This window comes from Gymnoscopelus braueri (genome assembly GCF_963280865.1).
Source record: "Gymnoscopelus braueri genome assembly, chromosome: 22".
Lineage (NCBI taxonomy): Eukaryota > Metazoa > Chordata > Actinopteri > Myctophiformes > Myctophidae > Gymnoscopelus > Gymnoscopelus braueri.
In genome coordinates, this window is record NC_137624.1 from 29,467,108 (window position 1) to 29,593,771 (window position 126,664).

A 126,664-nucleotide genomic window follows, 5' to 3' on the forward strand; every position below is an offset into this window, starting at 1 on the left:
GGCCACTTTCGCCGGTTTTCGATCGCGATTTTCGATAGAAATTTTGGTCATTGTCGCCCGTTTTTCTTTAATAACACAGGCTAGGAAGGTCGTACGGCGACAAACTAGATACCTGAGGAAAGTTCACTTTGAGCTGCATCCAACACATCCACTGCTATTTCCGTCAGCTTTACCGATAGGCCGCAAGGGGCAGTTGAAATTAATTTTTGGGTTTAAAAAAAAAAAAAAAAGAAACAGTCTGGAGAGGGCACTTTTTTTACCGACGGGTAAAAGGGCAGGGGCTGAAGCCCCCTTTCATGTCTATGTGTGCACGTGCATGGACGTCACACTGATAAGAACCAGTATGCGCGCAATGAAACCCACCCATTCTGTCAGCTCTCACTCAGCGTCTCACTAGCCAACACACAAGAGGGGGTTGGGGTGTGCTGAAACCAACGCACCCCAAAACAACAGGTTGGGAATTGATTGCATGAAACAATCACCTCTGCGTCCAGTCTCAATGTTAGTAAACAAATAATACAATACAATACAATACAATACAATACAATACAACAATACAATACAACACAACAATACAATACAACAATACAATACAATACAATACAACAATACAATAATGATCAAATTAATTATTTATGAATACCAATTTGTTCTTATTATTACTAATATTATTATTGAAGCCAAACAGTACATTTTGCCAGTAAAGACAAAAGTCAGAGTCAACATTATCAACAATATACCGAGGTACATCCTTCCAAAACTTGTTAGTGTGGGTACAATTCCAAAATAAGTGCAGCATTGTCTCTGGGTACATTTCACACAATGAAAAGTTCATGTCTTTCTTGAACTTAACAAAGATACTGACTTGTAGGATATAATACCTATGCAGGATTTTAGCCCTGAAACATGATGTGAACCATGGCTAGCAGGATTTTAAACGAAAGATTAAGATATTTCTATGGAAGATTCCAAATAACTTTCCAGTTCAAGCAAATCTGGACCAATAGGATTACATAAGGTGTACTTGCTAATAATATTTTTCTGGAATAAAGCCCATATGTTACAGTTGGTATTTTTTTATCAGGTGACAGGCAAACACTACCCACTGGGTTTTCCACAGGGTCAAAGCATTGATTCACATGGACAATATTATTGTTAAACCAGTTATGATAAGATCTATTTTTAAACAAAATGCACCTATTATTCCAGATGTAGCTTTTATGGGGGGGAAATTGTGTTTATATATCAAAGACCACGACAACAACATTTGTCTATGCAATTTTGACAGATTTGAGGGAAGTTTCTCTATTTTATAGTCACACAAAAGTACACATTTTAGGCCTCCAATCTTAGAGAAGATATAGTTAGGTATAAAGTTTTTAAAAAATCAAGAAAATTAAGCCCACCAGTGTCATAAGTATTCATAATAACAGAGTTCTCCATATAATGAGTCTTATTCTTCCATATACAATTGAATAGTAATTTGTCAATTGTACTGCTTATATCTGCTTATTGACAAACAAGGAAATAGCTGCTTAAGTGAGGCGGGATATTCCTTCTGCCTTTGCATCTTTGCACTCGCCCTTTTCATGATAAATCTCTTTGTGGCCACTGATTAAGCTTTTTCCTTGTTTTCTTAACAGTCAAAGTTTTCAGCATAAACCAACCAGGCTTTCCACAGGTACTGCGGAAAGCCTGGTGACGCGAGGTTACCGAAAAGAAAATGTGTACCACGTGACTTGGCTGTCAAACAACATGGCCACCTCCTCCTGGGTGTGGGGATCGAACGACAGCTGACAGAGGAGAGAAGAATATTGTCTCAAGAACTAACGGAACGGGCATCTTTTCCCAAATTCCCACATCATCACAACACTACACGGATGTGGTACGTATATAACGGAATTGGTGCAGAATTCATTCATGAAATAAGGGGGCTTTTTTCAGCATGTGAGTTAGCTCTTCTGCAACGTTCTGCTACTCGGTAGAATCAGATGAATTATGATGCTGCTTATTAGCTCGATGCTTTCCTTTTATAGATCGCAGCATCCGTGGCTTCATTGCATCTCTATGAACTATGAGAGGGAACCAAATGAACCAGCAAAGGTCCATTTGGTCCCTTTATGTACCCTCTCATAGTTAAAGATGGATAAATGGACACTGAGGATTTCACTGTGCATGATGACAGTAATTCCAGCCTCTGCTCTCACCTTGAGTCAGAAGAACAAAAGGTTGAATGGATAAGGTTGAGGGGAAAACCAACTCCTTTCCCCTTCCGTCTCATCTGTTCACCATTGTTTTGTGGTTTTCGTTAAATAGGTGAATGGTCATCAGCGTCACTGCTGTGCTGACCAAAGTTCAGTTTGGCCATGATATGATGACTCATTGGACCTGGTTCAACAGTTTCAACAGTCTCTTAACTCCTAAACAGCCAGGAACACAGAATAACTGGTGCAATTATCTATCTATCTATCTATCTATCTATCTATCTATCTATCTATCTATCTATCTATCTATCTATCTAGTACCTACAGTATCTAGTATCTATCAATTCCAGGAATATTCTCTTGTCTGTACATCTGTGTGTATCTGACATTTGATATGCTCAAATTTGGAGATGACTGACATCATAATTACATCCTATAGATGATTGACTTCATATATAAACTAGTCCCCATGTTGTACTCTGACAACAGGAACTGCACTATCGCGCGTGTGTGTATATACAGCATATACTGTATATTATTATATAATACATTCCAGGAATCTCTGTCTGTATGTGTGTGTGTGAGTGAGTGGCTCTCAGTCGGCTTTGCTGATTGGTTGAAACACGTGTGACCGCTGTTGTAGATACCCGAACTCTCCCAGGTTGGTGCGTGCCTCCATCATAGAAGACTGGCCTCCAAGTACTCTGAAAACGGGTACTGCACAAGTATCTATCTATTTATTCACGAAACCTGTGTCTGTCTGTTTGTCTGCCTCTCTGTCTGTCTGTCTGTCTGTCTGTCCTGGGCATAACTTCGGCGCGCCACCCAACCGAACGTCTGTGCCGCTGCTTCAATATGTTAATGTTCACCGGCTTCTGCGATTGGCTAACCCAACCCATCGGCTTCACTGATTGGCTGAGCATTGTGTAATATTTGTACTGCTTCGCCAATATAAGTGGCGACGTGTGGGGAAAATGTGAGATAAGCCTGTGGCTCCAACATGTACAGTGACTACATCAGGTAAAGGCGTGGTGCCCGAGTAGGCCGGCGCCCAAAGGGCGGTGGTCTAGTTCTATTAAATTCCATACGTCTGTCTTTGTGTGTGTGTTTGTTTTTCTCTGTCTGTCTACAGTTTTTGCCCCAATAATCAAGATGACTGACATCATAGTGCTGACATCATAGATGACTGACATAGTCTGGCCTAGAAGTACTCTGATAACCGGTACTGCACTAGCCTATTCTGTTAAAAATGCATGCTGTTCATGTCACGTTTAATCCCCCTTGAATGAATACTAAACGTTTCTGATTTGTTTATTTTACAGATCTAAACATCTGCAGTGCCTATCAAATGATGACGTGTGCTACAGAGAGGAAGTGACAGAAGAGGGCATCAGTGGTTCAGAACATCTGCCCAGATCTCTCCTCCACCATCTCTACCCATCTCCACCCTGCAGCCATGCAGATCAACCCCGTATTGGTGGAGTCCACTGTGGTTCTGGCCGTGGTCCTGTGTGTCCACATGGCCGTCTGGAACCAGCTCTCCTGGTCTTGCATAGCCCTTTTCATCCAAGCTTTCTACGTACAGCATAAATGGGACCGCCTCCTTAGGTCAGGTGGTGCTGTATTTAAGTTCCGTCCGTCAGCAAACAGTGGCATTGTCCCAGCCTCCATGGTGATGCCCCTGCTGGGCCTGGCACTGAGAGAGAGGTGCGCTGCCTCAGGGAACGTCTACTTTGAGCGCTTCACCGTGGTGTTCACCGTCACAGGCATGATGCTGGCTCTGTTCCTGTCCCTGATTGCACTGGGCGTCACCAGGCCGGTGCCCACAAACACCTGTGTGGTAGCAGGCGTGGCAGGCAGTGCAATTTTTTATACAACCAAACAGACACTGACGGTATCTGAAGTCATTGAGGTGCTGGAGGTTCTGTTGATATTTGTCTACCTTAGCTTGATTGTGTTGTACCTGCTGCCGCGCAGCTTTACGCCTGGGGAGGCCCTCCTCATCGTCGGGGGAATCAGCTTCATCGTCAACCAGCTCATCAAGCGCTCCCTGAACCTAGCGGAGGTCAAAGGTGATCCAGTGAACTATTTCCTGCCAGTTGTTGTGGTTGGATCGCTGTTACTGGGGGTATTTTTTGCACTGCTTTTCTGCTTCATGGAGTCTGAGACTTGGGTGTCCTCATTGTTCTTCCACATGATGACTGCAGTGTTAGGACTGGGAATCCTCATGCCCTGGCTCTCCCTTTTCATCCGCCAGCACCCGCTCATGTGGCTGTTGGATTTTGTCATGTTAAATGACAGAAGACTCTGCTTGTTGGCCTACTGGGTGCTCCTGGCTACCGTGGCCACGTGTGTTGTGTTGCACCAAAACTACCAGCGCCAGTCTGGCTCTAAGAAGCACCAAGCCTCAACTGTCGTCAGGAAGTACTTCCATCTGATCGTGGTGGCCACGTATGTCCCAGGGCTTGTGTATGACAGACAAATGCTGCATGTGGCGTCCGTGGGCTGCCTGGCGGTCTTCTTGCTCTTGGAATACGTACGGTACTTTCGGATCCGGCCTCTAGGACAGCTCCTCAGGCAGCTGCTCACCTTGTTTCTGGATGAGCGGGACTCTGGGCCCCTCATCCTGACTCATATCTACTTGTTGCTTGGTATGTCGCTGCCCGTATGGCTGTTCCCTGGGCCGTGTGCTCCTAAGGGGATTCTACCTGGGGCAGGCGGCTTGGTGCCTTATGCAGGAATTCTGGCCGTGGGGATTGGAGACACTGTTGCGTCTGTGTGCGGCAGCACCATGGGTGAAATCCGCTGGCCGGGCACTAAGAAGACCATGGAGGGGACCGCTACATCTGTATTTGCCCAGATAATCGCTGTGGCTATATTCCTCATCTTTGATGGGAGCATTAATCTCAACTCCACCTACTCCTGGATTGTTGGCTCCATCTCGTTGGTGGCCATGCTAGAAGCCTACACCTCTCAGATAGACAACCTCCTCCTCCCACTGTACCTCTTTATTCTGCTGATGCTCTGAATGGACTAAACTAAACTAGACTGGACTGGACTTACTGCACAAACAACAACAGGGGCCGAAAGACCCCTTCCTCCTTCCCCTAGCTTGTGCGAGAGGAAGAGAGGTGAAAGTAAAAAAGAAAAGTGACAAAACACAATAGTCGAAATTGTAGAGCCCTGTAGGAAATCGTCGCTGTCAGGCAGAAACCCTGTCCATATTTATGTTTTTTTCATAAATTAATGCCCTATTTTATACTTCATTGTATGGCAGTGTCAAGCAAAAGTTGCAGAAGTAGTAGATCTACAAGCTCACAAGCTTGTGAGCTTGTATATCTTCTATTTTTGCTATTTCTTTTTAAACCTTTGACAAGTTTTGCCAATAATGATGTGCCAAAAATAGGGACACCAGGTTGAAAATGGTTGAGTCTGTCTGGGTTTGATCAATGTAACCAATAAAGTATTAAGAGCTTGTGACTACATAATAAACACATTGGATCCATGTAAACACGGGTTCTTTTCTTCCGGCATTTTCTGAAAAGTAACGTTTTTTGACATACAGGGTTTCCGCCCGACAGCGACGAAATGAGCATCCTTGTCATCAAGAGAATAAGCTGTGAAGTTGAGCCATTGTTAACAGTATTGGTGTAACACTGGGTTTCACATAAAGGAAGTCATTCTGACTACCACAAGAAAGGGATACGTAATTATTCCCTTGTTTTATTTAATAATATAAGAACAAATGAAAATGGCACTAACAATTCTGCTCTTTACCATGTGGGGTCGCTGATACGCATGACATGGGAATCTGTTCCGTTTCTTTCACAAATCATTTCAGTAATAGTTTCTTGTGGATTATTGTTTGAACCCAAGATAATTAGACATGAGAGGATGAGTTAGCTCTGTGGTTCCCAAAGTGGGGTCCAGGGACCCTCGGGGTTCCTTGAAGGGATTCCAAATGGACTTTTACAGGTCTGTAACTCTGCAAGTGTACAAATGGGACCCTGTACACTCTCAGAGTTATGGGGGTCCTTCAAATTAAAACGTTTGAGAACCACTGAGCTTGCAAAATACTTTTGTTTGAGTTGTGTCTGTATTGATAGCAGACGTTTGAGGTTTCTTTGTGGGTCACAGGTCTGTGCCACTGTCACCCCAAACTCCTGAATTATGCACCAGGAGATGGACTTTAGCAACATGCCAAAATGTCCTTTCCATTATAGTTGCTGTCGGGAAGAAATCTCCATATATTATTTTGTGTTTTTTCGTAAATTAACGCCCTTCTTGATCATACTACAGCGTCACACAAAAGCATCAAAAGTAGCAGATTCACAAGCTCGAAACGCGTTTTGATCTTGTAGATCTGCTACTTTTGCTGCTTTTGACATATGAGGTTTCCACCCGACAGACGATATACAATCACAGGATTATGGATGTTGGTACAGACTATGTTAGATGACAAATCTTTATGTTTTTGTTTGTTCTTTTCTATCTTGTCCTGTTTCTGCAAAAGGATGTATGCCTTTCTATAGCCTTTGAAGAACATTATTTAAAGTGAGCTTCTTGAAGTTGTTTTGTTATGAGCCATTTAATGTGATTATAATATATTGTTTTTGCCTATCATGGCAGTATTAAGGACTGACTAATGGACATATTTGCCTTAATATTTATATTTATCATTCTATCATCTATCATTTAGTACTGTAGGTAGTCAAAAGGCATGGTATCTGACAGAGTGGCCCTTTTCAGTTTGTTGCCAGGGCTGGATGATGCTTCTAAAGGGCGGCAAATGATTATCCTCTTGCATGACACTAATGTGAAATCTCATACTGTAACATGTATGTTTGTTTTCAGGTTAAAATATATTTTTTTCCTGTGGTTTAACGGGACCCTCTGTTTGTATATTGAGAGATTTCCTTATTGTGACAGTGAGCCCTTAAATCCCGCACTTTTCAAAACAAGTCAGTCAAAACAAATGTTTTGAGTTAAAATTAAATTTGTCCAACTTGTTCAGCAATAGTTTATTTAAAAATATATTGCTTGGTATTTATTTTTGTGGGTATGATTATGCTCAACTCTCCACAGGCTATTTACCTTCTCTTTTTTTCTTCTTCCTCCTTTAGCATGAAACCAACGTATTTGGTTTACCTTCATCTGTAGAAGTAGATATTTTCTAATGTGGTTATGACATTTATTAACAGTTCTTTATGCCTTTTCAGTATATGTTTTCACCTTGCCACTTAACATTTGTCTGAAACTGGTATTGCATGTAGACTGCATCATTAAAGATCTTTTGTGCTTAAATACTTCATTTAGTTTACAGAATTTAGGAATTGATTTCAATCACATTCAGGGCTGGTTTGAGATTAGGTTCATTTAACCACTTTGAACTTATCACTATAGGCAAAAGAAAAGGGCAGATTTACAAGCTCACTCACCAGACATGCGACATGTTGTGAGCGTTGTAGCTTGGCTATTTTCAAAACTTCCAAATTCTTTAACTTTTCTTGAAAGATTTTGAACATTTGTGCCTATATGAATGAATGAAATTCTAAAATAGCGTTTCAGCTGTAAGCTGAAACCCTATTTGTTGAATAGACTGATCATTGTAACTGTGTGAAAAGGCTTTTCAGTAACCATCTTAGAGTTTGACTAATGTTTGTCCATTTGTGCTTGCATTGTTCTTTCCTTCTTACAAACATAATTACTGTGTTTGTTTTCTCCTTACCCACACATTACAGTAGATACAGATGTAGATGTGTTCTGATCAATGTCTTGAAATAACATGCATGTAGATGGAAATAAACCCAGTGTCTGATGGGTCCATATACCTAAATAGATGTGGGTTCAATAATTAAACTGAACTTGAACATCTATTTAATCTATTAAACCATGTTCAACGTGGCATACCTATTTTGGGCATGTCATTAAAGGCAAAAGAAAGACGTTAAAATAGATTAATCACTTGACACCATCGTACAACAAAGTATAATATAGGGCTGGACACAAAATTGGAAAATATTTAGAATAGGAATATTGACCATATTTGCCTGGGAAATATAATGTTTGAAAATAGTATGCATTATCTTTGTAACAGGTTGAACTTATTCATTGAACTAGAAGAATATGTTTTTGACACCTTATATATATATATACAAAAAATCACTCAAATTGACCAGGAATGTAAATTAGCAACCATCAAACCACCATTTAAAATCACACAGTAGGTCTATTCCTAGTGTTGTTTTAGTGTTCTGTTAAAGGGTGTGTATGTGATTAGTTAAAATGCGAACGCTCTATATTCTGATAGTCATTGCTATAGGTTCAGTAACGGGGGTTTCCCCGTCTCTCCAGCTCTTTAGTAAACAGAAAATAACATTTACAGGTCAGGATACCAATTCAATCCACTTATTTTAACAAAGAAATATCACTTACACCCCCTTTAAAAACTGTCCAGGCTGAAAGTTTTGCGGGGGACAATACTGTTCCGTCTTCAGAAAAGAGAAGATCTCGATTATATCCCAGAACTAGCAGCGAATGCGAAACATCTTCATTTAGTGTAGAGCGCTGGAAAAGGAAGGTCCTCTGTGGGCTGCAACCTTTGAAGACCAAATAATGCAATTCATTATTAATTAGTTAAGAGAGGGATAACTACAAATGAAAATAAATCCCACAAAGTACCCATTGTGATTAATCTGTAAATATACAAATAAACAGTATCTAAATTTGCGTTCCTCACCAGTTGTCAGAGCTCCATCGGGTGTTCTGGGACTCCATGACGTGGAACGTGTAGACATGGCGAGAATCTTCAGAGGTGTTCTCAGCACTGCGATGCACCACCTGACCATGGATCAGCACCACCCCACCTGAACACATAAATCATTATGTATACCTCACTTTCAACCTGGCATCCATGTGTTGGGGATAAGGACCAAATAAATGAATAAGAGAAATGAATCCCACAAAATACCTATTGCGATTCAAACATAAAATAAATAAAAATTTGCAAAACAATTGAAAATAATTATAAAAAAAGATCTGCAATTTTTGCTTGCTTAAAAACACTTGTTTATTTATTGCAACAATGGGCTCCCGCACATTGTTGCAATAAATATATTTATTGGGAACGTTTTGTTCCTTCTCCTGTTGTTTTGACCTTCACGTGTGCAAACGTTCTGTTCTTTTAAGAAATAAGGTTAAAATGTTATGTAGCTTGTAATTGGAGACTTGGAAAACTATCACCTGATGGTTCAGATTGGCAGAATTTCAGGCATCAAGGAAATATAAATTCAAAATAATATTGAGGTGTCATTCAACAAAGTCTGTAATAAAACCACATTTGAGTTACAAATTCATGCACAGTAAGATGAGGAGTGTTCATTTAACTCTTTAAGAATTAAATGTATACTCCAGATTTGACTGTGTGCGGCTCTGGACCCATTTCATGATTGTGCCTTATTTCACATACTTCTCTATGCAGCATACTTTATGCACAATAACTAGAACATTCTGTCCTTAGCCAGCAGTTCAGTTACCCCTTAAGGTTAGGGAATGAATAACCTCACTTACCTTTTTTAACAGGGGCGGCAATAAACTTCTGTTCGTCATAGGTCTGTTCTTTACCGGCAAAGTCTGTCAGAGGATAGGTGCCTTTTGGAGTGCGTACCATTCGCCGAGAGACACTAACTGGGGAAAGGAGAGCAAGTTGTTATATAATAATGGTTATTTTCCCCCAAATATATATCAAAAGTAGCAAGAATAGCAGATCTACAAGCGCAACAAACATAAAAAGATGAAATATAGAAACAAGGTTTCTGCCTGACACTGACCATACCATACAGTCAATGGAGTGATTTACACTTTACTTAATTTTTCAGTTATCAAGCGACAAAAAGCAGTCCGTTTTATTCAGATTTTGAGCTTACTGTTTTGTGACCCTGGAATGAACCAGAGACAGCCGTTGTTAAGAGTGGCGTCCTCTAAGGCGATCCACATGCCCATCACTCTGCCCAGTGGCTCTGTATACAGGAAGGTGGCGTCTTGGTGCGGAGTCACTAAGAAACAGAGCAGAACCGGTTACCTATATAATTATATTCTGGCACACATTTATTTACTGCTAACCACTTTGAACCTGGTGTCCCTATTTTGTCATTATAGGCAAAAGTTTTAAATAATAATAAAATTCCTAAATAAATAAATAGCTGATCTAAAGTATAAGAACACAACACGTCACAATGAGACACGTTGCAAGCTTGAAGATCAGCTATTTTCATGCAATACTGTTCCTACGATGGTGTATAAAAGTAAGGTGACTGACATCATGGTTAGAATTGGGTCCATCAGTGTTCTTTTGTTTATCATGGCTGTTTGCTTACCCTCCCCACCGATCCCTGGTTGCTGAAAAGGAAGGAAGGAAAGAAAGTGAACATTTTCTTCTATGCTGTACCTTTGAAGCTGACACGGCATCATTTTAGACAGTGTTATGCTGCGTTCACATTATCAGCGACGGGCTACAAAACTGCCAGTCAGCTACATTTCTGCAGAGTCTCCGTTGAAGTGTTGCCCAAGCATAAATATAGGGTAGGGTTAAATAGTACAGGGAACTGGGTTAAAGGCAACAATGAGGTTTTCGCCCATTTACGGAACGGAGCAGGAATTGTGGGGAGAGAGAAAGGGAATGGAAATAGTGGGAAAAAACAACATGATTGTTTGATGCTTCGCTGTGAGTATTGGAGCACAGGAAAATAGCGTAGCCTGTTGCTTTGTCACTGCTAGTGTGAACGCAGCATTAACACCCTGAAACATTTCTCTGAGGTTAGAGAATGAATGAGGTTAGAAAATAGATGACATGTGCTTTACCTTAAAAATGTACATGCTTTGCAATATCACAGGGCTTTTAAGACTCAGCTTCTTAGCGATACCCTATAGGAGAGTGTTTACATTCCATATCAGTGTTGATTGCATGATACAGAATATTGATTGCTATTGTGATGAAGCTGACAGCTAACTCACCTGAATTTGAGGTGAATGCGTAACTTTTTGGAACACATGCTCATGGGCATGGAGAGCTACAGGTAACAAAAAAAGCATTATGCTTATTTTCTTTCTTATCGTCATTTCAGTTACGTAAAATGTCTTTATTCCACAAGATAGCAAACAGTCTGTGAGAAACTCACCATGTCCGACTTTATTCAGGGACTTTTGTTTTGGAACGATGAATTCTCCTATAAGTTAAGCAGAGGATTTATCCATTGAATTTCATATCTGGCCTTAATTCAAAGAAATGGTGAAAGAATCATAATAGGCTCGTGCTCACCTTTTTCACCAAAAACTCCTTTCTCAAAGAAAAAACGGATCTTATCTCCACTGGTAATGAAATAGTCAGCATTTCCCTGCAGGACAGAGGGTTTATTTATTATACCTGATACATCAACGCAACACAGAGATAAGACATAGGTGGACTGATAAGACTTGGCACAGGAATATAGTACTATAGGACAGTTAAGGACAGAGACTAATGCTATCTAGCAGTTGAAATGCCTTCAAGAATATCACATGAGAGGGAGTGCTATTATACTGTATATCAGCATGGCTGTGATTCTGTTGTAAAAGATAATCACAGCCAGGCCACCAGTGGTGGAAAAAGTACTCAATTATTTTACTTCAGTAAAAGTATCAACACCACAATGAAGAAATACTCTGTCGCAAAGCGACGCATTGTGAGCTTGTAGATCGGCTATTTATAGGGCTGAAGTGATTAATGTACGTTTTGTAATAATAATTAAAATCTAGAAAGCAACTAGTAACTAAAGTTGTCAAATAATTGTAGTGGAGTAAAAGTACAATATGTGTCTCTTAGATCATGTAGAGTAGAAGTATTGAAAATTGGAAATACTCAAGTAAAGTAAAAATTCCTCAAAATTGTACTTAAATACAGCACTTGAGTACATTCACTTCGGTACGTTGTTACTTTCCACCACTGCGTACAACCAGGGGGAAATACTAGCAGACCTATTAGTATAAAGCCCTGGGGACACTCTGGTCACCTAATTATATATATATAGTGTTTAAAGCTGCAATTTTATTTTAATGAATACAATTTCATTTTAATCAACCTGTATAGTAGAGTATGTTAATACTATATAAACAGTACATCTGCAGTGGTTAGAGGGTGGTCTCCCTACTCTTCCATTGAGACATTTTAGAGCAAAAATGTCTCAATGGAAGAGTAGGGAGACCCTGGTGTCATGTACTGTAGGACACCTGCTGGTTGACAAGTAGAACTACTTGTCAAGTGAGGATTGTCTCTTGGATGAGCAGTAGAAATGTGTCTCTCAGACCCAATTGTTCAAATCCCGGGTAGGACATTAATGTTACGGATTGCAGCTTTAAGAAATTAGGATTTTGCATTAGGCTACTGAGTACAACATGACACTCTTGAGTCTTACCTGCATCTTTTACAGAAATGAAAGAGTCAGTGCATGAACAAGAAAGAATGAAGAAAAACTGTTACAATCTGCTGTATATCAGCTATATGTATATCTGCTATTCACCTGGCAGGCTGGCACAAAGTATTTTTTGAGATGGGAGGGATCCGCAGCCGAATGCATATCATTTTGGGGGTCCTTGACATGAAAAAGTTTGAGAGCCACTGCTGTACAGCATGGTTTACCTGTGACTTGAGTTGCTCATCCTGGTCCGTGGAGAATGTGATCCGACAGTGCTCTGGTACATCCATCTGGTCCACGATGTCTGCCATCCTCTGCTTCAGCTCATCACACTCATCTGAGGTCAGGAGGCCCTCCAGAACCACGTAGCCTTCCTCCTCGAACTGTTGATGACGAGAGATAAAAGCCGTTCGCAACAGTGTGTGTGATGATGACGATGAGGAAGGTGAATGCAGTACCTAACCCGAAATTACAGTAGGCCTACCTCCCCGGGACAAACTGCACTACAAATTACTTTATATCACTTAAAGTTGTACAATGCAAATTCACAACTAACGATTTTTAGCAACCTCTGCTGGTCACTACCGTCACTGCATACAATTTCCCTAGTCCTCGATTACCCAGAATTCCATTCGTTTTCACCGGAAACCGGAAGCGTTTCAAAAAGCGATCTTTTAATTGTTTTATACTATCTACGGATCGTTTCTCTTAGCCAGTGGAGCATTAGTTACCATGAGCTGTGCTTTCTTTTTCTGTTCTTTTTCGATCTTCCAATCCTACATTATCTTAAAATCAGCGTGAGGTTCCTTTTTGTTAATAGCGCGGTAGTTCCTGGTCAAACAGGAAACCGTTGCGGTAGTTCCTGAGGACGTCGGCCACGACGTCATGACGTTGGCCAGGAACGTCATTTTCCCGGGAAAGTCCCCCCCGTACACGTTCAATAGAAAATATATAAATAAAAGGCTTCCGGGGGTGAAATTCACGGAGTGGGTGTTGTGAAACTTTTGCCACTCGCAAAAGATATACAATTTAACTTTAGTTTTGTTGAAAACGTTACCTAGTATTACTTTAAGTTACATATCAGTGTAATAACAAAGTTCACTATCAGTTTGAAAACAAATTACACTATATCGATGTAATAACAAATTATACTATGGTGTAATAACAAATTATACTATAACAGTGTAACAACACGATTGCCATTATAATCAACATTTAGCAGGTCCTATTTACATTAGTTGTTTTTTGCTATTGTAGTTGTCTAGTACTTAGCCTACATTAGAAATTGTATGTAGATATTGTCTCCACCAAGCCGAAGACTATGTTTTGCACCCTGTCCATGATCATCCGTGTGTCTGTCCATCTGTGAACAGCTAATCTACGGCACGTTGGCTTGATTGCAGCCAAACTGTGCACACACACTCCCTGGATGCCAGAGCAGAACCTCTGCCCCATTTTTTCCCACATAGGCCTGTATTATAGCGCCACCAAGAGGCAGATTTTTGCAAAACACATTTTGTTTACAGATTTTGTCCAAAAACATCACGCAAATTGGTACACAGTATCTCTATGGTCATAAAACGAAACGGGTCTTTCATATTTTTCATATTTCATCCTGATTGGCTAAGATTGGCTTCCAAAGTTTTCAGGAGTGCTCCGTTTTGAACAAATGCCTCAAATCATGAACACAGCGTGCAATTTCCGTGAAATCTTGCACGCACATTCCCTAGGCTGAGGAAGAAATGCCACTTAAAATGTTTCAAATCAGTCTCATGGTGGCGCTATAACAGGCCAATTCGGTGTTTTCACCAAACTGCACCAATCTGTGTAAAACTTTGCGCTCCCTAGGCCAAGGAAAATACTTTGCCCTGCATTTTTCACATCTGCCTTTAGCCACCGGTCGACTATTTCTTTTATATTACTCCTTCAGATTTTATCCAAATGTCACGCAAATCGGTACACATGATCTTGATCATGTGATCAAGACGGATCGGTTTGATTTTTCATATTCCATCCTGATTGGCTAAGATTGACATCTAATGTTTGTAGGAGTGGCCCGTTATGAACAAAATGCTGCAAATCATTAACACACAGCATATGATTTGAGGTGAAACTTTGCACGCATTCGCACTACATTGAGAAAGACACACACGCACGCAGCCACGCGCACGAGCACACGCACACACACACACACACACACACACACACACACGCCCCGTCAATTAAAGTAAATTGTTGCGCTTATAAACTCAGGCTCGTAGCCCCTGTGTCTGTGACCTCATGCACCCATCACTGTAGCTCGGGACTGACGTTTATTGACTGACTGATTTACGTTTTTATTGACACACAAATGCTGCATATAAATCATATGATGTCCATACGAATATACACACAAAAAGCTCAAGAGCTTACACTGTGGTCATGCGAGTTCACTACTTGGATTTAATGCAACAAACTGGCTCCATATTGTTATCAAATACTAACCTTTTGCACGTCCAGATCCGTCATGAAATCCATGCTGTTGCTGTGGCGGCCTACTGTACTGTAGGCTAAGTCTGTAGGAGAAAAGTGAGTGAGGGAGTTTCCATCCGGGAAACATCTATCCTATCATGTGATGATGAGCCTGTCCAACAACCATAGAGGACTAATAGGATTTTGTACTTTAACCCTTTCGTTGACTGTTGAGTAAATCCTGGTCACGTGTTTCCCAAACATATAGGGTCACAACCCATTCGTGTTTTTTTTTGTGGTCGCGAGTAATATCCATAGACTGTTGTCATGGAAATTTATAAAGTAGTAAACGTTCTAAGAACAAAACCAATGTATAATAATATTGCCGTTTAAGTTTCCCGCAGTCTGTGACTCCACCCTGCTTCTTAAGACTGGCTGGCACCTGAACTTAAAGGTATCATGACATTCATTTTCACTTTTTTTATTTTCAATGTTTTATTTGGGGTTTTATGACCTCAATTACACCCAAAAAACCTGAACTTAAAACATTCAGTGGATTTTCTGTGGTCTGGGGTTTTCTGAATAATTAGGCTGAAAAGTAATCTGAGCTTGGCCCTTCGACAGTGAGGTCACTGTCGAATAATCCCGCCCACTCTCCTCCTCGCCCCTCCCCTCCCCTATCCTTTCCTTTGGGGGGGGCGGAGCAGAGGCGATGATTGACAGGCAAAATCCCTCACCAGCGACACCCGCAGGCAAAGATTTCTTTTTTCATTGCAGTTGAAAAGGCTTTAGAAATGTGAGAGAAAAACACCTGCCATGGATCACTGGAATGGAATTTTCACTTAAAACTTTTTGTACACTTTTGAAGGACCAGGACAAAGACTTTGAATGTGGTGTAAAAGTGAATGTCATTAAACCTTTAAGTAATGCAAACAATGTGTATTGAGACTGTCTGTTCTCACCGTCTTCTCGTGTCATGTGTTAATGAAGAAGGCGTCAAATCTGACTATGAAAGTACCTTGAAGAATTTGTGTTGCACCCCACCCTGAAGGGGTGGAGACTGGGAGAAGCCTATTTAAGTATGTGCTGGCCATTGCTTTAATTGAGTCAGCTTGTATGTCCCATTGACGACGTGCACGTTGGCTCCACTGTATTAATACCTTTAAACTCTCTCATACTTTGGAAATTGAATTCTTGTCTGTCTCATCATTATTGTGTTATGAGTGCTCCATACAGATTCTGCTGTATAAATGGGTAATATCCCGCTTAATATGCGGTTCAACCCTTTTTAAAAAGATGTTCAGATATTAAAAACTAAAATAATAATGGTAATAATGATAATAACAACAATAATAGTTCTAGTTATTTCAGAAAATAGTCTTAAAGGGACCCAGGGGCAGGGGGTCCCCACATGATTTGAGGGTGGGGGGCGGGGTCCCTAGATGACAGTGACGTGCCAATTTAATTTAAAAAAAAAAAGAAAAAAAAGTAATCAACAAACTATACTATAAAAAGCTATACTATAAAAAGCTTTGCATTGCGAGGCGTTGTGAGCTTGTAGATCTACTATTTTCACAATATTTATCTGTGGAATCAAGTCCTCCTCAACTCCTACAATTCCAAGTGCTTTTCAGGGTGGGTCCCCGGTTCAAATATTATTATTTTGGGGGGGTCACAGGCTGAAAAAGTTGAGAACCACTGTACACCTGGCTACATCAGGACTCTGGGCCAGCCCGACTGGACTATACCTACCAAGTACCAACCCTAATACACTAATCAAGGCAATCCAGTTTGTTTGGTGTTGTCTAACTAAAGGCAGGACTACAAACTCAGAAACAGGCTTTTATGTTTTTGTGTGTTTGCTTTATTATCACTTGTCAGAATGGTAGAAAATTCAGGGCAGAACATTTGTTAGTCAAAGCACAATCATCCCATTTTTTATTTGACTCTGGGATATCACACTCATAACAATCTATGTATGAAGCCAATGTTCATTCCTTTTGGCAACAATAAAGGCTCTATCACACGTGATAGACAATCATTTCATTCACTCAGCTCCAGTTTTCTTTCTAGTCAGCCAAATTAAATCTATGTTCAGCCAGACAAATGTTTATTGATTATGGAGGTCTTGTATTACTGGATAGATGAATATCATTCATTGGGTATATATATATATATACTGTACAATGTGTATGTCACATCAATAAGCTATGCCTTAATAGCCCCCCGGCAAAGATGAAAAGGACACGTAGCCTATATCAAAGCAAAGTTGAATAAAATGGATTTGTTTCTTAATTTGTTTAATAATTATATCTACATTTATACAGTGAGTACAATCATGTCCTTGCAGAAGTATAATAATTATAATAAAACTAGATATCTGAAATTAAATCTTTTTGTAATTTTGGCTGTTTGAGAATAACACAATTTTGGGTTGTGACCCAAAATTCAAATATTTGATGACTGTCAAGAAATATGCTATTTTTCCCCTTAACCACATTAACCCTGGTGTCCCTATTTTGGGCATGTCTTTATTAGGCAAACATTTTCAAAGATTTTAGAATTCTTTTTTAAAATGGGGCTTGTGTGGTTAACCATTCATACATGATTATTTCTAGCATTACACAATACCCCAGACTGGGGGGGATGAGGAGGGTAAACTCCTCACAATAGAGATAGATTGTCAAGTGTGTTAGTTCAGTTGTGTAATCATGTGTACTTTGGATAGAAGCAGTGTCCACTCATCACCTAGGCAACAGCTCAACTTACAGCTGTGTGTTGTTGACCCAAAAGGGCTATGCAGTCTGCATGTGTTGGAACAAACTGTGAAATCCTGCTGCAGTAATATTAATCCAAAACATGCATTAAACTGCACACATCTGACTGTTTGTTGAGTTATGTGTTAACATAAAAAACAAACAGAACAAGATAAAACCTTTAACAAGCATTTTTTGGGGGTGGTGAATGACCAATGGCATTCAGGTGTAGGCTGCTGATAGAGGTTACATAAAGTGATAAAATGTGCATGAGCTGCATTTAATCTAACACTACTTAAAGTGCTGGCAAAGTGCTATACTGCAGTGTTTCCCAAACAATGTTTTTTTTTTTTACATTTCCTGCATTTTTCAAGAGAATGTCAGATATACAAAAATTCCATTATTTAAGACATGAATTTGTAAGAAATTGTGAAAATATCAGATCTACAAGCTCACAAGTCGTCGCAAAGCGATGCGTTGGGAGCTTGTAGATCGGCTATTTTCACAATTTCTTACAATTAAATTAAATAGGGCTTAAGTGATTAGTTCATAATGTATTCTGTAAGTTTGGGTCCCAGGGACACCAACGTTTGGGAAACACTGCTATACCGTGTGTATAGCATTACTTCAGGGTATTGTCTATGACAATGTAACGAAAAGGCATTTTCTTCCAAGTCACTACTTCCCAGTTTTGAATTAAAACAGCTGTCTCTAACCTAATCTTAGGCCCTCGCCCATTTCCTTCATGCCGACATGCGGGAATGAGGTGGGGATAGAGTAGGTAACATGAGGATCTCATTCAAAATGCCTTGTGTTTGCTGTCTAAATGGCTAATGGCTCTATTACCATGTTCTAAATATCAGCAAAAAAAAAGGAAACTAAATTCATGACCAAAGCATCCCCAAGATTCAAGACCCAGCTGGGAAACAAAACAAGTTGTAATTACACTTTTCTTTTCAGTGCTCACATCATGATAAAGGTTAGAATGACCAAATCTGAACAAAATGGTTTGAGATTCAGTGCTAAGGCTGCATGACACAATGTGCATAACAACATGGAACTTAAGACATTTCACAAATAATAATAATAATAATAATAGAAAATGAATCTCTGCATTGCAAACTCACTGCTGATTCTGCACATTTAAAGCTGTGTATAAGGTTTCCATGATGAACATGTAACTTAAGACATTTCACTAATAATAATAATAATAATAATAATAATAATAAAAATGTTGACTTTTTCCTTGAACCTCTGCATTGCAAACTCACTGCTGATTATGCACCATTTAAAGCTGTGTATAAGCTTTCCATGATGCCCTGAGATTAATTTCTATGGCACTAGCTAATTTAATATTGTATCTATATTGAGTAAGGTTTAGGACGGGGTCAGCAGCTGTTTGTAATGTTCCATAAAAAAAAAAAGGTGAGATACTTCACTATATCTTTCTGTCTGACTAACGAACCGCAAATGACTCGACCAGCGAGCTAAGGCTATTTTTTTTCTGGTCTATTCCTCCATTCTGGGAGCACAGCTCCCAATTACAGAGTTGGCAACATTCCCTTATTAAACATAAGACTAAGACTCTTTTCAGGACAGGAAGGACTGTATTGAAAGAGCAGGTGGGAGCACGTCACCGGTAACCCTTAGAAGGGCATTTGGATGTAGCCAAGGCCTCCGAGTAATAAAATTCATTTTGAACAAAGGTGCAATTGTCTCATGTTAGAGAAATGTCCCTTCACTCGCCTAGAAAATAAAATAAAAATCAAACCGCTGGTAAGAATAACAGCTTGTGCCGTACGTACCACTGGTATACATGAAACAAAGCTGCTGATGTGAGCTATACATTTTACAGAGCATAAAAAAACAAGTCATGAATGTGATGTTTGTGATCATTAACAGGATATACAGCTTGTAAAAGGTAAGGCCATATTAGTCATAAGAGTTGCCTGGCTGGAGTTCACATAGCAAGTTTACTCCAAACAATGCTATTAAATCCCAGGTATTAACAATAAAAACAGTTTCAAGCAAATAGAGCACATTGCACTATGTTGTATATCATCAAATTAAAACGCACTCTTTAGGTGAGTAAATGTTTTTTTTTTTTTTTTGCAATATGGCCAAAAGCTGAGGTTGTTCATTCATTCATTTTTGTATGTGTCCTGTCTCTTCTTGCTCTTCTTGAATGAATAAACAGTGCTGGTAAATATCCAGTTTACTTGGAGTTCAACTGAGGGTGATGAATAGGTAGATCTAGGAGCCACTAAAACCCGCATTCATCCACATTAGTGACCACTGGCGTTGCAGCCATGGACATCCTTGGCAGCTAGTGAAGAAACTTGTGTTGCATTTACAGAGTGGTTCATCCACTAGGAGGCGCCACACAGGGAAAAGTCCTACTGTATGTAGAGTGTCATGATTCAGTACCTAGTATCAGCACAACAAAAATACCTTGGTTCTTACCAGCTTGTTGTTCTCTTCTGATCGAAATTACAATCAGGCTTGTATACCTTTGCATATCTTTTAATTTAAGGAAAGGGGGGAAAAAAAGAAAAAAAGAGAGTGGCACAAACCTGTCCTGGTCGTCTGTTTAGGCTTCAACATGATCTGTGGTTTTAATGGGTCCAGACAAGAGACCTGAGACACCAAGCAATAACGCCTAATTTATCCTTCAGCAAACAAGTGTCATGTGTCACGTCGCTCAACAAAGATGATATATTGTGTTGACACGATACGACCAACATGGCTGCCGTAAAAACTACCTTTACCTCTTCTTATTTCATTTTATTCCAATCTCTCCGTGTCTCACAAATACCTCACGTTTTACAGCTCAGGCCTGCTCTTTGTCAGCTCTCCATAGCTGCTCTTTGACTTCAGATGGTAGCGTGTTGAAGAGGTCCTCTTCCACCACCAGACCGCTCCTCTTCAACAGTCGACACTCACCCAGCTCTACTGGGAGGCACTCCACACGATTACCCCTCAGCTCCAACTGGGTCAGACCAGTCAGTTCCCCAAATCGAGATGGCAAAGTCTGCAGACAGTTGTTTCCAAGATTCAGAGTACGCAGCTTCTTACACTGGAACAGCTCTGGAGGCAAGGACTCAATCTGATGAGGGATAGAAGAAATATGATTGACGACTGAATATGGAGAGTGAATTGTTTTGCATTTTATCGAGTAGCAAAACATGTAAATATACAAACCTGTCTGTCTGTCTGTCTGTCTGTCTGTCTGTCTACCCATCTATCTATCCTTCCATCCATAGACTGAGAGTTGAGTAAGATAGGCAGGCCTTTCCCTTCCAGACTGCCTTCCAGATCAAATCAAGGTATATTTTGAGCATGGACAAAGATCAGTACACCCTACGTCCATCCAATTTATTAGGTTTGACCAAATAAAAAAAGACACAACCTGATCGAAAGGAGTGTGAATATTTCAAAAATAATAACCAGTTTAAAAGACACTCCAAAGTCTTTCATATCACCCACACCCACAATTTATAAGAATAGTTCGGTGAAAACAATCATAAAGGTTGATAGGAAAATAAAAATAGACAACAAAGGTTTTACATCATGAGCCAGCAACAAGATATGTGCCTTCCAAACAAATGAATAGATGGTATAAAAGATTACAAGTCTATAAAGTTGCAGTTGGCATTGTTTTGTTTTGTTTGGAAGAACATTAAGTCCAGTTCATTGCGATCCAGAGGATAACATCAGGTCCTATTTAACCACTTAAGCCCTATATACTTTCTTGTACGACGAATAACAAAGAATAGCTGATCTACAAAGCTCACAAATGTTTTTGAAAAAAAGAAAAGAAAAATAAAGAAATTAAGAATGGCCTATAATGACATGCCCAAAATAGGTACGGCAACGCAGTAATATGGTTAATCAATAAAGTAAACCCTTTTTATACTTAGTTGACCAGAGTCCCCCAGGGTTCTATACTACAGGTCCGCTAGTATTTCCCTCTACATCAAATCTCTTCACCGAATATAGCCGATCTAGTCGTACATCGGCTATTTTTGCCAAATGTTTGCCCCCAGAATAGGGACGCAGGACGCTATGGTTAATGTGGTTAAGTTAATGCTCGCCTGGACACAACCTTCACAAATTACACAACTCGTTTGGGCCGATAATGTGCTAATGGGGTAGAGAGGACTCGAGTGAGAAAGACATTAAAACACAGACCTCACCAGAATGGTCCCTATAAATAGAGGTATTTTCAGCTGCATACTGACCTCATGGAGTGTATTCTCAGTGTGCAACCACACAAATAGCCACAGTAAAACAATAATAGCATCCTTTTACTCAAACCATATGATCCAATGAGCAGTTTTAAATTAAAAACAGAGTGCATTAAGTAGAACGTTGTGTAAGTGCTTTTAATTAATCTGAGGTGCACAAAGCATGCATCTTCCATCTTCATAGATAGAGAGATCAATATATCCTTCTTTCTTTTAAATAGAAGAAAAGTTAAGGATAATTCCGGACAGGAAGAGGAAGATTACATTTTAAAGAAAGCTTTAGTACGGTTAGTGGTGGTAGGAAGAAAACAACCAACCTAAGCTTGAAAATATGGAAAGTATACCAGTATTCAAGGCATAACAATATGTATCATAGATAGACAATTAATCACATTAAAGCCTCACTATGTAACTTTTTTGTAATTAAATTTGTCCAATCTGTATGGTAGAGTATGTTAATACAATAGAACTTATACAATTGAGGTGGTTGTATTTTGTCTCCCTGTTCTTCTGTTGAGACATTTCGAATCGATTGTGTCAAAGGTCATGTCTCGGCCTGGGCCGTAGCGTGACGGTCCAGGCACCCTAGGCTGAAATGCCAGCCTGACATATTTTGAGCAAATTGTACTTTCGTCAAAAAAAAGTAAAGAAAAAAACGTTTAAAAATAGCAGATCTACAAGCTCACAATGTGTCTTCGTTATTTTAGCTATTTGTTGTACGACAAAGTATATATATGGCTTAAGAGTTAATAAATTACAAATCTCAGTTGAAATGGTTAGAAATACCTGACCTATAATGTCTGATCTATTCAAGCATGTAAAAGAGATAGAGGGTTGAGAAAGAAAATGGAAGAGACACTATGTGAATATAGGTATTAATTAATTAATTAATTCAATTATTGAATACACAGACACTTTCAAAGAAGAAAATAACCGTTCTCACCCTATTGGCTGTCACAGCAAAGTACTGCAGGTTCTGGAGGAAGCCCACATCAGGGTGAATGCTGGTCAGGTTATTGTGACTCAGGTCTAAGAAACGCAGCTTGCGGCAGAAGAAGAGCTGGCTGGGGATCTTCTCTATCTTATTCCTGTTTAGGTACAGCCGTTCCATATTGGTCAGAGTGCCTATCTGAATTGGGATATAGGCAATCTGGTTGTACCACAGCTTCAGACATACCAGGCGGTGCAGGTGCTGGAAGCTAATGATCTCCTCGATTGTCTTCAGGTTGTTATCCTTAAGGTCAATCTCCTGAAGGTTGTGCAGACTAAATATGGAGTGTGGGATGCGTTCAAGGTCACAGCGGAGCAATTCCAGCTCGGTTAGGTTGACCATCTTTTTCAGGCTGTTGAGTACCATCAGCTTGGTACCCTCATTATTAATGGAAAGCTTCTGGAGGTGAACGCCCACATCGGTCACCACCTGAGGCAACTTGGTTAGGTTGCTCTTCAGGCGAAGAACTTTGAGCCTTTTGAGCTCCCGGAGCCCATCGATGACAATGAAGCGGTTGTTGTCTGCGCTCAGGTTCCCAGTCAGGTGCAGCTCGCAGAGGTTTTTAAGACTGTAGATCCAAAGAGGGATTTCCTTGATGTCAGTAAACTTGATATGAAGGGACTTGAGGTTCTCCCTCAGAAAGGCGAGAGCTGGGGCCTCGATTTTGGCCGGTGTGTGATAGAGCCACATCTCTCTCAGGCTGGCCAGCTGGGCTATGATAGGGGGAATGGTAACATCGGGGATGAGCTCCAGTTTTAGCACCTCCAGCTCTACTAGATCAAATACTGTATCTGGAATCCCACTGAGCATGAACAGATGTAGCTCCAGCTTTTCCTGAGAGTTCTTTGTAATGCGCTGCCTGAGCTTGTCCAGTGTCCATTCATTGTTCAGGTTCAGCTGCCTCAGCTTGTTCTCGCTCACTTCAGACAGAAACACAGCAAAGCGCTTTGAGTAGAGCGGGTCGTACTGGTCGATCATGTGCAACATGAAGGCAAAGTCGTTCTTCACATCAGGGATGTCGCTGTAGTTGCTCTCCTCACGGATCGAATCAAAGGAGTACCGCTTAAGGGAGCGCCTGAGCATCCAGCACAGAGTATACATGCAGATAATTCCATAAACTACCACTAAGCTAATGTAGAAACAGGCCAGAATTTTGAAAAGAGTGGCTAAGGGGTGAGCACAGTGGTACATGCTGTACCCTGTCAGCTTCTCAATGTCCACTTTGCAGACCACACTGAATTTTATATAGCGTACATAGTAGGCCGTGTAGGAAATTATCAATATAAATTTGATCACTTTGATGATGGTCTGACGTATGTAGAGGCGATAGACTATGTCACCTTCCTCAACATGGACCCTAAACTTCTTCACCTTCTCGAAAAGGGCCTTGGCTTGTTCTCCTTCCTTCTTGTCTAGAACCCCAGTTTCAGAGCGATCTACAATTCCTTGTTCAATTCTAGACTTGGTTCGTTGGAGCATAGGTACACTTGCCTCAACGTCCTCACTGACACATGAGGTCTTCTTTTCCACAGTACCGTTCATTTTCCCCAGAGGCTTGGGGTCACTCTCCTCCACCACAGTCTCAGACAAAGCCCTCGTTGTCCATGGAGAGTCAAAGCATTTGAGGAGGATGGAGACAAAGTGCTCCAGTTTAGAACTCGTCCTTGGGAATTTGAACCAGAAGTTGCTGCAAGCCAGGAAGATGAGAGTGTGCAAGAGCACTAGATAAGGGAAGTATTTGGCAAACCAATGTAGTTTGTTCTCATAACAGACTGCGTCAACGTAGTTATACTGGTGGCGGTCGAGATCGTACTGGATCCCTCTGGGTTCTTCTGGTGCATATGGGATAGTTACATTGGAGATGGGGATGGTTTCACAGGCCCCGTTGACCACCCACTTGCAAGGCAAGCATATCATCTTGTCCTGTGAGACCTGCAGTGTGCCACCAAACACAGCAATCATTAACATGACAATGGAGATGTAATCGGTGAAAACGTCCCACCATGGTTTCAGGATGCGGTACGCCGGCTGGGTGTCAGCAAAGTACCGGAGCTCTGTGATGGGAATCATGATGGTTTATCTGTAATAAATAGATAGACAGAATATCATTAGTTTTATGTCACATTAATACTATGGAAAAGTTATTGAGGATAGTCTACTATCCACTTGTATTATTTTGACAGATTTACAACCTTAATATTTTACTCATTAATAACTTGTCATATAATAAACACTTCCCAAGCTATGCTACTAATATTATAGCTGCCCCACCACGCCCCACCACAAAAGAAAAAAACAATGACTGGCTGGATTACCATGGAATTTGCTCCACATTCATGCTCCTCAGAGTATGACCTCTACTGGTGTTGGTGACTCAATGACTCAATGATTCATATAGCACCACCATTAGGCCACAATGTCCAATTGTAAGTAGTTAAATTAACCCAAACTATTCGAGTGACCCCACTCACTTTTTTTTTTTTCTTTCTTAGTCCCTTCATTTTAATAGGGCATAGCAGTGGTGGCCATTTTGTGGTTCCACAAATAGAGAGCCCATTCATTTTTACCATAGAGATTTCCGAAAATATTTGTATTAATTATTTTAATGAATCATGACCATAAAACATTTGATTGTGTCAAAAACAAATAAAAATCAGCAAAAAAAGAATCTGTATTTATTATAAATAGTATATAATATAATTAAATATTCAAATATTTTTTGACGCCGAATCAAATGTTTTATGGTCATGATTCACCAGGAGCCTGGATCGCTTGGTTCCAGGCTTAAAATAATCAATACAAATATTTTCGGAAATCTCTATGGTAAAAAGTAATGGGCTATCTATCTGTGGAACCACAAAATGGCCACCACTGCTATGCCCTATATGTAAAAGGGACAAGCACTGGCCTTTTGTTGACGTTGTAAATAACACTGATACAGCAATTCTGCATCACTAAACCAATTATTCAGTTACAAAATTTGTATCTGATCCATTTTCTGTTAATCATTTATTCGAGGCAAATTGTGTCACTCACAACTAAAATGTATTGCTCAATTACATGCTAAAAACTCACTCTACTTTGTCACAGGTTTACAAGTGTAAAAAAGTGGATGAAGTTCTTAGTCGTTCAAGCTCCATCAAGAAAAAAAGAAAAAGAGAGAAAGAAATTAAGAAGAGCATGCTGTCTTACAATGATTTGGTGACAGTATTATATCCTATGGTATTGTAACCTGAAAAAAATTGACAGCCTAGTGTTCAGCTAATTAATGATTACCATAAACTATATTAAAACCACTCTACCACGAATCTAGAACTAGTCTAGACCAGATAGAAATCAAAAAGAGACATTTTAGGACTACATATAGTACATGCCAGACCATTACAGGCTGATCTGATTTAGAGACTTAGCTGGGTGCGGGTATCACTGTCACACACTAGCCGATCTACAAGCTCACAATGCGTCTCAGCTGGACGTGTTGTGAGCTTGTAGATCGGCTATCTTCATTGCACAATATGGCGTGCGCGGTGCAACCAAACAAAAATCAAGCTTCAGATTGTCACAGGAGGAGGGAGGGAAGTCATTTAATTTAACTGTAAACTCTGCTATGCGTCAGGGACATCCAGACATCCTGTATGTCGACAGACCATTGTGGCTAGGAGAATGCAGAGCAAGCTGGATATGAAGGACCACAGAGCCTGACACAGCATGCATGCTCATGCAGACATGCACGCACGCACACAGGCTTATAGTTCAACATTAGGCCAGTTTAATATTTAGATTGAGAATATACAGTATACTAAGTACGTAAGTCAAAACTTCAGATCTTACCGTCAAAAAGTCAAATCAAATAGTTTGAACAAAATCTAGTACACGAAGCAGTGCCAAGAATGAATGAATGGGCTGAGGGGGTTGGCTAAACATAAGGAAGTAGTTAGTGAACAACAAAGACCTGCAACTTGAACTTTGGCATTAAAATGACAAGCACATCATTGAGGAGTAAGCAAGTAACCAAAAGTATCCACAATATACAAAGTTACACCTGTCGAATCACAATTTAGCTGTGTGAACAAAGCAAAGGTGAAAAATAAAACAATCTAACTAACGACTTCAATCAAGTTATATCCCACTATTTGAAACACCCTACAGTAAACCTTCATGAGGGATGACTGCTGTACTAGCCAACATCAGCCCCTGCTGTCAAAGAGAAACTTCTGACATTGTCTTGTCAAAGATTATTATAAATAACCTGTTAAGATGTAATGTATTGAGGGTCAGACTTAAACATCTTCTCCAAACTCTCCTCATCCACCGGGAGCGTATCTATGTTCCCCGGGTTCTATGTTCCCCGCTTACCTAACCCTAAGGTAAGTGGGGAACATAGAACCCAGGGGACATAGAACCTGGGGAACACAGGGATGACCCCCATCCACCCTGCAACCCTCACTGCCACTTTTACTTGCAGGAAACGGATCAAAAGGGTATGGATGGATTAATCAAAAAAGGCTTATTATCCAGTTTAAAACAGAACACCAGACTATCTCCATCTTATATTCTAGATCACAGCCTTATATCAATTTCAGCTTTACAGACACTATTTCAAACCAAATCACATAATAAATTGATACCGTCTCCACGTGATAAAAGGCTTTTACACCAACGCCTGACCAGTTCAGTGGCCTTGTGGTTAGAGTGTCCACCCTGCGGTTGGGAGGTCGGGGTTCAATCCCCCGGCCAAGTCATACCAAAGACTATAAAAATGGGACCCAATGCCTCCTTGCTTGACGCTCAGCATCAAGGGTTGGATTGGGGGTAAGTCCCTGCGACATACTAGCGTCATGTCCAGGGGATGTACTTGTACATCAAGCTGCCTCATGCTACAGAAACAGGAGATTACTTATTATTTACACCAAAGCCTGACAGCCTGTACTGACATGCATGCAGTTAGTGTTGCATGACTTGACAACATGTGTCAGGAACTGTTCACAAATTATTAATTGCTGTACAGTGTGACTCAAACAGCCACTGCAGCACCTCTCCTTGTGACAGTGATCATAACAACAGACGATATTTGATCACAAGGTGAATTTAGAAAATATTCCCTCTTGACCCTGACAATAAGTATCCCATAATATTTTATTAAAGGCTGACACATTATAGGGATAATTCAAATTAGCTTTCATCCTTGTCCTTCTAGCAATCTCTCCCACCAAACAGAATCTCTTCCTAGTACTAAAGTTGGGATGTACCGAGTGATGATTCAAAGTAGTGCATTCTTTAACTAGAAAAAGTGCTCCTCGGAGCACAGGTCTCCGCCAGGTCAGGTAGGTTATTGCGGGGCAGCAATGTTCGGAATTAGCCAATCAGGATGGAATATGAAAAATTGGACGGAACCATCTTGATCACTTGACTATATGTGTACCGATTTGCATGATGTTTGAATTTGTAGGAGTAATATAAAAACGAAAAGTGTTGCAAAATTGGCCTCCTGGTGGCGCTATAATAGGGCAATGTTAAAAGGGTGGCATTTGTTCTTCAATCTAGTGCGAATGTGCGTGCAAAGTGTCACCACAATCGGACGCTGCATTCATGATTTGAGGCATTTTGTTGAAAACGGAGCAATCCTGCAAACTTTGGAAGCCAACCTTAGCCAATCAGGATGAAATATGGAAAATTGGACAGATCCGTGTTGATCACATGACTATAGAGATACTGTGTACTGATTTGCGTGATGTTTGGATAAAATCTGTAGGAGTACTGTCAATAAATGTGTTTTGCAAAAAGCGGCCTCCTGGTGGCGCTATAAAAGGCTAATTTGAAAAATTTGGGGCAGAGGTTCTGCTCTGGCATCCAGCGAGCGTGTGTGCACAGTTTCGCTGCGATCAAGCCAACGGTGCCGGAGATTAGCTGTACACAAAATGACAGAATGACGGACACACGGACACACACACGGACGGACGGACACACACACACACGGACGGACGGACAGGGGGCAAAACATACTCTCTCGCCATGCCTTTCGGCCTGGCGGAGACAATAATTCAAGCAAAGCGGTAGTGGTGTAAGCGCGTCAGCTGACAGGACTGTGTAATGTGCAGTAAATTAATATCACTGAATCAGGGAAAGGCAAAGCAAAGCCTATTCTGTTGAAAGCTTCTTGCCCATCCCTAATACCACAGAATGCAGACAGCTAAACCATAGTATGACAGATTCACAACAAACACTGAAAAACCCTCTCAAAATAGCACTCATAATTGTATCAGGCATGATAGGTATGTATGGAGAACAGAAGTCAAACTGTAAGCTATTAAGGGCCTCTCGGTCTGACTCACTCTCAACACTGTGCACTTCCAGTCACAGTCCACCATCACCACACGTCCTGAATTTCTATCAGACAGCCACCAGATAGTCTGTAACCTGATCAGTCTCAGTCTCACTGCACCACAGTGAGGGAACAGGGATTCCTCAAACTAAAATGGGATGCACAGCAATTTGATTACTGGCAAGTGGCAACTGTCAACTCAGCCTCGATAGCGGACTTGCCCAAACCTCTCACTTATATCTTAAAGAGAGATCTGCTCTTAGCTTCCTGATTTGCTGATGGCCTTCTAGCAGAATTCAGCCACATTCTTTCCCTACAGAGCTGCTTTTGTTAAGTCAATCTGACTACATGCTTACTTATCCATGGTCCAACTCAACTCCATCAACTCCAACAGGCTTCTCTAACCCGAAGTAGTGGGGGATGAAGGGAATGACATGTCCCTGTCTGTTTCAATACACTCGTTTTAATTAGCGCAGTTAACCCAAAACATTTCTGCAAATAGTTTTGCCAAATGTTCACCTGTTTTCACTGAATTGTTACCTATTATGACATTGCCCAGAAAAGGCATGCTAACCTAGGGTTCACATGTTTTTAAAGGGTAATTTAACACTATGCCTTACTAAAGATAGAGGCTGATACCTCTATTCATGAATACCTCTATTATGAAATAAACTATGCTAAGTGGCGTACGTGTTCCATTCTCCATGGTCATTATTTCATCTGAACTTTATGGGATCATCTCCCAAATAAAATAATCACACAATCGTCCATACATAATAAGTCTCCATGATGAGCAATCCAACAAAAAATCCCTTTCATTCTGTAGTGTCTCTCTACAATAGCACATCAATTAGAGCAGTGGTTCTCAAAGTGGATGGATAAGCTACCTTCTCCATGCGAACAAAGACCAGTGCTCTCTCACAAACAGTGATATGATGACAGACAGTGACTAAGCCATGCTGCTGCTGTGTGACTGCCTTGAGAAAGGAGATGGGGGGAAAACATGCTTTTTCACTTTCATCCAGGTCGAACTGGTTCTAGTCGCAGACACCATTTGACCATTTTAGTCACACACACACACACACACACACACACACACACACACACACACACAGGGAGAGAGAGAGAGAGAGAGAGAGAGAGAGATTCGTTTTACAACACGATTGTACAAAGTGGATTTACCTTTCAGGGACAGCACAATAAAAAAATATCCTCCTAATGTTACCCGACTGTATGTATTATTAGGATTGCATGATTTAGTTAGATTTTAAACAGATAGTTGCCCGTGATGTATTATCATGGAACAATCGCGTCCATCGTTACGGGTGATTGTGTGAATAGAATAGTAGTAACATTGTATCTGATGCATAATAATCACTGCCATGATGTAGCCTTTCGCTGTAAACAATGTAATGCAGTAAAAACGTCAATGTAAAACGTGTACATTCACGAATGAACAAGGTTCTTGACGGGCTCTTTGTTGGATTTCCAACAACAACATTCCACCAGTGACGGGGAAGGGAAACGATGTCACACGTAGAAGATGATGAGCAAATATTCTTTGTACATAATGCTGCGACAAATGAATGTGTTATGAATCGTTTATATATGAACCGACACCCACCTGATAGGTTACAGATGCTGTCTTTCGCCTCTTCTGTCCACAGCTGATTCATTTCTTAAGGTTTTTATCCACCACAGAGCTAATAACGTCCAGTCCACACACACACCCACCGAGAAGAGGCAGAGAAAAACCCTCCGAGAAGAAAGTGAAGAAACAAGAAGCTCCTCCACAGTCTACCTGCTGCAACCAGCCAGGAACACCGGAACCAGTGTTGCCATGTCCGCTTACTGTAAGCGACTAAAGGCTTCCTTTTCTGGGCAGTTGCTGGTAAATGATTGGTGGTTGCGGTTCTTTGGGCTTTTGAGCCCCAAATGAATGTATTATTTGTCCATGGACACCCCCCCCCCCCCCCCACACACACACACACACACATCTATGAGTTGTTTTTTTGTGACCCCTGTTAGTACCAGATTAGTACAACGCGACGCGTTGTGAACTTGTAGATCGGCTATTTTCAAATATCCGACGCTCATGTGGCGAAGGGCTCACTTCTTTTGGGCTTGTTTTCATAGACCTAGTTGCTTATTTCTCTCGCAAGATCTGGCAACGCAAACAGGAACCGGAACCACCTCCTCCGCTAACTTTACACACGCATTTCAAATTAAACGCACTGGCATCATTTGACAATTCTAGGCAGACATGAATTTCTGGTTTCTGAATGCCTGATAGAAGCCTCTGACCCACGATACTTTTGTCGTTTTGTGCACCATGTTGTTTCTGAAAGGCCTCCTACACCAACCACACCTGTTGACGCCCTTTGTGTTGCTCCTTGCTCCCAAAATAAAGAAGAGTGGGCACTAAGGAATAGTGGGCACCAGCACCTTGATCTAAAATTGTCTGTTGTGTCCAAAATGTAAAAAAATGTAATATTTGAAAAATGGTCTGAAGTTAAGTAATATAAAGTATCAATGATTTGAACATGTACATCATTATCAGACTTCTCTAAACTTCTCTTGTATGCCCAAAAATGATTAGATAAACAGGGTTTTGTAGCAATGTGTTGCAATTGTAGAAATATTAGGCCTTAATTGGTGAATGTTAGAATCATGTATACTTTACCTTTTCCAAATATATATATATATATATATATATATATATATATATATATATATATATATATATATTATTTTTTTAAATCATTTTTGGGATCAAAAGTGCCCATCAAGGTGCCCACTTTTCCTTAGCGCCCACTCTTCCTGTTACCAAAAATATTACATCATCAGGTTTGTTGTCTAATTAATATATTATAAGCTTCCAGTTTCCAAGATGCCATTCTATCTGAAATAATATTGAAGTAGGCCTATATTAAGACAATTTTAAATGCTATGAAAAGCTATAAAAATGTGGACATGTGTTTGTTTATCTGTTTAAGTCTTTGCAGTACAACAAGCCTGAAATCTTGACGTTTGTAAAGAAGGCTTTCATATCATATGTGCTAGTCCTTGTCGCTATGGATACCAGTGCCACCGTGAGTTAGACCCCGTCACAGGATGCCTGGAACTCCATATATGGAGCTGACTGACATATCCAAGTCTGACATCATAACTCCATCCCGGAACACTCCATATATGGAGCTAACTAAACTGACATGACATCCAAGTCTGACATCATAGGCTCCATCTTTGGGCATGACTGACATTGAGACTCCATATAGCCTATGGATATCATATCGGATTCATAGCGACATCACCGGGATGAAACAAGCACCGCAGCCTACGATATAAGAGTTAAATCCAGATCCAACGGCGATACCCACAGACACTCAGGTTCAGATAACCAGTCGAGCTTTTGGTCTTTTTTAACCTTGGATCAAGACTATCTTAGATGTATTTTATCGAGTAAAATCAAATAAAAATATCGATCAAATACTTCTGTAATAGTCTTGACTCTTGATCCAAGGCAAGGTCTTTTTCAACGTTTTTAAATCAATCCACAGTCCCGCCTCCATTTACTCCTCAGTTTCCCTGAGACGGAAGTAAACAATGGGTTGTGTTTGACGTCATCACACCGCGACAACAACATGCACGTTGGTGAAATCGCTGTAAAGCTCACAAAGTAAACGCCTCAAGATCAACATTTATTTAAAAGTCCCGCTTGTTAATTTACACTTTGAACGCAATGAGTACTTTCACTGCGTTGTTAAGACGCTGTCATAACATGTCAACAAGATACATTTATGGACGTGACTTTCACCACTTGGGACCAGCAGTGACAGCATCCAGAATAAGACAGTTGTCAACACAGATCTGTCCTAAGGTGACACGGGTGTGTCCCACTGTGACACCAAGAGGATTCTCCACTACATCACTTCGTAGAAATGACACCCTTGGAAAGATCCATTCAACGCATTATCATCTAATTTACACATGCAAGGTAGAGTGTGTGTGTGTGTGTGTGTGTGTGTGTGTGTGTGTGCGCGCGCGCGCGTGCGAGCGAGCGAGCGAGTAGCCCTAGAATGGCAGATATTCCATACATTATTGCATGTGAACTATATGGAATATCAGCCATTCTAGGGCTAATATGGGACAAACGTATTCAAAATAAAGTACACAAAATAAATAAAATAAACATTTTCACGCTGGCATCCCTATTTGGGGTATGTCATTTTAGGCGAATATTTTGAAATATAAATAGTGCTCAAGTGGTTAATACCGCCCCATTTTGCACATGTATTTATTTTTTTAATTTATTTTTCAGGTTTGCTCCACCAGATCAAGAAAACGGATATCCAAGGTAGCTTACCACAAAGGTGTGGTCATAGTGACCTGTCCAGGATGTGAAAAACACCACATTATCGCTGATAACTTGGGCTGGTTCTCTGACCTGGAGGGAAAGAGGTCAGTGCTTGGCTGAACATTTACAATGGATGAACTCATATGAGAATACATTATTATAATAAGACCTTGTTTTATTCTCACACCATAGTAAAGCCTACTGTTGACCATAGCCTGCCCTATGGGTCTACTGTAACATCTGAGATCATTGTATTTCGGTATTTTGATACAGGCACATTCTTTCCCTGAGGCTCCCATTGACTTTAGTGTAGTTTAAAAATACATGTACAACACATTAAAGATTATGTAATTTAGGTCTATGAGGTTACAATCTGAGAACCCATAAAAAAAAGCATTGTGAGCTTGTAGATCTGTAGTTGGTGAAGAGATTTGGTGTGTAGAGGGACATGTGCTTTCTATTTGTTAAAGAGCTGGAGAGACAGGAGACACCTGTTACTGAACAAACACTATAGCAATGTTTACTTGGATCGGAATATAGAGCTATTCAACACTCTTACACCACATACAATTCAAGAAAATGAATTGCAGCTCAATATTCTATAGGGGAAAGGAAACGCTTGTGTGAACAAGATCATTATTATTTTATAATATGCCACATTCTTTCAGAAACATTGAAGAGATCCTTGCAGCAAAGGGAGAGACGGTGAGACGTGTTGAAGGAGATTCTGCTATAGAGATTGTGGTGGAAGAGTCCAGAAAAGCTCCGACGTCAAAGGATGCTGAAGATACACATGAAACACAAGATGACTCACACAAATCGTGATATGTTGTTTGTGTGTGTGTATTGCCTTTCATAATAAATTATTCTTTTTTTTATTATTCTCTATCCCTTTTTTCCCTATTTCACATAATATGTGAACAAAATTCATTTTCACATTTGTACCTGAGAATATTCTCAGGTACAAATGTGAAAATGAATTTTGTGACAAGCCTGGCATAGCAGTGAGTGGTTGGTTTAACCCCTATTCTGGGGCAAACATTCAGCAAAAAAAAGCTATTTTCAGCTAAGAGATTTTATGTTGAGGGAAAAAGTAGTGGACCTAGTAGGCCTATAGAGCCCTGGGAAACCCATGTCAAATATATAGGGTTAAGTGGTTAATAAATCAACCTGGCATTCCTAATTTGGGCATTACATATTTAAAAAAAAGTATAATAATATACTGTGTACACCGTCATGCAGTACAGCTGGTACAGGCCTACATAAGCAAGACGGAATGAAGGAATGGTTCATCGGAACTCTTACAGGAGAAAGATATTCAACAAGATACAAATACATGTAGGTTTATTTCGATATATTACATCAGGCATGCAAACAGCCCCGAGGTGAAAAAAGGTGACATGTTGTTTTCTTTCGGGTCAGGTGTCACACAATTGCCCTATTTGGGTTCAAAAAGGTAACTGTAGCTGAAAAGTGACACTTTTGCATGTCTGTTACATACATAAGGTGTTTATATGCATGTTTTTTGTTTTTAAATTAATTTGATTATAGTTATAAGAACTAAAATACGCAAAACCCATGTCCATGGACACATGTTCTTAAATAATGACTGAAATATTATGCTAGTGAGCAGAGCGTTTTTGAGTGTTTTTGAGAATGTCTCTTACTTTGTCCAGCCTTCTATATTAAACTCATATTAACTGATATATATATTTGTAACTTATATATGAGTGAGCAGACACACCCTATTACATGGGCACATTTCCTAATAATGATAACTAAGGCAATCCGGTACACTTAACCTTCTTCTCCCTTTTCTGTGGAAGTTCTTGACCTCCTACTTCCCAGTAACTGCTGTCAACAACACGTCATCTTAGGTCACCACCAGGTCATTGAGTGAACTGTTTCTCATGACCATGTCCATGTCTATCTCTTCTTGGCTATAGTGGAGTCAACTATCCTTCTCCGTTCTCTACACTGGCTCCCCGTAGCGGCTCGCATCCAGTTTAAAACCCTGGTGCTAGCCTATAGGGCAGTGAAAGGAACAGCTCCTTCTTACCTCCGGGCTATGGTCAGGGCTTACACCCCTGCCCGACCACTTCGGTCTGCCGCCTCGGGGCGACTGGTTGCCTCGTCGCTCAGTGGTCCTTCTGGCCGATCGACACAGTCACAGCTTTTTTTCTGTTCTGGCCCCACAGTGGTGGAATGAACTTCCCACTGATGTCATGACAGCAGAGTCACTGCCCATCTTTCGCCCCAGGCTGAAAACCCACCTCTTCAGGAAACACTATCCTTCCTCTTTGCCTTGCCTACTTGTTAACTAGTTGTACAAGCTCTTGTTTTATTGGATCTTGTTTATTCAATACACTTATTTGTTTTAGCTCTTGCTCATTTGATTTTCCTATTTGTCTCATCTGTTTAAGAAAGTAGGTAGCTGATATATTGCATTTTTACCTTAGCGCTAGGTACACCCTTAGTTGCTTGTTTTAGAAGAGAATGCACTTAAGACTTCTGGTGATTAGTAGTTTCCTTCCCTACCTTTGTTGAATGCACTTATTGTAAGTCGATTTGGATAAAAGCGTCTGCTAAATGACTAATGTTATGTCTCATGTCATTGTCTGGCTGGAACTTTGCCCTGTACATATTCTTCTGCCAGCATGAAAATACTACTGTCACAGAGATACGTAGTTACAAAAGGTAAAATACATAGCTTTTACTGTAAGCTCTGGGAATTCTGCCTGACAACTCATCCAGAACTTCACAAGGGACTGTGAAGTCTTCACTTTCCTACATTACTGAATGCATGATCAGTTACCACTTGCAATACCTCCACGGACCACCAGTTGAAAACCCCTGGTGTAAAGTAACAAGTACTGTACTTAAGATTTACTGTACAATGTTGAGGTGCTTTTACTGTACTGGAGTATTTCCAATTTGTAATAATTTTACTTTTACTCCACTACATCTCAGAGACAATATTGTACTTTAACTCAACAATTATTTGAAAACTTTAGTTACTAGTTACTAGTTACTTAGTAGATTTTTATTATTTTAAAAAAATGCATTAACCACTTCAGCCTTATGCATACTTAGGCAATTTAAAAATAATAATCTACAAGCTCACAACGCATCGCAAAACGACGCATTATGAGCTTGTGAGATTTGCTATTTTCAAAGCATTTGTAAACTTGTGAAATGGGACATTCTGCAAAATGAGTATATTTTAATGCGAATACTTTTGTACTTTTACTCATTTTTGTGTTGAGAAACAGACTTTTATTTGTAACAGAGTATTTCTACATTGTGGTATTGGTACGTTTACTTAAGTACAACATGTGAGTACTTCTTCCATCACTTACCGAGTCTGAGCTGCTGATACCCATCCATATCATGCTGTCACTGCTGTTTGTTGTTTCAGGGAACATGTCACATGACACATGTCACATGTCCGAGGAGTACCGAAATCTCGCGTGAATGATTAAATTGTTGAAAATAGCACAGAGAAGGAAGCTATTCTACTTCTCCACAACAAGTCAGTGCGTGGTGACTGTCCCCTGTCCTCTGTCCCCCCTGTCATCCGTCCTCAGATGGCTTCTCTCGGACCTCTGGGAGAGGTGGAGAGGCCACGACACCGTCCCTTTCTGATCGGGGTCAGTGGAGGAACTGCTAGTGGCAAGGTGAGTGTTAACGGCGGTTAGCGTTAGCTTCAACGGCTAGCTTCCCGCTAGCTGTCAAAATAGTTGCCAGAAACGCCCCCCTTTTCCTTCAATGGTGAACGTTTGATGTCCAGGTCTATTCCTTTCAGATCAGGGGTCTTCAACGTTTGTCAGGCCAAGGAGATGAAGCAGGGACCCCTTTATTGTGTAAAATTGTGTTGCAGGTTAAACTTTTTAATAGATTTCATAGATGGTTGGATTCATGCTAATGTGTATTTTCAGACTGTTTACCTTTTTAAACCCACAATATTTAGTCAACTTGACCGTTGGCTCTGCACTTGGTCTGCTCTTTTTCCCTCTACACCAACTTTCCGAAAATAGCCGATCTACAAGCTCTCTGTGAGCTTGTATATCTGCTATATTTGGCTAAATATAGCAGTAACTCTGAGGTAACCCCTGTAGTAACTCTGAGGACCCCCTGTTGAAGACCCCTGCTTTAGATATCACATTATTATATTATCATCTATGAGCAAACTACAAGCAATCTGCTTGTTTTCCACTAGTCCAGTCAATATCGGTGTCAGTTAAACTGACTGGATCTTAATTTCCAAAATGATCAAACATCCCAAGTTGAAGCTTCTTGCCTCAGTCTGACTCTGAAGAACTGCTTCATGGATTCATCTCCAACAGGTTGGATTACTGTAATGACCTGCTATTTGCTGTTGGAAGAGACCAGCTCACTCAAAATGCTGCAGCCGGAATTCTGCTATACTTAGATCACTTAACTGGATCCCTATAAGTAGCCTACAGTACGTTTGTAGCCTTGGGTATCCCGAGCCATGTGGCTATAGGTCATGTAAGTTTCGTTTCCTTAGGTATCCTGAGGCTGAGCCATGTGGCCATAGGTCATGTCTCCCATTTCCTGAGCGTGAGACAGTTTGAAGTTCAACAACAAGTACACCCCCTGGACATGATGCTAGTGTGTCATAGGGACTTACCCCCAGTCCGACCCTTGATGCTGACTCAGTGCCAAACAGGGAGGCATTGGGTACCATAGTCCAATCTCAGAGTGGACAGCTCAAACCACAAGGCCACTGGGCTCATAGTATTGGTAATCTATGTGATAGGGAAATGTTTTAAAAATGCTATGGGGTCCAAATATACTACAGCTACTTACTGTGTGGGTGTGTGTGGATGGATCATGCGTTGTGAAAAGCATTGAGATAATTGATATCAAATGAGCTATACAAAATAATATTGACTTTGCTGAACAGGTAATTCAAATGCAGTCTTCCTCTTACTTTTCTTACAGTCACTTGTATAAGTTTTATTTTCTGTTTAGTATAATGATCAAGTAACGTTTCACAATGAGATGCATGAACTACTGCCGGTTATTCAGTAAAATAAGCAATTTATCACAGTCCACAGTATGTGCCAAGATCATGGAGCTTCTGGGTCAGCACAAGGTAGACCGCCGCCAGAGGAAGGTGGCTATCGTAAGCCAGGACAGTTTCTACAGGGTGCTGGTCCCAGACCAGAAGGCAAAGGCATCAAAGGGACAATATAACTTTGACCACCCAGGTAGGCAAAATGTCATTGCAGTTGTTCAGTTGAACATAAGTAAAATTTGCACTTTATCACTGACTTACTTGACTTAAGCCCTTTGCTCCTCAAGGGTGCATAGGCCGTTGACAAATGTCCTCCATTTCACTCGGTTTTTAGCGGTTCTTTCGAGATCTCCCCAGTTGAGCCCACTCTCTGATATTTCTGCCTCGACACTTCTTCTCCAACTGTTCCTGGGGCGACCTCGTTTCCTTTTCCCTTGGGGGTTCCATTTCAGGGCTTGTTTGGGTGATGTTTGTAGCAGGTTTTCTGAGGGTGTGGCCAATCCAACTCTACTTTCTCTTTCGGATTTGTAATTCAATGGGATCCTTTGTTTACTTTAAGGAACCCCATAACTCTAGGAACGTTCAAATGAAGAGTCCTTGGACCCCAATCTGAGAACCACTGACTTAATCCAAAAATACTTAGTTGACCAGGGTCCTTCAGGGCTATATACTTTGTCTTAAAATTGCCAATCTACAAGCTCACAACACAGATTGTTCGCCCCCAGAATAGGGATGCTAGGGTTTAAGGGGCTAATTTAATTATCTGCTGTGGTTTGTTACAGATGCATTTGACAATGATTTGATGTACAAAACGCTGAAGGACATTGCGGAGGGAAGAGTGGTTGAAGTTCCAACGTATGACTTCGTCACTCATTCCAGGTGAGAAGGTCAAGTCCACGTGCATTACCACCAGAGAGAGAAATACTTATTTTTTCATATTTCACAGAAGCCTCAGCATTTTGATTTGTGTGAAAACTGTATGCATGCTTCTAGACTGGAGGACAAGATCACAGTTTACCCTGCAGATGTGGTCCTCTTTGAGGGAATCCTCGTCTTCTACACGCAGAAAGTGCGTGACATGTTCCACATGAAGCTGTTTGTGGACACAGACTCTGATGTTAGGCTGTCTCGTAGAGGTATTACTGTCACACAAACACAGAACACAACACAAACCTTCACTGACATTGTTCTATCAATTGGAGCGACCAATGCAAGATTTGTTGGGGTCCGATCCCGATTTGATTTATATAATGAACAAGTAAAAGAAATCTAAATTAGATCTACAAGTTCACATGTCACGATGCATTGTGAACCTGTAAATCTGCTATTTGTGACATGTTTAGAAAACGTTTGAAAATGTTCGCCTACAGCATGACATGCCCAAAATAGGAATGCCAATTTGAAAATGGTTTTCGATTATGTCTTTGTAGTTCTACGAGATATGACCAGAGGTCGTGACCTGGAGCAGATTCTCACTCAGTACACCACCTTCGTCAAACCTGCCTTTGAGGAGTTCTGTTTACCCGTATGTATCCAGTTTTATAATGCTGTGCTTATAAATAAATGATTGGCTAGTGACCTACAGTATGTATCATTTCACTGGTCTGTGTCAAATAATGCTGTCTTTGTCCCCAGACCAAGAAGTATGCAGATGTTATTATTCCAAGAGGAGTTGACAACATGGGTAAGTTGTTTCCCTTTTGACCACTTTCAACCAGACGTACGTATTTTGGTATGTCTTTTTATGTGCCAAATGTAATTTTTTTAAATGTATACATATTTCACAAATGTCAACAAGGTCATCGCGACCTCATTGACATTTGTTGTCTGCCTTTGAAAATAGCATGTCTGGACCAAAAATACATAGTAATTTATTTTTTACACAGGAGCCTTCTTAAGTGGTTCATCATTAACATTTTTTTTTTCCTTTTTTAAATAATTTTAATCTCCCCAGTGGCCATCAACCTCATCGTCCAGCATATCCAGGACATTCTTAACGGTGACATCTGTAAGTGGCAGCGAGGGTCCAGCGGCAATGGCCATGCACGGACACTTAAACGGTCCATTTCTGAGCAAGAGCTTCAGAATGGAACTTCCAACCTCACTGGAAAGAGGGTCCTACTGGAGCCAAGCAGCCGTCCCCACTGAACCTGGACGAGTGAGAGCTGGGACTTACTGATAGGTTGACTGGTGGGTTTGGGTCAGTGATTGGGTATCCGTCCTACTTTCTTCAGCTCCTTTTTTCTTCCACAGTCCAGTGTCCAAGGGCTGCAATATTTTCATAATCCATTTTATGAAATCGTTGATGCATCATTAACAGTTAAAGGTGGTGTTAAGTTAGATTTTATTTTTAAAAGAAATGTTTAATAGCTCTATATTCCGACTTATTGCTATAGTTTTTGTTCAGTAACAGGTCTCCCCGTCTCTTCAGGAATCAAAATACATTTTCAGGATGGGATACCAATTTTACCCAATCAGGAGAGAGAAGTCATACAGGATACAGGGCAAACAAGCAAAATTGTGATCATATAACCCCCCAAAATTTGACTGGAACACTGTAAAATGTAAGCTTATTAATTAACTTTATATGCGGTTCGCTCTCCTGACAAATGAATATTTCTTTTACAAATGAATATCACTTACCCCCTTTAAACAGTCAGTTTTGGCAAGTTACTGTCTTCCATGACATGCAGTATATGTATATTTATTACCAGCTGTGGTATGGCTACATCTGTTTCTGAACTTGAGGGCGATATAATAGGTTTGAACAATTATTTAAATGAGTTATATTTTAAGAACAATTATTTAAATTAGTTATTAATTTATTATTTTATTCCTGGCTTTGCACATCAAATTTTACTTGTTTGTATTCATTTGTTTAATAGTTTATACCTAGTAGTGTACAAACCCACATGCACAACTTATGTGCTTTACATATTTTCATTTTCCTTGTGTAAAATTATCACATGCAGTAGGTCAATCATTTTGTTGTTGTTGCAGTGTTAGACCTAGTTTCTATGAAAAAACAAAAATGCCTTAATTTTTGTTTCTGTTAAATCCATTTCCCACTGATCATATCACAATAAAATATTTCACTATCAATGGCAGGTGTGAGTTATGATAATATCAGTTACAGCAGAGTTAACCCATTAAGACCAGGAAAGCATCTGTCATTTTAGATTTTAACCATTATCTTATTTTTTGGCTATTCAAAAATAGCAGATATACAAGCTCATAATGTGGCACCGCACTATGAGCTTGTAGATCTGCTATTTTTTGAAAAATCTTAAATTTATAGCGAACATTTGTAACTCAAATCTTTGCTTCTGGGGATTCTACAAATGTCTTCTAAATCTTGTTTTTTGGAGATTGTTTTTTTTGCTATAATCAGTGGTTCTCAAACCTTTTCATGTCAAGCGCCCCCATCTCAAAATATGTTGTTCCAGGGACCCCCCTGAAGAAGAGATTTGAGTAAAAAATGTTTGCTTTAAAAGATATATATATTCAAAGATTTTCCAAAAATGGCAGATCTACAAGCTCATAGGGTGGCACTCGGCTATGAGCGTGTATATCTGCTATTTCTGAATCGCCAACGTATAAAATAGTGGTTACACAGATGGGTTAAAGCAAAAATATCAGCAAATGATTGGAGGGACACGACAGACCTACAGTGTACTGTATGTATAGAAACGGAGCCGTTTTATTGGGACTTTGAGAATACAGTGTAGTGTGTTGGGTGGGAGAATCTTCCTAAAGAGGAATAAAAATGAATTACGACAGCACGTTATGGAATGACAAACACACAGCTCTCCTAGGACAGTGGTTCTCAACCTTTTTCTGGATCAGGGCCCACTTGAAAATCTTGAAGGTGTTCACGGCCCACCCATTTGACCACCTAAACCGTGATAAGTGGTCTGAGAGGTGGGCCACGTGCATTTTCATGATTCTTTTAATGATCGATCGAGAACTTAGAGTTATTTATTGGTAGTGTATCACAATATTAATGTTATATCATTAAAATCTTAGTGTTTTGACAATTATTTGGGGGCCCACAGGTTGAGAATAGCCGTCCTAGGACTTCAGTCTCTCTCACTCACCTTCATACTGAAACAACTGGGACATGATTCTGATTGCCTGATGGTTCTCTATACTCGAACATGGCACACGATGATTCAGTATGACATAACATAGATCACAGCATCTTTAGTAATTCTCTTTTTGTGTTTTTGCTTTGCTTTTTTTTAGTGCACACACGTATGGCACTTGGGAGAAGCTAAGCTCTTCTCATTAGCATAAAGATCCTTTTTAAGAACAAAAGGAGCACTGTATATAATACATATAACCATACATGATTCTTATGCCTAATTTATGCTCCGGCGTACGACGGTGTCATGCGCCGAAAATAGCCGACCTACAGGCTCACAACGCGTGGCGGAAGTGAGGCGTTGTGAGCTTGTAGGGTGGTTATTCTTGGCGCGCGGCACTAGTCATACGATGAAGTACAAAACGGGCTTTACACAAAATGTTTCAAAACGAAATCTCATGGTAGGTTCCAGTCCCTCATTGTCATCCTCTCCAAGTACAAATCCCCCACATGTCCCCCAGCAGTTCCTCCCAGTGTGGTCTGCATTATGACGTCATTGTTCATGGCAGACTACTCTGAAACACGGACCAAGGTGTCCTAGGTCGGAGGAGCTCAGCGTCAGGAGGGAGAGGGGGTGTAGAAGATGACCCATGAATGGCACATACATACATAAAGGAAGAGAAAGGAGCATCTCCGGGGATTAATGGACCATTCACCTCAAATCTCTCACACACCGCAGTTCCACTTTGAAAACGGAGAGGACAGGGGTGAGCGTCTTCCCTGTCCTCCCCGGTTCTGTAGTGTCCTCCTTGGCATCACAGGCTCACTGAATCTATCCCTGTCATGCGCCGGAGCTACTTTTATCCCAATCGTCATCTCCCAGAGCAGCAGAGCGTCTTGTAAACTTTGGCCACTCTTCTCCTGTCTACTGTAGTTTGTTCGGTACTCTCCCATGAGCTCCCAGCCAAGTGTCCCTCTGTCTCTGTCACTCTGTCTGTAGTAAAGTGGAGTTAGTGTCATGAAGCACAGTTTGGAGGTCAGTCTCTGAGCCCCCCAGGGCAGAAGTTACCAGAAGGAAGTCCTAGGTTTTCTCTTCGCGGTCCGTCTTGCGTCTGGTGATGTTCCTGGGTTTGATCTTCAGGGACAACTCCCACAGGGCTTCCTCTGCCAGATGGTCACTGAAGTCGTTGAAAAAGCAGACGATGTCGTCGTTGCGCTTCAGCTCGTAATGTCTGGATATTGACAAAGACAATTAAATGTTTTATTAGTGATTACGAATATAACAATAAGCAATTGCTGCAAAGGGTTAAATGTTTTTGTTGTTGTTGAACTTTAATGGTAAACAATGTAGTTGACAGCTGTGGATAGAATGGATAGCAGGTGATACATTATTTTGGGGGCATTTTAAGCCTTTATTTGATCAGGCAATGTTGCACTGGTATGAGTCCTCACCACTTGGCTACCGGGGGTGACTAATAAAGTATTCAATCAATCAATACTTTATAGTTAGAAAAGGCGACCATCATCTTAAGTTTCATTAACTTACACTTGCTGGAAGCGCCGCATGCTGTCCAGAATGTTGAACTGCTGCCAGCGTTTAGAAAAATTGACCTTTCCGTCTATGAGATCAGGGTTCCCCAGGTGGACGAAGGTCAAATCCTGGAGGATCAGACCCCTGGAAGAAGCAGAGGATGGTGAGAAAACAAATCATCAAGTCAGATGAACTCAGTACAAGACACAACTTAAACCAGCCCTATTTTATAATTTGTTATAGGATGGTGTCGTGCATTCACCAAAAATGGCCGATCTACAAGCTTAGAACGCTTTTTTTGGCGAAAGGTGGTCCAAGTGTGTTTTACTGAGAATAGAGAGTTTAAGTGGTTAATATTGCCATATTGTCCAGCTGTGCTTACAGATACGGGATGCATGGAGGCTCCACTTCAGCTAGAGCAGCTCTGTATGCTCTGAAAGATGAGGAGCTGTCAATCAATGTGCAGTATTCCTCCAATCCCTGAGCAGAGAACAAACAGGAAATGAGAAGTTAATATTGCACACAACCCTTATCAAACAATCCTTCACACACACAATAAACTCCTCAGTGTTTTAACTGAGAGTATACAAATGAAACCAAATGGATCCGTAAGGGTCTATTTGGTTACCTATGTATACTCTCAAGAGTTACGAATGGATAAATTAATACTTAGGATTTTACTGTGCAGGAGGCAGGCACAAAATCCTTATCGCTCATCGTTAATATTTAATATTTAATAGGCTGACATGTGACACACTAATTGTTGTTGTTGGCTCACCTCTGACGTCTGTTTTTGCCACTCCAGTCTGCGGATGGGAGCTGAGTCCAAAGCAGAAAGTATTGCCAAGTACGAGTTGAAGTTATTCAACTTTCTTAAGTGCTAAAATGAGACGACAATAAAAGTTAACACAAAAATGGCAAAACAATGTAATGTTTAATTTTTCCTCCTTTTATTAATTATTCATTAGTATGTGGTGACTAACCTTCATGATCTTAATGAACTTCAGGAGTAGTTTCTCTCTGTCTTGGGCTTTCTCCTGTTGAATGATCAAAGATCGCACCCTGCCGAACAAAAATACATCCACAGAGCTTTTAAAAACATGTGGAATAAAATTATTGCACCCCCTAAAAACATTATTTTGAAATAATAATTGTAATAATTTTGTCGAGGCGTCCAAGCTACAGAATGATTAGTTTGTTAACCTCTGTAAGCCGTATGCTGATGACAACGTATCATCAGTTTTCAAAAAGTTACTTTTTATGCTAAATATATTCTTGTAAGTCAGCCATCATGTTACAATGTTAAAGACTACATGATTGCTGCCTTTGGTGATGGGGAAATAACAAACCGTATGTAACAGAGATGTTGTAAACAGTACAATTGCGACATCTAGTGGCTGAATGTTGTCTAATGCCCCATAGATATAGCTTGATGTCAGATTAACAGAAGAGTAATAGCAACAATCCAGTGCGGCATTTATGATAACAATACAAGGACATCAGCAATGGAGAAGAGGATTCCATGTCTTACCAATAGCTCATATTGTTAAAGTGCTCTGTGAACTGAGTCAGATTGGGACTCTTCTCCTCATTCTGTTCCTTGGCCCAAAGCAGCACCTCAGGAATCTGAAAGAAGAACAGAAGGGTGAGGAACAGTTGAGTGCAATTGCATGAACGAGTAATATACATATAAAAACACATATTTACAAATGTTTTGTTTGATTGTGTAATCAAAAAAGGATCTGAACAAATAATTACTGTGATGTAACAAGGGTTACAAGCTAAGGCTTCAGTCTACACATGAATTATGATTGTGATTATTTATTTATGTGTTTGTTTATTTATTTCCAAGTGTATTGAGTCGGTTACATTGGAAACAAAAGACCAAACTAAAATAAACTAAACAATATCAAAACTGTACAGTGCGTATAAACACAGGAAACAAGCAAGTCTCCATAATGTCACACAAACACAGTCAAATCCTGTAGCCAAATGTAGTTACAAATGGATAAATTAAAACGAAGTATTGTACTGTGCAGGAGGAAGGGTTCTGTGGTAGCGGCTGTACCTCAATTTTGTAGAAGAGTTCTGCATCAAGGAGAGTGAGCTGATCTGCAATCTCATGACTGCGGAAGTCATGGAGAGTTCCAGGCCTGTAGTGACGCACAAAAACACACATGCAAATATGAGAAGTTATCTCGGCGAGCCGCCTAGAGGAGCATTCCTACTGTATGTGTGTGCCTGTCTGTGTGTCTGTGTCCGCAGCTAAGCTCGCAAACCACTCGACAAATCAGCGCCAAACTTCTTGTGCGTGCTGACATACATAGATGGAATGCCAGGGACAGGGTATATGCCCGGGTAGCTGAGTCAGTAAAAAGCTCACCTTAGGATCGCAAGTTTGATCCCGGGTACAGGCAACTCAGCATAATGATATTCATATTATGAGTAGCACGGCTTGGGTAGGTAAGAGCTGCAATACGTAACTTTCATGTCCTACATGGGTTTTGAACCTGGGTCCTCTGAGTGAGGACTACAATTTCTACTGTTAATACAGCTAATACAGAAAGCCCATTTGGGCGGAGGACAACTTGAGCTTCGTGCAATACCTCTTGTCAACCAGTAGTGGTCTTACACAACCACAGACAGGGTCAACATTTCTGATAGAACCATGCATAACCAAATATAGATCAAATATAACCACAACAGTTGTTATATATATTGCATTAACATACTGCACTCTACCATACAGATTGGTGAAAATAAATGATTTAATCACAAAAAAAGGTTATGGATTGCGGCTTTAAAACGTTGGAGTTCAAACTAATAGAGCCTAAAAGCCTGTAAGTTATAACCAATGCCCCACCTAGCAGACACCCCACGGGCAGCAAGTGGCTTCAGGGAGTTGGTGTAGCGCAGCAGCTTCTTCTGTTCCACCTTGTCCAGGATGTTCTTGCGAAGCACGCGGGCCAGGCTGAGCTCGCCGTTACACACCAGCCTGAAAACGAGGTCCATGAGCTGCTTCAGGATGTCCTCGGTCAACTCCGCCAGACTGGGAGGAGATAAGCATGGAGAGAGAAAGGGGAGTAAGGAGACAAGAAAGGACCAAAAAACAAGCATTCTATAAGTGCACAAAGACTGATACCAGTCATTAATGTGGGGTTCAAATTATGGCTTTGAATAGGTGACACGCTAGGCTTCCAACTAATGGTGTCCAGTAGGAGTTATTTGCATGACTGCAAAAGGTGTAACATGCACCACCAGATAATTACTTCATTAGAAAACTACATAGAAAAGGAAATATTACTGCAATACAAAACTAAATTACACAGCAATATTAAGCCTAAATAGATGAGTGACTGTGTAGCCTCTTGTATGATCTGTTATTCAAGATAAACTTTTAATTGAAAGAGATGAGGCAATTAACCACTTTCGACCTGGTGTCCCTATTTTTGGGCATGTCATTGCAGCGCATCACGATGCAACCTGCTGCAAGCTTGTAACTAGGCTATTTTTGCAGCGTAACCCCATTGTATGACAAATTATTAAATAGAGCTTAACTGGTTAATCCCTTCAATACACTTTTTCAAATGTATATTTTTGCTACTGTCTTTACGTATCAAATTCCCTCCAACAAATAGTACAGTCCTTATGGATATTTTTTACGTACAATGTTTATTGTCTACAAGTTGGGGAACCCTTTGGAGCCCACCATCAACATTGTCTCATATTTTGAAAAGCTCTGGACAGAAACATAGATCATTACTCACCACAGCTCATCCACTACGCGAACCAATACAAAAAAGGTGTTTTTGCTGACTCGCTTCTTGAATGTGTCTGGACTGTGACAGAACCTAGTGTATGTGCTCTGTGGTCAAGGAGAATGAACACACACCAAAGCAGTACAACATAACATCTAATCGCAAACGTGTACCTTTTAGGACAATTTATTGGGTCACAAAATGTAAGAATCCAATTACTTGAGATTTTCTGTGTACAGAATAAAGAGATCTGCACAAAGTATAAAGCTTATAATTCTCTTTATGAAAATACAGGGTAAACTCTTATCAATGTTGTACCAGAATTGGCAGTTAAGATTCAATCAATTGACTCTAAATAAGAACTAATTTGGTGCCTTTGAGCAAGGTTATCCAATTGTAACTCTGACAGTATACAAATGGAACCAAGTGGATCCGTGAGGGTCCATTTGGTTAAATGAACACTGAGGATTTGGTGTTAAAGAAAGTTTGGAAGGATTGTGTGCAATGTTAATTTATGACATCCCACTTCCTGTGTCTTGCCTGCTCAGGGATTGGAGGAATACTGCACACATCGATGGACAGCTCCACATCTTTCAGAGCATATATAGACTCATCATGCTCTTAACTGCATAGCTGGGTTCAGCTAGGCTACCATAGCTGAAGCCCAGGTATGCATTTCTGTTCAATTAAAATACCATAAGCACTAAGCTAAATCTTTACAACCCCTTGGCTACCATTTAAGAAAAATGATTTCGTTTTCAACTACAGTAGAGAGACAAAAGGATATCTGTAGTGTAACTTCTTAATGAGGTCCTCAGGGCTTATGAACGTCCTATATGTAGTCAGAAAGGCTTCACAGTACAAAACAAGATCTGTCAAAAAGAAACAAAAACACATTTCAGATTACATTCTGGTGAAATATGCAACCGTCCACATACAGCTTTAAGCACTTCATTATACGTATACGAGGCCAGAACGTACATGCTAGAGCAAAATCACCGAACCAAAAAGAGATCGATGCACTTCGATAAGACCAGGACCCAAGAGGAATCACACCCAAATTGTACAAAATCGTACAAAGGAATTACAGTCACTGTGTTCAATATCAAATGATCACAGGTTTAAACACCGGAAAGTGACCCACAGACACAGTAGCATACATACTAGTAGCATACTAGGAGATTATTAGTCATAAAGCCCCTGTACTGTACCTTTGCGGTCCGTCTCCGTGGCATGGACTAACAGTATATCTCCAGATCCAGCACGCACGTCAGGACCATCGTCAGTCTGTGGGGGGGGACAGAGAGATAGAGAGACAGAGAGAGAGAGAGAGATGGAGACAAAGACAGAGAGACAGGGGCGAGGCACAGACAATCCAAAGATAATGAAATGACAGACAGAGGTGTAGGGATGGAAGAATGGAAGAAAAGATGGACAGATGAAGAGGAAGGGGGAGAGATGAGTGGTTAGTAGGAGTTGATGAGGAGGGATGTAAGGCAGTAATGCAGTCTAGCCCAAAATGCAGCTCTCTCTCTGTTCTGTCCTCATACTCCTCCTCTACAGTGCCCCCACCTGACAGCCCCCACCTCCCTCTGCCCTGCACCAGCTCCACTGATGTCAGAGACAGAAAACACAGAGAAACTAGCCTGCTGATCAAACCTTACGATCACTTCAACATATCCGCCTGTACAGTCGTAACGGCGCACATTAACTACATCTCTATGTATCCCCCACACCCCGCCCCCTCCCTCTCTCTCTCTCTCTCTCTCTTGCCGGTCCCATGGTCCTCTGCTGTCTCTCTGCTCCTGACCTTCCAGAGCGGACAGCAGCACCATCTTGCACATAATCACACGCTCACATGCTTTGCCCAGAAAAACTCACACATCTGCCTGTCAGACTGCGCCAAACGGAGAATGGAAAAGGACTTGTGTGTGTGTGTGTGTGTGTGTGTGTGTGTGTGTGTGTGTGTGTGCTTGCGTGGAGAGGCTAACATGCAGTGGTGCAGTTTCTGATGACTGATGAGTGGTGAAGTGTTCTGCTTCACGGAGTCGTGGTTGAGCCCTAATACACCCGACAGGGCGATACAACCGGAGGGGTTTTCTGTGTTCCGCACAGACCGTTCCAGGACGGTCACGGGCAAGTCAAAGGGAGGTGGTGTTTGTTTCCTCATTAATGACACTTGGTGCACCGACGTGGTTATTACCTCACAGTACTGCTCGCCAGTGCTAGAACATCTCACCGTAAGGTGCAGACCATTCTATCTCCCCAGGGAGTTCCCCTGTGTATTGCTAACGGCTGTTTACATTCCGCCAGAAGTCAAGGCAGCCGAGGCGATGGATGAGCTGTATGGCGTTATTAGCAAACAGGAGACCATGCACCCGGAGGCCATATCAATTGTGGCGGGGGACTTTAATCACTGTAACATGAAAACTGTGCTACCAAAGTATTATCAACATGTCAAATGCCCAACCAGAGGTAAAAAGACTCTTGATCATTGTTACTCCACTATCAAGGCTGCTTACAGAGCGCTACCGCGTCCTCACTTTGGGAAATCCGACCACCTGGCCGTGCTTCTACTCCCTGCCTTTAAGCAGAAAGTGAAGTGTGAGCAGCCCACAGTGAGACCGGTACAGTGCTGGTCCACAGAACACGTTACCAAACTCCAGGGCTGCCTTGATGCGACAGATTGGACCATTTTCAAGGACTCTGCCACGAGTTTGGATGAATATGCTGATACTGTCACCGGCTACGTCAAGTTCTGTGTGGATAACTGCATCCCAGTACGTTCCGTTCGCTCCTATCCCAACCAGAAGCCTTGGATGAACAATGATGTACGCATTAAACTGAGGGAGCGCACCATCGCCTTCAAATCCGGGGACGACGAACGCTACAAACGATCCAGGTACGAACTGAGAGGGGCTATCAAAGCTGCAAAGGGACAGTACATGGACAAATTGGAACACAACTACAGCGGCTGTGACTCGAGGCGAATGTGGAGCGGACTGCAGGCAGTTACGGGCTATAAACCCAAGTCAGGCTCAATTACTGACACCTCCGCGTCCCTACCGGACGAGCTGAATAACTTTTTTGCCCGCTTCGAGGCTCACAACATGGACCCAGTTACAACGGCGCAGATCCCACCTGAGGTGGTGGACCTACAGGTGACGCAGAGGATTGTGAGTAAAGCGTTCAAGAAAGTTAATGCTCATAAAGCTGCAGGGCCAGATGGAGTAGCCTCTCGTGTCCTTAAAACATGCTATGACCAGCTGTCATGGGTCTATACTGACATATTTAACCTGTCCCTGTCATTGTGTGTGGTGCCATTGTGTTTTAAAAAAACAGTAATTGTGCCCATTGCCAAGAAAAAACCTGTTACCTGTCTCAACGATTATCGACCTGTTGCTTTGACTTCTGTTCTCATGAAATGTCTGGAGAAAATGGTCATTTGTTATATCAAGAGCATCATTCCTGCTAGCATTGATCCATTTCAGTTTGCTTATTGTTCAAATAGATCTGTGGACGACGCAATCTCTCTTGCTTTACACACTGCCCTGGTACACCTTGAAAAGAAAAACTCATATGTCAGACTACTGTTCATAGACTATAGTTCCGCATTCAACACTATTGTACCATCTAAATTAGTGTTGAAACTCAGTGGCCTTGGTGTGGGCAGCTCCATCTGTAATTGGCTATTTGATTTTCTGACAGGCAGGCCCCAGTGTGTACGCATAGGAGAGAGATGCTCATCCACAATTCTCACCAGAACCGGTGCGCCCCAAGGCTGCTGCCTCAGTCCTCTGTTATACAGTTTGTTTACGTTCGATTGTGTCGCCAGATGTGAGAATAACAGCATAATTAAATTTGCGGATGATACCACAGTGATCGGTTTAATAACCAACGGTGATGAGAGGGCCTATAGGAGGGAGATAGAAGATCTAACTCTATGGTGCGATAACAACAACCTCTCACTTAACACCAATAAGACCAAAGAAATCATTGTAGACTTTAGGAAGTCCAAAGGTATCCACACCCCCATTTCCATCAAAGGGTCATCTGTCGACATAGTTGATAACTTTAAATTCCTGGGCATACACATCACAGACACATTCACATGGTCATTCAACACCGAGTACATCCTCAAGAAGGCGCAGCAGCGACTGTACTTTCTGAGGCGCCTTAAAAAATTTGGCTTAAGTACAAAAGGACTAGTGAACTTTTATCGTTGCATAATTGAAAGTGTCTTAACTGGCTGTATCACAGTGTGGTACGGTAACACGACCGCTCAGGATTGCAACAGGTTGCAGAGGACCATTAAAACAGCAGCTAAAATCATCGGCAGCACAGAACTACCCAGTCTCCACAACATCTACACCACTCGCTGTATGAAAAAAGCCCACAACATCATTAAAGACACCAGCCACCCCGCAAATACCCTGTTTAGACTACTTCCTTCCAAAAAACGCTACCAGAGCATCTATTCTCGCACCACCCGTCTCAGTAACAGTTTCTTCCCTCAGGCAGTCAGGCTGTTGAACAGCTGACCTTGTTTTGCACTGTATGGTCATTCACTTGCACTTTATTTTGTATTTTGTGTTTGTCTTTTCTTTGCACTATAGATGTTGTTTATGTGTATATAATGACTGAGAATGCTCTGAGCAAAACAAATTTCATTGTATTTATACTTGTATTTATACATATGACAAATAAACCTGAACTGAACTGAACTGAACTGACTGCCTACAGAGAGCAGCAAAGGCAACTAGCTAAGGGTTTTCTGATGTCATTGAATACGTCACAGGAAACGAGTGCATTCCCTAGTATAAATAAATGTGCATGACTGTAGTTCCCTGTCATGCTGTACTGCAAAGACGAAGATATGATATCTTATCAAATATACAATGCATGTATCTGTGAAAGGCGGTCTTACCTCTTGTTTTAGTGTTAGTCTGCTCATAATCTCCTTGTGGTCAATGAGGGAAAGTTCATCCACTTCTTCCTCATCACTCCCAGCTGAGTCTGTTGATTTCTGCCTCCTAAAACACATGTAAGCATATGCAGTTTTGTCAATAAAGATGTCAATCATTAATCAGCAATCACTCAATCACTCACAAAATACTGAAGCATCAAACATACAGTATATACTGTTCAGAGTATGGACATTTATCAGCACAGCTTACCTGACATCTTGTTTTGAGATACAAAATTAAACGTAAGCGTGAGTTTATACGTAGTTACACACGTGTGTCGTGGACTGAAAATAGCAGATCTAAAAGCTCACGAACTGTTGTAGGGCGACGCATCATGAACTTGTAGATCTGCCTTTTATAAGTATAAAACAGACATAAACCTGAAACAGGTGCACTCACACGCATTGTGATTTCTACTAGGACAACTTGTTCACTTTACCTTTCTTTGTCCAAAGCCTCTTTGCTATTGGAAGAGGGCATCTGAGGACTGGAGTCTTGAAGTCCATCATCAGCAGTGATTGTCTCCTGGTTGAGAAAAGGGACAAAAGTGATGAACTTCGGCACATTGCATAAAACCACCAGTCAGTATTGTCAGGAGGACACCATGCAAAGAAAGAAGACGGGCTACCGTTCACAGGAGTTCACAGGAGCCACCAAGATTTCATGCAACACATTTGGTGGTAAGAAAGTTAGATGCTTTTTATAAATGTTACTGCTGTTTGATGAAGGTGTCGGCCCTGTTACCATTAGAGGGGATTGTATCAAAGGCTCTTGTGTAAAGAATCTAGTCTTTCCTCAACACAAGATGGAAAAACCAGGACGGATCCAAACCCCAGTTAAAAGGTGCGCACACACACACACACACCCAGTACAAACACCGTACAAACACCCCTACACTGCATCAAATCACAGATGTTTGCAAGTATACAGCACTCTGTATCTGTTTCGCTCTCACTCTCACTCACACACACACACACACACACACACACACACACACACACACACACACACACACACACACACACACACACACACGGCAGTAAAGCTGTTATGGAGAATGTTACTGGAAAATTGAAAACTAGTGAACCCTTGAAAATCCCCTTGGAGCAGTACCATGTCAGGTGTTAGATCAGAACAAGGTTAAATGCTAGTTAAGCCTGATTTATAGATAGTTGTGCGCGAGTGTCTCACACCGAAAATAGCCGATCCACAAGCTCACAATGCATCGAGCATTGTGAGCTTGTAGCTTGGCTATTTTCGGTGTGCGACACCCGCACACAACTCAGTATAACTCAGCCTTTATATTTGAAGCACAGTCAGGGGACAGTAATCACCAGCCAGGCAATCAGAAGGACACATGGATGGACATCTCAACAGACACCATTGCATCACACGTGTCTCTCACAGGCAAACCACTGATTCCCAGGTCATGCTCAATCAGGGTTTGCTGCATTCTAGGGGTGCAACAGTTAAGCAAACTAATCGATTCTAAATAATAAAATAATATATTTAAATACAAAAATGCATTTTGGGGGAGAGGATGCAAAAATATTTTTTTAATTGTGAAAATAGCCGATCTACAAGCTCACAACACATCGCGTTGGAAGCTTGTACATCAACAATTTTTGTGTGACACCATTGTAGACCAAAGTATAACATAGGCCTCAAGAGGTTAATCAGACACATTTATTGAGTTGATAATAAAAATGTATTTTTTTTGTTATGTAAAAAAACTACAAACAAAAAACGCTTTAATATTATTTGATTGATCGAAAATGTGATCGGTAGAATAATCTCTAAGAAAAGAATCGATAGTTGCAGCCCTACTCCATTCCAATTGCATTTTCACTCAATCAATTCAAGATGTGAACCAGAAGGTTGCCATTTCACTTTCCCACTAGTCAACAAAACAGAAAAGTGGTGCGAAACGGCGACTAACTCATACTCACTCAAAGTTTCCATTTCTGATCATTATAAACACTGAATTTCAATTGGTTCATATCCTGAAATGATGGGAGGCGTCAGCTACTTACTCTGTAGGAGAGCGGCAGCTCCCCATTGGCCTGGCTGGATGAGTACAGGTTGACGTACTCCCCCTCCCCGCCCTCGTCATTCGCACTCTCGCTCTACGGGAAGACAGGAGGGACACAAACCACGGCGTAAGGGAGCGGAGAGGGGCTAGAAGTGTTTGCTAGAGGCTCATTTATATTTCCTATCTTGTGCTTGACAAAAAGTGACACTTTTTTCAGTTGAGTGATATCTGTCGAAAGGGGCGTGGCAACTAAGTATAAATTAGCCTTAAGGGTGGGACAGGCTTTAAGTATCAAAGTATGGCTAAAGGTAGACAGCAGCTAGCTGAGGTCTAGCTGCACTACTTATATATATATATAAGTATAAGTAGTGCATATTATCTAGACAACAATATCAGTTGCTTTAAAAATATTATATGGAAATTACTTTAAATGATAAACGTTCTCCATAACTGCTGTCAAAGCAGCTGCCTGGGTATGAAGAATCATGACATCACAAGTGGAGGAGGTTGCTAGTTGTGCATAGTGTATTGACAGTACTTGGTATAATATTGGCCAATACAAGTACATTGTAAATGTCTGCTATTCAGAAGCAGCTATATTTGCAATGCTCTGGAAGGCGCTCTACTGCTAACTGTGAAATCAAATGTATATTGATGATATATGTATCCTTGTTCCTTGTATTTGTTAATATGGAGTTTGGGTGAATTTACCAGGGTGGACTTCTTCCACTCCTGACATCAAAAAACTACTCTACTGGTTAATTTCTGAATGTTGGGGCGGGGTGGAGACTGCTCAAACACCGATTTACAACATGTATATAACATATTTATTGTTTATGAGAATGCCAAATCATATCATAGGTACAGTTTTTTCCACATTATTTGAATTTCTGTTGCCGTTTTAAGATCTGTCTTTAATCTAAGTTTTTCAGCTCTCTGCCAATATGGCCACCAGGTGGAGCTGCTGTGCATCATTTGTAAATGCAATAGTACCGATTGGCAAAAAAGAACATTCAGTACAAGATTGAAGCTAATCTAGACCTACCAGTAGTCCATCAAGAAATATAATTAGAGATGAGCAAATTTATGGGCAGTCTAGTCACAATGACCAGATGTCAGATGAATCATTTTGTCATGACCCAAAGAGCTTCCACTTTGCAAGGCTCAAAGCAGCCCACCAAATACCAACATGACAACTGGCTATATTACCTGTTACAACAGGACAATATCTTTGACTATGATCTGTAGTGATTTTGTTTGTTCTTTCCTCGTCTAGATTAGTACACAGTAAAATGATCGGTGTTTAACCATTTGTCACTCAGAGAGTGTACAAATGTAACCAAGTGGACCCATGAAGAAATATATATAATGTTAAATAACTCTTTATTCCGATAGCAATCATTGCTATCGATGGAGAGACAGGGAGACCCCTGTTACTGAGCAAACACTCTGTAGTATAGAGTGTCTGTTCAGTAACAGGGGTCTCCCTGTCTCTCCATCGATTAAGTAAAGCAGAATATACATTTTCAGGTTGGGACACCAATTTCATCTAATCATGAGAAAGAACTCATGCAGAAGAAACTTAGAAATGAGCAGCAGACAAAATTGGAATTGGAACACTACGAAAATTAAGCTGATAAATCATCTTTGTGGGGTTCTTTCGCCTGATTGGATAACAACTGTATCCCAAAACAAAAATGTATGCTCCGTTTACTAAAGAGTAATACAGAGCTACTGAACACTTATTTGATCAAAAAGATATCAGTCTTACACCACCTCTAAACCAACACAGAGGATTTTACTGTGTATGGTTGGGTTCCGCTACTGTAAGCTCACCGCTGAGGTGTGGAGAGAGTCAGTGAGAGAGGACTCAGAAGGAAGACAGACAGTCACAGAGCCCAATGAGCTGGCCAGGGAACCGTCGGGCCCGCCCCCGCTGCCATCCAGAATGGTGGCATTGGTCAAGGCGGCCGGGTCGGAGCTCTGCGTTTGGCGAAAAGAATGAAAAGTCGGAAAAGAAATAAAGAACAAGGCTAAAGGTGGGTCAGAAAGGTGAGAAGAGAGAGAGAGAGAGAGAGAGAGCAGACATGCAGAAATAGAAGCTGAAAAAGAGGAAGAAAAAAAACAAAAAATCTCCAACACCTCCGTATGAACGCCGTGGGATTATGACAATGATGTGCCTCAACTTGATATGCAAACAATGAATGCACACACACAGACACACGCGAAATGTACCACTCCACTGCAACTAACGGCCACAGGAACACTTGTTTTAATCTGCAAAGATTAGACGTAACATAGACGACAACAAACCAGCAATGCCTGTAACTACGGTATAAGTCTATACCACATCGACTACAGTATCAGTGCAAATAGTAGCTTAATAAACCCTATAGTGCGTGCCAAAAATCCTGAAGGGGGCGTCAACAAGTGTCGTTTGGTAGCGGCGGACATCTTTGTGGGGTATAAACAGGTTGACTTAACATTGCCCCCCCCACCAGTATGTCTGCAGCTACTATGCCACGCCCCCCCCCCCGTGGTGACGAGACGTTGGCACGCACTATACCGTATACTCTGTTGCATGACGAATAGCAGAAATAGGCAACCTACAAGTTGTGAGCTTGTAGATTGCCTATTTTTGCCCTTTTCTTTTTGAATTTTTTGCTCCAAATAGGAGCAAAAAGGGGTTAAGTAAAAGTCTGTACTTTGTACTATATACTGTAATGCACAGGTCTTTTCTTGGGTCGCATGTGTGAATTTATGTATATGTTTATGCATGCGGGTGTGTGTGTGCGTGAATGTGGGGGACATATTGGCCAGGTCAGGAGATGCCTGTCGGTAGAGGCAGTACTAGTAACCTGCTGCAACAAGTCCTGCATACCAGACCTGTTTAGGCATCCCAGTACAAAGCAGCACATAGATCAGTGATGAATGCAGTCTGGTAGCGTGCGCACACACACACACACACACACACACAAATGTGTACTACAAACATGTGCACACACACACACAAATCCTCCAAGAGGTTTAGAATTTTTCTTTTTTCCTAGCAGCAGTCCAAAAAAATACACTGGGCCTACTACTACAACAACAACAGCAACACACACACACACACACACACACACACACACACACATTTCCACATTAAAATGAATGACAAAATATTTCCTTGTCTTTCCACCTCAACCTTCAAGACCCCCTTCTCCAATGACCCAACCCCCCCCCCCCAAAAAAAAAAACACCATGCCCTGAGGAGTTCAGGAATGCAGACATTCCACAGGAACAGAAGGGCAAGAAGGGGGGCTGCAGAGATACTAGGTGCACTCAATCATTTAAGCCCTATTTTATACTTTGTCGTACAACAAAAATAGCCAATCTGCTATTTTCGAATTTTGTTTCCTATTTTTTATAGGGACGTGAGGCTGAAAGCGGTTAAAGATGAGTAATGCATAATTTATAGGGGGGGGGGGGGGGGGGGGTTCAACCAACGCAACACAATAGCTACTATTTGGCCAAAAGCATAAATGAGGCTTTTAACCTGGCTTCCCTATTTTGTAAAATTGTAAAGAAATGTTCTAAAATAGCAAAAAAAAAAATACTGCTATGAGCGTGCAGATCTGTTGTTTGTCCGTTATTTGTCATGCAACAAAGCGTATAGCGCTTAAGTGGTTAAGCGAGGAGAAAAGAGAAGGAGGAATGTGTTGTGCATGTGGTCCATGTGGTGCTGCATTCCACTGGATCCACAGTGAGATGAGAGTGGGAGATCCACACTGCTGCACCCACCCTGGGGACTGACACCATGTGGCTCAGCCCCCCTACGCCCCAAATAAACCACCCACATACAAAACCTTATCCATTGAGGGTCAAGGGTCACAGTAGGGGTGTAACAGCGGATCAACTTTTTAAAATAAAATAATCGATTTTCAAGAATAGCTTCGGCGCAAACGCACAGAGCTTCTAGATCTGCCATTTCCGCATTTTTTTTCCGATTATGAAAAAACGATTAGAAAATGATTGATTCATTGATATGAAACTAATTAACCCCCAAAATGTAGAATAATCGCTAAGAAGATAATCGATAGTTGCAGCCCTAGATCACAGCTCTAATTTTGTTACCACTGTTCTACATACAGTTCGTTGTTCATTAACCACCAGCTCAACAGGTAACTGCTATGCGTTGATCTATAACTAGACCAGTGGTTCTCAAACGGTGTGCCGAGGCACACTGGTGGTGTGTCGTGAGACAAGTCCAGGTGTGGCCAGGGAACGTTTTTGACAAACATTATTATTGCAATATTGTACAACTATACAAAATTATTATTATTTTATTTACAATATCAGCAGTTTGTGCACCCTCGTTTCCCTACACCCTAAAATATATATATTTTCATTTGGCATTAGTGAATTAACATTTACAGATCTGGATATGAATAGTATAGTGGGTAGTGCCTTGAGATCAATGGTGGAAAAAGTACAAAAATATTTTACTTAAGTAAAAGTATCAATACTGCAATGTAGAAGTACTCCGTTACAAGTAAAGTACGGAATTCAAAATTTACTTCAAAAGTATTGGTATCAAAATGTACTTAAAGTAACAAAAGTAGAAAGTAATTATGCAGAATATCCCGTTTGACAAGTTTTCAAATGTATAAAATATCTAAAAATCTACAAGCTCACAAAGCAGATCTACAAGCTCGCGATGCGACGCATTCTGAGCTTGTAGATCGTCTATTTTCAAATGGCCGAAATGTATATAGGGCTGAAGTGTTTTGTGATAATAATCAAAATCTACGAAGTAACTAGTCACTAAAGTTTTCAAATAATTGTAGTGGAGTAAAAGTACAATATTTGCCTCTGAGATGTGGTGGAGTAGAAGTAAAAATACGGAAAATTGGAAATACTCCAGTAAAGTAAAAAATACCTCAAAATTGTACTTAAGTACAGTACTTGAGTAAATGTACTTAGTTACTTTACACCACTGCTTGAGATTTTGACGTGTCCTTTGGTGTACCATGGGCACAAAAGGTTTGAAAACCACTGAGCTAGGCCTACATAATATTATTCTGCAATTCCTAAATGACATTGTGGGGTTGCAATATTTGGATACATTACTCTTGCACACAGTTTTTCCAGACACTCAACTCAAATGACTGCATCTCAGACTCATGACGAAGAAAGGGTGCGTGGGATAAAGAATCATCCTTAGCAAATGTCTTGAGAAACCCTTTCGATGCACAACGTGATCACACCTCTTTGCCAGTAAGACACTGCATCACAAGGCAAGCACAACAACCATGCAAGAAGTGCACACATTATGAGACATAATGACACACATAAGCACACACTAATGACAACACAACTAATGTTTGTGCCAAATACAAAACAAAATGGAGGGAAAACAGCGACGACAAAATCACACGAGTCAAACAATTGGCAGACACCAAATAAATGGATGGACAAAAATAAGAAGCACACAGCAACCAAACAATACCTACGACGGCATCAAGCAAAAACCATAAAGCGTGATTTATACTTAGTTGTGCGTCGCAACGCCTGTGCGCTTGTAGATCTGCTATTTTCATTGCGCAACTAAGCATAAATCAGCCTTAAGAGAACGGAAAGGTGGCCGGACAATCACAACACAGGCACCACACACACAGGTCAGACCGCCTGCCCCCTGGGCCGACCCAGGACCTCCCAGCAGCCCCCTGGCTGGGGGGCGGAAGGGGGAGGGACTCACCGTGGGCGTGGTCAAGGAGGCCTGGCCAATCAGGAAGGAATTAGAGACGGACATGCTGAGCCCCAGACCAGAGCCCGCCACCTCCTCCATGGCCGCTACAGACGGCTGGAGGTGGCAGGAGAGAGAGGAGGAGGAGGATGAGGAGGGGGAGGAAGAGTGGGAGGCCTAAGGAGGAGGAAAAAGTAGAGACAAAGAAGAGAAAAGAAGAAAAAAATAGAAAAGAAAAGTGATGTAAATAAATGGGTTAAGGAAAGTAGAGAGTGAAAAGAAATGATGTTAAAAGGAAAAAAGGGGGAAAGAAAGAGAAAACATGACAGTTGATTATAATAAGCAGAGAGATTAATTATAGAATATTATTTAATCAAAGTTGAGCAGCAGAGTATAGTTTTGAAAAGCTGGGGATGACCTCAGTAGTGCAAGAGAGAGAGAGAGAGAGAGAGAGAGAGAGAGGAATCAGTCTATTGATAACAAAAGAGCAGAAATACCAAAGAGAAACACTGTCCCTCTAAATTAAGGACACGAAGAGTGACTGAATGTGAATTAATCGTATTATTCAAAATCAAAGCCGTCGGGGGTCCTGTGACCTGCGTGGGTCACATCTGATGTGACAGTTCCATAAACCTTCTCCATGGCCACTGCTTTGAGGGCTTCAGAGAAATGAGGCCATCTACAACCGGCTCTAAACAGGGACAAAGTGATCCGTTCCATTTTTACCGTTAACTTAAGCCCGATTTATACGTAGTCATACGGTGGTGTCGTGCACCAAATATGGCAGATCTATAAGCTCACAACACCTTGCATCACACAACGCATTGTGAGCTTGTAGATCTGATGTTTTATGCACGGTACACTGGCACGCAACAAAATATAAATCAGGCTTTAATTTATCCACCCTGTGGACCAAAAGTCTTTCTTTTTTTGCAAAGCTGTGTAAAGTCCCCAAAGCATGTAAGCCCGGAACATGGGTTTATGCGGGAGGCAAACAGGCTTATTCCACTGGGCCACTAGCTCATCAAGTCCAAAACATGAGGCCAGATTAGGCTTCACAGCAGGAATTACAGTTTGACTCTCTACACACACACACACACACACACACACCAAAATTATGAAAATCAAAGCTACTAGGGGAAAATGCTTTAAATAAACAGTGATGGTGGCAGGAGGACAATTAAAAAGAAGTGTGTCCGGGCTGGAATGATCTGGGCAAAATAACGTACGACTGTTTATAGTCCAGCAATTTAGTGTTGATGCACTGAATGATTATCAGATTTAAATAGCTGGATGCAGCGATATTTTCGTTTAGCCTTACAGCTATTTTTGCTCTGGCGCTATTGCCATGTCCATTGATGAGAGTTTACTAAACTTGACCTTTGAACTGGCTCAGTTGTCATGACAATTCTAACTAGAACGTCAGTATCTGACGGAAAGTAAATTTGTCAACTACAATGTCTTCAAGCCTCATCTAAAAATGTGCTATATTTTTAATGAAGGAAAGAATATTTGTAGAGAGCCTCATCAACTGCGTATTATTTGATTATCAACTGTTGTATTCATATAAACATCTGATAGACCCGATTACAAGGATGCGGTCAAGAAAGCAACTGCCTGGGCAGCAGTGGCAATGCATAAAAACAACTAAAGTGCATCTCACATGTAGTAATGTCTGTGTGATCACTTTTCATCTGCAGCAGAAGAGCTGCAGTCCAATTATGGACAAAAACTGTACAGTACTAGCTTTCGCCTAGTCCCTCCATGACCTCTACTGACACAAGCTCAAGTGAATCAACTCTGTTCCATTGTCACCCGATGCTACTGTATATACTTTTTCTGAGCACCCGAGTTAATATGTTAGGTCAGATGGCAATGGAATGTTGCATTGATTTCATCAGGCAATCACAGATCACTAGACTGAAACAGCCCTCAAGACCCTTCAGTGTGTACAGTAATAGTATGTCCACTCTTTGTCCTGGGCTTTGAGACAAATACGCTTACAGTAGATGTTCTCTTAAATCTACTGTCAGCCAGTTGGCAGTGGCAATGCACAGCCACCAAAGTACCTATTGTTGATTTGTTTGTCAGGATGGCATGTCATTGTCAAATATAGATGTTTGCCATCCTAATATACAATAGAGAGTCGTGTGCATGCGTGGCTGTCTGCGTCTCCAAGCTGTTTGTGTGTCTGGGTCTCCAACAAGCGCTCCAACGCTTTCGGTTTGCATGTTGCAGTGACGTTTCGCTTTCGGTTTGCGTGTTGAAACAAACACCAGTGTTGCAATGAATGGTAGGCCGGGAGGCCCGCGCAGCGGCTAGACGGGAGGCCCGCGCAGCGGCCCGAACCTCTAGTTAGTAACAAAAAGATGTGAGAATCTGTTCAGATATTAAAGTGCTAACAGCTAACATGGTCACACGTTGGCCTGGGTTGGAAAAACTGACAATTTACTGTACATTTAGTCAGCCTATAGCACAGCTCCATAATGGTCTCATGCTCATCTTTGCTAAACTGTGGGTTATTGGCCCCATGATTGAACGAATCTGACCTCATCACCTCCCTAGCTGAATGGCCTCATCAACGGAACTCTTTCTATCCATTGAGCGCCTGTCAGACAGCTGTCTCAATTAACCTAGTCACAGACTCAGATGAAGATACGTGGACTGGATCAGATGCAGGACTGATAACACATAACAGCTTGCCTTATCTCTCAGTGACAGCCAAGCACCCACATACACACAGGTGTCTGCTGTGTCACAGAAAAGGGTGAGGGGGAGAGATAGAGAGACTTGGGAATAGGGGCTCAATAGGTGAGAGAGATAACAAGATAGGCGGAGGCTCAAGGGAGAATTGATGAGGATTACTGCTGGAATGCAGTTTAGCTCATGAATGCAATCTGCTCCTCTTTCCTGGGTTAATTGAGTCATGAATGGGTCTGTGCACCAACCCTTTTTCTTTTTTTTCTCAATAGTTTGTCTGTTTCAGTTCAGTTAAAGAATAGAAAGGGTAACTCTTCTGTATTCTGAGGTGTCTCACATAACGGGCACATAATGGGCTTCTAGTTAATCTGGTAATGATTACAGTTATCAACGCCAGCTCTGTACGTCAGAATCGTTCGATATTATATATATAGATATTCTTACTTAATTACATCAACATAATTCATAAAGTCTTTTTAGTCTTTTAACAAGGAGTCCAAAGTCTTGGTTTGGACAGCTGGAAAACACCACCAAGGTTGCATAGGCAGAGACAATGTATGTATGCATGTGTAGCTGTTTCTTACCAATTGCCTCTGTTTGGGGGGCAAAGCTGGAGGCAACATTGGCTCATGAACCGAGTCAGTACTGCTGAAGGAGTCATTGAAGCCGTAGACCTCTTGAAAGCGCTTGTTCCGCTGCTCGTAGATGCTCTCACTCTGTGGCGTCTGGTAGAACACGGAGGGTTGTGGTTCCGAGTAGTCCTCCACAAACGCCATGTACTTGAGGACTTGACAGAGAGATTAGAGGTAATCTTTGTTATTCACGGCTGTGGCCATCTCACATTCAATTCAACTTAATCCAGAAAGCTGCGTTTCTAAATTTGTTCGTATTTTAAGTTGGAATACTCAAGTTTGAATGAAATAATAGAAAACAAATTGTATGTTATTGATTAAAATAATAATAACATGCCTGTTGTCTGTATAATAAATACTTTCTAGTCAATAAGCACCGACAGAAAAGTCACGGTCATGCTCCGTCTTCGGCCTTGACCCAGGAACAACTAGCAGGCTCCTGTCTGAGGACTCTCAGGTTGTACACGGGCTCATAAAGCGTTAATAAATCTAAAATGTAATGAGTAGTAATCTTAACTAAACCAGTGTAGGTTAAGCTACAGTAGGAGAAATATTGTCACTGTCAGGCAGAAACCTTGTATCTCCATATTTCATCTTATGTTTTTCATAAATACTTCATCGTATGAGAGTGTCACGCAAAAGTAGCTGATCTACAAGCTCTGAGCTATTTCTTTACCATTTTTGAAACTTTTTGAAAACTTTCACCTATAGTGACAGAATGGGGACACCAACCCAAGTCTGTGGGTTGTATAAAATATTTAACCAATGAAAAGTATTAACAAGAGCTTGTGACTAAATAATTTAGGGCGGCCGTAGCTTAGTGTGTAGACTAGAGGCTGTCAGAAGGTCACCGGTTGGTCTCCCGGCCGAAGTGTCCCTGAGCAAGACAGTTGACTACTAACTGCTCCACCGGGCGCTCAATAATAACCGTCCGAGCAACCATCAGCCGGGTGAAGCTGAAAAGTGAATTTCCTCACAGGACAATTTTACGGTAATCCAATCCAATAAAATAAATAAATAAAATAAAATAAGTGCGTTGGATCTATTGGAACACATTTTCTGAAAAGTAAAGGTTTTGGACATACAAGGTCTCCGCTGAACAGCTACAATATGTTTTCTTCTCCTGGTTTTAGTAATACAGTAGTGTGAGAGGAAATGACATAATGGGTGTGTCAGGAAATGACATAACGGGTGTGTCAGGAAATGACCAAATGTTGCCCTCCGTAGCCCTGTAGCTGGAACACATTGTGGCGTATCCTGGAATCCCCTTCCTGTCCCTGTTCAAAGATTACGATTCCTCTGACATTTCCTACATCAGAATGAATTGACTGTTGCAGTGTTGCCGTCATCCTGCTGTCACTTCCTAACTGATCCACGTTTCTTCCCTTAATTAGTCTTTTTCTCTTCCCTTCCTGTCTCACTATTCTCTTAGGGCATTGTTGGAGACTGGCAGACAAAATCTGATCGTTGGCCTATACATAATGGAATCAGATTGGTTCTATCAAGTCTGAACAGAAAAAAAACTAAGAAAAAAAGATGGAAATGTTTTTTTGCTAATCAGATTTGAACCACATTCCTATGTTGTTTGAAATGCAATTCAAATCTGATAAAGACACGTCTCAGACTGGACACTTTTGGACGCTGAAGCCTGATTCATACTTCGAACAATAAAGGATTACTCATTCAATGCCATTACCACAGCAACCAATGCAGACAATGTCTAAACACACAAATCCAATCTCATCACTTGTAATAAGCAATTTTTGGGGATTTGCCCACAGTCTGAACAAAGCCTATATGTCTGTCTCTGGCCGTTTCCTTGTTCCTCAATAACCACCTCCATCACCCGCTGTTGTTCCAACTTACTGTGTTTACTCTTTTTCTCTGGTAGTGGTGGGGGGCTACCGGGGAACTCTGCATTGTCACTGGCCAAGTACTGAGCCACAAACACCCCGCCGTTTGCCTGGGGCATGGGCGAGAGCGAGGTGAAAAGGGGGAACGGCGGGGTCGGGTGCAGCTCCTCCTCTGACAAGTTGTCGTACTGCGAGGGGTAACGCTCGTACAGAATCCGCGACCCGCCGTCGGGGAATGGCGACATCTGGGAGCTGCGGCGCTTCTTCTGCGGTAGAGCCGGGGGTGCGCTGATGCGGCACGGGTGTAACGGATTCATTTGGTTGGGCTGGGGGCTCCAGTACTCTGGGGGCTGCTGAGGAGGGGCGCTGAAGCGGGGGTGTAACGGGTGCTGTCCTGGGACCGGGGAAGAGGACTCGCTGTGAGACTCTGGTAGCGGGCTCAGACACCCGCCAACCGGGGCTGGTGGTAAGTGATCCCCGACTGACAAGTCCTGGTGCAGGAAGTCATAGTCTGGGTCATAATTCTCCGTGTTGTCTGTAGGGGGAAGAAGAGAGAGTACACGTTCTTTGGAGACAATAAAGATGATTATTAGGTTGGGGAATTTCATAATAAATAAATAAAAAGGTCCAAATATAATACTTTTACTTTCTTTAGTTTTTAGTGGTAGCCTTAGCACTGCTATTTACAGTAGGTCAATAAAAGAAAAACAATATATATATATATGTATTGCTGATTGTTCACTGGCAATGGTGTGTGTATTTTGTGTTCCTACCGAGGGTCTCACAGCTGGTGTTGCGAGAGCACTGACCACTGTCCTGCTCCAGGGAGGACAGTTGTTCATCAGACTTGCTGAGTTTCCCCATGCTGCTGCAGGGAGACAGACGGGGGGAGTCGCCCCCGTAGGACTGGCTGCCCCCGGAGAAACGCCTCTGAAGGAAGTCCTGCTCATAGTCCTGTGGCTGAAAGTATGCACGCACACACACACACACACACACACACACACACACACAAAATGGAAATAATTTAAAAAAAATTAAACAGGATGTATACACTCACCTTTAGTTAATTAAGCAATATGACACAAGAAGGAGTGCTGTTATACTGTATGTATATCAGCATGGTTGTGATTAGGTTGTAGTGTAAAAGTAGATACTGTACGACGTACAGTAGTAATACAGCACAACCATGTGATCTTCAGACAGAGCTTAATTTATACAAGAGTTCTAGTTAATTAACTAAGTAATTGGAGATAACAGATTATGATTTTGTTAATACTTTTTTAAGCAGCATCAATGTCAAACCCAATGAGGTGGGTAAAAGAAATTGGCTAATGTTAGCGAGCTAGCTAGAGGAGCCATACGTTACAGTAAAAGAAAAAATCCAGTGTTGTTGTACTACATATCAGCACTCATGGAATGTCTCTTGTTGAATCTAGTTACTCATCTGGAACTAACAGTTTTACAATTTCCTTTTTATGTACGTACCTACCTTTATGTACGTACCTACCTACCTACCTACCGGTACCTACCTAGCTACCTTATGTTAGAATGATAATAATTGAATCTTAAAAATTGAATTATGTGGATCTCGGAATCCATATGGGAAAGGCGTGGCTCCAATGTGGATCTCCAGCCTGTGACGTCAGTCGTCATTGATGTCAGTTGTCTACGACATACCTATGATGTATGACTACACATTTGCGCAAGGTTTCAACCAGATCCGGGACCCATTTACTTTCATTTTAAAAAGTAAAGTTAAATCATTCATAAAGTATAAAACATAACTATGTGAAAAGATCTGCAAATTACTGGAGCTTTTCAGTTAGCCTACGGGCAGTGTGCACAAGAAAGTTGGCACCGATCGGTCCAACGTAGGGCTGAACGATTTTGGGAAAAAATCTAATTGCGATTTTTCTGACTGATATTGCGATTGCGATTTGATTGCGATTTTTTAATAATAAAAAAGAAAAAATCTTTAACATTTTTTTTAAAGTCAAGCTTCAGTTTAGTATTCACTGTGTAGGCTACATTTAAAAAGTAATTGGAAGTAATGGAACATTACCAAATGGCATACCATTTATTTACTGTTCTAGATTCTATTAAATAAGGATGAGAACTAAAAGATATGAATTGCTTCATTGCTTCCAACATGTATCTTCCAAGTACTTTTTTTCCCATGTATATATTTAAACATTTAGCTGGAATAGAAATAGCTTATTTTTGTAAACAACCCAACATTGAACTTGTTAAGTCATTAACTTATGGCTCAAGAAGAGAAGCTTTTTCTGAAATGAAGTTCAATAAATAAAAATAAAATTAAACAAATAATTACCTTTTTGTGTAAACAATTCACAGCAGTGAAATAAGTAGGTATTTCACTTATGGCTAAAGAAGCATATTTACTGATATCCAGTATTTAGCTTATGTAGATTAACATTCAACTAAAATGTAACACTTTTTTGTCTCACAAGGCAAAGTCCTCTCCTACTGTACATTGTATTACTACTACTCCTTGGAAGTGAAAAACTCAGAATACATAACGCAGTGGTGGAAAGTAACTAAGTACATTTACTTAAGTACTGTATTTGTACTTTACTTGAGTATTTCTAATTTCTAATACTTTAACTTCTACTCCACTACATCTCAGAGGCAAATATTGTACTTTTACTCCACTACAATTATTTGAAAACTTTAGTGACTAGTTACTTTTCAGATATAAATTATAATATTGTAAAACCTACATTAACCACTTTGGCCCTATTTTATAGGGGGGGGGGGGACTTGCTGCCCTCTCGCTCCCTAGAGAGAGGCAGGCAGCCACTCTGGAGAGAAGGAGACAAGTCCCGCGGGTGCTCTGGGATTAATATGAATATTAAAATGATTTATTATGATAAAATAAAAAATAAAAAAATCGCGGCCTTTGCGATTAGCTAATCGCGTGGTTTCAAATCGCGATTTCGGTTTGAAAACGATTAATCGTTCAGCCTTAGCTAGCTCCGGATAAACACACACAGACAGTTAAACAACCACACACACACACACACACACAGACTGACGCTCTTATAGAAGGCCAGCCTCCTGCAGAGCCACGGCGTAAAAATAAAAGCTTTACTCAATCCCCGCCTGCATTTTAGTGTAATGTTGACTGACTGATTTATTTTTTCCCTCTGTGATAGCTGTGGCAGCATGACATATATTGTCCAATATCTCAGGTGGTGAACCTCTCACCTGTCTATGAACGCTGCATGGCAAGCTAGACCCACGGCTCATAGGGGCGACCACGGCAACCCGGGTGGGCGAGGGAGCCGACTGGCGCTTCTTAGGGGGCAGCGCTGGTGGAGGACTGGTGACAAATAAATAGAACGGGTTCAATAACGGGAACAGTAGAAGTCGTTTTCAAAAACAATGCGAAATAGGAACAGGAAGGAAAAAGCACACAGAACACACTTTGTCCCAACATGTATGCACACACAAATGCATGTATGAATACATGAACACAACATATCCAGGATATGTTCCTCCCTTCTGGAGGTAGGTAACAGTGAAATGACAGCGAGGGTGTCTCTTGTTAGCGTCTCTCAGCTTTAATATAAATAAAGCTCTCCTGCTTGTCAGACTTTCATTCTTCCAGTGGATTAACGCTGAGTTAAAATGGGACTCAGGACATGATCGGAGGGCCAGTGAAGCACTGGATGAAGCTGAATTCACACCAGCAGCGGCAGTGATTTCTACTGCTCCGTTATATCGTGGATAGTGGAAGTGGATCGAGCCAGCACAGCTGCTCGGCAGCTCGATACCCGTCCCTGGCAGCTTGTTCGTAAAAATGTATACATTATAGGTAAGAAATAGGCCCTGCGGTTGGTCAGTCTTGATTCATTCCATCTACAACTGCTAGTTTAAAAGTTTATCAATATTTGCTACTTTCCATACAGCAGTCTGGTTTCTATCTCAATCATGAGTGGGTGCGCCTAGTCCACGGCTACTTCAGAGCACAGCATGTTTCCGGTTTGTCTGGCGCTCTATCTCGCCTCTCCACACAACGGCAGTTGGCGGCAAAGTTGAACTTTGCCGCTTTTTGCTAGCTCCACCTCCTTCCACGGTCTGGAAAGCGGCGGTCGCTCCTCACCATAGATAGGCTTTGAATTGAATCTCGCCACTTTCTCACAATGCGGAGGCAGCATGCAGCTGCTGGTGTGAATTCAGCGTAAGTCAGTCACACACTCTCATGCACTGGACTGTCTTCCGATTGGATGAGAAATGCTTGCAGTGAACAACAGGATGGAACAAACTTTGGGACAAATCAAACATGCAAGTCAAAGCACTTTCATCCAATCCAGCAGGTTTGTGAGAGACTGGGGCGGGATGTTATAATGCTGAGTTAAGTTATGATCCTATGAGCTGACATACTTCTCCTTCTGTGTGAGTCTCCTTTGGCCAGCATCAGCACTCAACTGTGCTCTGTTCCCCGAATCCAAAGAGAAACCACAGATCAAACAAATGGAGAGAGAGGGAGACAGAGCAAAACGAGTAAGAAAGGAAGAGACAGGCCACCAAACCAAAACCGCCTAAAGAGTGACAGGAGTTGAGGATTTCTGACTAGATCTAGAGAAAAAAAAGGAAAAAAAAGAAACCCCCTTGCAGACATATCTACATCCTGAAACACAAACCGTATCATCATATTGAGAAGATAAACATACTTTCAGGAAAATTTCAGAAGCTCCCAACTTTCCATAAAAAAATGTGGAACAGGGGATCCACATGGGAAAGACATGGCTCCAATGTGGATCTCAGACTTCATGAGACCAGCCAGTGACATCAGTCATCTTATCATGTCGGTCATTTACCACACATTATGAATCCAAATTTGAGCAAGGTTTCAGCCTGATCAGAGCCCTTTTGACTGTGATTATAAGTTAAAACATACGTGAAAAAATAACGTGTGCATACGTTTGGCGGTGAAGTTTGGCAATCTGTCTAGAGGTTTGCAAAACTATCTCTGGGGCACACGCCATAAAAACCGAGACAATGAATGAATGTACGAATTAACGAATGAATGAAAAGTGTCTTGTGAATAATAAGCCTGACATTCTTCTCATCTCAGTTCCTTCATCTGAAAAGTTAAATGAAAGGAGCCAATAAAGAAGCAGACTGCAGTGGAGGTGGTGAGGTGATGAAGAAGAGAAGGCTCATCTCAGAATCGGCGATGTGCACATCGCTGAGTCTGAGATGCACATGAGCAACGTGTACATCCGTGTTCCTCACCTGAGTTCCGCCATTTTAGCTTCAGGAAGTGGTGGCTTGGGTGGGGCTACGTCTTCATCAGTTGTGTCAGAAGCAGCCTCTCCGGGCGTGGCAGCAGGCGAAGCCATCTTATTGGAGACCTCCTGCTCTTGGTCTGCCAAGGGGGGCGGCTCAGGTGTGCTACTACTGACAGAATGGAAAGACGTCGTCTGCTGAGTCATCTGGCTTTGCAATTTGCTTCTCAAATCTGATCGATCTCTGACCAATGTAACGATGACAAATACAACTTATACTAAGTTGTATGACGGTGTTGCTCACAGAAAACGGCATATCTACAAGCTCACAATGTGTTGCATTGTGTCGCGCTTTGAGCTTGTAAATCTGTTATTTTTTCGGTCAGCGACACCATCGTATAAGGAAATATAAATCAGGCTTCAGTGTCTGAGGTGGTGTCAAACCACCTAGGAATGTGGTTCAAATGCGATTAGCAAAGCTGTTCGGGCTTGATGAAAAACAATCCGATTCCATTATGGATAAGCCAAAAATCGGATTTCCACTGCCAGTCTGAACATGTGCCTAATGTGTACATGCATGTAACCCAGGGGGCGCACAACATTGCCCTCACCTTTCAGCTGTGGTGGCAGGGGATGTTGGTTTGTTTGGGGTGGTGGGTGACGGCTGCTCTTGTTTCTCTATGGTTAGTTTCACCAATTCCTGCTCACAGAAACAGACAACAGTGATGCCTCCGTTCTCTCCAGTAAAAAACACAGCAGTTAGCTACAGTCAATAACACCAAACAGACAAAAGGCATTCATAACCCCTTCTTCTCCATAACTGAATGTATAGGAGCAAGTTTAGTTATAGTTTAGTTTATTTGCACACAATGATACAGGTATACAGTTAAACAGGAATTCCAAAGAGTATTTGAAATGTGCTTATTATAGGACGACTTCCCCCTTGTCATATGAAAAATTGTAAACTAAACAAGGAAGAGACTTTTACCTAAATTAACTAAAAACATATATATGTTTATATATATATAAAATAATCAGAGATATAACAACAAAATGACAAAGAATTGCAAGAGTTGGAAGTTGGTAATGCAAGCCTAATGATTGGGTGTGTAACAAAACACACTTTTTAAAATTAGGCCAGATGTATACATTTTGTCAGGTGTTCAGGCAGATTGTTCCAAAGGAATGGACCTTGGTATTGAACTGTAAATTGACCTTGAGTAGTCCTATTTGGTGCATTACTAAGTGGAATGCAGCTTTGGTAAGTTGCTACTACAGTAACTTTCCTTGCATCCTTCTCTCACCTTGACTCCGTCCAGCACTGCTTTGATAACAGTAGTAACCGCCACTACGTTCTCCTTGTCCTCCAGGTCGATACCGTCCAACATCACCTGGTCAGACCAGCGGATGAGGTTGGCAAGACTCTGGTACACACGGTTGTGACAGGAAGACAGTGCCGAACTGATAGGAGGAAGAATTAAGCACAACAAAGTTTGGATCAAAAATACACTTTTAAGATCTTTACTCGGGCGTGACCAATAAACTATGCAAACATTTTTAAACTGTTGATGAAATTGATGCCTCAATTCATGTAAGGTAATGCCTTTATTCGCGGTGAAAAATCGCTTCATCGGCACATAATATGTACATTCTCTGTGGATGTAATCATGCCACCATCAACCAAACCAACAAAACCAAATCAAAAATATATATATTCAGGTGAATTAATCGCTAATAAAATATAATATAGATAATAAAAATGGCCCTTTGGAAAGGACAAGAATGAAACCACATTAATCTATACTACTGTATATCTACCGCTAAATGATGTGTGGTGAGCTTGGATATCTGCTATTTTCACTGCACATTGTGCTCAACACCGGCCTGTGATGTGTATAAATTAAGCATATAGTCCCAGGCTGTTTTGCCCACAGTATAATGACATGCCCAAAGTAGGGACCCCAGGGTTAATTTGAGGAACTAGGTAGCTAGGGGGGTTGTAAAAAGCTTGTCTACCATAATGCTAACTGTACACTTGTATCTGAACAAGGAGGTGTGGTGCTGCTTGGGTGTAGTGAATCGAGTGTTCAAAACCAACAACAAGGTGTGGCCCAGGCCAGTCCCAACATGCTACCACTGATTCACTGCCCTGGAATATACCTCCAGTGTCTCTACATGGCTCATTCCTAAGGTAGGGTTTGGAGATGTCCGTAGCTAAGGAGGATAGACGAAGTTACGGTTTGAGTTATGGGCGAGATTTTTGGAAGCTAGAGGGGTTTGTAGGCCTGTCACAATTATTACATAACCGTCTAATCGCAATTATTTGAGATAATCACAATTATTTTTGCATAATCGTCATAATAGTTTCCATGTTGAAAATTTTCCATTTTGAAATATTTAAAAAAAGCAGAAATAGTAGATCTACAAGCTTACAACGCGTCACTTCGTGGTGCGTTGTAAGCTTGTAGGTCAGCTATTTCTGTATACATGTATAAAATTGAAATGCATATTAAATATGTTAATAATTTAATACATTTAATAATGTAAGTTGTCATATCTGCCCTGTGCAATTTTTGATTATGAAGCCTAAAAGGCAAACATAATTTTTTATGTTCCAATGTTCAACGCCAAACACACAATTAAATCGTTAATCGCGGTTATTTGAGTGACAATTAATCGTCAACTTAAATTTGGAATGGTGACAGCCCTAGAGGTTTGTCCTAGAATGTGGATGAAAGCAAGGGCCTATGGGTTGCACTGTCATTATAACTAAGGCCCTCTGCCTTGAAAGAACAGTCAGTAAAGTCAACTAGTAGTCCCAGAGCTGAGGTAAGAGAGACTCAAGCCTTTAACTATTACACAAACATTCTCTTAATGGAGCGCAGCGGATAGCGTGTCGACCACATAATCACATCATCCCTGGTTCAGTTCCGGCTGGAGACCCGGTTCATGCTTCTCCCTTTCTGCTCCCTGTTTCTTGTCTCTCTACTATCTATCAAAATAAACCTAAAAGAAATAAACAAAAATCAGGCTAAATAATTATGACTTAAGATCGTGTCACGTGAAGATCGGTAACTGCTACCTAGTACTTGGGTAAGCTCAAGTATAGATTATTAATCGACTGTTTAGTACGGGTATACTTTACTGTGGTTCTAGCTAATGCACGTTATGTGTGTCAACATTTTTGTATTTACAATTTAGGCATTTAGCAGATGCCAGAGCGACTTACAAGTGCAACATCAGAGTAAGCAGAGTAAGCATGAACCCTAGCCAACAAACAAGGTAAATGGTCTCATAACTAGAGTCTGCAAAGAGAACAAAGTAGTGCCTCAAAGAAACTAGGATACAAGGTAAAAATCAAACCTAGCATCTGTCTAAACAACATGCCATCTAAATAATATTCTTAATATTTGTGGTCAAGAAGAAACAAGTAACCAATAGTATATCTACACACACAGTATAGTATAGTATATACACAGCATATATATATACAGTATATATATATATGTATGTAGGCTATAGGAAACATTGGCAAGGAGTCCTGGTGCTAAAGCTAAAAGTACATCTAACTAATCATCTAGACTAGATCAATCAATCAAAACTAATCATCTACACAGTGATAGGGTACCATTTGACTCTGGGAGGCTGGGATCAAATCCCCAGGCACTGATGCCTATGAAAAGTGTGTAGCATCCATCCATCCATCTACCCATGAATACAAAAATTACTAACTGACATACAAATCCTGTTACCTTTGACCTCCATACGCATTGACTAGCAGAGCAAAACACAAAGAGAAAGAGAGAGAGAAGTTTTAACACGTCTGTCTGACAGACATTCCAAGACCAGAGACACTCCAGTATGTCTCATACCACAGCGAGCTTAAGTTTACCACAAGTGGCAGCCAAGAAAACGGACCCATTCAATTACTTACTATAAATATATGCTGGCATTTTGTCAAATTCCTTTTGATTACAAGAAGCTACATTGCTAATATAGTGCTATGTCAACAGAGTGACAAATGAATGCGATGTGTAATTCTTCAGCTATTCAGTTTGTATAATTCCAGGATGCCTTTGGTTGAGGGAGTCCTGGCCTCTGTCGCAATTTCCCCTCTGCCTTCAGAGTAAGTACTGTATTTATTATAGCATAACATTCTAGCTGTAATAAGTCCTCTGTGCTTTACAGTTAAAACATGAATGGCATCAAGAAGCAGTCATGAGAAAAAAACGAATGAGCAATCTTGATATACATTAAATCCCTAATTTAAAAACATTGAGGGAATTAAAAAGAAATACTGCCTCATATAGCTTTGAAGAGGAAACTTTATAGCTACCCCAAAATACTATAAATCCTCTTTTGGGGGGAAAAACATGAGGATCAAACAAAGGCTAAAAATATCCATTCCACTTACACACAAGATATCTCAAAATGTAATGGGTGGAATGCCATAAGATTTGTGTAATTTATAGAAGGATATTTTTAAAACATGTGTGAAAAGAAATTAGTGGAGCCCACAAGAAATGTGGCGTTGATGGGTCCAGCGGTTTTGCAAGGTCACACACACACACACACACACACACACACACACACACACACACACACGGTGTACAAATAAGGCTCACCTATGCTGTATGCGGGCCTCCAGCTGTACTAAAGGCAGGATGGCTTCCAGCACCTTGCTGGCCGAGCCTGGAAGCATCTCCAGCACCTTCTTCTCCACCACCATCTTGTCTACAATGGTCTTGAAGTAGCGCAAGGCGCTGACCACCTCCTTTTCTTGCTCCTCCAGTCGACTCACCTTCTGTAAGAAAAGGAAATAGAGTCAACCTACAGGCAATTTTGGATTGGTATTTCCCACTCCTAACCTATCACACAGCCCTGCATTTTCAAACTGTAACCATATAGCAATGTATGCATGCGGACTATACAGCTTGAGCTTATACCGAAATATGTGGTTCCCAACATTTTTAGCTCGAGACCCAAAAGAGAAATTAGATGTCTGCCCCGGGACCCGGGGAGATTGTTTGTTTGTTTTCTTTCTAATTTATTGATTTAATTTATGAAATTCTTTTTCGAGGGAAAATGTTGAAAAATCTTTTGAAATAATAATAATTCAAAACAAAATGTAAGAAATTACAATAAAAGGGATGATTACTCGCGACCCATAAATGGGCCCCGACCCACTGTTTGGGAAACACTGATTTAACCAAAATAACCCTGGCATCCCCATTTGAGGCAAATCTAAAAAATATTTCATTTTTCTTTTCTTTCTTACTTTCTTTCTTACTTAATTTTCAAAGAATTGCGGATCTATCGGCTATTTTAGCTATTTGTTGTACAACTACGTCCTGTATACTATATAGGGTTCATATTTGGACTTCAACAGAAATGTAGCCCAACTCTGAAGCCATAATCAACCCACAGGTCAAAGCACAATCTATCAAGCAATGTGGCACGGAGCCATCTTTGTACCACAGCAACATGCTCTATCAGCGACTGTATCAGCTTCTCTAGTGTTATAGGGCTGTTGGGAAATAAAACTCATTAAAACAAAAGCCTTGAGAATGGAGTGGAGGAGTTCATTCAGGAAACACCCATTCATGCGTTCTCTGGGCGCACACACCTGCTGCACTGAAGCCAGACAGCCTCTACTCTACACTGGCAGGCTGTGGGAACCCACAGCGGAGCTCGCACACACAGACACAAAGCAGAATAAAGAATAATACACAGGAAATCAGCTGTCTTACCAACAACAAACAAATGAATTGCATGTATAATAGGTGGGAGACAGACGGACGTACCACAATACACGTACATTTTAAGCTTGAGTTATACCTTGGCCTTGTACAGACTGCAGGCAAATCAGATTTGTTTCTCAAATATGATCTGACTGCCCACACTGTTATTTGCAAGTGATCAGGTCGGATTTGTGTATTCAGACATCGTCGACCTGTGCTATGTGCATCGATTGCTGTGTGTAATGCTTAACTTATACTGTGTTGTATGCCGGTGTCGCACACCAAAAAATAGCAAGATCTATGATCTAAGTATAAATCAGGCTTCAGTAGCCTCGGAAACCCAGGCTTTTTTTTTTTGTTACAAAAGAAAAAAAGCCTGGGGGAGCGATGCAGGAACGATGGTCTTGGACCTTGTTATCTCCTAACCAATCAGAGTGCAGAGGGGCGTCGCTCTAAATTTGGTGACGTCAGCGTGCTCCGTGCACAGGCCGAGGGGGGGAGGGGAGGGGAGGGGAGGCGGGACATAGATTGGTGAAGCAATAGGAAGCCACGCACAAATCCAGGCGGCTGTGTTTGGGTCCGCCCTTCAAGACCATGGATTGAGCTTGTAGCCTCAGGCTAGGCTTCAGTGACCAGACTGAGAAATCAGATTTGAATCACGTTTTCACCTGGGAATGTGGTTCATATCTGATAATTTGTTTCATATGTTTTGTTATGTTCAGACTTGATAAAAAACGCTAGCATTCCCAAAATCTGGGCTGCCAGTCTAAACACAGCCTTACAGCGCAGGGATCGCACACCGAAAATAGCCGATCTGCAAGCTCGCAACATGTGTCACTGCGACACACTGTGAGCTTGTAGATCGGCTATTTTTGGTGTGAGCCACTCGTATAAATCAGGCTTTACGGGCACATGAGTCCACATGCACACACACATACACACTCACGCGCACACACACAAACCTTATTGACAGGTTTCTCAGCACTCTTAACTGCTGGCTCAGGCTGCAGCTGTTTGCCCTTCTTTGAGGGCGTCCTCTTGATCTTGGGAGAATGGAACTTGTCCATCAGCTTCATGGTGAAGGATGAGAGGTGCGACCGCTGCGAGTCTATGGAAAGAACAGATGAGTGGTCAGTCAAGGAGGAGAGATAAGAGTCTCATGAAGCATTAGAAACCAAAAGTATAAACATATATTTATAGCCGTTAAATGTTTTTTGTTTTGTTTTTAACCTCATGGACCGTGGCATCTGTATTCTGGGGGCGAACATTTTGCGAATATAGCAGGTGTATAATCTCGCAAAAATAGATATTTTCGGTGAGGATATGTATTTGTTGGGCCTAATAGACCCATGTGGATACTCCGGTCAATGAAGCATATTTTAAATGATTAACTTGTATTATATACCAAATCATCATGATGTCATCACAATAACAAATTGACTTCTGGGTGTATAAAGCTAGCAGTTTCGCATTGGGGCAGTATCCATGCTATACTTGTGTCATTTAACAACATTATTAGTTTGATTACGGTATATCAAGAAAACCAGCACCTCTGGACGCACAAAGGCATCTCATTGTATTTCGATTCCTGGTAGGAAGTGATTTTATGGGAGGTTGGGCACATTTATAACCTACATGATATATGACACGGTTTGTCACACGGTGACAAAATTAATGCACATACAGAGTGTATCCGTTTAGACTTCAAAAGCAGGAAACAGAAAAAGTCTAGTTCTTAGTTCATTACGTACAGAGCATTTAGTTAAAGCCCCCAAACGCAAAATGATTTTGCTATAATTGTATAATTGTCAGTGTTTTGTTCAAGTTGTAGGCCTGCAGGTAAGCTGGGCGGATGTGGCACATATACTCGGACATACCCCCTACCCGTTTGTTTGCATTCTGACTTGGTCTATATACCCTGTTATTATATCTTGTTTGTTATATGTTAGCACAGTCTGCGGAGCATGTAACACCAACATTTCACTGCACATACTGTAGTTGTATGAGTGAGTGAATCATACTCGTAATGCCGAAAAACAGAAGTGTTCACCTCACAGCCTTCACTAACTAGTATAAATAAATGACAGTTTTGTCCAGGCTCCTAATATGAGACGGACGCCAAAATACGTTTTGTTGAATATGTGTTGAATATGTGTCCAGGTAGTTCCAAGTTCCAATACCCATTCAATTCACATTGAACGGTATGATCCCCTCAATTGAGGAGGCTGGTCATCAGAAATGTGTGCAGTTTACAGCCAGATGGAAGAATTAGGCTACTTTGTGTTTTTCTTAATTTATTGTGCACGGTTTTATTTTAAAATCAATCAATCAAACTTTATTAAGGACACATGGTTTTAAATTGTATTCAAATGTTTTTATAATGTGTGTCCAAATGCTCTCTTTGTTAATGCCCTGTCTTAATGCTTAATGGTTTGCGTAAAGCACTTTGAATTACCTTGTTGTTGAAATGTGCTATAATTGCCTTACATAATAGTAAGATGCATCATAATAATAAGTAATTTGACAGTCTGCTGTCAGCAGCATGTTGGATGTGTATGGGGATAGAAGCCTTCCACACTCTTCAAACAGCGCTCATCCTCTTCCTCAATCTCTGTACACCAAACTGAATCAGAGAGATAAATGCTATACAGCGGTGTCAGCCAGGAGGAAAAGAGGGTTTTATCAGTGACAAAACTAAACTCTATCTGTGTAATCTCCCCACAGTCTGGTGGCAGTAGGATTTGGCATTCCACTGCCATCAGCACAAAACACTGGGCGCTGAATAGCAATCAGCAACATCATCATCAACAACAGCACCACCACACATACTGGGTTTCTACCCGTTTTGCCCTTTCATTTGCGCCTTTGATTGACGTGTCATTCATCAATCCTTATTCTCCTGTTTCTCCATCCATCGTCATTAATCTCTATGAAAACAAAAGCCTCATTGGCTTTAAAAAAAAAAAATTATCTAGTGGTTTGTTCTAGAAAAATATGACTGAGATGAGGCATGCCATTACAAAGAAGTGAGTAGACCTCCACTACAGAAGTCTTCACGGATCTACACAAACCGAAAGAAAATACCCGACAGTACCTGAGATACGTACACTACAGGTTCGGGTCCATGAAAATAGCCTACAGCTGATTCAACAAACCAGTAAATTACACACAATGAATGTCTCTTACTCTCTTTAATCAACATTTAATCTGGTTTCTAAATCACACACACACTTTTTATTTAATTATTTATTTATTCAACTACTGTCACAAAATGTATACAAGGTAACATATCTAGGAATTTAATTATTAGCCTAGTTATGTCAACTCAAAAAGAAAATGAGATAAGCAGAAAAAAATCTTTTGATCGTGAAGCATCAGATGACGAGATAGACACCATAGCTTTCATTTCAGGGTGGATATAAATAGTTGGTGTTCTACCTCTGTTAGTCACACCATCCATGGAGTAGAGACAGACAGATCTCTCTAGACAGCCAGAAGGGACTGACAGAGAACACAAGGGCAAGAGAGAGAGCTGGAGCAAGCGCTAGAGAATAAAAAGAGTCATTCTGGTGACTAGACACAGTAAAGACCCAGGGGAAGGGGATGACATGCTCAGATCAGCCTGTCCTGGTAGCTGTCTGAATCAATAGTTGAGTCTGGGACTTGAGGTGTTCCTACACTCAACAATCCATAGTGACAGACTTCTGCCGATGGTGTGTCACTATGGTGTGACCAGCATTTGAATACCTAGTCTAGGCCTTTTATAACTGTCCCCTGAGGGTACACATGCCTTCAGTATCAGCACTGCCATACAGACACCTGTAGGCTATGCATGGATGGTATGGTTTCACTTCATGGCTAATCTATGCATGTAGAGTGATTATATGCTTTCTGTTGAACAGTTACATTTATATATATATTTTTTTTCCCCCACTAAAGCCCTGCTGTCTAATGCCTGATTTACTTGGTTGCAGGCTGAAAATAGCAGATCTGTAACGTTCACAATGCATTCGCAGTGCATCAGAAATATCTCAGAAATTCTAACGGGCAGATTGCCATGAAACATGCTGAGCACCTTCTGGAGGATGAATCCTAACCATTTCAGTGACACCATGACCTTTCCTCTAGCACCACCCTCAAGGCAAAATGTCAACTTTGCGTTTTGCACAGATATTTCAGAGTCTAATAGGCAGAGTTCAGAATGCAGCCTTCTGTTTTTGGTGACTTCAGCGCCACCTTTTCCACTGTCTTATGTTGCTTCCCCACATCACACCATGGTACGGGTACAGGACAACAAGGATTTACTCTCTGACCCATGGCACAATCATTCACACACTAGACCTGGTGAGTGAGTGAGTGGTAGAAAGAGAGTGAAACAGAGGAGAGAAAATACATTTGAAAGAGGCTCGCTGAAAAGAGAAAGAAATGTATGTGGTCAATGCTAAAAAGCGATGATGTTGGCTTTGTTTGTCAGTGGAAACAAAGAACACAGTGTATGTTTTGTTATCCTTCACAGCTATATATAGCTTGTAACACTACGAATTTATTCTGAATTTATAAAACATCCTTTCATCTATTCAGATTCATAACATATTTCTAAGCCGTGTCTGGGTGGCAGACAGTTACTAACTGGTTAGGTATTGCATAGCTGCACCCATTCAGTATGGTTAGTGCCAAAAGGCACCTACCCCAGAGGGGTAGCTAGAAAAAGTAAGTATCGTTTAAATAATCGTTCTAACACAAATGGCATTCGCACCAGACACCACAGCTACAGTATAATGACAACGACAGTGGTGAACGAATATCAATGGGAGCACTTTCAAAGCAATCTGATGATAGATAGAAACAATGGAAGCCAATCAAAATCCATGACCGAATTTACAGGGCATCAGAACGTCATCATTGTGGACGCTCACATCATTATCGTTCTAGTTATATCATTCTTGGTGTGGACGCCCCTTTAGTCTTGTTCGGTCAAACAAGCCCAGGCCTCTGAAGCTCTGCTGCCTTGTTACTGACATCAGTAAAGAGGGCTGGCGCAAAAGTCACCAATACCCGAGAAGGAACACTGTCACTCAATCACCTCTAAGAAAAGCCAAGGAGGACTTTGAGGTTACAGCTATATTCCACTTCCCCTGCCCAGTTAGGAACCAGTGACATCAGCAGTGAGTCACCTCCATGATCAATACAGAACGGCCCTCATAGGATCAGCATTACCCCCACAGCTATACTGTACAGTGTACATCAGGCACGTATGCACACTACAGGAGTCAGGATCGTCTCTTCTGCTGACGTTTTATACACCAATTCTATACTCTAAACTTTACAGCATTCACGCTCATCTGTTTTGGGGGAAGGAAAAGTCCCTCTTATACACTAGAGTTCAATGGAAGTCTGGCTAAGCCTGGAAATGACGTCATTGAGACTGAAAGCCAGGGCGAGACAAAGAGAGAAGAAAATAAGATGTATCGTAAAGTGCTCCGTCATAATCGTGAATCTTTAATGATCAACATTCCCTCCACCACCAAAGATGTGGGGCCAACCATTCTTTCCCGACTGCCTCCTTCTACCCAGTTACAAGACAAGTGATGTCATTAGCTGTGAGGAATTTGTGACTGAATGTGGCTTGTAATGGAGTGAGTGACAGAGTACAGAAGACATGCAGTGAAAACATTATTTTTCTTTTTTACTTCTTAAGGCCTACAGTACTTTAGACTTTCAAAATGATTGAAAACAGATAATCACTACTTTAGAACATTTTGAAAATGTTCGTCTATAATGACAGGTTTAAAGTGTTAACTTTAAGTGAAAAGGCCTAGCCCTAGGCCATCCAAGGACAGGGATTTGCTAATAATGCTGCAAGTCTCTAAATGTTTTTAACACAGCAGCATATATCAATGGTTTAGTCGTACCCTACTGGCTCTCCTGCCATTGAGGAACCCTCACTGGGAGGACTACTCCTACCTTTCAACACCCCCCACTGACAGGCGGCACCCCCAACGAACCCATTGGGGGTTACTGGTTCATCATGAAAGATCGCCCTCTTTGTGTTGACAGGTACTTTACCCCTGCACGACCCGAGTGCCCGCTTGTCCATCTTTATTTAAAATCAGTATGCGACAAGACAAATATGGACTCCAACCTCCCTCTTATACCACCACCCAAACCACACACACACACACACACACACACACACACACACACACACACACCCCCACACACACTACAATAACACCCAATGTGTGGCTGCTCATATGAGCTTGTCCAAACCTGTTGAGGGACTGACAGGTTGACAGATTGACCAGCCTCTTGTTCAGTACAGGTGTGATCTCTACAGGACAGCTGGCCGGCCGCTTCACTACCCCTTACACAGAACAGGTTGAGATGGGGGTGACAGATAATGAGGAGCCGCCTAGGACAGGATGCAGGAGACGCTATGCTTGGGGTCACCCTCACAGCTGTCACGTTCAACTCAACTCCTTAAGTAATGGGTAAACCTGTTTTTTAGTGTGTGTGTGTGTGTGTGTGTGTGTGTGTGTGTGTGTGTGTGTGTGTCTGTACGTGTGTGTGCATGCATATTAGAAGCCGCCTTTCGTGGCTTCTAAAAAATGACAGCAGGAGACAAAGAGGTCACAATGCCAGCTGTTAAGTAGGGAGGAGGACAGATGAAAGAAAACAGGGAAACTGAAAATGGCGAGAAAGAGAGAGTGAATAAATCGCCAAAAGTGATTCCAAAGTGGGTATAAGGGGCTAATTAAGTTAAGCTGAATGCCTCTGCTCAATAAAAGAGGACCTGATGTCTTCAAAGACCACATTAGTGGAAAAGAAATGATGTATGGGGAATAAGTTGGAGGGAGGTAATACGTTATCCTACTGGCAGTGTGTGCACAAGGAATCAGTCCAGGGGTTTACAAAATTAGACACGCAGACACACACACAGACACACAGATCCTCTTATGGACGGCTAGCCTCTCTAAGAGCCATGCCGAAAGCTTGTGTATTTGAGTACGCCAACATAGCAGACACACTACCAAGATTATCCAACAAGCGCTACAGCACACTTTATGGAATAGCAAATAGCTTTGAATCCATTAATTAAAACCACCCAGCAAAAACTATATCAATTTATAAGAGCTCAAAATAGCCACTGGTGTCCCCAAAGAGTTGTAATTCCTTCTCTAGTGGCACACACAAAAGCTACAGTACCCCTCATATTATAAGTTACTGAGATAGACTACCGAATCTCTATCCGGTGTGAATCTCTCTCACTCATATACAAACTTGAAAATAGCCCAAGAGTGATGTGTAGGGTTAATGTGGTGTTTCTACACAGGAAATGGTTAAGTTCTTAGAAAGTAGCATCTTTGTGCCTATGATCAAAACTATGCTTGATTCTCAGGATTGCTATAAATGGATGCGTTAAATCGAGGCTATAACAGACACAGAAATTACTATGTGATACCTGTGTGAACTGTAAGCTACTGGAAAATACAACATACAAACAACTAAGGACTAAGGATGATCAGGCTTTCGCTGTCCAAGCTCCAAGACTCTGGAATGCCCTACCTGAGGCTATCCGATAAGGTGATTCTGTCTTGTCTTTTAAATCACTTTTAAAAACACACCTGTTAAGAAAAGCCTTTCCATAAATCACCTTATCTATGCTGCATTATCTCTTGAATCGCTCTTGCTTTACAAACGTTATAATTTGCTTTAGCTCTTTTTATCTGTTACCCCCTGGCCCTCTGTTATGCTCTTTCAAAATGTGTGATTTCTCTTTATTTTATTTTTAACTAAATTTTGTTCAGATTTTCTTAAGTACTTTGTAACTTCTGTTGTTGCTATATTAAGTTGTTATTATTATTATTTTCATTAGTAGTAGTACTCTGGACACTGGGTTACTTCATTCATTCATTCACACACACACGCACACACACATCTGCATTGTTTATAAGTGACCTTCCCTGTACAGCGCACACATCTGTCTATAAAAATGAGAACATAGTGAGCGACACAGTGTCTGCTGCACTGTAAAACAAAAACCACAGAGGAGCAAGTGCCAAGTATCATATCTCCGCAGGCAAGACCTGCTGTGGTGCAAGAGAATGGAATGCAAGCCCTCAGGCACGTGAGACAAGCAGCGGGGGACAAAATGGAGAGGAAAGGATTGAAAAACGCAACAGGAAATAGTTAAGTGCTTAGTGAATTATTTATACACTCCATTGTAGTGGGGTCTTTCCTTGGCTGTGTTCTGTTCCGTTTAGTACAATCCTCATTAGCTCCTTGGTTATTATTAACCACTTTCACCCTCCCTCGAAAACTGTGAAAACAGCCGATCTTCAAGCGTGATCCAATGCGTCAAGTTGTGAGGTTGTAGATCGCCTATTTTTGCTATTCGTCGTATGACTAACTATTAAGTGGTTTAATGAGTCAGATTACAGGCCACATTAAGTGTCATCTGTCCCACAGCCCATCCTGGTCCACAAGGATGGCAGGGAAGGGAACAGCCATCGGAATGGAACATGTCCCTGGTTAATGGCTGAATTGACGAGTAATGGAGTGGTACCGTGGTCGACTTCCAGTTTTCCTGCTGTGCTGTCTGAGTAGTACGCTGTTTAACAATGAGCCACAGGAAAAAGACATACGGTCTGTGTTGATGGAGCACAGCCGGTCAAATGACCTTGTGAACAGATGCATCCATCACAGCTGAACATGGTAGAAGGTTATCACTCAGACGTATGACAGTTTGCAGGGTGTATATCTGAAAGGTTTTAGTAGCCAGTTAGGTCACTACCCCTAAGAAGTGGACAGATATACTGTATAGTCTACAAGAGGTTTTCAAACTATTGGTCGGGACCCCAAGTGGGGTCGCGGGTAGGTGGCGTAGGGTCGCACATTGACAACTGAAAAAGCTAAATGTATCATTCCCATTAAGTCTGTTGCATTCGTTTTTGAAAAGCATAGCCTGTAAATGCATTTTGTTCATGTTTTATTTTTTTTGATCAAGGTTCTGGCAACAAATATAAGGTAAATGTATACTGTATGTATCCATTTACAAATTAATGTGTACAGGAAAACTTTCCTGTAGCTTTTAAACTATGTTGATAAGACACAAAACCAGCAGGAATTAGTGTTGTAAATATGTATTTTCTTATAAATATTCCTATTCAAGGCTACCAAAGCTCAACATATCAAACCAATTGTTAATTTTATTTGGAACAAAACGGTTGGTCATTCGGCTACAGATATTTTGGAACGGTTGGTTATGCTAATGTTAAGCCCAATAATGACACAATCCGCCGAAACCAGCTGAAACTGTTTGTTTGCTCAAGAACAAAGTAAGGCAAGCAAGGAGAAGTAGCAGCTGATAAACAAACAAGAGATGCAAATCTTGAAGACTCATTTCAGCATGAGAACCAAACATGGTCAGTTGGCCACCAAGGTTTCCATCTCTTGTTTGACAGTTAATGTACAGTTGAACAGCTCAACATGACTTTTCATTGTTTGTCAGCTGCTGCTTCACCTTGCTGTATTTGTGTTTTTGTGCAAAAAAACAACAACCACCAACTGCTGGTGGATATTTTGAACCGATCCGACCGATAAGCCCATATATGGAGATCTCTGTATCTGTCAGTCCTTGTCCCTTTTATGCCCATATATGGAGATCCCTAATATAGCTGACAGTTTTGTTTGCGCCTGATGCCATGACATGACGACACATTGAGGTTATTTTGACATAGCTGCAATGCATTGGGAACTCCTTATATGGTTATGGCACAATCTTAGTGACATGAGCGTGACGACGTGGTCCGCCGGCCCGCCAGTCCTCCCATTAGACCATTTTAATATAGGAGGATGTGAATTTGAACAGATCTATTATTTGATTACTTTTAACTGAAGATAGGGGCAGGTATAATAAGATTTATCTTCTTCCTGCCCCCTTTAAAAATTTGAAATATGTACAAAATTAAATAAAATAAAAAAAGCGGGAGGGGGGGGGGTAAATGAATGTAATGATGTTAAACCATAAATGGAATAAATAAAGATGAAATAAAAGATGAAATTTGTGATGCCCCAATATTCAGTTTTGTTCCAAATAAATTTCAACACATGTGGCAAATGTGGTGCTTTTATCACAAAATGAACTATGCCGTCCCCACTACTATAAATCAAAAATCGAATAAAGAGAGTCGGTCTGTGTTTCCGGAGCTGATCTCACAAACTGCTGGACCAATCAACGCCAGATTTCTTGTACAAACTGCCAGTAGGCCAACTTAATACCCTGCACACATTTTTCTTCTGTTTTTTATAACTTTTATATCTTTTTATTGAAATATCTAACTTTATTTCCTCATGCTAAATATATTTGATTGATTTGTGAAATTGGTTTGATTGGCCTGATCAGTTTCATGTGGCCAGCTAGGGTATAATTTAGGCCCTAGGATTGCCTCATTCATAAGGATGCTAAAACTGGATAAAATCTTGTATCATCTTTTCAAGTTAAAAGGTGTGTGGGAGTTTTTCCACATTTTATGATAAGTTACAAATCTTAATGAAAATCTTATCTTCAATTTGCTCTTTGACAGCCTAATGAACGTTCAGCAATGAGATATGGATCCTCAGATAAAAGGCTCAATATTATCAGAATCATATAATGTGCCTATTTTTCAACAACCACTATCTCTTCAGAAAGCAAAATTGATGGTCAATCGGTCATAGCAAAGAAATGACTGTGATGATTATGTATAGAAGTGCAACATGATCGTCAATGCTGTCAACTATACCATTAACAACTTACCGGTACCGAATGTCCCATGACCTCTTTTTATTTGTTTTTGTTTTCTATTTGTTTGTATGATTATCTGTTTTATTTTTACTGCTATTTTTCTTGTTGATTTTTTGTACTATTTGATTGTATGTCATGTCTAACAATTTTTGAAACCTGAAAATAAAGAGTTAAAAAAAACTATACCATTAACAACATGAACGCTACTAGCGTTCTGGACTGGACGTCATAATAAGCGAACATTCCACAAACATAGCACACTCACATCTACAAGCTCACAATGTGTTTTGAGCTTGTAGATCAGCTATTTGTATACAACAAAGAAGAAGGGTTTAAGTGGTTAATTTGAAAACACAAACTGTATGCACATGTCTGTCCATCAGTGGCTGGTAAAGTAGGTTCATCACGTATGGGTCAGTAATTAAGAGTAGACTACAATCAGAGTGAGGTGATGGGAATCATGCTGCATGTTGGCTTGTATGGGAAATAGAAGGCCTGTTCAACCATGGCTAATAGAGCATGGCCAGAGGACACAGAGGCTATCCATAATGCAGATCCATAACACAAAACAGTAGCAGATCTATAATAACAACCACTGTCGGACCACATTCGGAAAATATGTAGCCAGTGGCCAGAGGAAGAAAAACTGAGATTTACCACCTGCTTTCTGAGACTCAAGCAGAGACCAGGCCTACAGCAGAGGAACCCTAGGGCGGATAGTCTGATGATGCTGTGTTTTTAGAGGTGTGTGTGTGTGTGTGTGTGTGTGTGTGTGTGTGTGTGTGTGTGTGTGTGTGTGTGTGTGTGTGTGTGTGTGTGTGTGTGTGTGTGTGTGTGTGTGTGTGTGTGTGTGTGTGAGTGATATGAAAATATTGGTTTATCAAACTTGAAGAGCTATTTTTACCTTATAATTACTGATTACAGTACTCAATAACACCATTGGGATTGCAGCTTTTCTAGCTAACCAGGATTTTAGCCACAGATGAAATCAGTTAGATTGCAATACCTGCTGGTATTAACATTTTAGCATCCAAAATATGTTTAAATCACAAACACAAGTAATAAAGCTATTTGAAAATGTATTTATTATCATCATCCAATCCATTCAAATGCACCAAAAGACTACGGACTATTTGTGTTTATTTTCATTGATTTGTTTGCTTAAAAGATAAATGTTTCAAAAATGATTAGAAAATGTTGCACTCTTTTTTTATACTATTGGTCAAAATCAGTAATAGGTGGTCTAAGATTCTAAAAAAATCTGGCATCAGTCAATATCTACTTTCTTCCATCTTTATTTCTGTAAGCCCTATGTGTGAAAGGGAGTGTTTTCCTACTGTATTGGTTGAGTAGTGAGCGGTGCTAGACTGTGGGGCAATGGTGGACAAAGTACTAAGATTCTTATTTTTTTTAAAGCAAAAGTAGCAAAACCACTATATTAAAAAACTCTGTTAAGTAAAAGTCCTGCTCTGTAGTCAAAAGTTTACTCTTCTTTGAAAATAGAAGATCTACATGCTCACAACGCATCGCAACACGTTGTGAGCTTGTAGATCGGCCATTTTTTAATATCCCAAGTATAAAATAGGGCTTAAGTGGTTAATGTATCTTAATATGTAATAATAATCCAAATCTGCAAAGTAACTAGTTACTAACTAGTAACTAAAGCTGAGTGTCTATGATATAGTGGAGTAGATTGAACAAATAATCAAAAATGGAAATACTCAAGTAAAGTCAAAGTAGCTCAAAATTTTACTTAAGTACAGTACTTAAAATGTACTTTCCACCACTGCTGTGGGGATAGTAGGCCTACTATTACTTTTACTTACTACAGCTGCACCACACTGGCCTAAGGAGGACTTGACAAAACAACTTGCACACACACTCACTTCATATGCGTGCACGCTCACACACACACACGCGAGCGCGCACACACGCACACACGCGCACACACACAGACTATATCATCAAAGGGAATAGCTTAGTGCGACAAACTAAAGCCCTGCATGTCCTATATAGCCAATACTGCATATTCAACTGGCTGCTCTCCTGGGCTTACAGCTGATCTATATGGAAAAGGCAGAAATAAAAGACTAGCTCATCAGTAATGTTAACTAGGGCTAGTCCACTAATCTGTTATGGATCTAATAAACTATTTCCTCCAGTATGATCTCAGTTGAAATGTACTAACAAAAAAACTACTAACAAAAAAAACTTAAAATATATTTAAACACCAGTGAGTGTATTGTATTTTATGGGATACTTGTATCTGTTTGTCGTTTCCCGTTTCTGCTGCTTATCAACACAGCAACATAACATATAACATATAAAAAGGATTCTCCAGGTGTTTAAACAAGAACTTCTACATTGATGAAACTACCTTTTGAAATGATGACAGTCGTCATTTCATGCTACTGTTAAATGTTAAGGCAAAGTATTGCCATGTAGCCTACCTCGAGATATGAATCAAATACGTATCACAACACAAATGTAACAATGTTATACATATCATTATTCATATCACAATACAATAATTCATATCACAATATAATGGTTTACAATACCATGTGTATCACAATACGATTCAGCTCACGATGCGTTGTGTGATGTGTCAATACGATACGATTTTCATCACAATGCTAAATGTAGGGCAATAAACATCATAATAAGCTTATTTATAGCTAAAGTACAAAAATAAGTACAAACTCATGCTGCGTTTCACAGGCACTGTTTAAGCATCCACACGCATAATGCAGTGCCCTTAAATATACCTGGAACGCATGTGTCACTTTAGATTTCTTTGGCTATTTGAAAATAGCAGATATACAAGCTCATAGCACGGCACCGAGTGCCGCGCTACGAGCTTGTAGATCTGCTATTTTTGAAAAATCGTGAAAAAAAAAAGTTTCGATTTTTTCCCCAAAACAAATTAGGATTTACATTTTTTTAAAGAATCGCCTCAGGTCTTAATGGGTTAATCAGTCACAATAACCTAGGCTATAGGATGTGTGAGACCTTTAGGAGGAGGTTATGAATATTCCAACTCTATCCTTTTCCACTAATAGCAGATAGTGAGTGAGCATGTGTGGTTAATAAGACTAGTTAATTAGAGCACTTCTTACAATAGGTCACTGGGGACTGTAGAAAGGGGACCTGAGGGCTGGGTCACTGAATTGTCCTGTACAACACACACACACACGCACACACACACAAGGATGCATTAGCATCCACTCGTTGACAGACACTTATGTATACACCAAGAGCCACTCCAAGCTATTGATCCACAAAGAAAGCATGATGAGATGAGAGGATGTGACAGCTAGGCCCTCTATATTTTATATTCACTGAATGATGCACTGAGAAAGGTCACGGGGTCACTAACATCAGTAGGGTTCATACTTTGCAAAGCATGAATGCAATCAGTAAGTTTCATGGCAATCTGAGATTTTGAGATATCTTATGTGCAAATTTGTGGACATCTTGGACTTGGGTTGGTGCTAGAGGAAAGGCCATTGCATCACAAATATCAAGAATCAAGGTTTTATTTGTCACTTAACTGTAATACAGTTACAGGCATCAAAATGTTGGTGCAGCATGTCCGCAAGACTGTGCAACAACAGCAGCATAAACACAACAGATAAACTGCACGACAAATTCCATGACAATCCAGCCAGTACTGTTCTTGTTTGCGACCCAAGTGTTGGACAGACTCTTGGATGGACCAACGTTTCTATCCTTAGAGCCCTGGCTGCTAGCAGGGCTAAAAATCTAGCTGACTGGTAAAACAGTGGCCGGTGAATTTTGGGATTTGGGCAGGCGAAAACAAAACAAAACGTTTGATTTCCTGCCCAGGTTTTGAAATGACAATGACATGATGTTACGCCTCCCAGTCATTTAGTCACTCAGTACTACTCATTTTAGGGGGAAAGGCTGGTGAACTGTTATTGTAGCAGCGAATGATTATAATTCTGTAAAGTTGGCATCATCATGGATACTTCGCCAGTATTGAACGAGACAGAAACAGACAATTGAAGACGTGAGATGTGTAGCTTAGGCAGATGAGGGTGAAGAGTGAGAAATGAAAGACACATACATCTCACCCTGGGTAGTAGTACCCGTCCTGATTCTTGTTTCTCTTGTCTCCCTCACTTATCATTTCCCCCTCCTCCTCCTCCCTAGATGAAACCCACAGTCCAGAGCTGCCTGGATCTAGCATAATCCTTCTGAAACTGCAGCTGACTCACCTCACCTAGGCCTGCCAGGCTCACAGCATAGTGCACCAACACATACACAGATCACATATCATACCCCAGTCACTGGCACTGCGCAGACACACACAAATAAATAGGCCTACTCATGATAACCACATGAAAAGATAAAAGAAGCTCACGGCACAACACAGCCATCTACCAACACCCACGCACACCGTCTGATCCTTCAAGTGACCTTCTGGCTGCTGTAGTTTACTGCATTTTTCAGCATTCCCTTTAAACGGTGCCAAGCTGCGATGTCTTTCAGCAGCCTGTGCTCCACTGAGAGTAGGAGGCAGCCTGGCAAGCAGCAGGTTCACCTGGTGTGAAACCAATGGGCTAAAGAATTTCAAAGTGCTATAAATATCCAGCCTAACTGTCACTAACCCTAACATCAACCGGCAATATAACAGAGACAGTGAGACAGCTAAAAAACACTCGTGATTTATGGAGATGAATGCAGAATTCGTAGTCAATGGCAGCTGTTTGTGGGGACTTAGAGGCAACCAGGCACTATTAAAGCTCTTGAGATAGGAGAGTGATGCTACACACTGCAGACAAACAGCCACTGGAGGACCAATCACTTTACAGCCTGAACACAAGACAGAGATAGAGACAGAGAAGAGTAAGCATCAGTGTTCTTGTGAGTAAATGGCCCTAAGCAGCGAGAGGAGGAGTGGTACAACTCTCCCCATACTAGAGTGGCTTACAAAGCTCTTCTTGTCCACACAGCAGCGTACTTGTCATCCTCTTGACATTCTGTGTGCAGCCACACTGCACAGGCCTGGCATGACAGACACTTCCCAAACACATCTAATCGATTTGCCTCAGGGGGTCTCAGTTCTAATTAACCACTTAAGCCCTATTTCATACTTTGTCATATGATGGTGTTGCGCAGAAATAGCCTATCTACAAGCTACTTTCAAATTTATTTTAAGTTTTCGCCTGTAATGATGACATGCCCGAAATAGTGACGACAGGTTAAATGTGGTTAATTGAAGCAAATTAAATTGCTCAGATTACATTGTATATGGTCACCGACTATATGATCACATAGAAATATGTCTAGTCCAAGCTATTGTTTTGTGTATATCTGTAATTTCGTTTTTCAAGCTTTTTTTAAGCATTCAGCATAAACAGTAGAGGCTAAATGAGTCTGTATATTAAGCCAACAGAACACACAGATATAAACGGTATTAATGCTGCTCAGAAAAGTTTTCAAACAGTACACAAAAAGTACTAGTTGTACTTTAACCATGAAATCTTATGAAATTGGTATCCTGAAAATGTATTTTCTGTTTTACTAAAGAGCTGGAGAGACGGGGAAACCCTCTTACTGATCATGGTAAATGGTAAATGGACTGCATTTACAGTATATAGCGCTTTTCTCCAAAGTGTTTTACAATGCATTTCACATACACCCATTCACACACACATTCACACACTGATGGTGGAGGAAACCTTGCAAGGCACCAACCTGCTCACCAGGAGCAGTTAGGGGTTCAGTGTCTTGCTCAAGGACACTTCGACGCGTAGACAGGAGGATCCCCAGGGGATCAAGCCTAGAACCTTTGGATTCCAAGATCCACTCAAACATAATCAAACACTCTCAAAGTGTGTGTGTATGTGGGGGGGGGGGGGTAGATGTGTTTCTGGCAAGTGTAGCAATAATGCACAAAGATTTAATGCACCACAAATTATGTCCGGGTGCTAACTGTCCCTAGGAGCCTACAAGACTGTACTGTATAATGGTCAAAGAGATGGGATCGGCGCAGAGATGTGGAAAGATGGTCAGTACTAATGTCCAAGAGGAAGTGGGTCAAATAAAGTCAGAGATACACAAGTTGAAAGCCCACACTTGGCCTTCAGGCCTGGAGGCTCAGTCGCAGTGGCTGATGGGATACATTGTTTTTATGTATGGGCATCTCATGCTGTGTGGGTACAATGAGGATAAATCAAGCTAATGGTTTCCCTACCCATACACACAGCCATGACTCAATTGTAGTGTCAATTTAGATTGGCATCGGAAATTGGCAATGACTGTAAAGGACAGACATCCCCTTCATTGTATGACTTCTGCCAGGCCAGAGGCTCTGAAAGATGAAAATCAAATGCAATGCACACGTGCATGCACGCAAACACACACACAGTACACACACACGCACACGCACACACACACACACAGTATGCAAACTAAAAGCCCTGCTAGCATCACTAGAGGCTTTGCTGCTCCAACACCCAACTACTGGACCAAAGTGGTTTGAACGGATCAACATTGCCATCCTTACAGAGATTTTGGCATGCGGGTGGCACTAGAGCAAAGACAATGGGGTCACCAAAATCATACATCGACCAGGGATGTACAATGTACATCTGCTCTAAGACACCTTGTTGTCATTCGGCACTATGACCAAATTGAATTAAAAACTGATTTGAATTTATACATTATACATTTCTATTCAAAACAAAATGCATGACTTGTGAACTAGCTTGGTGACCTACATGTGGGTCTCAGCAAAGTATTTTCTTGATATCCACTCACTGTACTCTCTGTAAAGCCATGACACAAAGTAATGTGTTCAATAATGCACTCAAATCATGCGGGAATTATGGCAGAACTTGCATGCTCAACTTCCAAATGTTCACACATTGAATTTTGTGAATTTATCTGTAAACCAAGATAGTGCTGGTCAGGTTGTACTCATGATTAATAACTGCTGCATTAAATGACAATGAAAATGTCATATTTGAAGCCAAATGTACTGGCCCCAGGCAGGGTAATCGCTGATCATCAACCATGACATAACTTTTGATAATTTTATTTATCTATTAGACAAAAAGCTTCTGAAAAATCTTGCAATGGTGGACTAGTGAGTGAAGAGAAAACGTTTTTAGACATTTTCCTGGAAGCTTTTTGTAATACATTTTTCCTTGGTTGCTGTAGCACAAAGACACACCTGTTATACCTTTTGTGAATCTATATTGGTGATTGGCAAGCCAATTTGGCCTGCATTTGGGTTGAAAAAGGATTGCTGTAGGCCAACTTTTCTAAAATGTCAAAGACAGATCACAAACGCGATTATAGTAGACCCAACTATGTCGTAAGAATTTGTCATTTTGTAGACCAGTCATAACATCCTTGCTTTTGGACTAGTTTAGAAGCTCTGCCTGCCGTAACAGGTCTTTAGACTAGCCACCATTCAGCCCGTCTGTCTGCAAGACATAGCATTACTCATTCTACCAATCCTTAATCAGGTGCATCATCACTGCTGTGGAGAATGGGCTGTCCAGGGTAGACATACAAAATGCACATGTACTTAATGTCAACTCTTCAAAGCCTGCTGGGCCTAAAAGCACAGATTCATTAGGCTTAGCGCACCACATAGGGTGTGTTTTCAAAACAAGATATTATGGCACTCAACACTGTGTAATTACACAATGATGAACCCAACTACCTCAATTATGGAGCCTCACCATGCTAGTGGCTCACCAGGGTGGCTCAGCTCATATGGTTTAATGGGGGAAGCAGGCAGTTCTCTGGAAACATTAATAACTCAAACACTGTTTAAGTGTTAACCCTACACGTGATTCAATTGTTCAGGTACTATGGTGGGGGAATGCAGGCTGTTTGGACTAGAGCTTCACATGAACCACTTTCAACCTGGTGTTCCTATTTTGGGCATGTCAGTACGGACGAACACTTAAAAATAAAAGATTGTGGAAATTGCAGATCAAGTTTGCAAGACTAGTGCAACACCACACGTCGCTATGCAAATTGTGAGCTTGTAGATCGGCCAGTTTCACTATTTTCGCCATTTATTCGTCGTGCGAAATGGTTTTACTGTATAACCCATATCAAGTCCAAATATCCTGGATATTATACAGAACCTAATGGATCATCACCTGATGAGACATGGATTAAAGTAGGGCTATGCAAATGCAGGCAGACAGTCAAGCAGGCCGTGTGGGAAGGCTGTGGCCTAGCAGAGCGGTCTGGTCCCTCTGACTGGGTCCACCCAAGACTTGAGCAGAGCAAAATGAGCACCTTGCAAAAAGCCACACAACACAAAAAGCAAAGCAAAGAATGTCCCCGGCATTTCATTCTGCCAGTGTGCTTATTTTTACATAAAAACTCCATAACAGTGAACCACTTGGAAAACAGTCTGAATAGGCCTACATAAAGAACAATGCAAGTATGCATTCAAAACATAAAAGTCCTTATGTGCAAATTACAAAATTTCTGAGACATTTTCTCTATATAACTGCTTGAAATTCACAGCCATCTGCTTGAGAATAATCTTAAACTCAATGATGAATAACATATTTTTTTTGCAGTTTGACCCGTTCATGAATATGACCTACAAACTTAGAAATATACTTATTTATGTACCAAATGTCTTCTCTAATCTTCTCTAACAATGTGATCACTGGCAGTTTCATCTGCATTTATCTGAATAGTTTACTTCTCCTGGAAATGAACCTGCATTGCTGGATCAAAGATGAAGGTTGTTAAGTCACAGTGGACCACCATCAGAACAAGTGAGTATAAGGTAAAAGTATAAACTGTTACATGGCATGGAATGCTTATTTTAAGAGAGGTGTGAGTATTTACCTGTGTCCACATCTAGATCCCCCTGTAGCGAGGACTCGGAGTCTGTGCCCTCCGAGGAGGCCTGGCTTTTCCAACCTATGTTTCCCATCCAGGATGCCTGAGTTTACACAAACCTACCAGCCTGGGTAGGAGGTTACCACACTGTCCAACACTGTTTACAGGTAGCACTGGAAGTCTTATAGTACTGCTACTAATATGATCGCGGTTTGTGTCCTGATGACTTTGTGGTCAGACGGGTCATTTTCACAGCTATCGTTCAGTTGCACTGCCCAAAGTTAGTCATACGATAACTGAGCCTCATGATCCATCCAGCCTGACTCATTAACACTACAGAACACACAAAAGGAAATATCCACAAATAGGCCTGAATGAAGATGAGTACTTTTATCCCATCATATACAGCAGCACGCCCAAATTGTTGGTTTATTTGATCTGAGAATTACTCTTGTAAATGTCTGTGAATTAATTTATAGGTAGGGTCACATAATCCTCACTCAGCAGAGGTCCTGACTGAAGTGGTCTGCGGTGTCATCAGGGGTCCAGTGTCCAATCCGTAGCTAACTTCTAGACATAAACTACTGATTAGTCCATTAGGAGAAATACGAACCTGCTTTGCAACAGCAACATGCAAGCCTACACATCAGGTGCAGCACAAAATCTTAAGAGGCCAACTTCTGAGAGGAATGATGTCTAAAAATCAATGATGAACACGAAGAGTTGAATACGAATGATGCCATATTGCTTGAAAAGTAAGGAGGATAGCTCCTTGTCAAATGTTGTATTCAAATAGGAAACAGGCCAAAGCCTTCACACGAAGATACTGTTGTCAGAAAGAGACCATTGTCCGTCTTGCATTCTTTTCACTCTATCCTCTTTCTAAGCATTATCCGAAGTCAGATCCATCCTTCTCATAAATGCTCTCTCTGAACTGGGACTCAATACTCATCGGCGCTCTACTTCTCTCCACCCCTCTGCCTTTCTGTCCCTAAACCGATTCCCTCCCTTTTTTGCACTCCCATACGGAGCAGAGCGCACTCAAAATGAATTACAACACAACTAAATGTACTATATGGTAACAGCACGCTTCTCATTGCGTGGGAAAGGCACGGTGAAATGCTCATTGCCATTAAACCTCGAAATTGCAGCATGTCAAACCAAGACCCAAAGCCTGCCATATGCCATTGCCACAGCGGGCTCACTCATAAGTAATGAGGGAAAACTTAATCTACTGGGATCTACTGCTTTAGACTTTTTTTCAGTCAGTGCTGGTTTAAGGTATTCAGATATGCTACTTCTTACATGACAAACCGGGACCTAGTTAAATCTAAGCCACGCAGTATCCACTTGACTAACACTAAGCCACCGAAATGGCTTACGCTTGCATGTTAAACTCTTGGAATGCTTAACAGTAAACACCCAACAACATTACAACCAACTGTTTCAAAAGCAAACAGACATACAGCTACACTCACACTGAGCAGTGTTGGGGGCAGGGAGGCTAAAATAAGGAACTGATGGATCAGGTCTGCTGTGGCTAGCAACTAGCATCGACTCCCCAGCTAGCATGGAGTCAGAGGGCTAATTATAAAACACTGTGCTACTGTAGAGCTTTGTTACTAAGGTGGACATGCCAGATGAAGTCATGTCTCTCTATGGGGTAAAATAACAATTCATTGCATTATACAAAGATTCTTAATCATTGATGATTTTGTGGGTTCACTCTTAATTGGGGAAAGAATGTATTATATTACATTAAAATGTCAGGTACTGCTGGAACAACAAGCCTCACAGGCTCATTTATTTACAACTCCCATGGCATTGATTTATATTAAGGCATTGACTTATTTAAATAGCATTAAATCAGGGTAAAGAAAATAAACATAAAATGTAAAGTATAAAGAGTAAAAAAAACATTATCATTACACATACACACTAAGGGTGGGACAATTTACAAATGTCACAAGTTTTGTTTGTTTTTGTTTGGGTTTAATTGTATCACTGACAAATGCAACAACATTTCTCATGAATGCATATACCTTAGCAGGTTTTGAGTAGATAATACTATAATTTAAAATGTACTATTAAGCTTATTGTCGAGTCAATTTTGTTAGCTGTCCACAAGTAAATAGAATACAAAAAGGGTTGTTTTGTTTGGGAATTTGGGGAAAGGAATACATCATGTTTATTTCAGAGCTTCATAATTTGGTAATTTGTTTTTGTTGAGGCCATAATATTGGAATAAAGTTCCCTCACTGGAAAAACTATTGGCCTAAATCATTGACAGTATCCAGCAACTTTGTTTATTGTTGGTCTATTCGTCAAGCTAGTAGCAAAGAAGGCAAGTGCCGCCAATTAAATGGCTTTGCTGCAAGATAACTTACCGTCACACGTTGATTAAAAACAATTGTGTGATACACACACCCTCTACAGATAAAGCAGATTACTTTTACAAGCGATTGTGTTTAAAAATAAAGGCAGCTGTACCACAGCTCTACCCCTTCCCTGCAGTGCTTCTCCTCAGCTTCCCTCCCCATCAAAAAACTCCAAACACTCAACAGACGTAGGGCACGGACACACATGCTTCATAAACGTTGACTAGTCAACGCCAGCCGAGGCTTTGCATCAGTCTCTCCCATGTTGTCTTGGAGGACTGTGGACAATGCCGGCTTGGTGTGTCGTTTGTTTGACTTACGTTGGTGTGTTGGTATTTGAAAAACTACAGGCGAAAGGGCTGCCAAGTGGGGTCAACGACAGCGCTTCTTTCCTATTGGTTGGCGCCCGGTCAAGGTTCACCTCATAATGCCTTAATGTGTTCATTTCATTCTAAATTCTAAGTCTCGAATTCTAAATTGCAAGTCTCGTTTCTTTTGCACTCAGGGACTAGTATCTCTGCTTATTACATTATTTTCATCAAGTTATCATGTTGCATAATAAGTTCAATCTAGCATTAGACTTTCACTTTACAGAATACTTTTTTTTTAATTGACAGAATGTATCATCCTAATGATAGATTTTCAATGCTAAAGGTCCTTACACACCGGGGCGATTTTTTTCATGCGAATAATACGTTTTTAAAAAAAACCTTATAAAGTCAATGCAAGCTTACATGGAGCGAAAAAGTGTCTTTTAATTACTCGGAACGAGTCTGAATTTTGCGTACATATTCGCCGGTGTGTAACCGCCTTAATACAGTCAGTTTGCATTATTGTACATTGTATTGCGCAGCACTGGTAATGAACTGACCCTACCCTACGAGTACCCACAACGTGAAGCAGAGGCCAGGGCTTCGCTAAATGCATTATTTTTCTATAACTGCATGGCTCGAAGTAGATTATCCCGTTGCCAACGACTTCACTAAGAAATGTTTTAACCTTGCACTCTGCCTATATGTTGGTGCACAGACCTTATGTAACCAATTGTTTATTTTGGAGATCAGCATTCAGGATACCATCGACAGTAACATAATCCTTCTATGATTTTGCAAGCAAAGATAGAAGCCTCAGTATACGCAGAGTGTTTATATAGTCTAAGTTTTGTTTATTACTTATTTAAATTAAATCAGGGTAAATGAAGTACCGTACTAAAAAAGGGAAGCGCCGCCATGACAATAATACCGCATATCACGCTACGGGGCCACCATATTGCACTGCAGGTGAAATACAGTGACAGCGCTACTAATAACATATATAATATACATACTATGTCTAATAACGCTAACAGCATGTCTTCCCTGTGCAATCTGTAGGTATGGATAGCAAGTTATTGATGATGTCTTGCCTGAAATATGGAGTTCCACTTGGCTCCAGACAAGCCATAGGCCTGGACAGACGGTAATCTGATTATAAATTCACACACAAAAAAAGTTGTTGTGGTGGACGGATTTGAAAAATATTTGATTGATTTACTTAGCCTGCAGGCAGCTGCTGATCGGGTGTAGCGGTTTGCAAGATTAGCCATGGAAAAAAATATAATCTCCCCGTATGCCTTTGCCTGACCCCATTGGTGTAGCAGTGTCAGCTGAGCTGTATAGTTCACTGTGTGATTGATCCGATGTCGGTCTTGCCCAAATATGGAGTGGGGGACAGACACGCATGCATACATAAATATGGACAGACAGACAAACGCTGTTCTATACGGCTGGCCCCTTATTCGCCATGCCGTAGAAACCACCCAAACCTGAGAAATTCAGTCTGTGTTGAATGCTTGATTCCTGCATCTAAACTCTGCAGACAGAAGCATCAAAGTGACACAGGTAAGTTTGATGGGAGGTATGAAATTAGTATTTTGCTTATCTAGAATGATACTTGCTATCACCACTGTCCCACAATCAGTGAGTAAACATGATGTAGAGTCGTACAAATAGACACACTGCATTCAAAATAACAACCTCAAGATCCCCTTCAGTTCTAACCAGAACTTGTACAGCGTGCAACTAATGGCCAGATTAGACATGCGCAGCACAAGAAACTCACACCAACAAAAGGAACACACTGCTACACACTCCCAATCTTCCTCCACCCAGTTCATTTTCTCACTGTAGAAGGAAAGAACTAGGATGTGAGATTGGCTTCCTGCTGTTGTTAGGTTTTGGGGCGACACCATCAACAGTAACACAGAATTTGTTACTGTATCTGTCCAAGAGACTGAATTTACAGTTTACAGTTTAGGCATTTAGCAGACGCTCTTAATCCAATCTCTTTTATGTGTGTGCAGGAAAGGGGTTTGTGGGTAGGCCTGTCACAATTATGACACAAAATCACCTAATCGCATCGAATTATTTTACATAATCGTCATAATCATTTCCATGTTGAAAAATGTATTTTAAAATTAATCGTCAAGAAGAAAAAATGTCATTATTGTGACACTTTATCGTGACACTGTGGGTTGAAGTCAGAAGAATGATGATGAGCAGCAGCACCCTCTAAGCAGCTTCAGAGCCGACATCCCAGTGAAGTTGCACACAGCACGTGGTGTACAGGGGCAACTTCTAAACAGGTGACAGACACGCAGTGTGACCGTGTTTAGCCCCCGAGAAACAAAGAGCCGATGACAGCAGGACACAGTGTCCATGGTGATAAGGGAATAATATGTTGTTGCAGCCACTGACATTAACCACATTAACCCTGGTCTCACGATTTTAGGTATGTCATTATATCTGGAAATGTTCTTTTTTTTGCTAAAATATTTTGAGCTTGTAGATCAGCTATTTTGGCTAACGATGAAGTATATGCTGTTACAGACCCAATGTCTGATTTATTTATTTTTACATTACAGAGAAGCCCAGGCCCTGCTCATGTTTAGCATGCTTGGCATCCAGCAGTAGATCTGTCTTGGCCTGGCGGGGGGGGGGGGGGGGGGGGGGGGGACGGACACACACTACAGAAATGGATTGCTGGACTGCCTTTACATTTTGGATGAGATGTTCAGAAAAAGGTAATAATTGGACATTGTTGCCAGCGACTCCCAACCTCCGCTGGAGCTTGACATGAACTCCTCCTGGAACTATTGCGGAGGGGGAGGTCAGGTCACAGACGGGGCTAGGGTTAGGGTAGGAGTAGGAGTAGGGGATAGGGCCGAGGGAACATACATACACAAGTCCCTCTGAGATCAATGAGTACATGGGGAACAGAAGGCAGCACAGACAACAGCCCAACAGGTGACCCAGTAAACGCAACCAGAGAGAAGCCACTCTAGCTGCACACTTATGTGGCTGTGTGTGTGGGCAGATAGTTGAGGTGTATAATTCCTATTATTGTTCTCATGTGCTGCCATTAACCAACATCAATTAAAACGTATTATACATTAAGTACTGTCTTTGTTGAAATACGATGTGGTCATCAGTTCGAAAGACTTGCAAAAACACCTACGTCGTTAAGAGGAGAATGACGCCGGTGGTGGATGACACCCTTGTCTCGCCCCGCCCGCTTCTGATCGTGTGTGTGTGTGTGTGTGTGTGTGTGTGTGTGTGTGTGTGTGTGTGTGTGTGTGTGTGTGTGTGTGTGTGTGTGTGTGTGTGTGTGTACACACTGCAGGCATCATCGCACAGGATTGTGAGGCGAAGCGGGGAGACAGCTGGTGGGGTGGGATGCGAGTCTAGCTGGCGGGGATAAAGTTTCCATGCAAAAGCATATTACGTCTGTTCCTTCCCACTTATCCAATGCGTTATTATATTGTTACTATTATTTGCTATAATTGCTGCATATAATATAAATAATAACTCTACTGCGCCTTCTTTTACCAAAAGATGCAACAAATGTCAAACAACCCGACAAAATATGCCACGTGCACACAGTGTAAGAAATCAATACAGGCACGAGCTTCTTGGGCGTGAACACATTATTATCACTGGAGTCCAGTGTTGCCATGTCCGCTTATTATAAGCGACTTTGGGCTTGTTTTGATGTAAAGTTGCTTGTAAATATTGGTTAGTTGCGGCCGGGTTGCGTTTTTTTTTGTACTTGTTTCAAAAGTGTTGGTTGCTTGTTTCCTAATGTTGTTTAACCCAGTGGTTCTCAACCATTTTCATGTCAAGGACCCCCCAAATTAATATGTATTTGTCTACGGACCCCCCCATCTGTAAATACTTTATGACAGGGACCCACATACAAGATTTGTTGTGGCCTTCTTTTGGGCTTGTTTTCATAGACCTGGTTGCTTGTTTCTCTGGCAAAAATCTGGCGACACTGCTGGAGTCCTGTAGGTAACAACCAGGCTAACGTTGTTAGCTGAGCTCCAGCTTCACATAGATGCTAATGTTTAGCTGCTGCAGCTAGCTAGCTGCGGTCACTAGCCGTCTGGTCTGCTGCTAAACCCCTTCTAAACCAGAGACACCGCCTTAATATATCTATTTGACTCATTCAACCTAAAAGACGTTGCTCTCAGTTGGTTCAGTTGACGTTATTATTGCCGAACAACAGCCCTCTGGTTGGTGGTGTGAACACAAGCAACTATAAATCAGTGTCGGCTATAGCTAACTGACCGTTATAGGTTGAGCTAGCTGGGGGTAACGTTCATGTGAATTTGATTGATTGAATACTTTATTAACAGTTTGCAACCCAAAAAAAAAAAGCACAGAAAGTACAGTTCTATACAAGGTCTGCTAAAAGGATTAAACCCAAGAAAGCACTATGGCTGCTTTCCATTGGGGTCCTGTGTATTCAATTCATCGAAGAATGCTGTTATCCTGTGTAAAGAGGAGGCATTCTTCACGTTCAGGGCCGTTTTTTGGTGAAAACCCAATGAACCCCCCGGTACATATAGAGGAATTACATACACACCACGGGAAAGTCATTAGTTCAAATGGATAATAACGTTAGCTAAACACAAGCTGCTTGTCGCTTTGATTTATAACTGTGGACAGAGGAGCAAAAATGCCCAACTATCACTATGATTTGTGTTGTTAAAAATGTCAAATTGTTTAAGATTTTTTTTAATTACAAATAGCATATTTACAAGCTCACAAGGCGTCGCATCGCGACACGTTAGTGAGCTTGTAGATCGGCTATTTTCAAATAGCCAATTTATGTGTTTAAAGGGCAGAGGGCTCGCTTCTTCCCACATTTATAGCTCTTCTAACCTCATATCTAAACCCATTACTAAAGCTCTGCTGGATGTCTTTTTTTTCTTTTTTTTTTAAACAATACTTAGTCGTGTTATCATTTCTTTTAAGTATCGTACGACCAAATAAATCACATTTTCAGCTGAAAACAACGCGCGTCGACACTTTTTTTCCCAGTTGACAATAACGTCATTGTCGAACGAGAAAGGGTCGCGCGACGAATTACAATAAAAAATGCTTAAACGTGGATAAATAACGGTAAACCCAGAGGATAGCTCCGCCGGGCCGGGTAGTCCAGTCCGGCCGGGGGTGGGTAGACTAGACACTTACCTTGCTTGCTCTCTATTTTCCCCGACATTTTCGTAGCTTCCAGCAGCAGCAGTGACTCCACTCACACTTCTTCAAATAAACCGTTAAAAAACCCAACAATCCGCCGTGTCTCAAAACACGATTGTTATTATTCCCTCATTTTCCATGTACCGCTGCTGTAGTGTCCATGAGGTGATTTCATTTCGCTGCTGGCGTGAAGGCAGTAGATTTACGAGCCACACACATTTGGTACAGTGAAAACTGTCTTTTTAGTCCGTCTCTCTCCGGGTGATTTTCCCTGGCTACACACGCACGCACGCACGCACATACGCGCTCACACCGAGACTACACTACTGTCTCCAGCCCTGACTCGTGAAAGGGTGCCGTCATCCAGCACAGCAGCGACCCCTTGTGCGAGGAATTAGTCACATCAATCTGTCAACAACAAGAGGATGGGTGGGTTTGAGCAGTGGTGGAAAGTAACTAAGTACATTTACTTAAGTACTGTACTTAAGTACAATTTTGAGGTATTTGTATTTTACTTGAGTATTTCCAATTTCCAATACTTTTACTTCTACTCCACTACATCTCAGAGGCAAATATTGTACTTTTACTCCACTACATATACTTGAAAACTTTAGTTACTAGTTACTTTTCAGATATAAACTATGATATAATGAAACATACATTAACCACTTTAGCCCTATTTTATACATAGGCTATTTGAAAATAGCCGATCTACAAGCTCACATCGCGTCGCGTTGTGAGCTTGCAGATCTGCTATTTTCAAATATTTAGTACTTTTACTTTTGGTACTTTAAGTACATTTTCATGCCAACACTTTTGTACTTTTACTCAAGTACATTTTTAATTCTGGACTTTTACTTGTTAGAGTATTTTTATATTGCAGTATTGGTACTTTTACTTAAGTAAAGAATTTGAGTACTTTTCCCACCACTGGGTTTGAGTTTCATCAGCAAAGAGCTGTGAACACCCTAAAAAGCAGTGGTGGAAAAAGTACTACATTTTTTACTTAAGTAAAAGTATCAATACTGCAATGTAGAAATACTCTGTACAAGTAAAAGTCAGGAATTCTGAATTTAACTTGAGACAATAGTATTGTCATTATGCAGAATGTCCCATTTCACAAGTTTTCAAATGTCTAAAATGTATAAAAATCCTTTGAAAATAGCAGATCTACAAGCTCACAATGCATTGCATCGCGTGTAAAGTACAATATTTGCCTCTGAGATGTAGTGGAGTAGAAGTAAAAGTACTGAAAATTGGAAATACTCAAGTAAAGTAAAAAATACCTCAAAAGTGCAGTACTTGAGTAAATGTACTTTGTTACTTTACACCAATGCTAAAAAGCACAACCCTATGAAACAGTGGTGGCAAGTAACTACATTTACTCAAGTACTGTACTGTAGCCTCCTTCAGTACAATGTTTTATTTATTTATTATCATTTCCTTTTTTTATACTTTATATAATAGCTCAGTTAGCCGTTACAGTCAAATTACAGTAACTGAGGATAATACAATTATATTAACAGTAAAACATTTGCAGTCTTGGCCTAATGTACAATCAATAGGTATATGGGTAAGAAGATGTGGGGCTGATATATGCATGTACAGTGTCGGTACCTGCATTACTAATCACAATCCAATGATATCACTGTGAAATGGGCCTTCTAAGTTCTATATAATACCTACTGTTACTGTACATTTGGTATTGTAAGTATATTTTGGTGCCAAATCTGCCAATACATTTTGAATTCAGGACTTTTACTTTCAACAGAGTATTTCTACATTGTGGTATGGTGCTTTTTAAGTATAAAGTACTTCTTCCACAGTCTGTAAACGGGGTTGGGTGCATACTCTGCATGTGCGAAGATAGATTATTGGCAATATGTCATCTCATCTAATTATCAACTTAACATTGTGTGTTACTCCCACCATTTTGTTACCTCTTGGCCATAAGTACAACAGTAAAAACAAATATCTGTACATGTTTCAATAATACATTATAAATAATATTATGGATGTGATATAAAAATGGGCAATACATAGGCTACATTGAAACGTTTTTTCATTTTGGGATGACCTGTAAATCTGACAATAGGAAGTCAAACCCTGTATATATGTTATTACATAAAAAATAGAAGAGGCGATATGATATATTTCCATAGGTATTTTCCTAACGTTATACTAAAGGCCAATTTAGAATTATAGGTATAATACTATGCCCACAGGCAGCTAGTTATTCCAACACAGGATATTACAGAAACCCAATTAGACAAACCACACACGCGCACACGTGTGTGTGTGTGTGTGTGTGTGTGTGTGTGTGTGTGTATGTGTGTGTGTGTGTGTGTGTGTGTGTGTGTGTGTGTGTGTGTGTGTGTGTGTGTGTGTGTGTGTGTGTGTGTGTGTGTGTGTGTGTGTGTGTGTGTGCACGCGCGCGCTTGCATACCTGCATGTGTGCAATAGTTTTCATTCTTTACCTGTAAAGGTAATTATGAGCACATTAGAAAATACACATTTAAACTTGAAATGAAAATTGTCATCCAAATTATTAGTATGAGTTACTTTTCATCATTTGAAAACATGAAAGTTCCATTTATAATGTTATGGTTGACCTTGATAATAGAATTGCCAGTACAGCATTGTAAGCAGCTCTTCACCGTTGTGCCGTTTAATGGATGAGAGAGAGAGCCCTCTCTTGGACATACTGAAACCTTGATTTTACAGTATTGTTTTATAGCTCACCCTCTCAGTCTGGTATCTACAGTGGTGTTTTATTTTTTATTTTTTAAGTAAAGTAAAAGTAGCAATACCACAATATAAAAATAGTCAGTTACAAGTTAAAGTCCTGTATTCAAAGTTTGACTTGAAATAAAGATTTGACTTGAGGAAAAGTATTGGCATCAAAATATACTTTTTGACTTTTGGTTTGGCTATATTTGAATAGCCAAATAATGAAATAGGGATTAAGTTGTTAATGTATGTTTTGTATTAATAAACAAAATCTTCAAAATAACTAGTAACTAATAATTTTAGTGAGTAAAAAGTAGGCTACAATATTTGCCTCTGAGATGTAATGGAGTAGATTCAGTAGAAGTTTAAAGTATTGAAAGTAAATAGTAAAGTAAATGTACCTCAAAAGAGTAAATGTACATAGTTGCTTTCCACCAGGTTATCTGCATAGAGCCTGCCAACCTATTTAGAAAAGAGCATGATATGATGTCTTTATTAAAACAAACGTAAGTAAATATACCTTAACTTAAAGAAAGGAAAGGGAACAAATAAATAAACTGAATGGTAGGAGAGGAGAAGGGGACAGGTCGTCAGGGAAATTATTGATCTGTGGTGCCCGTTATGTCTACTGTCACTTTCTACTTTTTAATCTTGTTATTCTGCTGTGACACCCTGAATTTCCCCCTTGGGGATTAATAAAGTGTTATATCAATCAATCAATCAATGTAATGGAAAGGAGTAATGAAAGGAAAGGAAGAGAATGTGACATAAGAGAAAGCAAGGAGTAGGAAGAGGGAAATGGGATTGCTAGCAAGGGATTATGATGTATTATCTTGTGTCCTTGCTTACTGTAAATCGCTCTGGATTAAGAGCGTCTGCTAAATGCCTAAACTGTAAACTGTAAACTGATATAAAAGGAAAGTAAGAAAGGGAATGTGACAGAAAGGAAAATTAAAGGAGAGGCAAGCAAAGGAAAGAACACATTGATCCGGGTTTACCTTGTAAGGGGCCAATCACACCGGACTCTGTTTGCAAACTCCCTGAAGGGAGGATTATGTACTGAAAGACTGAGATATAGTTAAAAAATATATTTAAAAACAATACTTTTCCTTCCATGCAATAATTAAAAGTTTAATTAGTCAAATATATTTGATCTCTTAACCACTTAAGATCACATTGCGACGCATTGTGAGCTTGTGTAGATTTGAAATTCGTTTTTGAAACATTTTTGAAAATCGTGGAAAATATTTGAAAATGTCCAAAAATGTTGACCTATAATGAAAAATCTCCAAAATAGGGACGTCAGGTTGAAAGTGGTTAAAACCCAGATCTTTAGTGTCAAGGGTGTATATTTACACTAGCTGTTATTATTCATAATCTCGTTCGCTTGTGCTTGCACAGCAGAAACCACACCCATAACCAAAGTGTATGTGTGTGTGTGTGTGTGTGTGTGTGTGTGTGTGTGTGTGTGTGTGTGTGTGTGTGTGTGTGTGTGTGTGTGTGTGTGTGTGTGTGTGTGTGTGTGTGTGTGTGTGTGTGTGTGTGCGTGCGTGCGTGCGTGCGTGCGTGCGTGCGTTTGTGTGTTTGACAGGTGGTGGTGGAGTAGTAAGGATGTCATGGAATGCGTTCCCTGAAGCGATAGTAAAGTCGCACAAGGAAAACAATAGACTTCTTGACAGTTCCAAACTTGTCAGGGCAGAACACACTGTGAAATCCTGAGTGTTAGTTTAACTTTGAGCTCAACACAAACAGACATACAAGATATTTCAAGTCCCTAAATTGTTCCTTGATTAGGTAACTGTGGACAGTAACCTGCTTTGAAATAATCCATTAGCTATTTGACTTTAGATATGCTGACCGAGCCTTTGCTGCCATAGCCCCCACACTATGGAATGCGCTCCCCCCCATGTTAAAAGGGCCCCCACCATTGAGACTTTTAAATCTCAGCTTAAGACACACCTTTACACCTTGGAATTTTAACCCCGCTTGAGTTTCTATGGTCTATGTATTATGTGTTTTTCTGTGTATTTTTTGCTGGTGTTTTCTGTGTTTTTAGCATGTTTTAACAGTGTATTTTGCATGATTTTCTGTACAGCACTTTGTAAACCCTGGTTGTGAAATGTGCTATACAAATAAAGTGGATTGGATTGGATTGGATGCCTATATGTCTGAGTTAGAAATACTCAGATATACTGATGACATCAATGATCTCCATATGGGCATAAAAGGGACAAGGACTGACTGATACAGAGATCCAGAGGTCCAGAGCCACAGATCATATACATATATGGGACCGACCGACTTCAAAGTCGGCGCTGTCCAGAACCGCACATTCAACCAATATTCCAATATATGGGCATATACTGATGACATCAGGGATGTCCATACAGTATATAGGCATAAAAGGGTAGACAGACATATAAGAGATCTCCAGATATGGGCACGAAAGGGATACAGACAGACAGGTAGAACGGGTATTCTGACAAACGCCCCGACACTATGACTCAGACATATTGGTCCGATCGGCGGTGCAACGTAGGTATTAGTGCTGCGTATAGCGGCCTGAACTCTAGATGTGAGGGCCGAACCTCTAATGTACTTAAAGTGATGCTTGCTAGCATGGACTGGTAGAACCTGAGTCTCCTCAGGACACAGACACCTCTGACCCTTCTTTACAGAGCATTCATATTCCCTGCTGTCATCTGTGAGCCCCCCGTGTACTATACAATATTAACACCTGGAGACAACCTCAACACCAGTGTACAAGAGGATCAGACGGGCGCTCAGGGGTTAAAGTGCCTGTCCACCACTGCAGAGTCTGGGGGTTCAAATTGGCCGCAGCGCATCTAGCTTTGCAGAGTGTCAATTTAGCCCACAATTAGCCCGTGTTCAGGGGAGGGAAGCCAGGCGGGGAGGGAGATATTTGTCACTATGTCAAGGCTATGATAGAAGAAGGTACAGTCAGCCTATGGGCCGGGCAGACGCCATTGGGAGCCAAAACTGGAACCGGAAGTTTGGCGAAATATATTGAAGCCTATGGCAGCCGGCTGGACCAGCTTGTGAACAAACACTATTTCTGAACAATTGTGTCGTTTGTCAGTTAATCTGTTCAGGAATATAAAAGAAGACGTATCACAAGTTTTTTTTCCAATCAGTTTTTTTTACATTGGATTTTTTTTATCACACTGTATAATTCTATTGAGGCATCTAAACAGCGGCATGTATCGTTTCTGCATTCTGCATTCTGTTCAGCAGAGGATCCCACACCTACCCATGTCTTACATTAGACACCGTACCGGACACCGTACTTGAACCCACCATGACGTCACTATGACGTGGCTATGTATATATAAACCAGTGAAATCTTTTAAAAGAGTCTGTATATCAGTATATGTGTAGAGTTCACTGTGTTTTTAGGACAAGAATTTAAACAGCTAACCGAAGGTAGTGTGTTCATTTTGGCTTTGACATTGTAAACCAAAGGTCTACTCTGAAAGGGTCATCCATTATTATCTGTAATAACCAGCGTGCTGAGCAGTCACCGTCACAATGGGAAAGACGTCTCGTACAGACCAGTCTTCATCCTCTAAGCAGGAAGAGTATGTTGGTGAGAAAATGCTGGACAGGGGGGAGATGAAAGGCAAAGGTGAGCCCCCGAACTCCAACAGATTCTCTAAGAAAGATATCACCCGGGAACCAGAGAAGAATATTTGTCCCGAGCTTGAATCCGAAGACGAGTATGTTGTTGAGAAAGTGGTGGACAAGAGGGTGGTGAAAGGCAAAGTTGAGTTCTTATTGAAGTGGAAAGGATTCTCTGATAATGACAACACCTGGGAACCACAGGCGAGTCTTTCTCGCTGTGCCGACCTTATTTCCGAGTTCATGGAGACAAACAATAAGAAAAGCAGTGGTAGTAGCACTCACAGCAGACAAGCTGAATCCCCAAGACGCTCCTCCAGGTACTGTACAACCTCACCAGCCCCCTGTATGGAGATTACCTCAACACCAGCCCCCTTGGAGACAACCTCAATACCAGCCCCCTTTATGGAAACAACCTCAACACCAGCCTCCTTGGAGACAACCTCAACACCAGCCCCCTGCATAGAGACAAGCTCAACACCCTGTATGGAGACAACCCCAACACCATCCCCCTGTATTGAGACAAGCTCAACACCAGCTCCCTGTATGGAGACAACCTCAACACCAGCCCCCTGCATAGAGACAAGCTCAACACCCTGTACGGAGACAACCCCAACACCAGAGCCCTGCATAGAGACAAGCTCAACACTCTGTATGGAGACAACCCCAACACCAGCCCCCTGCATGGAGACAAGCTCAACAGAAATACTTTCTGTTGAAGTGGAGAAGTGGAAAGGATCCTCTGAGGGACACAACACCTGGGAACCACAGGAGGATCTTTGTCCCGAGCTTATTTCCGAGATCCATAAGAAAAGATGTGGTAGTAGCTCTCCCAGCAGTGGGGTGACTAAATCTTGTACAGGATCCTCAAAACGCACCGAAGACACCAGTAGTTCCAAGAGGAAATACTCGGATGATGAAGAGGAGGGGGTGAATAAGCCCAAAAAAAGGAAAGACTATAATGGCCGGGTTGCACGTAGCCTTGAGAGAGGATTCAAACCAGAGAAGATCTTAGGAGCCACTCAACCGAATGGAGACCGAATGTTCCTTATGAAGTATAAGGACTGTGATGAGCCTGAAATTGTGCTTGCCAAAGAGGCCAACCATATGTTGCCACAGATTGTCATAGCCTACTATGAGGAGCGTCTCAGCTGGCATGATGACCCCTGTCTTTGTGCTTGTAGTAACCCAGACTTTCAGTGGCCATGTGAAGGAGAGCAGACGTGTAGCAGGGTGGCTCCCATTACAGAAATAGGTATTAGGTAGTAGGTAGTAATTTAAACTAATTAAAACTTCGCTCAATTTGATTCAAGTCACCAGTTTTAAGAATATTTAGCTTTAAGAGTGATTATTTTTTAGGCGCTCGGGCGGTGCCAGTGGCGGCCTTTGCTATTTTTCAGCCGTTTCAATTGAAACGGGCCTGAACCTCAGGTCCCCCCTCCCCCCCAAAATAAATAAATATATAAAGCGGCCTCATATTAGCTCTTGAAACAGGGCCCCAGATCACTAAGGCCGCCCCTGGGCGGCGCAGTGGTAAAGTCCCTGCCCACCATCACGGATGTTGTGGGTTTCGAATCCACCGTGGTGCAACTGGCTTTGTCGGGCATCTACACAAACACAATTGGCCTGTGTTCGGGGGAGGGAAGCCAGGCGGGGAGGTTGATAATTGTTATTGCACGTACTCCTACAGGCTGGGGCGGCACCTGTCAGGGGGAATGTTTAGCGGGAGGAGTAGGACGAAGGCTCTATGTCCTCCTGGTAGGGGCTCCTCACTGGCAGGTGAGCCAGTAGGTTACAACAGCAGTGACACAGAAATATGTGTGTGAGACGTAATTATGTGAATATCATGCTGTAAGCATAAAATGGTGTCAAGGGAACCAGGAGACCTGGTACTGCCAGACCCCTAGTGGTTGAAATCTGAATGGCCGGACTTCGCATGACGTGTGTGCAGAGGAAAAGAGGGACAGACCGACCGACCGACCGACCGACAAAGCCTCATGTAGGCCGACCCCTTGGGTCTGGCAACAACAGCATGTGTTGCTAGAATACTGGCTACCAATTTAAAGAATATGAGTGCATCTGTGTCTGTCTTGTGTGTGTGTGTGTGTGTGTGTGTGTGTGTGTGTGTGTGTGTGTGTGTGTGTGTGTGTGTGTGTGTGTGTGTGTGCGCGTGTGTGCGTGTGTAAGTGAAATCTGACACCACTGTGCTCTGCCGTGTCTCTGTCTCTCCCTCGCACTGCCGTGCAAGCGTGTGTGTTTGTGTGTGTGTGGCTGGCTTGAAAAGCCAGGCTGGCTTTTCAAGCCACCCTGTAAAAAACTAGAAAAGGTTAGTTAGTTAAAGTTAGAGTTTATTTCGGTCAATACAACCATACACCCATATGGCATTTCATACAATTAAAGAAAACAATTACAAACAAAAACAAAGCAGATCAAAACTGCTTGACCGAAAAGGCGTAGGCTGAAGCTAATAGCTTATAGCGCCTACCCTTCTTGCATTGAATAATCTATTAAAAACATATATATTTACTATAGCAACGTATATAATAATTATCCTATGATATTATATTAATATATTTCATTACCATTTAAATTTTATACATTTTCTTAAATTTGCCAATAGAGCTACATATATTTAAATCATTTTCACAGTTATTCCATATTTGAATTGCTTTTGCTGAGACACATTGTTTTTTTATATTTGTTCTGGCCTTAGTTACCTTAAGCATATTTGCTCCCCTCAACCAATACCTGGTTTCCTTAGCTTCAAACAGCCCCTGAATGCAGATCGGGACAGACCCTCCTCGGAGCACTGCCAGACCCCTAGTGGTTGAAATCTGAAGATCAGAGCACTACGTCACGCGAAGCTTGGCCAATCAAAAAGAGGGACAGACCGACCGACAAAGCCTCCTGTAGGCCGACCCCCTGGATCTGGCAAAAATGGAGTTGGAGTTGGAGTATATGTGATTTATGAACAACAGTAGCCCGAACGACTCAAGTGACCAAAAACTGCGACGTTTTGTTTTCCCTTATTTGTGAGGTCTGGTATGCTAGCGAACGGATCGTAGTAACGTAACTTGGTGATGCCCCCTTCTGTGACGCACGCGGCTCTATCACATGAGCGGACCGCCTTAAATAACTCCCAAAACCCCTGCATTACCAGATGCCCTCGTGGCGTGCAACGTTAAGCAATAGACCTCCAATTCAAAAGCATGGGGATCAAATCCCTCTACCGGCGCAACTTATTTTATGTAAAATGCGTCGCAAATTATTTTATTGGGATTAAGGTTAGGTTTAGGCATAGTTTTTGTCGGCCCCAGCGAGGCGGACCACTCGGCCCACTTGGTGAGAACAGACTACAGCCGTCTCTGCCGTCTCTAGTGGACTTAAGCAACGCGAGGCACCGCCGAGCGAGCCGCAGGGAAGCGAGTCGCCGTGCCGAACGTTTATCTGGATAACTCATGTATTTTTTTTCTTTTCTTTTTTTTTGTCCCGTCTCTATTGTTTTGGGATTTGTATTCTTTTACATTTTTTTCTTTCACGTCCCATTGTCTATACCTAGTTTGATATCATGTATGTATGTTTGTTTGGATTATTTTTTATTCTTTTAAATTTTTTATTGTTATTTTGGAAAAGAGAGTAAGAAAACGATAACAAATCTGGGGGGTGGGGAAGGGGAGAAAATGAAAAAATGTCTAACAGCTCTGACTTGTCAAACTTGCCTGAAATTAATAAAGATATTTATTTAAAAATATATATTAATAACCCAACCGCAGGGGGTGGGAAGCAACTGTCCCCATTGCGTTTGAAGTCTCATTTCACTATCTCTCATCCATCTGTCCAAGTTCGGATGTCCCTCGCCGCAGCATCAAGTTGCGGAGCAGCATAAAAAGGCACAACTCAGGTCCCCGCCGCAGCATCAAGTTGCGGAGCAGCCTCAAAAGGGACAACTCAGACTGGTGCCAATCGACATTTAGGAGTGGCCGAAGCCTTTGCACAAAGAAAAAGGGAGCATCCTGAAGCACCGCGGGTAAAATTCCTCTGCCGTGACAGCCATTGGCTGTGAGCGTGTGTTTGTCAGCTTGTAACCTAGTTTTGCCATAATGTTACGATGTAGGCAATGATATAATAAAGGTAATTGTGTTCTGTGCAAACTTTTACAAAAAATAACAACAGCATGTGTTGCTAGAATACTGTCATATATGTTTTTACATTGGCCTAGAAGGAAAACTCTGCCTGGTTCATTGAGACGATCTTCAAGCTCACTGTGCGTCACGGATGCGACACGTTGTGAGCTTATAGATTGGCGGTATTTGCCCTCGAGACACCTTCAAGGTATCATACGTAAATCTGGAATGGCTATAAAACCATATATCTGTTGAGGAAAGCGTCTCGTGAACACACACACACACACACACACACACACACACACACACACACACACACACACACACACACACACACACACACACACACACACACACACACACACACACACACACACACACACACACACACACACACACACACACACACACACACAGCTTGTGAAGAAACATTATTTCTGAACGATTGTGACATTTGTCATATAATCAGTTCAGGAATATAAAAGACATATGACAAGTTGTTTTCTAATCACTTGCTTTTCGATGTGCACAGTACGTAAGTTTATTGAGGCATCTAAACAGCGGCAGGTATCGTTTCTGGCTTGGAGTTTTCGCGAGATTTGGTTGCCAGAAAGGAAATGGTGGACAGTCTGTTGATACTTTGGCATGTTCAGAAACGTACTTTGTGCTCTTTATAAAATTATACAGTGCACATATCGGAAAGAAACACAGCAGAAAACAATGTGTGATATGTCTTCTTTTATTTTCCTGAGCCGAATATTTTATAAAGGTCTCAATCGTTCAGAAATAGTGTTTGTTCAGAAGCTGTCCAGCCGGCTCTCATAGACTCCAATGTTATCGCTACTGCTCGTGCATCTCCCATTTGTGCGCCTGCTCATAACTCTATGGCCGCTCTAATCAAACCAATATCGACCAAATATTTCTACTTCCGGCAGACTTCCGGGTGCTTCAGAACGCCACTGAGCACTTTCATAGAAATGAATAGCTGGGGGCGGGGCAATCCGCCCTCTAGATATGTTATAACTCTATGAGTCTATGCTGATGATGCGTTATAATACCTGAGTCATATGTCACGTCACTCACCTGCTTGCACAGAGGGGGCGGTCTTAAGGCCAGTTTTGAGGGTAAAAATCCATATGATTTAGAGAAAAGCAGAGTGCTAAAACCACCAGCATTTTCATAGATAAGCTTCAAAAACATATCAAAAACTCAAAAAACATGATTTTGGGTGGAGTGCACCTTTAAGCAACATAGAAAAAGAGCTCAAGCCGCCCAGAATGATCCACTACGATGGGAATGTGATGGACATGGAAGAGATACTGGGGAGGATTTGTACTTTTCAGATTTGTATTCAGCTTTGACTTGTTTTAATGCCTTTATCGTGAAGCTTTGGGTTTTATGGGATATATATATGACTGTATCAGTACGTTGTTGTTTTTTTGTAGACTACATATACAAGCACAGGGGTCATAACAATACATGCAATTTATGTAGCGCTTTTCTCAGTACCCAAAGTTGCTTTACAAAACAAAACAAAATCAACAACTTCATTAAGCTAGTTAAAAGGCTAAAAACTAAAACACAAAAAATAAGAAAACACCAGACCACTGCATGGAGATAACCTCAACACCAGACCCCTGCATGGAAACAGTTGTCAGGGACATGACACCACATCGATAGCGGTGACTCAAAGCAGGCGTGGGAGACAGCCGGGCCCACACGTAACCATCGCCCGGGAGATGGCATCAAATGAGAAGACCTACAACACCGGGAATGGACCCTGCTGAACCGCCCACCGCCTACGGTACTGGGGTCGGCCGCTTAAAATAATCTCTGAAGTTGGGCTTGGCAGAGAGCGCAGCATGCGAGTGCAGCGATTCTGAGCATGAGCAGACTGCTGAACATAATTACCACCTGCCTCCTACAGACCTTCAGAAGCCAGCATCTTCTACGTAGGACCAGAGACGAGGGCATACACGACACTGAGCTATGGCCATTCTGATGATACACAAGAGAAGATACAACCTCAACACCAGATCCCTGCATTCTAACCCCAACACCAGACCCCTGCGTGGAGACAGGTGGCCGGTACAGGGTCACCCCTATGTTCCCCGGGTTCTATGTTCCCCACTTACCTTATGGTTAAGGTTAGGGTTATGGAGACAGGTGTCTGGGCAGACTAAAACCTGAAGTTCAGTACCATCTCTTTCATCTGGCTAATGGTGAACCAAATAGGTCAACAGTTTCAAACATTTCAATTTCTTTTTCTTTTTGTGTGTGCCCAAAATAGGGACTTCAGAATATGGCGGTTATACGTGACAGATACGTTTATTATCTACCATAATCAATCTGCAAAGCGCCTGGGTTCAACTGAAACACCTCAATTGGCAGTGTAGCCAAATGTAACTCACTCATCTGTGCTGTGAACAAAACAAAAATAATTCAGCCTTTATTTTCCAGCCTTTTTTCCACATGCTTGCATGCACTGCACTGCATTTTATTTTTATAGTCCAATAAGTTGTCTTTTGTTCAAATGGCTGTGTAGCCAAATGTAACCAGGTGTGAAAAGCAAAAAAAAACACTTTCACATCTCGAGAATGAAACAACACAAGGAACAAGCAGTTGGGACTCCTTAGAAATTCTACTGAGAAATAGCCTATCTGCCCAGTTTAATTTCAAAACACTTCAAGGTATGAATTTCACATGACTATACTGGCGGGCCATAAATAATACATTTTAGGAATTTTCTGTTTATTAAAAAGCTGGAGAGACGGGGAGACCCCTGTGCTCTGTTACTTACTCAACAAACACTCTATAGCAACAATTACTATCAGAATGAACTTTTAGTTTTAACCAAAAAATATAATAAAAAAAATTATATAGCAAATGCTTTTGAGTATCTGTACTTTACTTGATTTTACAGTACATCAATCAATCAATCAATCAATCAATCAATCAATCAATCAATCAATCAATCACCTCACATTATGAGCTTGTAGATCTGCTATTTAACTATCATTGATTACGTTTTTGGAAAATGTCAATTTCTATAAAGCAATGCCTTGATATTAAAAATAATATAAATAATAATACAAATTTTATTTGTACTTTTGAAGAGTTCAGTATGTTAACAAGCTAGTACTCCAGTACTTTAACTCAAGTACAAACTTGACAGAGCAACTTTCACTTGTAGTTGAGTAATATTTGACCAGGAGTATCTATACTTTGACCCACTCAAGTGCTGAAGTTGAATACTTTGACCACTTCTGCCATATAATTGCCCTACAGTAATTAATTCAGACAAATATTGCCTAGAGTCTGTTACAATATATGTATTACATTTTTTATCATCGAAAATCAAAGGGATATTAGTCTACCGTGGTATAGATTGCTGTGTCATTTTTTTTCATAGTGTTTCATTTTATTTTATGTCAATGTCTTATTTAAAAAAATAAAATATGTTTTATTTTATGTCTGCATGTCACAATCTTTATTCTCCAATAAAAAGTATATAAAAAGAGAACCATTGCTGCTATTCCACCGTACACCACATAGTGGCACTCATGAGCTGTTGCTGACATGTTTGTCCCTGCTGGGCATCAAAAGACCACACAGTAGACTAGAGGATCATTTAACACACAACACAAAATATGAATGCAGTTAGAAGAAATTGCTCAAATGTTGAACATGAGAACCTGTAACAACAGAAATTAAAAGGATTTGATATTGTTTGTACGGATTCATTGAAACAAAAATATAGGTTATGATACCTAAATAATAATAAAATATGCACCTTGCAATGAAATTCACTGGACAATAAAGTTGACATTTTATTTCAGAACTTAATCTATACCGGCACCGGTCTATATATAATAATAATATAATTATAGCTAGATTATTTGAACAAGATTTGAAATGTTGCAAAAAGTGTCATGCAATGTAATGTATTGTAAGCATTGAGATCAAATCAACACTATTTCATTGCTTATTTGTGAGCTGATATGCCAATTTGTTGGTATATAAAAAATAAGTTAAAATAATTTAAAGAAATGTGCTTCAAGATAATTTGATTAATGGAAAAGGTATTTCATGGAATAATCAATAGTTGCATCCCTATACACTAGTCTGGTTTGAGCTACAGGGCTAGGCTATGGTTTATTATAGAGTCCTTTACAACCAGGAATATTCCAGAGAGTAGGGAGGAGAAGTGAGCTAGCAGAGGGTCGTGAGAGGGAATGAGGGAGAAGAACGCTGTTTGATCTCTCTGGTGGTGGGCGTGATGATGGAGAGCTCAAACACAGTTTAGGGTTCTGTTAACCTTGGCCAGCAATCAGGCCCCTCACATCTGAGGGATGGTGGGAGAGGGAGGGGATCAGTGAGGCTTAAATGACTGAATACATTTGAAGGAGAAGGAGGGGAGAAATACCTCCACAACAAATTGAGCCCTCTGTCTTTGGCCTCTCTATGATGACACGCCATTGACTGATTTGTCTGAAGAGTGCTTTTCATGGTGGAATTAAGATGGACGGCTCGCGGTATCAATGAGGGGGTTCGACCCGAGCCAGTGGAGATTGAAGAGCAGCTGCAGAGCAGTTGGGCAAAGAGAAGACGATGTCTAGGTCATAACCTACTCAATACTGCATGAGAATAGAACACTCCGTCACTGCCACAAACAAAAACCTAGAGATACATGTGAACAAGGTCAGGAGAAATAGATGTAGACTGATGGAACCATGAACGCACTGAATGCACACACTCTTTTTGAAGCACATATACAGAAAAATATACGGTATATAAACACAAATACTTGAGTGCACACACGGCATGCACACGTACACACTGCATGCGCCAGGCTTATGTATTCACGAATGTCAAAAGACATAAAGGTTAAAGGAATGTTGCATAGCCTTACTGACATATAGGACACACACAGAGCGGTCTGCACACATTTGTAGATGCGTACACACCTGCTCCAACACAGGAATTATTTATGTGCTGATACAGGCATTGTTGTAGTGCTCTTTGGGGCGCTGCAGGACGGCAGCCTGGCTTTTGGAAAGCGCAGCTGCTTGCCTTTTCAAGATCGTTCTATCCTTTCACCATGACAGGGAAGGTCTCACTCCTCTCTCTCTCACTCTCTCTCCCTCTTTCGTAATCTGTCTGTCTGTCTGTCTGTCTGTCTGTCTCTCTCTCTGCCTTTCCATGGTGTGTTCAAATGGCAGGGTCAACCTGGTTGTACTACCCACGGTGACAGTGTGCCAGTTCTTCTGGTGCTCCTGACTGACATTTAGCAGTGACGCCAGAGTAAAGAGGACCACAGACCATGAAGAGAACACTGACCACAGGGATGCACAGCGAGCTGGACCACTCTCTCCGTCTCACACCTCTATCCATTAGCCAGCAGAGTCCTCCCAGGGTCGGCAGGTGCCCTCAGCCTGAGAGGGGGGCTCACACTCAGAGGTGCAAAAACACAAAGAACTATGGGTGAATAGGCCACCTCTGTGATGTCCAGACAAAGGGAAGAATAACACTTCTTTCGATGACCATCTTGGCAGTAGGGCCTGGTTTCCTCTCCACTTATTTGGGGGGGGGGGGGCTAAATGTCATCCGTCAGTCTTTGCTTTGTTCTTCTCAGGAGGTCGGAAGCATTTAATAGTTGTCTGAGAGTCTTGCTTAAGTGATGGCATGTTTTATTTGCAGCCATTTACATGTCAGATGACTTCCTTTGTTCTCCCCTTAAGTGATGCTACTTGCTAATGCAAATGTACTGTGTAGTATTCCTAATGACAATATAGGAGTTTGCTTAAGCTATGCGTGCGTGCATAGCATCCCTATTCTGGGGGGAACTGGTGTAGACGGAAAAAGAGTGCCCTGCGCTATGAGCTTGTAGATCTGCAAAAAAAAAAAATCTTGAAAGTTTATCTATGAATATATATATTTTTTAAAGGGAACACTTTTAACTCAAATCTTTACTTTTGGGGGGTGAACAAATACATATCATTTTGGTATGGTCCTTGACATGAAAAAAGTTTGAGAACCACTGATAGTTTTTCCAAACAACTGTTTTTATAAGACATTTGTAGAATCCCCAGAAGCAAAGATTTGAGTTTAAATGTTCGCTTTAAAAACTATGTATTCAAAGATTTGCACAAATGTTCACACGATTTTTCCAAAAAATTGCAGATCTACAAGCTCGTGGCGCAGCACCGAGTGCCGTGCTATGAGCTTGTAGATCTGCTATTTTTTTTTATAGCCAAAGTATAAGGTTAAATGGTTAAAGTGGTTAAGATCTAAAATGACAGATGCTTTCCAGGTCTTAATGGGTTAAAGAGCGCGCTCTTTGTGACATTTAATTTTTCCCAGCCTGGGGCAGCCATTCTTTGGCACCTGAAGGCAGGAGTATGTCTCTAATACATCTTCTTGGTTGTGGGAACTCAGTCTGGTTTGAACAGGGCCTTTTCACTGCATATGTCAACGGTGCTACAGTAACCACCACCGAGGTCCACCCCAGGTCAAATAAATCCCATGCAGGTCACCAGGTGCTGGAAAGTATTTTCAATAGACTGAATGGATGAAAACTCACTGTGGTGCATCACTTTTCAGAAACATCAGCTAAATTAAAAATAGGTGAAGAATGAGACACAATGTGGTCTGGTGAGGGCAGAGTGATGCACTTTGAGGTAAGGGGTGGGGGGGTGGGGGGGTACAGTATAGTAAGTCTGCCAACTTGGCCCGACTGCTTAACTATCCAATCCACACAAGGACCATTTAACAGCCTCAGTGATTAAGGCTGTGATTAATTGAATTAGGTTTGTCAGCTAGCTTAAAGCGAAAGCCTCCTAACTACGTCTTGGATGGTTTCAAGGGGTGATTGAATGGATGAGAGGAGACCACACATTATTAAAGTCATACGTCCCAGTTGTTGTTACAGATTTGAATTATTACCTAAATGACCTCACATCATGAAGTAATAAAAAGCTGCTGTAGTGTTTTTATAATCTAACACCAAATGTCGTGTTCTTTGATGTAATAGTACTGTGTGTGTGTGTGTGTGTGTGTGTGTGTGTGTGTGTGTGTGTGTGTGTGTGTGTGTGTGTGTGTGTGTGTGCGTGTGCGTGTGTGTGTGTAGAGCGATGGAGAATGAGTGCACCTTTATGAATTCATGAAGTGATGGTGGAATAATGAAAGTAGGGGTTTTCTTTGACGTATTTTATGTGTAGCTCAGACTGTCACATGCTGGGAGTAAGTCGGGCCTAATCACTCCTCACTGCAGCAAAAAATACACTGTGACAGGTGTTATTAATGTACTGTAGGACTGCCTGAACTACGCATGCACGCACACACGCGCACTCGCACGCACACGCACACGCACACACACCTTTAACATACGGTAACATCAAAGTGCATCTATGGACACAGATATAGTGAATACGAGTTTTCTGAGGTTGAATTCCACAAACATGCTTGACATTGATGCTGTGTAAATACTGTAAATAAACCATGATTTGTTTTATTATTATTTTTTAACACAAGCTGAAAATATTTTTTGTTCCTCCATCTGGGGCTATTAGAGGTAAAGGAAAAAAAAGCATTAGGCTACAACTGTTTAAAGCGACATAGCTGATATACGTTTTATAACTTGTCTTCCTCTTCCGACAGAGAGAGGTAATTGCGATGATGTCTGAACTACAATAAAGATGGCGGTGCATCTAGTGTCCAATCCGGTGCTTTAAATTTCTTTCAAGATATTTTTAAATAGCAGATCCACAAGCCCACAACATGTCACATTGCCACGCGTTGTGAGGTTGTAGATCGTCTATTTTCAAATAGCCGATGTATGAGGTTGAACACATTTTGATGCTATTTAGCTGGGAATGCACTGGAACCCCCTCAAGGAGTTTTTTTTAGGGGGGTCCTTGACAATGAAACAACAGATAAACATCGGCCACTCACTAGTTTTGATCGATACCCATGTTCAGCCAATTAATCGGTGCATCCAGGAGAATTTGAAGTGCCTCTCAGTGTTCATGTGACCCCTTATAAGTTACAAATGTTCCGTATCAAAATATACATTTTAACATCAAAGTTGTTTGTATGCATCAGCATTTTGGAATAAGGGCTTAATTGTGCCTAGGGAATTACAATTTGATTCAGTCAAAAGAGGGGATGAAAGATTAACCAGAAATTGGGTGCATTTCAAGAATCAAGGTCTATTTGTCACTACTCATACAGGTACAAGCCACAAAATGCAAGGGCCTGTGTGAGTTTTAGCTTCTCAGTCTTTTATGATAACTGTTAACCTCCAACATCATGCTTCCTGATTCTATATAATGGGGTCCCTGCAGCCATTAATGAGCAGCATTGACATGATACACAGGGAGTTTTTAAGCCTCCTGTTTTTGTTTTGTTTCCGAGTAGAACTGCTTCCTACCCCTTATACTCACACAGCCAATCTTTTCTGGTGTGCAATATTGTCTAGGTTTTCTGGCTCTCAATTTGTTTAGATCATAATACACGAGGGAGGTCAGAAGAACAAAGCACATTCTTTTCAATAAATGTATATTTAAATGTGTGTGTTTAACACATTACTTAAATCTGTGTCATTATGCTGTAACCAAGCCTGCCCACAAGTCCTGTCTCCCAGAGAGGAGAGTGAGGGGAGGCAACACCCCAAGGATCAAAGAGATGTTTTGACTGCAGTCGACAAAGTCATTTGCATGTTGTCTTCAATACCATAATGCCCTTAACCATGATAATAAAAATGAAACTTGAGGACACAAAAGAGCCATCGTCCTCATTATCCGTCCAACAGTCAGTCAGTAAACACTCAAATTCCAATGCAAGTCAACTATAACAGACAAGAAGAAGAGGAAGCAGTCCTTCTGGCGGAGCTGTGTTGACAACTTTCCAGGCGCTGATTTAGCGAATGAAGCTGCATCTGTTGAGCTCCGACAGAGTGACAGCCACCGGGTCGTTCAGCTCTGATGTGCTCCACTCAACTTTTGCTTTTTTATGCAGACTGAGTAACCTAGTTTACTTTGCATACTGCACACATGGAAACATGAAACCCTGGAGTATCTCGGCTCAAGCATTGTGCTGGATAATACTGTCTGTTTAATTGGCAAAACAAAAAAATCCTAGTAAGAAACCTCCCAACCTCAATCCCATAGTAAACAAAGGCAGATTGCACGTAGGGATGCAACTATAGCTGTATGATTAATCAAATAATCTATTTGAATTTTTTATTATTTATAATCTACAAAATTGCTTAATCTGATTAACCACTTAAGCCCTATTTTATATATAGTCATACAGCAAGGCACGCACACATAGCAAAAAAGAGGCTTGCGTTGTGAAAAAGCCTCCCCAAAATGTATTATTTTATTAAAATCGATATCTTTTACAAACACAAAATACCAATCAGATTGGTTGCACCCCTAGATGCATGCATGTGCACATACAGTATGCATGCACACACAGTACTGTACACAGGCAGAGGCACAATTGTTGTTTTTTTTCTCCCTCATTCGCTCTCCATCTCTGTGACGTTTTGATCATTTGAGAGTTCTTTCAACAGAAGCCAGCTAGCACATCATAGAACATGCAGACAGGTCTTCACAGGAAGACATGTTTGGACAGCTTGTGAGAATAAAATAAAAAACACAGGTCAGTGCCCCGCGCGTCTCTGTGTTTATGGTATGAATGAAGAGTAAGGGTGTGTGTTAAGTCTATATATGGATGTACATGCATGTGGCGTGTGGGTGTGTTATGTATAATGTATAACTGTAGAGGCGTCATTACAGTGCGATGGTGTACAGTACACTGTGTATGTAACACACAGTCCCTGATGTCACATCCACCACAGAGAAGTTCTTATACAGTAAAATCCTCAGCGTTGTTTTAACTCTGAGTTACCAATACTCAAATGATAAATGAACACACAGGGTTTTACTCTGTTTTCCCTCTCTGTTGCCTCATCTGGAAAATCGGTATAATCTGCATCGTCGTAGATCGGTGTTTCTCAAATATTTTCATGTCAAGAACCCCCAAATTGATACGTATTTGGCCACGGACCCCTGTTTGATACGATTTTGTGCCAGGGGCCACCATAAGAGATTTTTCAAAAACTGCCCATTGGGCACCGCCGCACCGGCCTACTCGGGAATGATGCAAGTTGGGAATTCAAGCCCCACTCGGTTATGCAATACCCGTTGTACAGGTTGTTAGATTAACTATATGGAGATCTCTGTGTCTGTCTGTCTGTGGTCCCTTTTATGCACCTATATGGAGTTCCGTGTGAGGCATGCCCAAATATGGAGTCCAGGCTTAGTCTATGACGTCAGTACTATACCATCATATTGATGACATCAGAAGTACTCCATAGATGGGCATTTGCGGATGTATCTACATTATTTAGAGATCCGCTGATCCAACCAACTTCTCACTCGGCACACCACTCCCTCAGGTCCTCTGCGATTCAAGTCAAGATTTTGTGCAATTATAGATAGCCGATCTGCAAGCTCACAACGTGTTGTGATGCGATGCGTTGTGAGCTTGTCGAATTAAATTGGGTTTAAATGTTTAAATTCTTTATCAAGGACCCCCCTTTGAGAACCACTTCCTTAGATACAGTACACACTGTTCATTTAACTCTGAGAGGAGTCCACATGTATACATGTATATAGAACATGACAATATCCACGGACAGACAGATGGTCTGTTTGTATCCTACAGTGACCCCAGGAAGAAGCTGTTCGGTGCTGTCTGTGCGTTTGTCTCTGTACACGTGCAACGCGCATGCATACATGTACAGTATGGTCCCATGTGCGTCTGTAAATGTATGTCTAGACATTAAACAAATCTGAGAGATTGAACATCAGACCGGGAATTAATCTGATGAACCCAGAAACCACTGGTCTGAGACGAAGCCAGATTAACAGGATTAGATCAACTACTACACGATAGACAGATGAACAGCTGTACAGACTGCAACAGGCCTAGAGTAAAAAACTGAAATCTTCTTTATTCTGTAGGCCTATATATCTCTCAGTCTGGTGGCAAAGTTGGAACAGTGGTTCTCAAAGTGGGTCCTTAAGGGGGTTCCAGGGGGTCCCCAGCAAAATTAATATGGCATCAATATCAGTTTAACCACTATAAACCTAGATACCATCTGCTATTCGAAAATAGACGATCTACAAGCTCGCAACGCGTCGCATCATGAGCGTGTAGAACTGCCATTAAAAAAAAAAAGAATGCACAGGCCTACTCTTGTATTTTGGAAACATTTTAACAATATAATTCTTGTATGGGGTCCCTGGCACAACATCTTTTCAGATGGGGGTCCGTGGCCAAATATTAATTTGGGGGTCCTTAACATGAAAAAGATTGAGAACCACTGCCCAAAGCTGTGGATCAGCCTTTCATGTGGAGCCCAGTGCTGGATGGAAACAGGCTTTCAATTAGAGGAACCCACAGAGCCGGACACAGCTGCCGATGCGTGCCACCACCAAAATGGCGTGTTTACAGAGAGA

At 41.1% G+C, this 126,664-nt stretch overlaps 5 protein-coding genes across 16 annotated transcripts; 2 read left to right on the plus strand and 3 right to left on the minus strand.

The window, feature by feature from the left end:
• The first annotated feature begins 1,757 nt into the window (after positions 1-1,757).
• dolk (dolichol kinase) lies at positions 1,758-7,508 on the plus strand. 7 transcript variants are annotated; one of them, XM_080420069.1, is made up of 4 exons: positions 1,773-1,885; positions 2,848-2,918; positions 3,337-3,426; positions 3,527-7,508. In XM_080420069.1, the coding sequence occupies exon 4, from the start codon at positions 3,661-3,663 to the stop codon at positions 5,230-5,232; it is 1,572 nt and encodes a 523-aa protein (XP_080276195.1). In that variant the 5' UTR covers positions 1,773-1,885; positions 2,848-2,918; positions 3,337-3,426; positions 3,527-3,660; the 3' UTR covers positions 5,233-7,508. The 7 variants fall into 7 exon arrangements, with proteins under 7 accessions (XP_080276197.1, XP_080276193.1, XP_080276195.1 ...); XM_080420067.1 differs by lacking the exon at positions 2,848-2,918 and having other exon boundaries at positions 1,760-1,885; XM_080420066.1 differs by having other exon boundaries at positions 2,804-3,426.
• An 819-nt stretch (positions 7,509-8,327) lies between these two features.
• On the minus strand, positions 8,328-15,219 carry phyhd1 (phytanoyl-CoA dioxygenase domain containing 1). Its single transcript, XM_080419483.1, has 11 exons — positions 15,137-15,219; positions 12,877-13,035; positions 11,521-11,596; positions 11,381-11,428; positions 11,217-11,272; positions 11,064-11,126; positions 10,580-10,601; positions 10,130-10,258; positions 9,774-9,890; positions 8,944-9,070; positions 8,328-8,803 (listed from the first exon to the last, which is right to left on the minus strand). The coding sequence occupies exons 1-11, from the start codon at positions 15,167-15,169 to the stop codon at positions 8,755-8,757; spliced, it is 879 nt and encodes a 292-aa protein (XP_080275609.1). The 5' UTR covers positions 15,170-15,219; the 3' UTR covers positions 8,328-8,754.
• A 1,740-nt stretch (positions 15,220-16,959) lies between these two features.
• lrrc8aa (leucine rich repeat containing 8 VRAC subunit Aa) lies at positions 16,960-31,282 on the minus strand. The gene is made up of 3 exons (XM_080418632.1): positions 31,044-31,282; positions 23,050-25,177; positions 16,960-20,965 (listed from the first exon to the last, which is right to left on the minus strand). Exons 2-3 carry the CDS (start codon positions 25,165-25,167, stop codon positions 20,690-20,692), a joined length of 2,394 nt encoding a protein of 797 aa, XP_080274758.1. The 5' UTR covers positions 25,168-25,177; positions 31,044-31,282; the 3' UTR covers positions 16,960-20,689.
• A 5,990-nt stretch (positions 31,283-37,272) lies between these two features.
• Positions 37,273-41,922, plus strand: uck1 (uridine-cytidine kinase 1). Its single transcript, XM_080419703.1, has 7 exons — positions 37,273-37,453; positions 38,854-39,013; positions 39,603-39,699; positions 39,814-39,956; positions 40,251-40,345; positions 40,456-40,504; positions 40,775-41,922. Exons 1-7 carry the CDS (start codon positions 37,364-37,366, stop codon positions 40,966-40,968), a joined length of 828 nt encoding a protein of 275 aa, XP_080275829.1. The 5' UTR covers positions 37,273-37,363; the 3' UTR covers positions 40,969-41,922.
• Positions 41,923-42,486: 564 nt separating this feature from the next.
• rapgef1b (Rap guanine nucleotide exchange factor (GEF) 1b) lies at positions 42,487-104,921 on the minus strand. Of its 6 annotated transcripts, none has more exons than XM_080418928.1 (27): positions 104,635-104,921; positions 78,064-78,209; positions 75,986-76,164; positions 72,665-72,821; positions 71,972-72,060; positions 71,368-71,532; positions 70,513-70,563; positions 69,334-69,448; positions 66,879-67,065; positions 66,119-66,670; positions 64,205-64,407; positions 60,933-61,097; positions 57,029-57,175; positions 55,194-55,286; positions 53,600-53,685; positions 53,121-53,226; positions 49,405-49,480; positions 48,978-49,065; positions 48,203-48,292; positions 47,299-47,484; positions 46,504-46,588; positions 45,967-46,061; positions 45,419-45,497; positions 45,214-45,315; positions 44,818-44,915; positions 44,451-44,579; positions 42,487-44,136 (listed from the first exon to the last, which is right to left on the minus strand). In XM_080418928.1, the coding sequence occupies exons 1-27, from the start codon at positions 104,660-104,662 to the stop codon at positions 43,986-43,988; spliced, it is 3,648 nt and encodes a 1,215-aa protein (XP_080275054.1). In that variant the 5' UTR covers positions 104,663-104,921; the 3' UTR covers positions 42,487-43,985. The 6 variants fall into 6 exon arrangements, with proteins under 6 accessions (XP_080275054.1, XP_080275053.1, XP_080275058.1 ...); XM_080418927.1 differs by lacking the exon at positions 104,635-104,921 and adding an exon at positions 96,747-97,603 and having other exon boundaries at positions 66,119-66,640; XM_080418932.1 differs by lacking the exons at positions 57,029-57,175; positions 60,933-61,097 and having other exon boundaries at positions 66,119-66,640; positions 66,879-67,059.
• Positions 104,922-126,664: the final 21,743 nt, after the last annotated feature.

Excerpts from the sequence above, each read along its gene's own strand:
- rapgef1b (XM_080418927.1), bottom strand. The coding sequence starts at position 96,834 with ATGGGAAACATAGGTTGGAAAAGCCAGGCCTCCTCGGAGGGCACAGAC. Across the intron at positions 72,061-72,664 it reads CAGTGCTGGACGGAGTCAAG|GAATTGGTGAAACTAACCAT; the intron begins GTGAGAGAAGGA and ends TTCTGTGAGCAG. Across the intron at positions 48,293-48,977 it reads AAGAAGTTACACTACAGATA|CACTAGGTTCTGTCACAGTC; the intron begins TCCTTTTGTCTC and ends ACAGAGCACATA.
- phyhd1 (XM_080419483.1), bottom strand. The coding sequence starts at position 15,169 with ATGGATTTCATGACGGATCTGGACGTGCAAAAG. Across the intron at positions 11,597-12,876 it reads ATGAGCAACTCAAGTCACAG|GGAAATGCTGACTATTTCAT; the intron begins GTAAACCATGCT and ends TCTGTCCTGCAG. Across the intron at positions 11,429-11,520 it reads AGGAGTTTTTGGTGAAAAAG|GAGAATTCATCGTTCCAAAA; the intron begins GTGAGCACGAGC and ends CTTAACTTATAG.
- uck1 (XM_080419703.1), top strand. The coding sequence starts at position 37,364 with ATGGCTTCTCTCGGACCTCTGGGAGAGGTGGAGAGGCCACGACACCGT. Across the intron at positions 39,957-40,250 it reads TGTTAGGCTGTCTCGTAGAG|TTCTACGAGATATGACCAGA; the intron begins GTATTACTGTCA and ends ATGTCTTTGTAG. Across the intron at positions 40,505-40,774 it reads AAGAGGAGTTGACAACATGG|TGGCCATCAACCTCATCGTC; the intron begins GTAAGTTGTTTC and ends TAATCTCCCCAG.
- dolk (XM_080420071.1), top strand. The coding sequence starts at position 3,661 with ATGCAGATCAACCCCGTATTGGTGGAGTCCACTGTGGTTCTGGCCGTG.
- lrrc8aa (XM_080418632.1), bottom strand. The coding sequence starts at position 25,167 with ATGATTCCCATCACAGAGCTCCGGTACTTTGCTGACACCCAGCCGGCG. Across the intron at positions 20,966-23,049 it reads TTGCTGTGACAGCCAATAGG|ATTGAGTCCTTGCCTCCAGA; the intron begins GTGAGAACGGTT and ends ATCCCTCATCAG.